This window comes from Drosophila busckii, unplaced genomic scaffold, assembly GCF_011750605.1.
Source record: "Drosophila busckii strain San Diego stock center, stock number 13000-0081.31 unplaced genomic scaffold, ASM1175060v1 chrUn_01, whole genome shotgun sequence".
Lineage (NCBI taxonomy): Eukaryota > Metazoa > Arthropoda > Insecta > Diptera > Drosophilidae > Drosophila > Drosophila busckii.
This window is the reverse complement of record NW_022872717.1, coordinates 285,528-427,256: the sequence shown is the minus strand read 5'-3', so window position 1 is coordinate 427,256 and position 141,729 is coordinate 285,528. Positions and strand designations below refer to the sequence as shown.

Below are 141,729 nucleotides of genomic sequence, written 5' to 3'. Positions count from 1 at the left end.
AGTGCAACAGCTTTCAGTGAACACTGGGGATATTAGAAATGTGAGGCTGCCGCGCAATTTTGAAGCGTTTGGTCGGAACAACCACGAAACCTGGAAACCAGCATTGACGCTCGAAGAACCAGAAGATCCATTACGCGTTTGCTTTTATGCCAAGCACCTGGTGTATCCCGCAGGCGCAGGTATAGAGTACAGTCCTGAGGAGCTGTTAGCTCGTAAATATGCACAAATTTTAGGGCAAGAAAGTAAGCAGGAGCCATATATGCAGATATCCAAACAACAAAAACATACGCATACTCTGAAAAGAGAGTCAAACTATCAGAGTCCAGATAAGGACCAGAGCCAGGAACTGGACCGACAGATAAATCGGAGTCGGAAACTCTACAAATCCTATAAGCCGGAGGCACCTTATTACATGACAGCTGTACATAGACGACAGTATGTGCATAATGATGATGGCGAAGAGGGTCAAGAGGGGCCGGATGAGGAGGAGCAATCTGTCGAAGAAAATTCGGATGAGCAATCTAATGAAGGTAACTCCGACAATGAAAGTGGAATCGTCGAGCATGCCAACTGTGTTAAGCAACATTTGGAGCAGCCAACGTATGAGCAGCAGAGTCGATCCATAAAAATTAAGTTTAAAAAGGAACGCACGCTGGAAAGCAGTTCATATAGTGCCTACACCATCGAGAACATTTACCATCATCAACAGGATCTTTCGTTGCCCGCTTCACCAATACCGGTGTCAGAATCAGGAGGAGAAACTGGAACAACATCCATGCGGGTAGCGGTGCCTGCTTCGGCCAAGTCTACCCAAGATTGGAGAAAATGCATCTCTAATGTACAGCGCCAACGAAACGGGGGTGTTCACTTCCATCCATATCTATTGGAACACACGTCGACTCCAAAGAGCAACGGAAATGGCTGCAAGCGCTCTCGTGTCAAGTTAAATCTAGGCAATTCGCATTCGGAGCAGTGCAACAACAGCAACTCATCGTGTTCGGTAATGGCAAATGGTTCTGAGATGAAGATCTTAACGGGAGAGGATGATTCTGAAACAGCAGATGAGCTTAGAATAAATAGACCCATCCCAAATGATACTTTCAACGACAATGCCAACTTTTCATTTTCTAGTGCTGGTGGAGGTCTTGATAACTCAAAGAGTTCGCTAGCTCTTGCAGTCGGACGACTTCATTTTGGCGATACCGCGCAGACTTCAAGCACTAACAAGGCACTTCATACGCACAATAACAATAATAATAACAACAATAAAAATACAATTACAAAGTTTTCGGGAAAATTGGCCACTTCAGCAACGAATAACACTTCAACGGACTTCTCCACGTTTCAGGAGAACTCTTACTTTGCCACACAGCACGACTCAGAAGCACAACAACGTCGCTTAGCAAAGGCACTTGACACAATTGAACGGCATCAGGTCAAAGAAACAGTCGATCCGTTTAACAGTGAGCTTTGTCGTGCTTTTCTAACAAAACTGAATTTTCCGGGTAATGACGATGCCCATGCCAGTTACAAAATTGTGCAAGCGCCACTACCAAAAATTTCTAACACTCGAACTTTGCACGTGCTTGAAGATGTGCAATTTAATATCGATAAGGAGGTTGGACGCGGATCCTATGGATCAGTGTACAAAGCCACAGATGCTCGCACCGGTAATGTCATGGCTCTCAAGTTCCAGAAGCCTCCCAACACCTGGGAAATCTATATATGTGATCAGGTAATATAATATCAAAGTTGTATTAACAGGGGGATCTAACAATCTAATTACTACCAAAGGTGCGAAAGCGGGTCATGGAACCAAACATTTTACCGGGCTTAATGGATATCTCAACGGCAATTATAGCTCCAAACGCTAGTCTTATTGCCACCGAATTTTCACCGTTTGGCTCGCTGCTTGATATCAACAATAAAATTCGGCAGGCCACAACAAAGGTGATGCATGAATCCCTAGTCATGCACTTCTCAGCACAGATTTGTAATATTGTCGACCATCTGCACCGCCAGCACATTATTCATGCTGATATTAAGCCAGATAACTTTCTGCTGATGCGGGTTCCTAACGTGGACAGTTTGGAACCTTCACTGCGACTGATTGATTTTGGCTGTGCTATTGATTTGTCCCTTTTTCCCAATGGCGAGCACACCAAGTTTCGCAAACTGGTGCAAACTGATGGGTTTACTTGCATTGAAATGCAGGAGGGCCGTTCCTGGTCTTTTGAAACAGATCTGTTCTGTATAGCGAGCACAGTGCACGTCATGCTTTTTGGTGAGTATATGCAGCCTCAGAAGAAACCGACAGGCTGGGACATACGACAAAAGCTGCCAAGGTATTTGAAAAAACACGTATGGTCCAAGTTTTTTGGGGACCTGCTTAACATGCAACCTGATAAATTGCCGGAGTTACAGCAGATGCGTAAAGTGTTTGACGAAGAATGCTATCGGATGGATTCTGAGCTTCAAAAGCAAATACGTACGCTTTCAAACATTCTGCATCGGCGATAACCAACACGCGACGACAAATTCGTCTCCTGTGTACATTAATTTTTCTTTGTTGATTATTGCAAATTTGTAATTAGGAATATGCTTTGATATAGCTCTGGAGCATACGTATACTGAAAGAGTTTTCTGTTTTATTAGTTCACATATAATAATAAATTTTTCATCATTACAAGGTTTTTTATGATAGTTATTTTCAATAGTCTGTTGCAGATACTTAATTACACTGTACGAAAAAAGTAAACAGAGCTAACTTTGGTTTTCAAGTTTTTGGTAAAAAAATTAAATGTTAATAAATATATTGAGTGACAACAAGAAATTAAAAAAAAAAAATTTCAATAGGTCAACTAACAACCAACAAACAAAACAAGAAAATTCAACAAAAACATTTAACTGTAATTTGTATGTATAGGAGAGAAATAGTAGAAGGCATAATATGCATATATGTTTAATGCAATGTAAAATTAAAACTATTTTATCTGACGAGTAATTATTAAAACAACTATATTATAGTAAATAAAACGCAAACAAGCTATACACAAAGTACAAAAATAAAAAAAGCTTGATCATTTCCACAAATAATATATTTACTACATATGCGTACTTTTATAAGAATGTATGTACATATGAGACATGCGTCCGCATTTGGCGTCCTTTATTTTTTACCATAAGCTCGTAAGAACTGTAAGATAAATATTACTAAATAACTTAAAAGGTGGTACGTATATAATAATTTATATTGATATGGAAATAGTTTCCATTTCTTGTATGCTTGACAGTTTTTCGATCAAATGAAGTTGACACCCGATGCTTATGTGAAATTACTCGGTGAATTGCAATCTAAAGTCAGAACGCTCACAAGATTAATTTTGCCAAATTACAGTTTTATGGCTAAAATCTGATCTTATTTTGTCTTTATCACCGCCGCAAATACAATCGGCTTAAACCTCTCGTATGTGTGCACACATACGATATGCATGTGCACATTGAATATATATATATTATACATATGTATATGTATTTGCATACATACATACGCATTTTAATAAAATATAATGAATATTCTTTTGGAACAGCAACTCCTTTTAGCCAAATTTAAGGTACGTGCAAAAAAAAAATTTACAATTTGACCTGGTTGGTAAGACTTAAAGCATTTGACACAAACACATTGAGGGAAATTGTGAAGCGTTGTTTGCAACAGGTAATATCGGCAATGTGGTATCACAGAAACAACAATCGTGAACAACAATGCTGCGCTTGACCCACTTTTCCTTTTTGCGAACAAGCAACGGTTTGCTATTTCCACCAATCAAAACAACTGGAAAAGTTGCAACTTTTCATGCAACACACGGGCACAGGCACAAATGCACACAAAATTGCACAAAGTCAAAGTCGACGTTAACGCGCTGACGTTGCCATTGCCGTTGCTGTTGTGCAGACTGCGCAATTGCCAGTTGATAGATGGTAGTTGCATTCGTATTTGTATTCGTGCTTGACTCTCGCCAAGTGAAAGTAATGTGGGACAAATGTAATTATTATTGCTTCTAGTAACCGTAACCGAGTTAGAAGTCCCAACTGCAGTTAGAAAGTTGGCAGCAAACGACTTTTACACAATATTTTATTTAATCAAATTGCAAAGAGAAAATTTCAGCTTGTACCTGGTGGCAACAGTAGCAGCCACAGCAGAAAACTGCAACCGGCTAAAACTTTCTATTTTTTGTGTGCCGACAAGCTTTGCTTGCAACTGCAAAACAACCTCCTACTCATACATATACATATGAACGCATAATAGTATGTCTATGCATTTGGCATTAGGTCGGCGATTTTTATAACGTATAAATTACTGAATGTTTGTCCCATTTTATGCAATGAAGTATATGTACATATGTGTGTATGCGCTAGTAACCTATTGGTTCTATTTTATGAATAGAACTAAAAAAAAAAAAATGTACTTGCCGTAAAGCGAATTGGGTAAAATAGGAAAGCCATAATATATTTAGCGTCTAACATTGCAACGCAAATTTTTTAAGATGAAATGGTAGTTGTAGAACAATTCTTTTTTTTTTTACTTATTACTAATCCTGCAGATGTAGTATATTTGAACTTTTCTAATCCAAATATGTAATCTCATTTTTTAACCCTCCGCTTAGTAAATGGGTCTAGACGTTTTTTTTTTGTGTAATTTTTTTTTTAATTCGCATATAATTTCAATTTAGTTAAAAGTTTAAGATTTCGGGTAACTGTCCACCATTTTTTATAATTAAAAAAAAAGATGGCAAAACAAGGTGTTTATAATGTCACATTGTGTGGCCGGGCAATTTCAGATAAAAATGTGATTATTATATTATTATCATATTAGAGCATATCATTTCTTTATTACTTAACGCAATATGAATAAGTAAAATCATGAAAAGTTACAGGTGAGCGCATCCAACTTAGATTAACTTATATTAGAGCATTTTTATACACTTTGACATTTTTATAAAAAATGGAAAAGGGTATTATGAAGTTGTGCAACAGGAATGTAACAGAAAGAGTGAGTAAATGAATGCGTGTGTACATAAAAGTTGGTTGAACCCAATTTTAATTTGTCCACTTGTTTTTTATTTTTTGTTCTGAATTTTTCGGAATCAGTGGAGAGCATGGCAAAGGTAACCCGAAAACCAATATTGCCAGTATTGTAAATTCTTTGGTATAAATGTTTCATTCTTTCGAGAAATTAAATATTCGTTCAATGCGCGAAAGCTGAACAAACTTGTGCTGGAACTTGCGGCTTCTAGGGCAGGGCGTGTTAGGTAACAATATTTGAAAGAAATTTCGAAGTACGTGAAATAAAGCTACCAAGGCTTTGGTAACTTTGCTAACAATAACGGATTTGGATCGCGGCTTCGTTGGTATGTGTGCCAAATGCAACTGCAGCTGCCTAAGCAACTAAACAAAATTTCACTAATACAAGCAATATCTGTTTTCACTCCAAGTTACTTAACTTTTCTGCCAGCTTACAAACCTTTTTTTTAATCAAAAAATAAATTACTGTTATGGTTTTTTCTATTTCATTTTTTCTAAGATTCATCTGTATAAAGAGTAAGATTACAAAGATTATAAGATCTGCTGTGGTAAGTAAGTAGGGGAATTAAGTTCTGAAATTCAAGTCCAAGTTTAGCTTAGTAAGCTTGTTTTCTTTTGAGTTTTTTATGCTTGGATAAGGAGCTTACTTTATTAACAATGAATTGTGTTTTATTTACAAGAATGATATGTTAGCATTTATCTGCATACAAGGAGCAATACGATCGTGTCTTCAACTAAGTTAACAGAATAATAAAAATTGACATTATACAAAAATGTTTCTAAAATATTTCATCATATTCTATAAATATACCTAAAAAAAATTTTTTTTTAAGTTTCACCAAAATTCTACAAAAAATATCTGAGGTGCTTTACAGGAACCAATTTTTGATTTCCGGAATTTTTGCATGAACGGCAAAATATAAATACTGATACGACAAGTATATGAAAAATATTCAATGTGTAAACTCAATAAACTGACTCACGAACGGAAAGATACATTGAAAAGGTTTTCATAATTCCAAAAGTATTTGAATATGTGAAATATCGATAATTCCAAAAATGGTCGGATATTTTACAATTTTTCGTGTGTTTACAAGCTTACTATCGTTTCTCTACATAATCTAAAAAAAAAAAATAAATTGCCTTTGAACAATTTTTTTTGTTAACTTAAAGGAATTAATGCAATAACTAAAAATGATATAAGACGGAAAAATCTTATTTTAGAGATGACTTTTCTTTTCAATGCGGAGCGTCTTCTTTTTTTTGCGAAAAAACTGGTACGAGACCATGACTGTTACTCTTAAAACCTAACAGAGTTCATCGGCTTGTACGATTACGAAGGTTGAGAGGCTCAAGCGACACAAAGGACACCGACTTGGACGGCATACATTGAACCGAGCTCCCTGTTTTGGGGTGGGCGCTCCCGACGACTACATGAATTTAACAGCAATAGAGAAAGTTTATTATAACAGGAGCAGCAGCGAGACTAATGACCTAAGTCTAATAGCCTTACCCTCTCCCAGCGAGTCTATCGCAGTGTCCTGCGCATGGTGCTGCCAGCAAAATAACAACAATAAATATACAAACAACCTACAAGTTTGTGCCATGTAGCCGACGTTTCGGCTGCTGCCTTTGCTTATGTACTAAGCATGTGCTTATATATTTATACTTATTTACTTATAAATATGTGCATACAAAACAAGTGCACAAATTATACTTGGGCTTAACCAACTTTTATATACACTTTGACTGGGGCATCGCAGTAAACACACGCTCTCACTCACAAACACATATACACAAAACAGATAATGCATCACAGCTCGTTTTCGCTGTAGCGTCAGCAGCGACGCCGCCGACTGAGTCGACAGCGACGTTATTATGGCGCATCAGGAAAATGGCACACCGTTGTCTATATTAAAAATTAGAATATGAATAACTAAGTTATTTTCCCGAACTTTCTGAAGTTTTCGGCATCGGTTGAAAGCATGACAAAGTTTATGTGTACGAAGTTTGGTTGCTCTAGCTCTTATAGTTGCTGAGAAACACGCAGTCATACATACGGACAGACAGACATGGCTATATCGATTCAGTTTGTCTTGCTGATCAATAATATATATACTTTGTGGGGTCTGCCACGCCTCCTTCTCCCTGTTACATACATTTGCAATACTATATAATAAAATTTTAATTTTTTTACAAAAATTTCAAGATGTATAAAAATAAATACATAGGTGTACAAGTGTACACCAGAACTTTTATATGTATGTATATAATGAAAGACAAGATCACGCAGTTCTTGTTCTTCAGGTAGTAGTATCTGTCATATCAGTTTAGAAGCAGGCAAAGACATAATAAGTCTTACTTCTTTAGACTGGTTCATAGCTTGATGGTTTGATGTCAACGTGAAGACGGAATGGCATAATTTGAGGTGGGGTTCATCATTTTTGTGGTTTGAGATAAGGGACATATTAATTATCTTTGAAATAACATAACATTTGTTGCTTTATTATATACATAGCTCAAAATTCAAATAGAGACAAAGTTGATTCTTTAAACTAGTTCGTGTGTTTTCCTAGTGAAAGTGATTTTTGTTTTTGTTTAGATTAATAAATCTCTAGTTATAATAAAAAATAATAAAATAATTTAATTGATTAATAAATCTTTAATACATATAAATTCTTTCACATGGTTTTTGACAACCGAAATTACCGAAGTTAAACCACTGTGCGGAGCAGCCCTCTCAGCCAGTCAAATGTCATTAAACTCCACAGACTGGTATAGCCTTCAAAGTTCAGTATTAAATGTGCAAAGGATAATGGAAAGAAGGACAAATAATAACACATGCTTCTATTCAGAAGTATCTATGAATCTATAGATGTGGGTTTGTGCATATATGAAAAGAGTAATGGAGGGAAGGCTACTATGCATAAGTTATATAATTGAAACATTGGTAATTTTTCAGCGATCTTGATGATGATGATGATCATTTGACATGTGTTCATACAAACAAAGATTTTCCACTGTACGTAGAATATGGGGATTAGATTCAAAGAATTATAGTGCTTATTTTGCACAAAAAAATTACCAAATAATGTGCAAGTCAAATATATATTATATATATATATATATAGATTTTTAATATATATTTGACTTGCACATTATTTGATATTTTTTTCCTTTTAAAATATATTATATTATATATATATAAATGAGGTTGTCCTGACAGATAATAATGATAGTGACAGGTGATAATGATAATAACGGATTATCGCTGTATTGCCAAACGCATAAGAGCTATACTAGATACATACAATTTAAGTTGCCAAAGATAAAAATGTGTAATTTGCACTAATATAGTATAATATTTAATGCGTTTGGCTTGTTCCTGAAAACTTTATTTTGATCTCCATAAAAATTAGGTTTACAAGCTGTTAATCACTGTAATAAAAAATATTACTTTTTCGATCGGCTAGCGAGTTAATACGTTGAGGAGGCAGGGTGAATAATTATCGAACAAATAAAACATATTGTATAAAAACAATAGAAAAATAAAAATATATCGAAAATTCAAAATATATCGAATAGTCTAAAAATTATTGAAATTTCCAAAAATGATCGAAAATGTAAAAAATTACAAATCTTCCCTTAAAAAAGTCGAACTTAATTTTAGTATATAAAAAATATCACGCACTTAATTCTTTTCTTCATTTTATTTTACTACTTCTTAAAAGAAATTTTCAAAAAAAAAAGTGGAAAAGGGGATCATGGAGTTGTGCAACAGGCAGAATGAGGACAATATAGTGTGGTATGACATTTTTATAAAAATTTAAAAAGGTTTTACGAAGCCGTCCAATTGTATGCGACAGAAAGAAGGAGGCGGGGAGGCCGGGGCCCATTAGCATACATATACATATGTATGTACAAATGTATATCTATATTCTTAATCGACAAGACAAGCTGAATGGATATAATCATATCCGTCTGTATGTATGTATGTACATTTGTACATATGTATATTAAATGTATTTGATGTATTTTCATGCGCTCTTGATTTTTTGTAGTTTTGTCCTTTTGTTTTGGAAAATAATTAGCGCCGCTTATCTATACACTAAATTTCGTTTCATAGACTTTAAAAGTATCCGATATTTTGTCCTCATAGAGACAGACAGACAGAAAACCATTGTCACCGATTATGTTTGTTTTGCTGATTAAGAATATGTATGTATGTATACATATGTACATGCATTTTGCACGCATGCCTGCTTGTTGCTGTTTCATACCTTTCGACAACTTTAAGATACCCGTTTTCTACTTATTATAAAAATATCAAACTTTATAAATGTGATACGACAATGATTAACAAATTTGACATACATATGTACATACATTTTGTTACAAACCGTTTGCACGTAAGCTCAGTAGTTTCACTTGTTGCATCGTTCTAGATGCGATTGTACATACATATGTACATGTATGTACATATGTACATACAAACACGTAAGTAAGCACATATGCGTGGTCAGAACGCACGGCTTTGATAATATATTTGTGTGTGTTTGCTAAGTAGCCAGGCGACTGCGACTGCCTGATCAGCAGTAGGTTCAAGGCCAGCGTCTGAAAGGTTCAACTTGCTGTCGATGTGTCTGCATGTATATGTGAATATACAAACGAGTGTCAGAAAAACAAGCCGTTTTAAAGCGCCCTAGTATAAGTTGTCTTCTTATTTGAGCATGTGTTAAATGCATATATGTATGTATGTATACATATGCATGTACATATGCCTATACATGCATACAAATACAAACGTGTGCAAGTAATTCTTATGTAAGAGAATTCTTTTTTTGAGCCCGTGCATATATGTATGTAGTTTTTTTTTATTTATTTATAGCCATTGTGTACATACATATATATTTTACAATTTACACATACATACATATGTAAATATGTATGTAGTAAAAAAAATCAATATAATTGATGTATGTATGTTATGTACATACATACATATCAACATACATGTACATACATACATACATGTACATACATACATACATGTACATACATACATACATGTACATACATACATACATGTACATACATATGTATGTAAAAGAAAATTCGTATTCGGCATCCCGTACCAACACAGATACACACGCAGCGAGAAATGTATTCTGTTTTTGCAACCACAAAGAGTACAGTTCTATATATGTACATACATCTATGTGTATATATGCATACATCCATACATACTTATGCACATATGGCTGCTTGAATGCTTGTGTGAGGTGCGGTTGTACGGCCACAGAGTTAATGCACTCAAAAGAGAAGTTCAAGGCTGAACAAATCAGTCGCTTAGTTCAATTTGCTCATGCTTACGGCGTAAAGCAAATGTACATATGTATGTATGTATGTGCATATATTCATGTAATCATAACTTTCTTATTAATACGGATATGCCGAAGGCGGGTATTTGGCTTTTAGTTGTATTTTAATGCGATTTTCTAGATTGTTTAACCTGAATTCTGGAGAATATGCCTGCACATATAAACATTTGCATTATACATACGCAAGTATCTATGAGTGTAAGCAAATTTTAATATCACATTTTTTAACGAATTGCACCAACTTCAACTTAACGATATGCTGTTTTGTCCAGTGTGTTCAACGTAAGATACACTTTTATTAAGTGCAAAAAAATGTTGAGTTTTAATGAATCAAGTCCGAAGAAATGAAATAGAAAAATATCTGATATACATCTTTTTTTTATCATTTTATATATGTACATATACATATGTGCATATATAAAAGAGCTTGTCTTGGGCGACGGGTGATATTCACGGGTGATCGCTGTACAGCCGAAACCATAAGAGCTACACTCCTGAAACTTTCACCACAACTATCAAAAATATCTAAGGTGCCAAAAGCAAATTTTGAAACTCCACCGGGAAATGCGGAAGAACTCACTTTTTCTCTATGAAATTTCGATAATTTCAAAAGTAATTAAAGTTACCGAAAAGTTCAAATGGTATAAAATTATTCAAACGTCAAAAATGATCGAATGTTCAAAAATGTATCGGTAAGTTCAAAAGTTCTAAAGTTCTAAAGTTCTTCACAAAAATTATTAATAAATTCAGTAATTATTAAAAAATGTTAAGGCTCAAGTTTATCAAAAGTCACTGAAATCGAACAATTATCAAAAAAAAATTCCGCCTGAATTTCCCAAATTTTAATTTAAAATCAATTACAATTACGCCAAGGGATACAAATCTGAAATTTGCACTAAAAATATTTGAAAAATATTTGGTAAGCTCGGATTTCGAAAAATCTCAAATTTCTATATCTTTGCATGAAGTATTTCCAAAAATGATCGAAAATGTAAAAAATTACAAATCTTCCCTTAAAAAAGTATATACTGAATTAATTTTTAATAATGAATGTGCACATACATATATACACATATGTTTTTGCTCATGAGATCCAGAGCGGTGCACTTTTGAAAGGGAAAATCGAAGCTGCGTGCCGCGGTCGTGTAAATGCATATTTATCTTACGAAAGGTTTTCTTCCCTAATCACCTACTTCACAAATGTCAGGCTACGCCGCTTAGCTTTGTCCAAGCCTCAGATTGTCAGAGCAAAGCAAGCCTGCTAGGCCAAGAGATCTGATACTGAAATTGCTGGAGCTTTAGAGCTTGCCAATTGATTTTTGGTGTTACCATTTTCGTTGCGCTAAATTTTGAATTTCCAAAAGATGTTTCTTAGTTAGTTACATTCGTTGGTCAATGCAGGATTGCGAGTACGATGTGTGTACATGAGTTTATTTGTAATAGTTTTGGCCGTTTCAGCTTTTTTCGGGAGTATATTGTGGGCTGTTTAAAACTGCTTTACCCCGAAAATACAATAATTTAAGTATTGCACATTGCTGCATAATTTAATATTATATTATATTATATATATTATATATGGCAATATTGGTTTGGTTGGTTTTATATTGAAATAAACATTTATAAAAGTAAAGGCCTTGCTTTTGGTGCTTGCTTTTTATGGTAAATAAATGTACTTAAACTTATTATTTTTTAGTGTTTAGTGTGTTATATCTACTATTGCTTAAGGGTGCAAGCACCAGTTTCCGAATTAGGCTAGAAATTGGCACAAAAAAAAAACTATTATTTTGTAATGTACGTTATATCATCTTTAAAGATTGGGGATGTTTGATTTGTATTATAAAATCAAAATATAGGATAACACTTAGAATATTACTAATTTTTGAGACTAAAAATATTTGTTTTTAATTTATAATTTATTAAATAAATAATAAATTAATTCATTAAAAATTAAAATAAAATAATTATCTATTATACAATAATACAATATATCTTTCGATGTCAAAATATTCATGTTTACAATCGTCGAGATCATACACCTCTCATAATGCATGCTGGTATAATGAAAAGCTTTTTATATGTATGTATCAAAGCATCTCAAAACATTGCTTTTGTCATTTTCCTATCCTTTTTTTTTGCTGTGAGCGGCAACTCTGGTATGTATTTACCACGAAAACAAAACGCATTCCTAGGTTATTTATTCGAATGTTCGGCATCGGTCGAAAACATGACCAGGCGTTTTTCTGATTTATTTCAAGGTTTTAAATATTTTTAAATTGCATAAAATGGTTTTTTTCGATTTGCGATGGAAAAAAAAAATACAAAACGATAAACAGGCAAAAACTAATAAGCCAACGTTAGCAAACTGCAGCTGGCAGCACCGAACTCAACTCAACTCAACGCACAGCTTGCATTGAAAAGGTATAAAGCGCAGTTAATAAAGTTGCAAGTGGTCGTCGAGCTGGCTTATGCCTCAACGTCTCGTCTCCCTGCTACATACATTTGCACACTTCATGATACCCTTTTTTCATTTTTTACAAAAATTTTGTACCATTAGAAAGGGAGCTTGAACACCTCTTCATTGATTCCAATATGTTAATAAAGTGAGTTCAAATGGTGGGAGCATTTAAATTTACTTTATATGTATATCAATTTAAAATGGAATTTAATGTCTCACCTCAATAGTATTTATATTCTTATTCACATATAATACAACTATTAGAGTTTTTTTTTTAGCTTTTAGAAATTTAATGAGCTTATTCGTCATAGCAATAACACGAACACCAACAAATATTGTGTATTTCTGCAAGCGCTCAGGGTTTTCTATTGGCAATGAAGAGAAGTAATAGTTACTGTGAGCGAGCAACAAGAAAGGCAATTTGTGAATGTTTTAGTCAATGCATAATTCATTCGGCTTGATCGATAGATTGTATAGTTGACACATTAGCAATAGACACCAAAAACATACATATGCATCTTTATAGTGCAAACATACATACATTTATATGTAGATATGATCTGGCAAAAATTAACTCAAGCTCAATAGGAAAAGCTCTTATGTAATTAATTGAACAATGTTGTTTTATAATAATTTTGAGGTTAATTTAAAAAGGCGTTGTCTATGTTTAGTATGTGTATGTGTGAAGTATCACTAATCGAAAAATCAATCGACTTTTACACCTTTTTTCCCAAATTCTCAGATCATGCTTCAGAATCTCACAGTACGAACTCCATAATTTTTTCCCCACGTGAACAGATCAAACAAATATTAAGCCAGCCTACTCTTTTTAATTTTAATAAACATACGCACATAGGCAGGCATTCACGCATTGTCAAGCAAAAACTTAACAGACGCGAAAAATTTGTGTTTATGCCGCAACCTGCATTGAAGCTAAGAGACAAAGTCAATACCAAAGCAAAGCCGGCCACTAGGTGAGCGAAAAACAGGGAGAGATAGATGAAAATTGAGAGAGTTACAACAAATAAATTAACCGGTTTTGTGCTCTGAATTTGAAATTCGGTTTTTGGGTTGCGAGCGGAGTTTTGTTACGTTCTTAAGGTGATCTTTTGCTTGTATGTATGTACATATGTATGCGGCTACCACGCAAGGCACACAAATCCGTTATTTGACCTAATTCTAAACTGGAAACGAAAGACAGAAAGCTTAAACCACCGCGAGAGTTTGTACACGTACTACATGCATACATATTGTACATACAAACACGACTGTGATAATGCATACACACAAAACACATGTATGTATGTATATATTTGCGAGCTGTTGCTTGGCTTTGTTCTGGTGCCCTCTATACAAGTGTGAGTGTGGCTTGCGTGAAAGTTTCGTAATTACATGATGTTTGTATTTGTTAATCGTGCTGGTTCGGCCTACTTTGGGTTTAGAGAAAGTAAGAACGAGACCCGTTCGTTTATTATAAACCGTCTCAGTGCGCAATGGGGCCGTTTTGTGCTTTCCTTATCATAATCATTCATTACATAAGCTGAACAATCTGTTACTCTCTATGTTTCGCCTTACATATGAATGTAGTTCTTCGTAGTTAGTTAGACTGACTGAGCGTGATACTATGAAATTTTTTTTCTGTGGTTATTGTATCCTGACCCAATATCAAGTCACTCCTGTGTTAGGAAAGAACATAATAGTAATTTTTAAAATGCTGTTAATTATGACAGTGTAGGACTCTGTACATAGGGCGTAAATAAAAGTGTATAAACAATTTAATACTCAATGATACACTATATATGAGATAAAAAATTTTCGATCTGTGCGTCAATAACTTGTCAATAACTTAATTAATCAATTATGGTTCACATAACTAATGCATAGAACTTGAACTATGCACATACAAAGAAAAAAAATTCGGAATAAATAGCCCGAATCTAAAATTCAATCCCAAGGAGAATTAAAAAAATTTTGTTTATTGTATGTATGTATATAGATTGATGTAGTATTACTTTGTATATATGTACATCTAGCTTTGGAGTATTTTTATCCCAATTAGTATATTTATATACTTTTATTTTTAATATTATATAAATACTTATTCAAGCTTTTTCATTGCTGAGCCAGTAGTCGAATCAACAACAATCATCCACTTGACTACCGCTTATTATGTGAGACACCCGACCAAACGAACTATTTAGAGAATGTCATTATAATCCAGAAGCAGGATTAATTTGACATACTTAAAAGATCCAGGCTTAATTCAATTTTTTTTAATTTATTTAATTTATTCGTACTTTTTTTTCTGTTATATATATGTACCTTCTTTTTTTTTTAGAGTTTTTATTTAAAATCTGCCTGAAGAGGCAATAATTAAATTTAATCGTTGTACATTGGCAGTTTATATACATATAGTAATGCATTGGTGGGTTATTTATTGTCTATTGTTGAGTTGTATGGAGGTCGAGTGGGTGGTTTCTATTGAGGCGTCTAGTGGTGGTGCTGTTATCTAGGAGGCTTAGGGCAAGGTTGTTGGGGTGGTTGTGCAGTCTGACGACGTAGCTTTGGGTCATAGATGTTATAACGTCATTCACCCAAGGGATGTTGAGCTCGGCATGGATGATGTTGTTGTCGTGGTAGGGGTGAGCTTTGGATATGATACGCAGCGATTTGTTTTGTAGGCTTTGGATTTTTAGCCGGTTTGTTCTGCTCGCTGTGCCCCACAGCTGAATACCATAAGTCCAGATGGGCCTTACAATGGATTTGTAGATCAGTAGCTTAACGCTTGAGTTTTGAGCTCCTGCCTATTAGACAGTGGAGTTTGGTTAATTTTTCTTCCGCTTGTTTGCGTTTGAGCGCATGATGAGCGCGCCAGGTGAGCCTTCTGTCTAGTTTCATTCCTAGATAGTTTGGCGTAGGCTCCGGTGGAATCGTGGAACCTTCTAGGTATATAGGTATAGGTACATACATATATATATCAAATTATTTTGACGACACTTTTCTTCATTACAAAATCTTTTCTACACTTGCCTCTTAATTGATTACAGTAAAATACTATTTTGACTTGACGCACTTGCATACGTATGCTGCAATGCCCTAGTCAAAGTGTATTAACATTTTGGCTACGCTTTATTTTAATGCGTTCTTCCTTAATTTATGAAAATGTAAATATAATATTTTTTTTTTGAATACATAAACACAAAAGTTAAAAGTGCAGAATGTACATATTTCATGGCTTAAATTCATGTGTGAATTAAATTCAACTCAATATTTGGTGAATTAGAAAAACAGCTTATTGTTAGACTTGACTTGTTCATAGGTACATGTGAACATACATACATACTTATGTATGTATGTTGAATTCTAATATAAAATTCATTACGAAAAAATAGAAAGCAAGGCAATGTAAATATGCCTTGTGTATTTGTTGCTGTTGAAACAGAGAAAAGCTGAAGCTTGTTAGATATACATACATATGTACATATGTATGTATGTACATATGATTGTATGCCTGTAGTTCATTGATATTTACTTTCTATATTCTGAAACGTACAAACTTTTGCAAGCAGTGAACTACTTATATGTTACATATTTTCGAAAATATGACATGTAGTAGTAAAGATAATATAATAAATATGTATATAAGAATATTATATAATACAATGTATGTAATGTATTTAGATATAATATAATAATACCATTATGATTTACAAACGAATTTTATTTACTCATATTATACATATATTCATTAGCAGTAATATCAATAGCAACCATTTCGACAAGACGCAAAAGTTGCATGATAAAAAGAAAGCTATGTATGTATGTACATATACACTTCTTGTCATACAAACACAAATACGTAATTATGAACGAATGTATGTACATACATACATATGTATGTAAGTTCTACACGACGCAAAATGGCCCGGCGCCTCAATGCTAGCTGTTTCTCGGTCTCTCTTTATCATTTGTTCCATTTTTGTTGCTCTGGCATATACAGATACATATACATATTCATACACAGATACAGATACACACACACACAAATGGTAACACGTATAAGCTTTTTAGCTTTGCAATCGATCATTGAACTTTGGTTGTGAAAACTAGAGCAAGACCCAAATTTCTTCACAGCTTTGACGCTTTGGAAGTAAGCGAGTTGCGACTGCGTACACATACACATACACATACAAATACATACATGTAAAATATACATATGTATATACGGTATTGTATGTCTGTATGTATGTATGTATGTTATGTCGATGGCTTGTTATTGTCATCAGCTTCGCTTATAATCACTGGCTTTTGCTGTGTCCAATATAGCGGCGTTAACTACTTTCTTTATTTCCCTCTATGCTGCGATTGTTATAGTTGCTCTTGTCAAGTGATTTCTCAAATGCTCTTTTCGTTTGATATGTATGTATGTATGTATGTATACAAACGCAAAACTATTTGTACTATGTACATGTACATACTATACATAGCCACAGAACCCACTCGAACTTTCTTACTTTGGAGAACGCTTCACAAAGACCCCGTTAGCGACTTTAGCGTGAAAGTTAGTAGTCACTTGTTTTTCTTTATACTCAGTTTATGTATGCACACTTTATACACTTCGACACATTAATATGCAATTTTTGTATTCATACATACATATGTACATATGTATTTTGGAAAAGGGTATATCAAAGTTGTGCAAAGGATGTACATTTGTACATACATATGTACATATGTTTGAAAGGTGTGGAAAGCCCAAAATAAATGGACTGTGCTTAGCAATCCGCAATTTTCTCCACCCATCCCTCGCGAATCGAATATAGCGTTCGCTTACTTGTTTTTAAGGGATCGGGATATTCATATACATATTTCAATAATTATCTCCTATATTTTAAATATTGAGCGTTTATGCTTTAGCTCTCTGCATATATATGTACATGTATGTGAACGTCTCTTATGAATTTAATGAATTTCTGCGTATCTAATATATGTATATATGTGCATTCAAAGTGTATATAAAAAGTTGAATGCGTCTAACCGGGTTTGATTTTATTTTTTAAGATTCGAATTTTGTTTGGCATCGCAACGGTACGGATATTGCTGTTGTGAGTAACTGGCTGTGCCTGCGGTAAGTTCATTCACTTCTGCACTCATTATGCGACCAACGTCGACGCGGAGCGGCTGCAAACGTTGACGTCAAGACGTTGCTCTTGAAATAAAAATTGCTGCTAACTGACAAAAACTGAAGGGGCGTCATTCAGGCTCATACAACAATTAGAATAGAAAAGATTTCCACCAGTATTGACTGAATGCTCACATTTTTTTAACACGTTTACATAAATAAACTTTATACATATATACAAAGCTTATCGTTATGCAAAATATGTGTGTTTTCTCAAGAATACCTTTACCGACTTTTTATATTAAAAAGTCGCTCGCAAAGCGATCGGAGTAGGGGCGAAATTCACTAGTATTATTATATGATGTTAATTTTGTCTCGTTTTGATAATAAAATAATATCTGATAAAATAATATCTATTGTTGAAACTGTAAATTTGTCCAATTTGTGTGTGGGTATCCTGTGCTCAATTCGTCCTCCAGCCGATAATTTTTTTTTAAATATTTTTTTGGGTTCTATGTAATTTTATATAAAGTATAAATTTAAATACAATTAAAAGGGTTGTTAGGTACCTAAAAGTTCTTAGCCAACACGTGGTTATAAGACGTTAAATACGTTATCAACCTCTTATTGAAATTTTCATTATGTTTTAGCTACAGTTTGCTATCCCGCTATATAGCTTGCTTTGTTGAGCTAAAAACGTGCCTTCAATCAAAACATACCTCGCAGTCTCTAACCCATGTCTAACTTACTTGCATCATCGTCACCTGTTCAGTAGGCATGACTTAAAATGCACCAACCTTCTATCACGTTTACCGCCCTGACAAACTCACGTTTTTTCTGCAGACACAGTACCAAAGCGACGCAATCGAACGTCAAACATGTTCAGTAGTAAAGTGTCGTCAGTTTTGGGCTCCTGCTACTTTCATGCTAATGACATGTCTGAATTACTCACATTGCAACCTGAGCCACATCACATCAGAAGATTTAGTCATATTTACCAAAGTAATAATCATATAGAAATAGACTGTGTATAAATTTTTGTATATAATAAGATATTTATCCGGCATCGGTCGACGATCGTCGTTTAATAATGTGGACATACTTTATTCGTTTCTTTTTAGAGGGTAGGAAATACATTTTTCAATTCAATCTTCTACATACTAAATGAGAGTCAGCCCTTCTGCCTTTTACATTCATCTGCAGAACTTTATAATACCCTTTTCTATTTCTTATATAAAAATGTATAAAAAATGCTGTTTCATCCCATTTTATTCTATATAATAAATGCAATATGTTTATTGTTACCTTTATTATCGGATCGATCAGAATAAAATACAATACAATGCACAAAATTTTGGAAAATTGAAGAAAATTTCTGAATGTAAATTTATACTCAATTTCTTAAGTCTTAGTATCAGTTTAATTACAATTATGCTTAATTTTCAAATTTAGTGTCTATATCTTAACTATATCGACTTAGCTTGACAGCCTGATCAATAAATTTATAATTAAATTTTATGGGATGCACAAATCTCATTTGACTATTTTAAAAGCTTCTTTGCCAATCTGTACATATTTATGTACCAGGGGTACACTCAGCATAATAGGGTTTTTATACACTTTGACATTTTTGTAAAAAATAGAAAAAGGGTATTGTGAAGTTGCTCAAATGTATGTAACAGCGAGAAGGAGGCGTGGCAGACCCCATAAAGTATATATATTTTTGGATCAGCTCGATGAGCTGAGTCGATAGGTAGGTGTTCCTATATCCAGGTCACTACGCTTTTATTTTATTTATTATCATTTCTTCCCCCTCCCTCGCAAATCGAAAAAAAACGATATATAAGGCAGTACACTTTGACTATAGCATCGGAGGCAACACACACATTCACAAACACATACATACAAACAGAATTTTTAATATTTTATAATTGCTTAAAATCGTTTTTTTTTCGATTTGTTGGGAGGGGGAAGAAAATAAAACTAATAAAATAAAATCGATATGTCCCGGGTTAAGGAGCACCTACTTACATACCAAATTTGGTTGGTCTAGCTCTTATAGTTGCTGAGAAACACGCATTCATACAGACGAACGGACAGACGAACATGGCTATATCGATTCAGTTTGTCTTGCTGATCAAGAATATATATACTTTGTGGGGTGTGCCACGCCTTCTTCTCCCTGTTACATACATTTGCACAAATTCATAATACCCATTTCAATATTTTACATAAATGACAAAGTGTATGAAAATCGAACGTTTTAAAAAAATTCTTTATGCCAAATAAATCTATCCTTAAATTTACTATTATACTCATTTTGTATTTAAATTTTTTTTAAATAATCAACATAACACTTAAATCTAAATTTGTGTTTAAAACCTACAAAATAACAGTTTATATTTCTGTAGCATATTTCTTTCATATTGATTTATTTATTTGAAATTTACTCGATTTTTCCGTCCCAGATTTATTTAACTCATTATAATTGTGTGCGTCACAATGAAGTAAATTAGTATAAAACAGTCAAATCTGCTAAACTAATAATAATAAGCAGTAATTAATAAATACTTTTTATGTATTAGCTAAATTATATTATTGTTCAGTAAGAATGTCAGGAAATATTAGTGGTTTTACAGTAACAATATTTACATATGTACATCGACATTTTTATAAAAAAAATATTAAATATTTTTCATAGATTTTCAGTAACAATATCCTATGTTTTACCGCTAGCGTCGGCTGTATAGCAATCACACGACAGTCAGGACACACTCTTTTATATACATACGTATGTATATAGATTTAAAAGATATATACTTTGACACATCCTTTAATCCCTTGTATTATTTAAAAAATTCTATGTACTTAAACGCACACAGCAGAATAATTGGATTGTAAATCAGACATTCAAAGTTATTCGGTTAAAATCAATGTGCAAATCACTTGTCTGTAAACTTTACAGTGTAAAGTAAAATTTATAGCCTGCTCCAATGTCGGTACAATTTTAAAAAGCATACAAAAATATGTGTATGTATTTTCTTAAATTTTTATTAGTTAAGTCAAAATAAACAATGTCAAATAAAGAGCTTTATATTGAAACTAAACCAATAATGCTAAATAAAAAAAAAACGAACAAAGTAAAACAGAGGGAAAAAATGTGTGCATGTAAATAAAAAAAAGTGGGCAACGCGCTGATTTCCATAGAGAACTGAAGTCGCGAACATGTGAGTTGTGAACACGGGAGCGTTGCACTGACCGGCCGCACATTTCTGAACACGTGACCAGCACTAGCGCCCCGGCAAAATATCATATATAAATAGCCCGTTGAGCGTTGCTATAACACTCGGCATCCATTGATAACACTATGCAACACACTGCTCGCAGTCAAGTATACATATGTACATATGTACATACATATTGTACAAATGTATATACGTATGAGCATGTTAATACTTGTATGGTTTTAATTTAAAGTAAGTACTTGGAGTTATGTACATATGTAAATATATTACAACTTATGTTTGCGGAATAATTTAAAGTAAGAACAAATTGGTGTTCGAGCATTGCGAAAATTGTCGTACAGTGTAATCTAGGGGACGGTATGAGGCGGATCACTTCGGCTTTCGCTTGGCGATTGGGGGAGTCGAGTAGCGTCTGCCATTTACTGCCGATTGCCTGCCTTTGCTTCTATTACGTTTTGGTTTCAGTCGCTGCGCTGCTGACTCTGACGCTGGGGTTAACGCTGACAACGAAACTGTTTTGTAACAAGTTGATTTTCTTCCCTTTCTTACCGTTAAAATATATTTACAACAGTTCGCAACTATGTATGTAATGTACGTACATACCTACATACATACATATATTTATGTATGCAGATGTATGTATACCTATAAATTGTCCAAGTTAAAGATACATAAATATACATTCATAGTGCAAATATCTGAAAGCGAAATCTATCAAGTAAATTTTTATTGAGCTGTCTTGCATTCCTTGAAAAGCATGTAGTATGTATGTATGTACATATGTACATGAACATTTTTTTTTGACAATTTGCTAACATCACTCATTTCATTCATAAGTATGTACATATGTATGTATGTATGTTCTGTCACATGTTAAAGAGACAGCTGATTTGAGATGAACGAAGCGGGTCGAATTGAATCCGTGCGCTTGACAAGCCCACGTGCGCGACTGGGTTGGAAAATTTACTCACGTGTCGACTGTAAACGGACTAAAACTACGCAAGGATGCTGGTAATGAGTTGCAAGTTAAACAAACTTTGAATTATATTATCGATTGAATAAGTTCATAAAACTTTGAATGTACATACCAATTACATTATCCGATACTTAATTTAGGCATACAATGCTTAAATACATACAATGTTTTAATATAGCCGAGTATTACTTTTAATAACATCGTACATATTTACTAAACATGATACATAAAATAGCTGTACTTCAGAAGGATTTGATGCGTCTAAAGTACACAAATTGTAATAAATTCTCTTTAACGGTTTCGTAGAATACATATGTATGTAGTTCGAGTGATATCGCTAGTCTACATTTCGCATCCATAGTTTACACTTTGACATTTTTGTAAAAAATGGAAAAAAGGGTATTATGATTGCTCAAATTGTAAGTAACAGGGAGAAGGAAGCGTGGCAGACCCCATAAAGTATATATATCTTGATCAAGCTCGACGAGCTGAGTCGATATAGCCATGTCCGTCCGTCTGAATGTTTGACCAACTGTTTCTCAGCAACTATAAGAGCTAGAGGAACCAAATTTGGTATATACATAGGGTGCTCCTATATACAAACCCGAACGCTTTTATTTTATTTTTTTTAATTTCCTCCCCCCGCAAATGAAAAAAAAAGAATTACACCTACAATATTAAGCAAAAAAAAATATTTAAAAATCTGAAATAAATCACAAATTGCCTAGTCATGTTATGACCGATTATTTCCGAATTTCAAAACGATCGGAGAAATAACTTAGGAATTATTCACAACTCTTTTCCATATAGACAGCGGGGTGCACGTGCGGACGCGCCATACAAACGTTGCTGCCAACGCAGCGGCGGCGTCGCTGCTGACGCTACAGCGAAAACGAGCTGTGACGCGTTAACTGTTTTGTGTGTATGTGTTTGTGAGTGCATGCGTGTGTTTGCCTAAAAAGGAATAACTACATAAACTCAATGTTGGTGGCGCCCAACTTTAACCTGTCCACTTGTTTTTATAGAAATTTTCTGAATTTTTCAGGTTCTGCTGTTAAGCTATCAGCCGTCAGTAAAGTAAAAATTAAAGTAAAGTCTTTCATATATGTAGTATATAGATAGACCGCTAATCTATATATGAAAGACTTTATTATTTTATTAATTATTATTGTTATGATTTTAATAATTTTAATAGTTTTTTATTTTAATTAAAAATAATTATTGTTAGTCTTAAACATACTATGTCTATTATGTATACATGTGTGTATTTTATAATGATAAAAATCTTAAATTGATAAAAATCTGATATAATTTCTTCGTGTTTGCTTTAACTCTTATTACAATTTTTTATAAAAAAAATATTGAATACAATTTGTTCCTATAGTAAATAACAAGCTTAGCTCGAAAAATTAAAAAAAAAAATCAAATTAAGACTTGCTTTAAATAATTATTTTTATTTCTATTAAAATAATTAATTTTAGTGAAGCTCAAAATAAATTGCCTGGATATAAAAATATTGAGCATTGTGACCTTTTAAAATTGAAGTCTTAATTTTAAAATTAAAATTTTTTTTAATTTTATGTGCAATATAATTAATAAAATTGTTTGCACATTTACAAATATTCGTTTCGTTAATTCGTTGATTCAATTGATAATCAGCACAAATAAAGTTACGATTAACCTGTTACCAACTAAAGGCCCCAAATATGTATTTATGTACATATACGTGCATTTGTATACGTATTTCCCCATACATAACAACCAATAGCACTAATACAATGAGCCAACATACATATTTACATTTACATTGCATGTGCACACGTTGCAATCACGTTCTCGTTCTAGTTTTGAAATGTGCAGCTCAAAATGATTTGAGATTGACGCTACCGCTGATTACTCAACAATTGTAACATAAACAAACCCAACAAGAGTAACACATCCACAACACAAAGCGAGCAATGTGATCTCGTTTGCAACGAATAGCCGGCGCAACAGGCAGCTACAGAAGCAACATGGTGGTGTTGAAGCTCTTGAAGCGCAACCATGAATTTCACTTTTACCCAATGCCAATATACAAAAGACACAGAGAGAAAGAGAGAGAGAGAGAGAGAGAGAGCAAATAACTTGGCTGGTCTACGTTTGGGCCCCAAGCATGTCGAGAGAGTCTGGCTAGAACGACGACGATGTTCAACCAAAGTCGCGTGTCGTACTGCGTGCAACAGCAACGTGACTGAACAAGCAGCGTTTGCGCTGGCTGCGGAGTGAAATGCTTTTTACGATTTCAATTCCGATTCAGCATTCGTTGGAAGCGGTTGTGCGTCTGGCAAAGTTGCTCGGGTCAAAGTGAATTCAAACAATACCAATCTGAAAGACAGTGAAATTGCTAACAAGAACTTTTAACCGTTAACTTGCCTTTTGTTTTAATTGTCCACGAAGAATTTTACTGGCTGGTCAAGACGAGATAAAAAGGGAGATCGCGTTTATAATCGCATTCATAAAATTAAAAACAGCAATAAAAAAGACTTGATTGAAGTGAGAAGTGCATTCCTGTCTCGGCTGTGACTAATCTTTTAAGCAATAGCTTTGAGCATATGTATGTGCTGTCGAGTTTGTGCTTGTGAGATCGAGATCACAATGCAAATTGCACGCTCTAAAAACAACATTAAGATGATCGAGTGTGAAATGAAGTTTATTATACAAAATAAATAAGAGATAACATTATGTCGATAGTGTGCACATTGAAGCAGAAGCTGAGCATTTTTAAAGAGGTTGAAACAACAAGCAATAATTTGTTTATGCTTAAGAACAATTACAACACCAACTGCGCGGATAAACTATACAATATTATCAACAATAACATAAGCCACAACAACAATAATTCGAACTTGACTCGTTATATGCAGTGTACAACAAATAACAAGAAACAGTGTAAGTGCAATAATAAGAATTAAATGCATAGTATGTACATATGTACATGCATATATACTATTCACCCGTTGCAAATAATATTTGTTTTTATTAGCAGTCAGTGCGATATATATATGTAAATACATATGTACATACATACATATGTATATGCATTATAAATACATATAAATATAAATATAATTGCAATAAACAAATATAAAATACACATGATGTTTGTATGTGCATACATACATATGTACATAGTATGTGATATACTGACATACACACAAGAGCGAAAGAGAGCAAGTTAGGAGCGCAGAGCGCTTAGTCATGTTGTTTTTGCGAATTTCGACAAAGTTAAAGCTTTTGTCGTGTTACTTGCAGAGAGTGCGAGAGGGGACATTTTGCGTAGGAGTTGTAGGGACTGCCAGGCGACGTCGACAGCGTCTGGGCTGCTACTGCTGCTGCCGACGTGAGTAAGCCAGTTTTGTGAGAGAGAATGTGAGTGTGTCTGCGAGTATCTATGTATTCGTGTGTGTGTTTCTTGGAGCACATTGAACTGCATGCCAATTTGATGGTCATGGTGAGGGTGAGACGACGACGAGACCCAGACCGACAACGATTAAAACAAATGTATGTGTGGGTGTGAGTATGTGTACACATGCATACGAATATATGTATGTATATAGATAGTCTGATTTCTTGTTTACGTTTTCGTTTTGCAACTGCCATTGTTGCTTTCTTTGTGTCTGTGCTTATGTACAGACATACTATACATATGTGGCTAAAGTTCTGTGTGTGCATTGTGGCGTCGTCTAATTCGCTGATTCTTGCATCACTTGCCGCAATTATTGTGTAAATGGCCGCACTAAAAACGAAAGCAAAATTTATAAATACATTCATACATTCATACAATACATTTTTACATGTATGACAGTATACATATATACATACATACATACATACATACATACATACATGGAGAACTTTTCGAGTGGGCTCTTCGGACGTTGAGTACACGTTTTGTTTTGTTTTGTTGATTATGGGGTGCATTGTTAAAGACAGAAAGGGCAAGGCCAAGGACCAGACAAAGAATGTTTAATTGTTAGCGCCTGTATGTCCGTCTATGTAGGTATGTACATACATACATACATATTTACATACATATGTATATGTACATTTATATTTATGTATGATGCTTGTGCTTGTTAGTCGAGATCGTTTTAGACTGTATAGCGTAGGCATTGTGTTTTTTCCTCCAAGCCAATGCAACCTTCTTTTTAATAAGTTAAGAATAAATTTATTGATAAAAAATATTATTTTATGACAATATACAAGTTATTAATATTTATATGTACATGTTTATGTATGTATGCTTTTATTATTCTTTTTTGGAATGCGTTTGTATGAGGAAATGTATGCTCATTCGTAACAAAAATACTGGATTATATCATACATATACATATACATATGTATCAATATATATGTAATATAAAGTACTTTAATTAATAAGCCCACCTGCTTGCTGTTTATTATAGTAAAGTACGAAGAATTCGAGGATAAGCCACTGGAGCAACAAAATCCTTTTCTACACACACAACAAGAACACTCTTCGCGCGAGGTCTTTGGACCGCAAGAGCAAACAAAGAACAAGAACGAGCAAATTACAACGGAGAATACTATGCCAGAGGTGCTAGGAGGCACTCCCACCCACAGTCATAATAAAGCAGCCGCAGTGGCGGCATCAGTATCTGTCTCCATGATGAACTCTGTACGCCTGACGACTATCTCGCCCACGCTGTCGATGAATGGTAGCTCCAATGAGGCCACAAATCGTAAGAAATAATCAAGTTGGTTTATTAGTGGCAAGTTATATAATAGCTTACTCTCGTCCCGTCTCTCTGCAGTGCATCCGCTTTCTATATATGGCTCTATTAGCCCGCAATCAAATGACAGCGGCATGTCCGATGGCCACAACCATGGTATTGGAAAATTCGCACCCGGATCATCGTATTCAGAGAACCACGCACACAGCTTAATGTCTAAACCTACCGGACAACTAGGAGCCGGGAGTGTTGCTGGTGGATCGCAGTCAACCATGACTGCCGCGCAGAAGGAATTGTTCTCACAGCGCAAGCAGCGCGAGTTTACACCAGACAATAAGAAGGACGAGAGCTACTGGGATCGACGGCGGCGCAACAATGAGGCAGCTAAGAGGAGTCGTGAGAAGCGGCGATACAATGACATGGTGCTGGAACAGCGCGTCATTGAGCTAACCAAGGAGAACCATGTGCTCAAAGCACAGTTGGATGCCATTCGGGATAAGTTCAACATTTCGGGAGAAAACCTTGTGAGCGTAGAGAAAATCCTCGCTTCCTTGCCCACCAGTGAGCAAGTGCTCAGCAACACCAAGCGTGCAAAAATGAGCAGCAGCACCTCTTGTTCCTCCTCAACATCCTCTTCGGGATCTTCACCCGGCAATAGTTCGCCATCCGCCCATTCTCTTGGCTGCTATAGCAACAGCATCCCTGCACCACACTCACCTACTATCTACGGGCCGATGGTCCCCACCAACTTAAATAGCGCTCTCGTAAACGAGGGATCATTGTCAGTTCCCAGCAAGAGCGGCCACATCGGTCAGCACAGCACAGTGACTCAGCTGCACTCACACACTCGTTCCCAATCGAATTCACATTCCCATCAGCATACATATGAGGCACAAACGCAGCCACAACCACAACTCTCGCAGGACTCCAGCTCGTTGCCAATGTCTTCAATGGATGTACGCAGTCAGAGTCACAATCACAATCATCCACAACCACCCAGCCATGCTATTGCCAATCTGCAGGTGCAAGTGCTTCAACAGGCACTCAATCGTAATGTACGCCCCGAGGATCTGGATAGTCTCCGGAAAGCGGTAGCCGTCGGTGCACTCTACAATGCGGCAGCCAATGTAGGTGCGTCACCTACACCCGGTTCGACGATTTATGCACCCATCCCTGCTGCATCAAGTGCGCCAACAATTGGTTATGTGGCTATTAATAAGGAACAGCTAGAAGTTTCTGGATATCTGCACAACCACCACGTCGAGGCTGCTGTAAGCAGCAGCGCCGTAGACGCAGTAAGCAGTTCCTCTGTTGTTAGTTCGGCCGCCGCTAGCGTACTTAATCTGTCGAGGCGTACCTGTTCCCCCAGCTATGAGCACATTCTTTCGTCGACTACATCGCTGACACATCACTCTTCCGCCTCTTCAGCAATATCTTCGTGCGCCTCATCCTCGGGTGCTGTTTCCGGCGATGACGAGCAGGAGCACGAGGTCTCCGACGTAACTCGAGGAACACATTTACTGCCCTTACAACGTAGCAGTCCGATACAGGCTAGTGGCAGTGATGCCAACAATTGCTTGCCATTAAAGCTGCGTCATAAGTCGCATCTGGGGGACAAGGATGCGGCTGCAACAGCACTGCTTTCACTGCAGCACATTAAGCAGGAGCCAAGCTGTAACCGCGCCTCGCCCCCAGTTTGGAATGATGGCGGTGACAATTCGAGTGATGAACGCGATTCGGGCATATCAATCACTAGTGCTGAGTGGACGGCACAGTTTCAGCGGAAACTTCTTGCTCCCAAAGAAAACTCTGGATCCGTGGGGGCTAGCGTCGGTGTTGTGACTAATGCTGAGCGTGAACAGATGCTTAAGAGCCAGCTGGAGAGACTTGAATCAGAGGTGGCCAGCATCAAGAGCATGATGATACTGGCTGAATAGAGAGAGCGAGAGAGAGAGAGAGAGAGAGAAAAAGAGAGAGAGAGAGAGAGAGGGCAAGAATGTCAGTTATCCGTTAACAGGGTCTGAGTAATAGTGTCGTAATGGAGAGAGAGCGAAGAGACAGACAAAGAGTAGTTAAAAGGCAGAAGCTTTGCAATAATTTTACCCATAGTAAGGGAGAAATGAAAGCTCTTTACAGAGGCCACAAGTTGTTATCCTTAATACGCCAGACAGAATCCTTTAACATTATAATCATAATTTAATGAATTTTGGATAATACACGTGGGCATGAAGCGAATATATGTATATGAATGCGTATTAAATTAAATTAATAATTGTATATATTAAACTGTAGAATAGTAATGTGCATTAATTCAAAATACGCTACCATGCCTACATCGTTCATAGTATTGAACTTGCATCGTATCTCTATATAAAAGGATCTCTATTTATCTGAAGAAGAAAATTTATGGAAATGTTCACGTCTTGTATCCTGCGTATATGTATGTGTATAAGATAATGTTAATGGGCATAATCTATTACTTACAGCATTAATACAAATTTGTGTTGTTATGTTATATATAATTTTATCCAAGCAGATTTCCAATCAAAATATACATATACATATATATATATATATATATATATATATATATATATACTATATACTATGTATTTACAAACATTCAAATAGTTACAAACATTCATACAACCCGGTTCAAATAAATAAGTTTGTAAGCCAAGCTTACGTACCTATTAAGCATAGTATCAAGTAAACATACGTATTTTTATGTTTACACATTACATTTTTACATACATATGTATATGTGCATAATTTATATATCAGTATGAGATTAATGACGGTTAATATTTTGTAATACAATTCATGGAATATTTACGTAATGTTTATAAAAAAAAACTATTAAATATATTTTTTATTACCATTTACATTGATATATAATGTGAATTGGCCAAGATCGGCCTGATCGTGCATACATGTATGTATGTATGTATGTATGTATTTGTCTTTGTATTTCCGTGTAGTTTGTTTTAGCTCGTAGTTGTTAATTTATCTAAACTCTTAATTTTTATTTACAACATAGCACTACTTCGAAGGTGATTTTCAGAAGTACAGTCTAGGGCAGTACCTTCTTATACAAATACATATGTATGTATGTACGATTGATGTTAAAGAATATATATACCCAATTAATTAATATAAATATCATGCTCTCATGTAATTGTATAAATAAATATATGTATTATATATGCATATATGTATTACATTATTAAAAATATGTATCTGAAATTAAGGCTCAACAGATAGATATCTGTTTTTAATTTTTAATCACAATGCATATACTTATGTAATATTGTTGTCAGATACTGCTATATATATATCTATATTCGCTATATAAATACACATGTATATGCATCAACATACATGTTTCTAAATAAATCGTTTGTTTTGAGCTATGAAAAGAAAATTTGTGATTTATTCATTTCAATTATTCTGGTAAATTTTTATTAAATTCTGTTGTCAGTTGGAAGCAACTCAACATGTAAATTTATTTCAAATGCAAAGACAGACAAACAAAACTCGCATTGAAGTATTCCATAATCGGTTCTTGAATTTTGAAATATAATTTTTCGATTTGGATTTATTGGAAATATTTATAAAAATACAATGAAGGTAATATTTGTATTTTCTACAGCCTATTCCGGTATTCAGTAAACTCAACATCTTTCTGCATATTATAATTCTAACATTATTTAAAGAAAATTAATATTTTTGTTTTTTTCGGATCTATCATTTTAGTTATTACGTCAAAACAGTCGATGTTTCTGCTTCGGTGTACTGATTTTAGATTGCATAATGTGACTTCTCAAATTTAAGCTTTCGAATGCGTATATCGTTTATAACCATTTATGGGAGAGGAATTGTAATTATATGGGTTTGTGTACAATAAACTTCGTTTTCATTTTCTTATTTGCAGAGATAATATATAAATCAATTACTCGATGACGAAAACTAATTAATACAAACGAAGACACTTTGTTCACTTGAATGCCTGAAAAGTAAAATGGTTTATTCTTGTATTGTATATTAATCTGTTTGTAAGGGATATATTTTTATTTTAAGCTTTAAATTAAAACTTTCATTTACAGACAGCGCTTTCAAGATTATTTAAAGTTTAACTTAAGATAAAGTAAAATATTCCTTGAATTTTATAGGAATATTTTAGTTTTCTTTCTGTTCATAATGGTCATCTAAAGAGTTGAGTCCAGCTTTCATATTAAGAAATATCGATTTAAATCAGAAGATCGCACAAGAATATACATTTATTGGAACTTATATTAAGAATAAGTAGGTTACAATCGTATTGAATTTTATTTTATTTTTAAATAAGAGCTACAAGGTAATTTATAGTCGATACGTTCGACACTTGCAAATATTTATATTTATAATTATTTTCGTTATTATGTAAATATTAAAAATCACATTAGAAGTATTTCGTTATATATCATTCAGTGGGAAGAAATTTGAATATTTTCTCATTATTTAATCATAAGTTTGCAGTTCATAAGACTAAAAACTACTACACCTCTTCAACAAATGTGGAAATCGTAGGAGGAAAGACCTGCTAAAATCTCACACCATTGCATATTATTTCCTTGCAACTGAGGGCATACATACATACATACATGGCATAGAAAATAAGTAATATATGAACATATGAGAAAGAACTGTTACGAAATTACTATCAGTAAATATGGGTAGGTTTGATGAACTGTACTTAGTATTAAACACACATCCAACGGCCAACGCCAGGTTGAATTTGTAAAATTTGTAATCTTTGGCTTGGCTTAATTGGTTGGTTTTTGGTTTAGTTTTGGCTAACAAGAGTCCATGGAAATTTGTAATTCTATCTAAATATGTTTATGATCTTATAATATATCTTGATTGGCAATATCTTTGAAATCTCGAAAGTTTCGCATTTTTAAAAAACGTGCCCTTGCATAAATTGGTAAATAAACTTTAGTTGGTAGTATCGGTTGGGTTCTTTCGGTTGTTATCACTATAACTACTTATAAATATATGTTTTAAGTGTTGCGTTAAAAGGTACTTGAATAAGATTGTTGTTGTAGTTGAGCTCTGGTTGTTTTCGTTGTGCTACGGCGCCCTGGGGATAGGTGCAGAATTTGCCAAGCTAGAAGGGGATAGCGATAATGTAGCTACTGGGCCAGTGATAGCTTTAGGTATTGGTGTACTCTTATACTGGCTCCAATGGGGTGTTCCTTGTACCATGTCGTAGTATTTAAAGTAGTCGTAGTCGAACAGCTCAAAGTCGATGCGATAGATCTTGAGCAATTGGTCCAATGTTGAGCGATTAAGATCGGCAAAGTAACGTTCCACTAGCGCCTCAGACTTGATGCCACTTTGTGCTTGATTTCTAATCTTGCGCATTTTGCGCCGTGGCAGTTTGCCGAGCAGCAGTGACTCAAGTCCTGCCTGCCGTATAATAAATTCAGAGTCACGTTGAAACGTCTCTGTCTTGCCAATGATGGTAAAGTTTACGCTGCAGGGGGTACAAAACCTGTAAATTGGAGCCCAGTGCTCATCGAAGCTAGCCAAATGACCTTCTTCATTTTCTTGGATTAAAAAGTGAACAAACTCCTCAAAAGTTGGACCACAGCGAGGCCAGGGACCTCCGAAGCTGCGACGCCGAAAGCGATGCATGATCTTGTTCCCTAGTCCTTTATAAAAGCTATTCCGGTTTCCTTCCAGCTTGTTTCGATATGCACTTAATATACGCTCAAATGGGTCACGCACAAAAAGAAAGGATAAAGCGCTAGGAATAAGCTCCATCAATTCGGGCAACTCCGGCCGCGGAAAACGCTGACGTGCCAACTCAATGGGCTGTACCTCTGTACGCTCCAGATATTTGAGATCATAGCCCGCTGTAAAGAAAATTAAACTCGTAATTTAACTAAAACTTCAGACAATTCAAGCGAATATAGTACAAAAAACTCTGCATCCTTTAAATTTTTATATTGCATCCCTTATGATATTGTTAAATATTGTTTCTTTTGTTTCTACCAAGAAAAATGGGGACTTTAAATTTAATTGCAACGAAAATCATATATTAAAGTCAGATTAGTCAGATTGTCACTTCTTTGAAAAATATTATACGCATATCAGTTCCCTATATACTATTGACCGGATAATACATGTACACTAAGGCAAATTTACAGTATTTACCCTGACTATATTTAATATGTAGAATCATTATGACAATTTTACGTAACACTCACCCAGAATGTTGAAGTAGTACAACCAAGTGCTGCTGGCCGCTTTGAATACGTTACACCACACCAGATTATTATGGCCGGGCGAAATGAAAAACTCCCATGGATTCGGTGGATACTTCTCCTGGAGCTTGTACTTCTCGCATACAGTATTCAAGCGTTCCCGACGCTGCCTAAGCTCTCGATCTGTGCAGCTGTGGAGTTCTTCCGAGTATTCATAGACTGGATTTAAAGTGCTTGACGTAATTACATTAGTCTTTGATCCCACTGCTAAGCTTCCATTCGCTAAGCCTGGCTTGTTACGATTTCGATAATGACGCGGATTCTGGTGCTGGATATAACTATTATGTCGTTGTATCTGTTGACGCTTTAGTTGCTGCTTTGTGGGTTCTGCATAATCCGCCACCTCCAATCTGTTGGCACGTTCTCGATTCTCGAAAGCATTAATAGATTCGCGGAACAAAAACACAAAGTAGCATATACCCACAAAAACACAGGTGCCAATTTTGAGGTACGTATGTAGACGTCGCCCAGAACGTAAGCGAACGAGCATTTTGAGCATGCTTCGAATGCTTCAAGTTCGAGCCACCTTGCGATGGCCATTACACGTGGAAATTGCACCCTAAAATACACATAATTTTTTAACAGATTTACATTAGTTTTATAATGTTGGAACCAAATTGTTTCACTACACACTAAAAACATTTTATCCTACAAGTAACGGCCATGAACTAAGATTGACGGTAGACATCTACATACATACATACATATATACATATGTATGTAAATATGTATGCAACTAGTATTTGCGTCAGCATCAGCGTTTCCCCTATCCATAGTCATTTATCCGATTTGGCAGAAACGAGTAATTTTAGCGCCTGGTGCCTTTGCAAGCTGAGCGACACTTGTTGGTATGCTAAAGTCGTTTTGTGGAGATGCTCTATATATTCCTATATTGTATGAATATATCTATATAAGAAAGTAAACAGTCATTTGCTCGCTCACAAGCTAAATGCAAATATACATGCATATGTAAATATATAAACACATCATAATCAAAAAGTGGGACGTGGTTTTAAATTGTAGTGTCGTTACATATGTACATATGTATACATATGAGAATACGTATTTGTTTGTATTTACATATAAATGGCATGTATAAATGTATAGATTTCGGAATTAATTGTATGCTATCCTTCGGATGTTCTTTTTTTGTAGTTTTGTCATTGTAATGTTACAACTCACAGATTGCATTTTTGTAACCGACAAATTATTATTATGCGTTAATCATCAAAAATAAACTTATTTTTTTGCGTGAAGGATTTATTACAATTATTGTCACAATACTTACGGACATTCAAGCCATAAGTTTACTTTGAAATTATTTGTGTATTCATCGCTTGATGCTGCTGGTACGAGTAGCGGGGGTTAAAGGTATTCGATATGAGCCGTTTTGGCGTACTGCTTTAAACGAGTACTCGACGCCAACTGACTGTCGCCTATCTATACCTTCTTTTGAGTCCTAACTGCGGTGATTTCTCTCTGCGCAGGCGTCATGAGAATGACTGCTTTCTTACGTCAGTAACGTGTAAATAACAACCAAATAGAAATATTTTCCGATTCTTATCGAAAAACACTATTATATCAGATTAAACAGGGATAACGATTATAGTATTTTTATTCATAGTATATTGAGCAACTTTTTGCATCCCAATATTTTTTCTGAAAAATCTAGAGAAAAATTTCAAAAACCTGTATTTTACAAAAGATACAATTTTGTAATGGGTACTTAATGGGTTAAGACAAATTTTGTATCATTTAAGGGATTTAAAGACCTTTCCATTGCTACCAATATGTCAATAAAGTGAGTACCTTGAACTTTAGTTTTGTCCAATTACTTTTGCCTTCTTGTGTACATACAGATATGTATGTAACAGCTTAACCGTCACAAAAAGTTTTCGTTTTATCGTCAGCAAGCAATGTATTTATAAAAAATTTAAATGTGAGTATTTCCAAAGAATTGTATATTTGATCGGATTGAATCAGGAGAGAATAAAATCTATAAAAAATATATATATATCGGATTTCTATAGAAGTAGGAGTATACCATATTACATGTCTCTTAAATGTCTACCTCTTAAATGTCTGGACTCAGTTTGGCTTGCTATTAAAGAATTTGTGACCTTTATGCTTTATACTGACTTTCATATGTTTGCAATAATAAAACAATAATTGAAAGAGTCTCAAATCCGAAGATAGAATAAAATCTGTTGGTAAATTCAGTAATTCAGGCTAAGTTATGCATATATTTTTTTTATTATACATTTTGACATTTATTATTAATCAGCAAGACAAACTGAGACGATATACCATCGCTGCAGATTTTATAGTTTTTAGATTATTGTGTTAAATATTGTGGGCGTTATTCAGTTTCGGTCTTCAAACCGGCTTGTGCCGAGGAAAGGGGAGAAAAAACAAAATTAAATAAAAGATATTGGTAGCTCTAGCTCTTCTTTAGCTTTTCTAGTTGCTAAAAAAAAATATCTTATAGATATAAAGTCATGGCAATATCAACTCATTTCTACAACCTGAGGAAGAAAATGTATATATGTATATATCTTATAGGGTCTCCCACGCCTCCTTCTACCAGCCATTTTTTATGTACCGGGTCTAGATGATCGATTTAAATCTGTAATCAATCATATCATATTTCTGTAACATATTTTTGCAACACTTTTTCAGCCCGAAAATATGACTCACAGGCTATTAAATTTCAGACAAAAGTATTATTTCTAATCAGACAGGATACTATACAAAATTTCATAAAATACCCGCTGACAAACTAATATTGTGATATTCCCTATCGTATTAAATTTAATTTAATTCGGTTTTTTTTATATAAAACGTAAATATGTTTATATACCAAAATAAAGGTAATTTAACTTACCTTTTTATACACATTGAAATTTTTGTAAAAAATGGAATGTCCGATATAGCCATGTCCGTCTGATCCGTCTGTATGAGTACGTGTTTCTCAGCAACTATGTATTAATTAATTCGCCATAAAATAAGTGAGTAATGATAACATATCTATATTAACCTAAACAAGTGGACAGGTTAAAGTTGGGCGCCACCAAATTTTAAATACACTTTGGACTAGGGTATCGCAACAAACAAGTACACCAAAACAGCTAACGCGTCACAGCTCGTTTCGCTGTAGCGTCAGCAGCGACGCGCCGCTGCGTCGGCAGCGACGTTTGTATGACGCGTCAGCACGTGCCCCCGCTTTCTATATTGAAAATTGAAATGTAAATAATTCCTATGTTATTTATCCGATCGTTTGAAATTTTCACAATCGGTCGAAAACATGACTAGGCAATTTTGTATTATTTCAGATTTTTAAAGATTTTGTATACTGCCTTATATAACGTTTTTTTTCGATTTGCGTGGGAGGGGGGAGAAATAAAAAAAAAAAATAAAAGCCGTAGTGTCCTGGATGTAGGAGCACCTACATACAAATTTTGTTGCTCTAGCTCTTAGTTGCTGAAGGGAAAACGACAGACAGATGGAAGAACGGACATGGCTATATCGACTCAGCTCGTCGAGCTGATCAAGAATATATATAACTTTATGGGGTCTGCCACGCCTCCTTCTCCCTGTTACATACATTTGAGCAACTTCATAATACCCTTTTTCCATTTTTTACAAAAATGTCAAAGTGTATAAAAATAGGTCGAATTTTAAAAAAATCTTCACTATGAAATTTTGCAAAAAAAGACATGTTTTATTTTTTGTGTATATTAAATCTTTGTATTTTCTTTTTTCTATAAATAATTTTTCACTTTAAAGTTAAAGTACAAACAAATTATTAATAATAAATTTCTAATACTACGTTTTAAGACACTTTAGTTTTTGTTGTTCTTCTCCATTTTGTTTTTTTAATGCATTTGCCTTGTATGTATTTATATATATTACATCTATTTGAGTGTATGTGGGAGTGAGTGATTTAGTTGCTGTCGCCTATGCTTGAGCTTACACAATGTTGTCAATAAGATACTGCCATTTGCTATTTGTTCTACAATTATTTAAGTCTGTTTTATTTTTTAAATGATTGTTGTATAATAAGCATGAGTGAAAACGAAGATTTCGGAGAAATGATTACTAATTTGATTCAAATCTTTGACTTTCTGATTTTCATTTAAGCTGATTTTGTGTAAGCAATTCTATATGAGCTATTCTAAGGGGTTTGATTTGTATTTTTTAAGGTTTTCTGTTTACTTTAAAATATACAAAATTAAAAAAAAAAATAAAACTTATTAATTATAGTAATTATACAATACATTTAATATAATAATATTGAACAATATATGCGGGTGAAGAACAATATTTTTTCTGTTGAGCGCTTTTGCTTCATTTACCCAAATTTGTTTAAATAACATTTAGCAAAAATAGAGTTTGCCTTATATACAATATATATTTGTTTGCTTCTGCTTGTATGCAAAATATATAACGTCATATGTTATTTACTTTACATGTGTGTATAATTGTATATAATATATGAATAATATAAATAATATATATTTATAAATAAATATTATAATATATATATATTATATATATATATATATTATTTACATTTATCACTCGCTTTGTAAAGCGATAAACAGTGATTTTTCCGATTATATATTTCTTGCTTGGCCTTGACTAACTTATGCTTGTGCATATATTGTAAAGGGGTTTCGTAAATATTATAAGTATTTTGTATAAGGCTTATATAATAGAGCATTTAGAACTAAAAAACAAATTTGTTATTGAAACAACGCAAGAATATATATATATATATATATATTTATATAAATATATATATATTTATATATATAGATATATAGAATATCTGCTTTATATAGTGTAAATATACCCATAAAATTGCTTAAATTACAATTAAATTTTAAAAAAAGTATGTTATTTTATTTTTTTTTTTTACGATTTTTTGGATATAATTTTTATTTTGTTTTTTGCTAAGATCGACTCGGATTAACGTGCTATATATAAACAATTCATATTTTTACTTTTACTAAAAACAAGTTCATGCTGCATCTGATTGAATGATACGTTATGTACAATATATACAGGAGCTTAAGATTAAATATGGGCATGCTTGCGGGGAGTCGTCTGTATAAACTACTATGAAATAAATGGCAATAAAATATTTACATAAATATGTGTGGCATAATTATGTAAACTATAATTTGTTCAGCTGTTTCTGCCCTAATTTTCTTTAATCATACACAGATTGCCTGCTATACTTGACTAGCAAATCCATTTATCAAAGGATACCGTTTATTCATGTGAGAGTAGCACAAAGTTCGAAAAAGTAGCTACGTTAAAAAATTAATGAAGCAAAATAAGAAAGCAAACTAAATTTAGCAGTGCGCACCTATAATATATGAAACAGACATTTTTAGAAATACGCGCTAGTATTTTTGTATCTATGTGATGCTGCTCAATTTGAAATGCAACATTATTGCAACCTTTGGATACAACTAACTATACAAAATGCTAAAAGTACTGACATTAATTTAATTAGGTTCGAGGGTTACATTTCATTGCCTGTGCCGATGTATGCGTAACTTTTCTATTTAGAACCGTTAAAAAAATGTGTAATAATACATTGCTTAGCTAAACGTCACCACATCGCTAGGCTAACTGCGAAGACCTGTTGCAGCTTGTGGAGCAATCATCAGTCAACTTGATAAAATTTAAAACTGAAAATTATTGCTGCGAAACACTTCGCCAGAATCGTGCCACTGATCCGCCTGGTTGTTGCTAGACGCTCTTAAAATTGGATTGCCAAAACTTTTCTCAAGCTCATCATCAATTTTTTCGCCAATTATATTGCTTAAGCACAAGTTGAACTCGTCATAATCAACAAAGCTACTGCAATCTAATGCTGTCACATTTCCCAAGTCAGGCATCAATAGACTAATTGCGTCCATACCATCATCGGCATCCGCATCCACATGGATCTCGGAAATTATATTTCTGCTGCCGGTGTCGTGGTAGTTTATCAGATGTAAATTATCAACTGACACCTCCTCTGAGCCGTAAAGTTTTTTGACGTAGGTAAAAGGGGTCCTTGCAGCCTCGACCAGTTTCAATGTTGACGGCAGACTATTAATATCCACCTCATCGCTAACATCGTTGTGCGCCTTGACCAAACCGAAACTGTTGTTGCTAATATCAAACTGTTGGTTAACAACGTTCAAGTCGAATAGCTCAATCAGGTCATTCCCAACTGGTTCCATTGCTTGGTTCAAGCCTTTAGCCAAGGCGCAAAATTCTGGTCACTTGTAATCACGCGACACTCTTCTTCGACGTCCTTCTGATAGATTGGATTCGCCAACTGGAAAAAAGGAGTAGGTCTTAATCATTTCGATTAGTTCAAGCTTTGCAAACCTGACTCACCCGCACTACGTGTCTTCCGGCGCGCCTCCGCTACGCTTTCCACATTTACATTTGACGCGTTGGCATTGTGAGTACCACTATTGGCAGGACTTGCACAACCGCTTGCGACGTGCGGCGTAGCGAGGCCTTTGAGCGGCGTAGCTTTCGGTTCAACTACAGCTGCTGCCGCTACTGCAGCAGCCGCTGCATTACTACGGCCATAAATTATCTTGTTTGCGGCTGCACTAGCCCTCACACTTCTCCTGGTGCCAATTTTCTCATCAGTTGGCGAGCTATTGCTTATAATGCTGTTGTTGTTATTTGTATTGCAGTTGTTGATGCTGTTGGTTGCAGCAGCAGCAGTGGCCCCACGTGTTGCATGCACCACATTTGAGCTGTTCGCATTGCTGTTGGCCGCGCTAGCCTGCAATGTCGTAACACAACTACTTCCGGATACGGGAACCTGTGGCTGCGCTTTCCCTTGCGTCTTTTGAGGTATACTCGATACTGTGCTCAAGCATACCAATTCTGAAAACGAAGTTGTATCGTTAGTATTAAGAGTTGGTTAGTTTAGTTGCGTCAACATACTTTGCTGCATCTGTTGATGTTGTTGGTGGAGGGCATTGCGTCGCGTAATGTGTTTTTCATCGACTACCGCCTTTGAGTTACGCACCTTGCCTGCTACTTCAATAAGGGGCTCATCTGAATCGGAAGACTCGATCTCAATTTTTTTGGTTAGCGAGGCCTCTGACGCTTCAGCCGCATTGGTGCTGCTGTTACCACTACTGATTCGCGTGCGCTTTGATTCGTTTTGTGCAGAGATATCGGTGTTATGTGCTTCATTGTTGCCAGATTCAGACACCTGACGACGCCGTTTGTTACTATTACTGCTGTAATTGTTGTTATTGTGAACTTGTGTCGGAGTGCCTAGGCGGGGACTTGGATTGGATGAGGCTCGCATAATAGCTCTGCTTGTTACTCCCATTGCTCCTGATGATGCCTGCAGCGCTTCCGGACTTGAGCTGGCCTTGGGCGCATCCAATGGACTTTCGAGGCGACTGCTAGCACGTGTTCGAATGCGCGGCGTATCGCCATCCGGCTGGGCAGGTATTTCAATCGATATGGGCTGCAAAGATTCTGAATGTTCTTTATTTTTGTCCTCTTGCTTTCTGGCAGGTTCCTCTTCAATATTTAGCATTATTTCCTTTTTGACGTAAACACCATCCTCTTTTATGTCTGTAAGCAAATCTCCTACATTAATGTTTTCTCTCTCATCTGGTAGAGCTTCTGTTGTTGCCTCTACTATAGTAGTTGGCTTTGCGATAGCCTTCTTTTCGTCTGCTTCTGCTTCCATATTATCTGTCAACTTCTTTATGAGATCATCGTGTTCGAGTATATTATGCTCGCCATTTAGTTTCGCATTGATTGGTAGCGTCATTGTTGTTGTTAAATTGAAGCTATCTCCACCAGCTACAGATTCTGTCTTTGTTTTCCCCTCCTCTTTGACTACGCTATCCATGATACTCCTAAATTCGTCCGAGAAGTCGCCCTCCATCTTGGCCAACGCCTTTTCAATCTCATCATCAGCGTGCTGCATCTGCTGGATCTTAGTCTGGCTATTATTATTACTACCTGTTGCTGCTGTTTCCATTGTACTGCCAGTTGTTGGCAGTTGCGATGTTAGCGGTGCTGGTGCTGCTAGAGTACTCGCTCCTAATTGTTTTAAAGCAGTTTGCTTTTGCTGCTGCTGTTGTTGTATTTGAATGGGACTGCTGGAGGACTGCTGATGAGGGCTCTTCTCAGATAGGGCATCCATAGACTCAATGCCACTGTCTTCGCCGCCTCCATTGTTGACATGACCAGGAGTACCGCTACCATTGCTCGCAGGTGAGTTACGCTGCATGCTGCCCACTAAAGCAGTTGACGTTGTCGATGTCGTTGTCACTGCCAGTGGGTTCGTTGAGGATGATGATGTGGTATTTGGCGTAGATTGTTGCGGCAAGTGGTGGTTAGATGGCTTGGTGTGCGTAGATGAGCAGGTTGAAGAAGAGCTTACACTAACCAGCTCGTGTACATTATTAACAATATTTGTAGAGGTCAAAGGGAGAGCAACTGATGTTTTTTTCTCGCCGTGTATTGGCAGCGTGGTAATTGCTGTGGTTGTTGCTGCTGACGTCGTGACCGTCATTGGGATGGAATCAGCACTACTTGTCGTTACTTTTGTTATTTCGACACGCTTAAGTGTCGTCGCACTTGGCAACATGGTTACGGCCGCCGCCAGTTGTTGTTGCTGCTGCTGCTTTTGTAGATGCAACTGTTGCACGGCGGTCATATATGGCGGCGGCTTATGGTTTTTTGTCATCGGTTTTCCGCCCACAATAGGCGTGATAGTGGCTGCACTCTTGATTGGGGGTTTCAAAGTTAGATTACTTAGCATGCGACCATTGTTGTTGTTATGACTGTTGTTAATGCTGATATTGGTGCTAACATTGTTGTTATTGCTATTGTTGTTATTATTATTGTTAGTTGTTGTGATGGCGCTCAAGGTAATGCTGCTTGGCAGAGACGTTGCTATTTTGCTCAGCTGATGTTGTTGTTGCAGAGTAGATGCATTTGAGTTAGCGCCAGTGGTGCCCACAGTTAATCCATGGGCAATTTGCCCATCAACTCCAGTATTACTCTGAGTGAGCGTCTGAGCCTTATGTGCCTCTACAATCGCACTAATGGTTAATCCATTTTTGCCAGCAACAATTGTGGTAGTCTTGGACCCTGTGACTGTTAATTGTTGTCCAGATAACTGAGATGTCTGAGCTTGGGGCTGTTGCATTGTCTTCACCAGGGCACCAGCACAACTCGGCATCCCATTTAAATGTGTTGTTCCAGGGTGTTTAACTTGCTTGTTATCAGTCGCCCCATCATGCAATACTCCTTGTTGTTGTTGTTGGGATGGCTGATGTTGATCTGAACTGAAAGTCCGCTTCAGGTGCCGGACTTTTTGTTCCTCTGCCAAGGTGGAAAGTTTCTTACGATCCTTTCGAGTATTTTTTACTACAACAGAGTTCTTGCCTCGCAATCGAATCTGCAATGGCGGCACACGTGGTTCATTAAGACCAGTAGCAGATGCTTGATTTTGCTGCTGAAAATTGTTATATAGAGGAAGGGATTGCTCTTGTTGTTGGGACTGCGTTGCAGAGCGTGCCAGCATTTGTGTTTGCATCGACAATTGTTGATGTTGAAGATGATTGGCATCCATTATGGCATTGTTGACTTGAGCTGGTTGTTGTAGTTGGTCATAAGCTGGTGCCGGAATATCCACATTGTCCAGCTTAAGTCGGAGCTTGATATTCTCGTCAGCAGTACTGTTAACAGTAGCTGTGGCTGCTACTTTCGCCTTCCCTTTGGATCGTTCGCGTTTGACCTTTGGAATGACTGAAGTACTTGCATCCTTGGCCCTACGCTCTTTGACTCCTTGTTGCAGCTTATCACGCAAAAGATTCGGTTTCGATTTTTTGGTGCTCCCACTTGTCGTTATAAGATTAGGGGACGACGATGACGAGCCAATTCCGGTAACTCCAATCACTGGCGAGCTATTGCATGAACGCGGCGAATGGCTCGGTGTTATTGACTGTATTTGTTGCATCTGCATTACTTGTGTTGGTGTTGCCAACTGATGTTGCTGATGCTTCTGGATGCCCTTGGATTGGGGAGCCTTACGCCCTCGGTTTGAAACGACCGACTTGTTGGAGGCGAACGAGTCACGTGAGCGCTCCTGGTCACTGCCAGCTGCCAGCATAATTTGCTGACTGCCGGGGATGGAAAGGACTGAGTTGGAATCCTCCTCTGAGAAGAGGTTGTTAGGGAGCAACATATCATTGCCAGGATTAAATCCACCGTAGCCGCTAAGTCCACCACTGGACATGGAATTGCTTTGAAATTGCTGCAGTTGTAAAGTTTCCTGTTCGGCCTCCGTATCACTATCATCACTGGCCATTGGCTCCATGTCGCCGGTATGTGGATTGATGATGAACTGTTTCTGTTGCACATTTCCCAATCGCTGTTGTTGCTGCAACTGCGTTAGTTTCTTTTGCATTATCATTGGTGTATTTTGTAATTGCTGGTGTTGTTGCATTTGAATTTGCTGCTGTGCTCGCTGCGGTAGAAGTTGATGTTGAATACGTGGCTGCTGCTGCAATTGCGTTTGACGCTGTAATTGTTGACGCTGTTGCTGGTGCTGAGGCAATTGTAATTGTTGTCTCTGATGTTGTAACATTTGTTGTTGATTATATTGTTGTATGTGCAACATTTGTTGGTGTTGTTGCGGATTCTGCTGCTGCGCGGATAGCTCCATGCAGCCAGAATTATTCTGCAACGCGGTGATCTCTACTTCGCCCACGTCCATTCCCACTGCAGATAAATTATCCTCGATCAGGTCCAAGTCCAAATCCTTGGCATCCTGAAGCAACGATTCGAGCTCATTCTTATCATCGAGGCTTAATGTTGAGTCGAGATCACAGTTAAGAGTTGGCAGCAATGCATCTAAATCGTTTGTTGTCAGCGCATCCAAATCAGACAAAGAAATTAGCGGATCATTCAGAGCCTGACCCGTCCCAGAAGCATTTGCTAATGCTTGTGAGTTTGATTGCGCCCCTAATGGCTGCATCGACAACTGTTGTTGGTGCTGTTGTCGTTGCGGAGTTGCCGTCGCATCAACAGTAACGTTTGAAGTATTGTCTCCTACGACTGTTGCAGTCGCGTTTGATAAGACCTCATTAGAGTCAATTGGGCCGTTGCTTAAGTTTATTTGCTGCTGTTGCTGCTGCAGGTTGTATTGCATTTGGTAACGCGTAAACTCCTGGAAACTGCTCTTGGTAGCCGAATCCATAGGTTTATTGAGCGCCGGCCATCGCGAATTAGCCGCTGCCTGATTATAGTCTGGAGGCGGAGGGAGCTGCTGCGGGTTACCTACGGCAGCTACAGGTACTAGGTGTGCATTTAACATGTTACCAATTGGTGTTAATTCCTTAGCTTGAAGCTGTTGTGGATGGGTATGCGTGTGCGGACTGTTGGTTGCTGTCGATGAAGGCGGGGGAAGAGGATGCTGATGGTTGCCTATTAGGGGACTATGCATTGAATGGTGACTGGACGCAGGTGAGTGGGCAATAGGTGATGTACCCCCTTGAGCCCCCTGCACCATAAGCTGCTGCGCCTGAGGGGAGGATAGCGGCATGCTCATAAGTCTCTGTTGCTGAGGATGTGGTGCCGGAGGTAGGGGCAAAGCGGAACGGAGTTGCTGTTGTCTTATCTGCTGCTGCGGCTGTTGAAGGTTTACGTTGGTAAAGCAATCTATAAACGAAAAAAAATGTATGATGTGCATTGCAAGACAATATTATTCTATAATAATTTACCGGTTGGCGTCTGAGGCGTCTGAGGGTGTTGCTGGCTTAGAAAATGTTGCTGCTGATGTGGTGGCATAAAGCGAGATTGTATACCCTGCTGACGCTGTTTGTTAGCTTCCTGCTGGTGTCGCAATGCCGTTGCGTGCTGAAACCGATGTGTAGGCGGTCCTTGGCTATACATATTCCCATTGCTGCTGGGACTCAAAAGTATCTGCTGTTGTGGATGTTGTATGCTACGCATTATTACTGAGCCACCGGGACCAACACCAGTCGGTGAGGAAGGCACTACAGGACTGGACACGCTTGAGTTGTCTCCCGATTGTGTCATAATAAAGTCACTTGGTGTCGCCGATGTGCAACGCATAGGTGAGCTAGAGCTCTGAATCATCTGTGCACTGGGACTCATGCTTACTATCGGCGAATGTGGATTGGTTGGTGTCAAGAGGGGAGACTTCATCTGACTGCCCATTGCATTCCCATCGTTTTGCAAGAGATTAACAAGCAGCGGTGATGATATCGCAATATTATTGCTAGCTGTCCCAGTAGAGTTGATTGCAGGCGCTACATTTGCTGATGATAAGGGCATATGGTAGTTTTGAGCTGCCTTCGAAGCAACCATTGCTACTGTTGAGCTCGTAGTGTGATTCGAGCTCGGCGTTGAGCTGGCAGCCGTTGAAGAAGTCGGTCCCATTCCAGGATATGGAGGTGGTGGATGAATAAACTGAGGTTTACTTGATGCACTTACACTCGCACCGCTTGGGGTTCCAATGACTTCACCGTTTTGTGTTGCCTGATTATTCAACAGTTTTACCGTAACATTTGGCGGAGGTGGCAAGGGTCCAACACCATTTATGGTAGTAGTTTCCCTGCCTTGAAGAACGCGTGCCTGTCGCATACTCTCGAACGGAAAATCCCTTGGCACATTCACTGAACCACCAGAAACAGGTGAAGGCAGCAGCGGCACTTTGCCCTCCATGGGACACACCGTATTAGGAGATTTGAACACGGGTGGTGTTGTAACCGCATTACTGTACGCCGAGGGAGCTTGTGGCAGGGGTGGTGGCAGAGGTAGCGTATGTTGCGCCTGCATCTGTTTTTGCTGCGGGAACGTAGCGCTTCGCCTGTGCAGCTGCACCTGATGCTGATTTGAGATTGCATGTTGTTGTTGTTGCTGCTGCTGCTGCTGGACATATGCTGCTTTGCTTGTGCTGGGGCCATCGAACGTGGGTGCAGTCAAATGGCTTATGCCGAGTGTGATGGCGGCTTTGTTGGAAGACGTGCCAGCCGCCTCAACCAGGCCAAGTGAACAGCCTGCAACATCGTTTAAGTTATCTGCAGAGAAAAGAAAACAGACAAGTTTTAGCGTGTTGCCGCAATTAACTTGTTGGAGTTATTGTTATTTACTTACCTTTTGTTTTAATATCTTGAGCTCCAACTTTTAAAGTTATCACAGATTCACCTTCAGGCTGCACGGACACTATTCCGAGGGCACGCAATGTGGAATTGCCCTCGGCGGCCAATTGACGCAATCGTAGAGCTGCATCCCAGGGCAAAGCCACCGATATCCGTACAGACGATTCAAGCTGCTGTAAAGTTAAAACACATTTTTCCGTTTTGGTTAGAAAATGCATTGCACGAAGTCTAAAAACATTAAAGTTATAAGAAACAGAAACAACAGCAGGACAGAAGACATAAAATTACTAGCGATTGGGCCCACCTATCGCCATGAAGCATTTGCAGACTATCGGTTATCGCTGGGTCTTGTTTTGCAGCCCTGTTGTAATGTATATATTTATATATGTATGTATCATATCTAGACACACGATATTCCACATTTTTTTTAATGTACCACAAAGTTAAAATATTAAATTCACTAAATGAAAAAGAAATAACTGTTTTATTAATCGACGCATTGGTTGAAGCAAAGCTCGCTCAAGGGTCAGGTGGATGGGGACAAGAGAAAATGTCAGTTGAACAATTCAACATTTCTGTTTTGTGCTGGTGTTCGTAAAGTGTGTAAGCGAGACAGCTACATCTGTTCATTGGAAGTTCCAACAATTTTTTTAACAACAGAAATATTATACAAGTTAAAAAAAAAGAATTGGCTAAATAGAACACATGAAAAATAGAAGGAAATCGGCGAAGCTGCTTTTTTTTATTTTTAAATTGGGCAGTATATCTGTGCTTTATATTTTGACGGCCACAGGTTGCTCACGTTCCATATCCCATTTCTCGTCCCTTGTTATCGATACTCTGTGTCGCCATTTTTCTTCTTTGGTCCGTGTCGGTGTGTATGTCCGCGCTAGCAAGGAAAAGGTAACCAGCAGATTGCCGTTGGACAGAAATGGTCATGAACGAGACGGATCGTGCCGCTATCGCTATGAAATCCAAACGGAATATTTAGTGCCACAAACACACGATTATGTACATACAAATGTGTGTCAAATAATTGGAATTATTTTTTATAAAATGTATTAATTATATGTAAACAGCAGCTTAGGAGTCGCGCAAGTGCGTAGTGCTCATTATACCGCACTCCCCCTGCTTGCTTATTGTACAAGGAATTTTCTACAGTCAAATAATCGTGTATCAGCTGTTTTTGCAAGCAACGCGACAATGTAAATGGTGAAATAAACTTAAACTACCACGGGGCAGGCATGGTGGAACGAGAAAAAAAAATAATCAAAACTCACCTGTTTAAGTGGCATATCATCACACGGCAATAACACCCGTCGTATATTTAATTGGGTAAAGTGAAGTATAAAACTTTTAGCATTTAATAGAAGCACATGCGCACAAAATTATATTTATATTTGAATAATCACGTAGGCCTGTCGAAATCATCATCATTCTGCCTGGTGATAAGTAATTCAAGATTCCAAGCTACATGCCGTGTATTTGGAATGTTGTGTCCATAGTAATTAAATAATTGCATCTTTGTAATGCACGCATTTTCTTTTTATAACCTGCTTAATGTTATTTATTTATTTTTTTTTGATAGATTTCTGTTCTTTTTTTATGGATATCACAACTACTAGCCACTGATTTAGATGCACATGCACACACGTAAACACCCAAATTTACATTTGCATGTTTGTGCATATACATACGTATGTATAAAAATTACAATTTTACTATTTGATTGAATTGCATGTGCCCACTGTCTGCTACAATAGTGAATTTATCAGACATGACGGCTGCTACCGTCTCTAAAGTTTGTCCGGCGAACATTCATATGTACATACATGCGTTTTATATTTTGTAATTTCACTTTTTAATTTACTTCTACACCTTTTATTATTTTGTGTTAACGGCAACGTGTGGCACGAGTACGGGTCTGGTTACTGGACGAACGCGGAAACAGGGTACTGGTGCTCCACTGTTTTTATTTGTTTCCAAATATTTTTGAAGCTGTAAAATGCATGAAATCACACACCTTCCTTTATTTGTAAAACTGATAATACACTTCTCATTGTTTTTGATAAAAATTTTCTGTGGCACACTTAAACATTTAATGCAAAATAAACTATGTACATATGTATATTGCTTTCAACGAACGCTTTATATTTTCCTGGTCACAAATCGCGTCCCGACCAAAAATTTCAAGCGTAAATTAGAGCGATTTAAAACACGTACACTGTTTATAGCCTTACATAGAGATAACTAAATGTTTCACTTTGCCTTTTAGCTTACTGCTATTTCTGAAAAACTGTGTTTTCGTTGTTTATTTTGTTTAAATATCTTCGTAATTATTGAAATTTCACGAACAATAACAACCGCCATTTGCATTCGCCTTCAGTGGTAGCCATTTTTAATTTCCAGTCAGTGTTGTCTTACATCTTTTCAAAAAATGTACTAAATAATTCCAAAATATGTAATCAAATTAAAACCAAAAATCTAGTTTGCTATATTCATAAATGTAATTCTTTTTTTTTTTATTAATTAAAAATGAGTTAGTAATATATTTTAATACGATTACTATCGATATTGCTGTCACTAAATGTTATAAACACATAACACACCTAAACTTAAATTTAATCTCAAGCAATTATAATTTGACATAATTTTACAGTAAGTTGTATAGAGCAACATAAAAAAATATGCACGCATACATTAAAATCGAAAAACGACTATTTCGACTAGCTAATAGATAAAAAATATATATTTAATTATCGAAATCTTTATCGAATCACATATGCTAGTCGATAATTTGGCAATTTGTCATTACAGTTTTACCTATCTGAAAATGTGAGTATAAAAATAGTAAAATATAAAATAATATAATTTATTTCACATAGATAACATAAGCATATAGCTTATTATCAATTTATCAATGCATTATTGCTATTAGACTGCAACAGTTGCGTATAGCATATATGTACATATATTAGTTATGTAACTACCTCATATTACTGTTAAAAATTCTTTTTCAGTTAAGCGAACTTAAATATGGCAAGCACTCCAGCGACCTCCAGCAGCGCCGGTCCAGTTCTCCGTGGGCTTCACAACGCCACAATCAAGCGCAATCTGGCTGTGGCTCTTGGGCTAACAGCTGTTATAACAGTCGCCTTTAAAGTTCTCGTCAATGATCCCAAGAAGGCAGCGTATGCCGAGTTCTACCAGTATGTACATACATATCTATTGATAGCATCAAAAGTTTGGTTGCGAATAATGTTTGCTTGCAGGAAGTATGACGCTAACAAATCCTTTGAACGCATGAAGGCCGCAGGGCGTTTCCAGTCCTGCTAAGCGAACTGGTTAGCTGAGTAGCTTGTCTTATACATATTATAAGATATAAAAGTGTGTACTGAGAGTTAAATAGATCAACTTAAATGTGAACTATTTTGTTTAAATTGGGGAGAAGTGTGAGTGGGCAGAGTTGGGCCTATTTCTTACCTTTTGATTGAAGCCACAATCAAGTAAAAAATACAGTGCAATATGTTTTTAGAGTGACTAATGTATTTTGTGATTAAATATCAATTGTGACTAAAAGTTCATAACAAATAATCGACATGACGTTCACATCTTTTCTGTAGTTCATCTAGTTGTATGTATACATAATACATTCAGCAGTAGAAAGCATAATTAAGTACATGATTGAGCGTGCATAAAAACAAATCTAATGAATTAAATCTAAAATCATAAAATTGTCAACATAAATGCTTTATGAACCATAAAATAATCAATCATCGCATGAACTTAAGAGTACTTTCTGTTGCTTTGGACCTAGTACATCCGTCACTCATCTCATTGCCAGGACACAGGCGTATGTAGCAGAGAACGGCAAGAGTGCACACCCCTAAAAACACAACATATAAAAAATGAACGCATTTAATTTTTGGAGTTTCAAAATCAAGAACGGACTAGGTGACAGCATTGGACACCAGCAGATTCAAAGCTGACTGGTTCAGCGTAAGTATTGTAACGGTTCGAAGATTCGCCTTTAATATAGCTAAAAGTGAGATTTAATCTGAAGTGATTTTTGTGGCACCACTGACAAATTGGCCCATTTGCTTTTTAATATTTTACTTATACTGTTAAGCTAGCTCAATGTGCAACAAATTTATTACTACATTATATATTTGTAAAAGCTAAAATATGTTTTCTTTCCGCCAGCAAGAGATATCGAGATATAAATCTAAGCGTTAGAGCATCTCCAAAGCTTGTTGAAAATACTTCAAAATATTTCAAGAAAAAAATTAATGTAAGATTAATTTTTAGGAGGCTTATATCTACTGACATTGAAGACATTAAAGACAGACAAAATAGGATCGTTGATCAATTCATCCCGAGAAAAAGTAGTTATAATCAAACTGTTTATAATTATAGAATAGTATTTACTACAAATAGAGTAGAGGGCCAGCGTCGATGCTGTGTGTGTATGTGAGCGTGAGTGCGTATTTGATTGGCTCTTTAGTAAAAGTAGTAGAATTAGCAAGTTGGCTGTGTAAACTGAGGCGTTTTTCGGTGTGCTCGCTAGCTAAAGCTGGATTATTTTAAAGGATATCAGGTGTTATTGCTTATCAACGGCACATAAGGAAATTATAGAGTTGGGATATTTTAAAGCTGAAAACAGTATCAATTTGAATCTGTTTTATTAGTTTCGTGCCTTAGTTTTATTAATTTGTTAATTTATACCAAGTCTATTTTTAAAATATATATAGACATTTAGAGTTTTGTGAATTGCATCTGGCGTATTCTAGTAGCATTTTAGTTTAGTTATTTACCATATAGCTATATAAGAAATGAATTAGAGTTTGTTCGAGTTCATATATTAAATTAGAGAAGGAAAACTATCACCACTACCGAATTGCCATCGAGTGGCCACACAGTGGGCACAAATTTTGGTTTTTATGAGTTTAGTTTTTTTATTTTTTAACGTGCATCATTAGAAAGTGAATTGCGCGTTGTCGTTGTTGTTGTTTGGCCGGCCACCCATACATACAGCCGTTAATCCGTCACAAAAAGTTCTCATTACTGCGTCAGCATCGACGTTTATGTTGCTATATATGTACATATGTAGAAAACTTAAATTTTCGAAGCTACTTAAAATATGTTGTTCATTTTATAACTCAGCCAATGCTTAGCCATGCTTAGTTGCTATATGTATGTATGTTCCAAAAAATCCTACTATCCGGAACTTACTCACATACTCTATATGTGAGTGGAAGCTAAGCCTGTTTCTTATTATAACATAAAGGTATTTGATAGATAGCTGTGACTTGAGCGCCTCCTACTTTTACGCTCATAAATTCCACCTGTTTCCGGCTTTCCTGCAAAGTCGAGTCCAGCTGTATCCATTCAGTTCGCGATGACTTCAATTGCCGCATTTGCAGTTTCCTCTACTTTTCTGATTTCTTTGGCTACTCGTCCAACCTTGAGAATGCCGTCATATATAATATGTTCCACAAGAGAGGTCCTCAGACTGATCCCTGTGGATTATCGGCTGTCACTTGGTACCGCCTGGGTCTGCGACCATTTCGTCCTCCAACACACTATCTGCTCGATATGATATCCAGCAAGTAGCTGGGAACTCTAATCTTAAGGAAAGTATCCCTGATTCGCGCTCAACTTGATGAGTTAAGCTCACATATATTCTCAGCAGGACAATCTAAGTCGATTGAGCACAATGTACATATGTATGTATGTAGGTGTACTTCTAATTCCCAAGCAGTACGCATTTATATTATTTTTCTCAAATCCTAAAATTTTAGGTGACACAGAGCTCTTTACGAGCTTATTTTCAAATAACACTTGAACTAATTATTTATTTATTAATTTTTTTTGCTTTGCAATTTAAGATATATAATGCATAAAAGGTACTACTGCTCAGGAGAGGCTATTTCTCTAATGTATATGTATGTTTCAATTAATGATTTCTAGTTAAATACAATCTCTAAGAAAATCTTCAGCACGATGGCATTCACTGCTAAAGTTCAAAATCATCTTGAATCAGACAGAGGCCATCTAGATTTTAGATAATTTTAGTTGATATTGAATTTGTCACGTGAATTTTAAATTAGAGTCAAAGATTATGAATTATGTATTTACAAACCTATATAAAAAACGCATACAACAAACAGAATAACTACAGATTGCTTGCATAATTGTAAAAACTCTAAAACCGAATTGCAAATTCCTTATAATCCAGGCGATTTAAATTGCTTTGATTATGCAGCTCGCATCGCTCAATCTGACAGCCTGGCGACCCTTCACTGGACAGCCAAGCAATCCTGAAGATAATATACCAATATGCAGTCAATCGCATACTATGTTGAAACATACGTACATTTTGTCTACTTCATCTTTAGGTCCCTGCATTTTCCCGACTATTGTTCCTCGCTTGCTGTTTTTGACCCAACCTGTGATTCCGGCTTTGCTGCAACGATCACGAGTGTCTTTGGTGAAATTTAAACCTGTGGATTGAACAAGCATTTGTATGCTTTTTGATTATACGGGCGTATATTCGACTGTTTCTTATTTTCTTACTCAAAATTCAACTGAACGTGAAATTAAGTCAAAGACATCATATTAAAAGCTAATGTGTAGCGGTTATTTTTAGTAAATAATGATACTCAGGGCGTAGATAAAAACAAACATACTTATACATGTATGCATATTCATATCTACGCTTACACTTGCACATATGTACGTATGTTCAATTACAACTATCATTGTAAACTCCACCTTGCACATGTCCATAGACCTCGAATTCCACTGTGATCAGCTGACGTATATCTGGGATCCCCATTTCTGTCCTATTTTCTTTGCTTATTTTCCTTCGTGATTATATAAAGTTATTTTCCACGTGAAAGTCAAATAATGAAGTATGGCTGTGAATACAAATTTTTTTAGCTTGTAAGCCTTATAATAAAAATTGCATCGCAATATTAATTTGTATGAAATTCTATTATAGAATAACTTATTTTATTTTTAACAAACCGTCGACAATATCAAACTGAAATGCCAATGTTTCGTGCCTTGCTCTCGATATCAATTGTTTTCTATTTTGCGCTTTCGATTTTGTATTTACGTATCTATTTGTGGCTGCACGTTCTCCCCTGACATTTATTTTTATACACTTTGTTATTTAAAAAATGGGAAAGTATCTTGAAATTATGCAAATACTGTATATTAAATCAAGTGGACAAATTAAAGTTGGGCGTTACCAACTTTTATATACACTTTGATTAGAGCATCGCAGCAAACAGACGAATGCACTCACAAACACATACATACATACAAAACAGCTAACCCGTCACAGCTCGTATTCGCTGTTGCGTCAGCAGTTAGGCCGCCGCATGCGTCGGCAGCGACGTTCGTTTGGCTCGTCAGCAAGCGCACCCCGCTGTCTATATTGAAAATTGAAATGTGAATAATTCCTATTAGTTATTTGAAATGTTCTGAAATTTTCGGCATCGGTCGAAATGACTAGACGTTTGTGTGATTTATTTCGAATTTAGTTATTAATTAAATACTTTTTAATGGCTTAAAAATCGTTTTTTTTTTTTTTTGATTTCGAGGACGAGAGCTCCCTCGGTTTGAGTATAGGAGGAACTACATACAAATTTGGTTGATCTAGCTCTTATAGTTGCTGAGAAACAGTTGCTCAAACATTCAGACAGACGGATGTTATAGTACAATAATTGCCGTACTGGTTCAACACTTGATAATTATATTAAAAAAAAAAAAATAAAAAAAAAAATAATAATTAATATTGCAAATCCCACTATTCTATACATATAATAAATTTATTCTGGCTGACATCTGTCATCTGACGGTGAGAACGAAATTCTCACCAAAACTCTATACAAAATAGGAAATTCGGGAAAACTGCAATTTAATATTCAAAAAATATCGAAGATAAAAAATGTGGGAAAACAGCCACAATAAAAAATTGGCTTTTGGCAAGAGATAAAAATCTACAATTTTTAATAAAAAAAATCGTCATTCTGGAGTGTGTATCAATTGTTATAAATAAATCGAAAAGTTCAAAATTGATCAAAAATGAATGAAAAACTAAAACTATGAAGATGCACGCGTAAATCTAAATGCATTTTCTACGAAATTGAACTAGCTTGCTAGATCTGTAATATCATATCTTATATCTAACAATATGAAATTTTCGCTATATATTTCGTAAAATATTTTAAGTGCTTTGCCATCTAATATTTGGAAAATCCACTGGAAAAATTAGAAAATCTGAAGCTCACACCAAATTCAAATTGGCTTGCTGTGTGTTTCCTTGAAGTATTTTTGCATTCATGTATTTGTTGTATGTAGTATGTATGCATGTGAATTTAGTTTGTATACATGTGACGAATCTCTCAATATCTTGACGAATAATCGTCAATAATCATTCATTATGAGCGATGAATCATAAACACCGCTTTTTGCGTCGCTCTTGTGTGAACACACAAAAGCGATGAAAATAGAACGCGTTCTATTTTCGTGGATTTTAACCATTATTCTGCTCGAGCCATGAACGCGGTGTAGAAGAAAACAACGTCGCTTTTGACAGATCGTCTAAGGGTATCTTAATGCTTTTGGGGCATTTTTTTTTTTTCTTTTCAGTTTTCTAATTTATTCAGATGTGTAATTTGTTCTTAAATTAGTTTGCTATTACCTATGTGGCAACTTTACCTAATTATATTTGCTAAATTATACTAAACTATACTATAATACTAATAATAATATAATACTATAATAGGATATGAGAATGGCCTAGGTTATAAACCTAGTTGACAGGTCTTGGGGGTGTTGACTTTTAAGTCGTCTACGACCCACGTAGTATGTGAGACGTTGTGCAAGTGCATTGGGGTGCAGGGCCATATAATAATTTTTGGCCTGTAGTTGCAGCATGTCTCCAACCATTGGAACCTGTAGGTCTCTTTCTATGTCCCTGGTCCGCAAGTACCATGGTGCATTACACATTTTTCTCAGTATCTTGCTTTGCGCAACCCGAATCTTATTCAAGTGCGTTTTCGCCGCGATACCATACACTTGTATTCCGTATCTCCAGATTGGGCAGAGTATTGCCTTGTAGATTGCCACTTTGTTGTCCAGTGATAGCTTGTTTCTTGGCGATAGTAGCCACGACATCTTGGCAGCTTTCGTCATCACTGCTTTTTGGACCATTGTCGTGTGCCGACCGAAGCTGAGGCGTCTATCAAGGATCACACTCAGGTACTTGTAGTGCGACTCGTGACTGAGTTCTGATCCAAGCATTGTAATGCCTGGGCAGGACCCCACTCTTGTTGCGAATGTCATATTGGCACACTTACTAAGGTTGATGCCAATGTTCAAGTTGCTGGCCCATATTTCGAAGCGACGCACAGTGTCTACAGCGTGTGTAGAGCCTGCGTTGCAGTGCCCAGGGATTCACTCCTAGTGAGGACAGCAGTATCGTCAGCGTATGTCGCAACTAAGACGTCGCGGCAATCGACCAGTTGAGCTGCTCGTGGCGAATGGATAAACAATTACTTAAAATTATATACCATGTAAAATGAAAAACAACGCAATAGACAAAAGAAACTTTATCATGTCGTGATGGAAACATATCTGTCGTGATGGATAACATTCTCAAAAATACATATAGTGATTTCTTTAGTTTTTCTTTTCAAAATATGACCGCACTTTTTATAAATATGATTAGTTTCTTAATAATAGTATGTTTTTGTTGTTATAAACATTACAAACAATGTTAAGGAATGTTAAAATTTATGGAAGTAGAAAGGCATGCGTTACTTTTGGTAGATAGCCCAATTTTTTAAAATGTGTTCTATTAACGTGTTAAACTTATTTTCATTATTAAGGAAAACTTCTTCAAAGACGTATTTATATAAATAAAATTTAGAAACGCAAAGAAAATCAGCAACTTGTCATATACCTAAATTTGATACGTTTTTTATAATACATAACTTTGAAGTTTCTGATTGTCAGACAAATGCTACTGAATGCAAGTAGTAGTAATTTGATCAGTGATCAGAAGTACCTGCTGAATCTCTTACCATTCTTGGCAGATAATTTAAAATTTTCATCTCTTGTAGATTTTGAAGACTAGTTTAATTGAGTAGAAAAGACATCACATGGACGACATGTGCCAGTTATAAAGTAGTGACATCTTCCGGTTGTTGAGATCTTCTTCTAGTATTTTGATGATTTTACATTTTCTGATACATTTGGATTTTTCTATTTTACAACTATCTAACTTAATTTTATTGCTTAATGCTTTTGTCAGTTATCGTGGGCTTAAACATTTTATCTCCTTCCGTTGTTGCAAGCTATAGCCGAACTGAAAATTCAGTTTTTCGAATTTTTTAGCGGGATTTCTAACTCTGAGCATGCATGAATAAATATTTGCTGAAAAACCAAGGAGACATAATACGCAGTATTTTGAAACAACAAAATGAGTTTAAAATATAAATGTTAATGTGATCTAACCACGGCAGTCTAACAGTCATAAGAGATTTTGTAAAAATAAAAATAAAATAGTAAAATAGCATAAATAGCATAAAGTAAAGAAAAATGGATGAATTGAAGGTTAAGACAGATTTGGGGACCATTGTGGTGCCATTGTCTTACATATTGAGCTTTGGTCTTTTAAATGGCATGGAACCCTTGAAAAATGCCAGGTGAACCGGCACAATGCGTGCGGTAAAGGGAGTAATATTTCCAAGCCCTGGCAGTGATAGTATTGCGGTATTGAATTTGAGCGGGGGCTTGATAATGATGACCGATTTACAAAGCCGTTTAGTTTTTAACGCTAGTGTTTTGTAATTATTATATATATGAATTAGATATTCCTTATGGGTATAATGTTTAGTTGCTGTTCGCAAGAAAGTTTCATGTTATTAATTAAGTTGATGATACATTGATGATCAAAACGTACGAGATGAAATTCCTTTGGTATTTTTTTCCTGGGTTTGACTGAGAGCTCTGCTTGAGGATTAGAAGTGGCTGTTAACTACCACGATTTTAGAACGATCGGGTAAATAACGCTACAGCGAAAACGTGCTGTGACGCGTTGGTTTTTTGTGTGTCTGTGTTTGTGAGACTTACAATGTGAGTGCATGCGAGTGTTTGCGCGAAAAAGGGGTAGAAAAAAATCACATGGTTTGAAATAGGAAAACAGAAGGAATTTGAAATAAAAGGGTACTAATTTTATAGCCTAATAGGATAGAGGAAGCACATGCAAAAGAGATGGCATAGGATCTGTTATCGAATCTTTTATACGAGCATGCTCCTGTCAGAAGCTAAATGTTATTCTATACCTACCTTCGCCTATAATTAAAGCAATTTAACCATATCTATCTAACGTTTATATTTAAATATATAATATACAATACAAACATATGCATATGCTTTATTGGGATGTACATACAGGTCGTATTTACATATGTTTTACACATATTTTGTACAATAGTTATGAAATATTTGCATTTAGTGTAACTCACTAAACGAGCTTAAGCTCTTATTTGTTTAAGATTTTATATTATGTACATATATGCATATACATACATATGCGGGTAAAATTAAGTTAATGGGTCTTAAAAATAGTTTTACACCTATTCATACTAACTAAATAGCGTACATAGACAAATTGAGTCTTTGGAATTTCTCTTCTAAATAATCTGCACGTTTGTGGTATGGGGCTTTTCAATTAGAGTATGATGTGCCTCATTATCCTTTTCTGAAAGTTTTACTATTGTGGCGTGGTCCGCTTTTAAATAAAAGTGCGAAATATCAGAATGCTGACTTTGGTCTGAATCAAATTTCTTACGACGCTCGCGCAGAAAATGCAGGCGAACATAGTTCATCGGCAGGAGGACACATTCGGCGCCAGTACCTTCCGCATCAATAAAAACACCTCGCACTAGGATTGAATTGGAGCACTTAAGCGCGGCGAGTAGCAGGAATGGAATAATGTGGGTTATCCAAAAGCTCAGAATGCGGTCATCTTAAAAGAGGAAGATAAATTAAAATTAATTTTTATCATACATAATAATATAATAATATTTGTTTACCTGGATACAGGTATACATCAAGCAGATTCCAAATACCTCGCCATGCGTTAACAGCTCCGAAAAAAATCATCAGATAGTAAATATCGCAAATAATTAGCTTAAAGAAGCCACTAATCCGACGACACACATAGCGCATCAAGGGTTGTATTATGATTGTCACAAATACTGTTAGGTAGCCAATTAACTAAAAAATAATGAAGAAAATTAACAAGATGATATAGATATATACATAGATCAGTAGATATTTACCAGTGAGCCCCATGATGACTTCGCCTTGTCCCGCGGGAATAACGTCAGATCAAAGATTCCCCAAACTCCTCGCCAGGCAATTACAACTAGGCTTCCAATAACAAATACCGAAAAAAGAGTGTCCAACACATATAGACCCGGTTGATTGAATCCCTAATAAAGCAAATAAAATCCCAATGTATAGGGTTTGTGGATTCCATCACAAATAACGTCAGGCGATTGGAAATGTTTTGTTTTGGAAACTCCGCTATCGGAGTAGGTAACCGCGGAGCTTGACATTTTTAAAATAAAAATGCATGAACGAATTAAGCGCTCTTTTTCGATTTCCGGGAACGAGGAGAGTAAATGAAAAATATATATAAAAGGGTACTCCTTCGGAAATGAGAGCACCTAAATACCAAATTTGCTCGTTCTTATACAAACGGATGAACAGACACTCATGAGAAAAAAAGATACTCTTTTCCATATTGTATTAAAAGTGAGTGGAGTGAGTATCTCAGAAAATGCAAGCGCATAAAGTACTCGCAGCAAATGTATGTATGTGTTTTGCCTATCGCTAGCATTTCAATAAGTGTGAGTGATACTGTTGTCATTCTCTTTTCTAATTTAAATCAAACTCCAAAACTGAACTAAAAGCACTGACAAGCTTTTACAGATTATCTATTCAGTCTCAGGTCCAGCACTGAGCAGTGCCAACTAATGTTGATAATAATATATTTACGACTTCTTTCAAAATACCACTCCCAGGAAAAATTAACAGTATTTTGTCATTTGTTACACTGGTGAGTAGTAGTACCGACTTCATTTGATGCAACAAATCCCAAAATCTGAAAAAAACTTACTTACCATCATGCCTACGGTTATAAGCAAAGCAGTTGTGCCAAGTATTAAGTTTAAAAATAATGTGTTCTCTGTTCGTAAAAACTTATATGTCATGACTTACCGATATTTTAAACATTGTATCCACCTCAAAGTAGTCTGACTTATGATCCATGGTAACAGTGTAGGGTGCGGCTCCAAGATTGCGAAGAGTTCGAGTACCCAACAGAAAAAGCAGAGCGATTGTAGTGACTACAGAAATGATAGCCAGAGAGTCAACGCTTGTTAGCCAGTCACAGATCAGCCATGATCCCCTCCACATGTTGACACAAACAATGCCAAATACAGCAGTGTAAAGACGCGAGATGGCATAGTATGTTAGCCGCCGTTTGTCTGGGTGTATGTGATCTTTGAAGAGACTCTGTGTAATAGTGAAGAAAAAGTGACCAAGGCCGCCTATGGCTAACGAGGTCGCCGCAGATAATGGTAGATTGCTCGGAAAGAGAATAACTCCCATTAGCTCCCAAGTGCCCCGCCAATATGCTATCACGCAGGGTGCAACGATCAGGCAGGATATTAGCACGTCCAACAGCTCCAACAACACCTCATGTACGTTCCTGCGAGGTTCGTCTGGCATTCGCGGACTGCAACTGTGCGCATTATGTGCATGGTTGTGACATGTGTGTCGATGCGAATGAGGTTGTGGCTGGGATTGGCAATGCTGCTCTGTCCCCAGCATTGGGACATGACAATGTGGTTTAACGGGCGTCGGAGACGCTGACGTGCATTTTTTCGTAGACAGCATTTAGAGTGTACGGCCCTTTCTAGACCGTCTTCCTCAAATGCGTAATTGATTTAATTTTTTGCTAATTTGCGTAGCGGATTTCGCTTATTTATAGTGAGTACCTGGTCACTTCAACCTACACCTAAGCTAAAGGTGAACGTGAAACGTAACGTAGTTGGGATCTTGAACGTGACCGAGAGTCTCTCCTCAACTGTTCAGCTGCGCTTCGTAAATGATTTTGCTTGGGGCGCGGACTTTGCGAATCACAAATGCTGGCATTGTGTTTATTGCCTTATCTTACTCTCAGTCTCCGTTGACGCCCTTAGACTTTATGTAATGCACCTCCACTAATCACAGCATCTTTGTAGTATTTCATTGATAAAAACCGGGGCGCTGATAATAAGTATTTTGTAGTTAGTAGTTAACTAACTTACAGCCAGACCAGCTTTTGTCTATATGCTGTTGTCGCTTGTCCCTATTATATAAAGTCAAAACATAAGCGTGAAAAGCACGGGGATTGAAGACGGTCACCAGATTTTTGTTGCCTGAAAATGCAAAGAAAAATGTCTTATTAAATGATGCCAAAATTGCGTTAATCATTTGTATTATAAACATAACTTTAGCTAACCTCATGCTCAAGCTTTGCACATATTTTATTAAATACTAGTAATTCTGCATGCACATATACTTATGTATGAATATTATTTATAATTTCCATATTTCCAAATTTCAGTCGCATTGTCGAAGTATTTGCATTTGTATGAAATATTCTTGGGGCTTAGATCAAAATAGATATGATAAATGGATAGCTTAATTTATACTGTTTATTTTCTCTCGATCGGATAAAAAACACAGTAGTTACATAGTCAAAATTAAAACTGGTAAAACAATGTAATCATTGGGTGGCCAAGTGGATCTAAAGCACATTTATGCAAATAACATCTTCGGTTCAATACCTGGAAGAGTCCTGGGTTATGGGCTATTCTTTTGCTGTAATCATAATACTTTCAAAGTAAAAAAAAATTTTTCAAAGGCATTAAAAAAAAAATATTTATTTTGAAAATTCATTTTTTTAAGGTCTTTTTGAAGTTATTTTTTAAAAAACTAAAAATTGATTAAAAATTAAACGTTCAATTTGTCAACAGATTTTATAGGAAATTCAGACGAGGACGCAGATTTGATTCCGGGTTTCGCAATATCGCCTCTTAAGATAACGAATAAATCAGTAGCAACAAAGATACACATGATTTTGTTGGTTGATTATCATCTGATAATAATTATCAATTAATTATTGAACTACTTAAGTAGGTAATCCTGAGATCTGAGTTTATTTGCTAATGACTATAAAGTCGTACCCGTGACTCTGTTTTTAAAAATAGTATATTTTCTACTCAGAATAAATATACATTTGTAAGTCTGTTGCTTAAAAATAAAATGTTATATATTTGGTTAGTGCCACTAATTAGGCGAATCCCCTAAAACGATAAAGTACATGAGAGATGAATTGAAATGATTGAAGCTTAATGCAGGATGTTTCTAATTTGCTACTTAGATATTGTGGCGTATGTGCAATAATTAAAAAGTGCTCGACCTCGAGTGGATTGGTCTCTGTGTTGTATTCTAGGGCTGATAATGTCATTTGGATTTTTAAAGGTCTAGATGGTGAACAACCCTAGAGATGCTTCTGCATAAAATAGACAAAAAAGTAAAAATAATGTCAAAAGCGATCTAGGTATGTATGAATGTAAATAATTCTGTCGAGCTTGGGTCAAGCGCATTCGCATTTAAATAAAAGTGGTGAGTTCGTTTGCTAAATGGAAACCCCGCCGTGAAAGTCATTAAAGCAGAGTCTCAGCAACCACTGGTCTGCCCAGCAAGACTTCCTCGTAAAAGTATAGGGGTCGATCGTTAGTTCATGATACTGACTATACGAATAGAAATAGATGGACGCATTAAAGTTGGGCGCAACTTACTTTTATATACACTTTGACTATCGCAGCAAATATACGCAAGCACTCACAATAAAGATAAATAAAAAAAGCGATTTGGTAACACTACTTCTAATATTACTTATAAAAATGTCAAAATGGAGACAAATTTATATTAGTATTATAATTGTGAAGATTGACTTTGTAGAACATACCCCATACAATTTTATATTTGTATATATATTCCAAGTTCAAACATACAAAACATACAGTTTTATCTATATTAAGCCATTGTACAATTCTAGTTGACTTGCAGATTTATTAATTTGCATGATGCATTCGTCAATGTAGAACACTGTAAAATATACTTGCGAATGAGAAGAGTAAGTTATTCTAGAAAATTGTAAAGAACAGATATACCCCAATATAAACAATATATATAATATACATAATATATTAAGTAAAATATAAAATATAATAACAAAAATTACAAATAACAATAACAAAAAAAACGAAAAAAAAATATAATAAATAATACAAAATTTATATAAATCTAATATAAAGAAAGCCATATATAGATAAAAACATACCAATATAAAAGAGAGTAATGCATACCAGAATATAATAAAGTTATATATGCAATGAAGCAAATATGGATAATATAAAAGATAGAACCTAAGAGAGAGAGTAATAAAAAAAAATAACTATAGACTATTTAAGGGAGATGAGCATATTAAAATTATAAACATTTATATTTAAGCACCAATAAAGTAAAAAAAATTAAACGATATAAAATGTACAACTACAAAAATATCATGTAATAAGTATCTAATCGAATAATTACTGCCCAAAGAATTATTTCATCACATTGTATAGTTTTATAACCGACAAGAGAGATGAAGGATTCTAGAGTACAATTGTGATTTAGAGCATATGAAACAGAGGCGATAATAAGCATAATTCATGAGGCCTTATAATATATAAAGCGCTTATTTATTAATTAATATTAACTATGATTAGTAAATAAAGTTAAAACAAAATAAGATTAGTGGAAGCAATACTTAAAATATTATAGACATAAGACACATGTATATCGACCTTGGAGAATTGAAACACCATTAACCTGATCAATGCAGACATACACAATAATTACATATTGAGCATATTCTACTATATATTAAACTAATCATAATTAATCATAATGGACATCATATAAGACCGCATTCAGAGATTTATGCCACTCATATAATAAATTAATCAAATAATATATAAATTATATATAGTAGATTGATATTATATCTCTTTAACATTACAATAATAATATAAATAACTTTAATTAACTTATCAAGAAATTGAACTAAGAATCACGAAATAATAATTACTAAATCTAATATCCACTTATGGATATATAAAATAAGTTATTAGTAAATGAATTGAGTAATTATGACATTTCGTATCGGAAATATGACACAAACTATTTTATTATTTAATAACCTAATAATGTAGTAACTATATTTTCAAAATGATTGCTAATACAAAGTAAGTATGAACGCTAGATAATACAATAATCATAAATAGACAAAATAAATAATCACTAACTGACAGAGACTCACTCATGGCATAATCAAGGAAAAATTACGTACATATAATGAATAAAATTCCCAAAAATCAAACAAAGAAAACTTTAGCCTAAAGGCTACACATAAATATGAGCAATATTCATAGTATAGTAAACGGAGAAAAGTAATGTACATAAAGTAATAATATACAAAGACAGAAAGCATTTTATAACTCGTTTGAGAAAATATAAGCACAGCAGCTATCGCAGTGGCACCGCAGCATATCTTATAAGGTATATGACGTAAACATGCACAGAAGACGAAGATAAGAATGATGACAATGAGAGACTGAGGAATATACCAGCTTTTATATTAATATAAAATTTATCAATTAAATATTTTATTTATAGTAATTTTAATATAATACAAAATTATGTAGATGCACCAGAGAATGTACACAAATATAAATTTTGTAAAGGTTTTAAAAATAAAATAAAGCACCATAAAATAACACGTAGAAATATAATAAAAACAAATTACAATTGAACTATAAGGATAACAGTAAAAAATAAAACTTATTTAGTTTATGATATATATATAAAATTATTTAAGAGCAATAACAAATATAAAACATAAATAAATCAAGAACGACAGTATTTTGAGTTCAACAGCAAATTTATTGTAATAATTAAAAAAGAGCAAGGATCGCAGTGCCAACCAAGAGAGAAATGAAAGGAACCAGAATCCCGATTCATTCTAGAACGAACGAACAGCTTAAACTGAGGTCAGAAAGAAGATTAATAAATGCCGAATAGCTTATATACAAAAGACATTCGGCAGCTAAACTAAATAACATTATCAGGAAACGAGACTATAAGCCGCAACACGAACACAATTATAATTTGTGATATATGTATAAAGTAAAATATGCGATACCATCAAGAAGAGGACAGTAAATCAGAGAAAGATAGATAGAGAGAGAGAATAAGAGAGAAAAGATATAGAGTGAGAAAAAAACCACAATTTTTTTAGTTTTAAAAACAATATATTAAATCAATATATGCACGCATAATATGAACCTACCGAGAATAATTAATCGCAGCAGACTATTTATGCATATACAAGAAACTCACAGCTATACGCACACTCGTAAGCACGAAGAGCTGAAAATCCGAGAAATACCAGAGCAACACATTTAGAGAGTCAAGTCCAATCGACAAATAGAGACAGCGATAAGCGAACTGCGAGAATGCGAATTAATACAGATATATAGAAACTAAAGTAAGAGGTACGTAATCGAGTTATAAAGTCGCCACATCCATGAACCCATGACAATCCCCCATAATGGAGACTTAAATTACACATATTCGTGTATACACATGCTATCGATATAGATCGAACTTATACACAAAAATTGCGCATAATGTAACAAAAAGATCTTTTATGTATATAGAATGAGTTAGAAATAACACTATAATAGTTATGTACCATATTTAATGTATGCAAGAAATCAAATATTGTAAAAAACATTATAACTGCAATGTACATACAATGAGCAATAAAACTAGTCAGCCAAACATTAAGAAAAAACTCAACACCGAATGTAGGTATATTAAGCCAACATCCATCATGATACCCATTATCAAAAAGCTCCAATAAACATAGACAATATGGCGAAGACATAAGCATTTTGATTTACTTACGCATTATAAGAGCATTTCAACTTAAGCGAGAGCGATAAATAAAGAGAACAATTATTAACAACAATCCTTATACCCTAACATCTTGAAAAAGCACTAAATATAATAGATAATACAAATATTAGAGAACTATCTATAATATATAAAAGTTAGATATCTTCTATATATCCAAAATTATATCAGAATTATATGAGAAGGAGCAATACTGAAAGTGATAAGAAAGCGAGAGCAACAATATTAACAATAGGAGAATACAAAATACAATATAAAATATATAATAATTAGTAAAAAAATGATATAGGGTATAAAAGACACAAAATTTCCAATAAATACAGAAAATAATAAGAAAAAAAATCATATAGCATAAAACAGAGAGTAATTACATTTGCACGCTTTTAGTTCCTTACGAAGCACGACCGATATATGTATATTGATAATGCGGCACTTTATCAAACTGAACTGATGTGTGTGCAAATAAGGGCAAGCCAATCATTTAACTAGCTGTTTATCGTGAAATTATATTTAATAGCATCTTAGAGCATCATAATGATTAATAAATAAAATTTTTAATGTAACTAAAAACAAGAACACATTAAAGTAGGGCGCAGTCAAATAGAAAATTTAATTTTCTAAATAATAGAAGTATATACAAATTTAATCTAGCTCTCATAGTCTTGTTGATATATATATATATATATATATATATATATGTATATATTTATGGAGTATTCGATGCCTCTTACATATGTACATGCATATGCACAAATGCACTATTTTCCATTTTTTTTTTAATGCGAAAGAATATAAACTATTAAGCAAGAGACATAAAATATCAAATTGATTGCGCTTGGCAATAATTAGAATTCAGTGAAAACCAAATAAATTATAAATATTTTTCACTGAGAACTTCATACTCAAACATTCTACTACTTATTGCGTTTTAAAAACCAACTTTCCACTCAAAATACGTTAATTAATGCGTGAATTGCTAATGCTTAACTTAATTTATTATTACGATTGTTGCAAATATATTTTATATTATATGAGCAAACTTTCTGCTTAATACACACTTTAGGCTCCCAGATTAAATGGGGACTATGACTATAGATGGCACATCTTTTACTCACAAATAAATTTATAAACTCACAATTTGTCAATATTTAAAAGATTGCAAGGCAGCCTCACATTTTTATATTTGTATCATTGTTTTGCAAATTAAACTTTCCGTACTGACCTAACCTAACTAAACATAATTTACTGAAACAGAATTTGAATAACGCATTCAAATATTCAACTGATTTTGCTTGTGGTTTAAAACCTAAGGGGCTTAGTTATAGTTACTTAAGCCAATTAAAAACAAGTTTATTGGCAGCTTTTTGGAATAAATTATATAAATATTTCTTTTGTGATCAGTAATATAAAGATAAGTTATTCACTGTTGATATATGCAGTTGAATACCGCTCGCACACATATCGACTACGATTAGTCATCATTATCACCTGTTGATATGGTATAATGACAAATGATACTCAGATCAAAATTTTTGGTTTTAATAATGTTCTTATAAGTGCTTACAAGAGCTAACTGATGACTTTTTCGCATTGTAGCTGGGCAAATATAGAGACCATTAATTCAACTAGACATAGATAGTATATATTTTAATCAGGGTTCTAAAAACCCGAACGATTTGTTCTTATCGATTGGTTGCCGTTAGGTATGTTGCTATACGATTATGTGTCACGAATAAAAGGTTATCTCTGGCTTTTCAATGATTATATACCCCAACAATCTGAGACCGTTTAATCAAGTTTCTTTATACATACATACTTATGTATATTACAGTGAAGTAAAGCAAAGCATTACTTTGCCAATGACACTATTGAAAAGGTTGTGTTTGTATCAAAAGCTCTTTTACGCTAAATCTTGAATACAGATACACAATTTTCTCGCAAGTGGTGCCTTTTTATGTACTTTACTGAATAATTTCGCCTAGTTTAAAAAAACAAATTCAAACTTACTTCGATATCTTAGTTCTTATTAAACTGTATATTAAATACCACATCGACCAAATTTAAACAAGGAGATCATAAACTATTATTTTATCCTTAAATCCACCAATAGGAACTATATTATCAAGTTCATTATATTTATTATAAATTAAATCAGTACGACAGTGTTTTTTTTGTTGTGTTAAATTTACTTTTCAAAGCGTTAAGCAATGGTCTATAATGGTATTTCAAGTGCGTAATGGGGTCTTTATTAGACCTAGTGCGAAGAACGCTGCATTTAATGTTACAATATATATATTTAAATTTAAACATGTTAATAGTCTAAAACGTTACCTTTAAAAATTCAAAACTAAGTGATCATTTTTGAAATTACAGAAATATTTCATTTAGTAAATTATTGAAATTAAACGTTTATTCCAAACTTCCATTTGACAGATATTTTTGTATACCTTTCAAATAATAACTTTACATCAAAATCGCAAAATAAAAAGAGTCTAAAACATAGGTTTGATTACATGAACTATTTTTATATTTCGAGAGATTAAACTCATTACATATACGATTAGGAAATATAGACTTAAGCCTATGTATTTGAACTAAATCATACAGCAAATTTACACATACATATATATGTCGATTAGTAAATATGCTTTCTAATTCGGTATAGTATATAGATATTTTTGGTAAGTTCGGACGTCTAGTGTCATAGCGGTAGTTCCCAAATAATAGTGCTTCATTTAACATATTTCCCTTTAATATTTAATTATAGTAAAAATAATATTTCCCAACTGCCTTGAATCGCAGCAACTGTAAGTGAATGTGGACCTGCTTGCTCACAGGCGCTGCAATGCGACAGTTTTACGTTGATTTTTAGCTACAGGAATTACAATATTCAGTTATGCTTAACTTTCAACTCTTAATCTAAAACCATTGGTATAGTGCCCATCCTTCAACTGGCTTATAAACAGTATCTATGAAAATGAATTAACTGGGCAAAGTGCATGATAAAATTGGTAATGAATATAAATGCGTGCATTACAATAAAGCGAAGCGGAATTGTAAAATAATTTGCTAATGTCATTATGTTTATATTATATAGCGGATGAGTATTGGTATGCCTGTATTGTGCGTGCTCCTAGTTCCTCTTTGTGTATCATTCGCTCTGATCTCGCTTAATTAAAAACCCGTTGTAATATACCCTGAATTGTTGTTAGGGACTGTTCCTCGATGAGGAAGGTACGATGATTGCCTTCAACTGTGTACACCTCAACGGGCTTTGTACAAACCTTTAAAATAGATAATGTTGAAAATGATGAAACTTGCCAATATTTAATTAATCAAATTGCCAATTTACCTCCTTTAAACGATAATCTTCATCCATTTTGGCCGAGTTATCAGTAGGCTTTACAAGAGTCACCTGCGACTTAAGTTTCAGCTTTGGAGTGAAGCTATCGGCAAGCTCAAGCTTTTTGTAGAAAACCTCAGCGGCTGTCTTAATCTATAAAGAGCAATGCGCTTTAATGGTTTATTTTTAAATTTTCCTATTCGGATTGCTTACAGTCTCCGTTGGTTGATTAATTTCCACACTGATTAGTTCGGCGAACTTCTCCAGCTTTTCTTCCCATGTAGGTATTACCAGCAGTAATCGTACCAGCTTAAAGTAAAGAACAATAAAAAAAATGTTAGACCCAATGACAAAACACAAACTTTCAATAAGTTCCCCATACTTACCGACTTGTAGTCAATGTTGGCCAGCACAATACCAAAGTAGGCAAGGCCATAGCTGCGTTTACTATTGTTATCATCGACAGTATATCGCTGTCTAAAGTTGCTCGTGAACCAGTTGACATAGTTCGGTGCACCATCAAGCATAACAATGTTTGCAATCTCCTTAGTCTCTTCCAGGACGGAAGCCATCAAGTACGCCAGCAGACAGCCATATGAATAGCCTGCCAAATTATAAGGACCAACTGGCTGTATTTTGCGCAGCAGTTTGATGTTGTACTCGGCAGCAGCCTCTAGGGAGTCTAAAGGAACGCTGCTTGTAAACTGTAAACCATAAGCGGGCGCGTTCAACCTTTTGGCGAGTGGTTCCACTGCCGTAGAGAAACCCTCAATAGGCGACATGAAGAAGATTGGCTGCTGCTTGCTGGACGCAGATGCCTTTGACTCCAGACGCACAATCTCCACTGTGGGTATTAACGCAGTGGTGAACACTACATGAGTGCCATCGCCCATGGGGCTTGCTGTCCGTGATGGAGGCGATGGTTCAACCACGGCTGCTACCGCAGCTTCAGTTGAGGAGGTCTTCGCCTCGACGCCGCCATCCATTTGTTTTAGGCCGCCAAATGTGAGTTGGCGTATATCCTGCGTGGAGAGCACAATGTCAAAATTGCGTTCGAGTGTTTGCTTAATTTCGGCAGCCATAAGTGAGTCCATGCCCAGATCGGACAGCGAAGATGCGTCCTGAATGTTCTTGGTGTTTCGCAAGCCCAAAATATTTGAGATCGTTGAGATCAGGCTGACTCCAGAAGACTGATCTGACCGGCGTTTATCGGCAACCACCATGGAGGCGAGCACGGGATGTGGCTGCTGCAGGAAGATATCAATGGTCAGTAGACAGGAAGGCATACGCTGTGGTAGAGTGCCCCCAATTACGGTATCATTATTGCCGAGATTATCTAGCACGAGGCCTGTGTCACCAATAGCGCCCCACTGTATCGATGTGCCCGGGAAGCCGCTCATCTGACGCTGCTCGCAGATTCGCTCCATGGCCGAGTTGGCCAGTCCATAGTTAGACTGTCCCATATTGCCACGGCCGCATGACACGCTGGAGAAACAAATAAAGTAATCCAACTCAGTGCATATAGTGCGCGAGTATTGGTCCAAGTACTGTTTAGATGTGTGTGGCCGTCACTTTTGGTATATTTAATATTTAACATGTTGATCGTCCTGACTTATTGAACGTTCTCACCCATTCTCTCGCGCGCTCTACGCTCAATATCCTAAATGATGAAATCGCATATTGTACGTGTGACGGCATCATATCTCAAGTTTTAAAGCTAAGACATTGCATATATAATGATAAAGTGTACACACTTTTCCATATCCACAGGCACACAAAGTTTGTTTCTGCCTAGCTCTTTTCTCGATTAATTTTATTTGTATACTCCTAAGCGCCTAGCCGACATAACTTTACATCGTGAGATTACATTTCAGTTCGCGAGAGATAGTCAGGAAAATAGTACACCTATATAAACTCACGCTAGGTTTGGTACACTGATCCAGCGACGGATCATGAGTCCCTGGTAGCCGTTTTTATGCCTCTCGAACGGCGCGATTCGTAGGGACAAATGATTATAGCGCGATCGCTACGGCCCGTATTAGTTTCTACAGAACGTCAAAAATCATTGGTACTCAACGTCACTATATAATTTACCACAAATAAGCCATACGCTACATATGAAGACCGCCCTGATTAAGTAAACGAGTCTTAAGCTGTTATAGTCTTTCTATTCTCAGGATTGACTTATGTATAGGTTAACGGTAGATATTTGTGTGTGGGTCAAATTATATACATGAAGCGCGACGTCTTAGTGTCATGGCCGCGGTAAGTGTTCTCTCCTGACTGAACCATACTTCCATTCATCAAGCGTACCGTGCTGTGAATATTACCAACACCTAATCCCCAATATCTCTGCCTAGATTTGCCATAAAGACAGTATATAATGAATTACTAGCTACATAAGCATCTACTTGCTTGTCGTATAACTCACTCGACTGTCGCCAACTGGCCATGTGACTCGCAGCCACCTAGCGTCACAAGTTTGTGTTAGAATGTGCCTGTGATGACCGCTGCCCATCTTGATAGGCTCTGCTCGCAACTCTTTACCTCTCCCTCCATACTGCGTATCAGAAATGATGCCGAGGAAGGAGACAGTTTTAGTATTTTGTCATAGGATTTTAAATACAGACATGCCCAACGGACTGTTGTTGCTCAGGTCAAATTTGCCAATCTCTAAGAAGCGCCCATTAAGGCCCAAACAACGAATCGAAGCCTGTAACTTTTCCTCCGATAATGAGTTAAGCACGAGGTCAACGCCCTGTCCGTTAGTCTCGATCATGACTAGCTGTTCGAAGGAAGTATTACGTGAGTTGCCAATATTGCGCGCCTGCAGCATGGGGAAGCGCTTCAGCAGGAACTCCCGCTTTTCCTTGCTACCAACGGTTGTAAAGACCGTCAGACCGTGGTGCAGAGCCACTGAGATAGCAGCCTGACCAACACCGCCAGAGCCGGCGTGAATAAGGATGCGCTCGCCCTTCTTCATTTGGCCACGCACGACCAGAGCATAGTAGACTGTAGAGTAGACACAGGGGACCGTTGAAGCTTCCTCCATGCTCCACTTGTCAGGGATTTGCCACATCATGCGCTTGCTGGCAATGCATGTTGTGGCTAGGGATTTTGCCGAGACCATAGCCATGACGCGCTGACCTACAGAATCGCGACCAGCAAACTCTAGACCTAGCACGCAGTCCTGCTCGGCCAAATCACCAGGTAGAGCATCGGCAGCAAGTTTACCGGACGACAACATTACATCACGAAAATTGACGGGAGCATAATAGACAGTGCAAGCTTCCAGATCCTTTTTACTGGTTGTGCTATCGGCCTTGGGCCCTTCGATCCACTTTAGAGATGCTAGATCACCTTTAACCAAAGCGTTCACGTAGGCGTGCTCCACCTGGAGCGTGGCCTCTTGGGTATCTAGCTTTATATGGCGGAAGGTGCCCCAGCTGCCGTTCTTTAGAACATTCGAAATGAGATCCTTCTCCATTTGCTTGATGTATAGGGACGAGCTGAGCGAGAATTTTTCGGCCCCTGTATCTTGAACGAATACAAGGCGCACCATTTTACCACCGTTTTCTTTTCTGAGGCAAGTCATTAGTCCTAGGCCACCGAAGAGCTCCTCATTCTGGCAGACCACATACACATATTGCTCTTCCACTATAGCATTGGCCATGGCGCTCTTCAGGTGCTCTACCCAGTCAAAGCTCTGCTCCGTGACGGGCACGACCACGTACTTGCGTGTTTTGAGCTCTACTTTGCGTCTGGCGAGCACCAAAATCCGTGTGGCGCCCAGCATCTGCTCCTGGACTACGCTAAAGCCAACTTTTTCCAACTGAACGCGTCCACTTTTCGTATACGTGGCCAGTGTCTCCTCGAAAAGCAGAAAGCCCGTCTCTCGAATGCTTGCAATGCAATGCTCTAGTGTCTTTGTGTCCGGGCGTGCCAGCACATCGATGCCGAAGATAAAGTTACAGTTCTGCTCGACAGGCTCCTTGAGCACATCCTTGGAGATCATGCGCACACCAGTTCCAAGAGTGCTCATGATGAGCTCTTCGTTACCATTGGAAGTGGCTACAGCCACGTCGGCTGAGAGCAACGGCTCGCCCTCAATTGATTGTAGCAGGTAGTTCGCCATCAGCACATCCGGATTTCGTCCGTTGGCTAACTCGACGCACTTAAGTTTCAAGGCGCCGCTGGAATTCTCAGCGATTATCTGAATAGCTACGTCAAGCGCATGAAGACGCGCCTTCTCAGTGTTTTCGCATAACTCGCTGGTGTTCATGTTCGGTACAAAGGTGTAGCGCTCTAGTGTGGGTGGACTCTGGGTGCCAGGGCGGCGCTGGGCCAATGATGCTTTTAAGCCGCGAATCTCCACCCCGCCACTTTTGACAACGTTGATATTTTCGTACCAATAGACAGGCAGGCCGACGTGAGTTACCGATTGCGTAGTACTGATTAATTGCATCTGCTTAAGAGGATTGATGACTGCACGCTCGATGCGCGTTGGTAGATAGAGCTCGCGCAAGTTTTTACTGAGAATGCTGAACTGGAGCATGGTGTCCATGAAGCTAATCCAGTTGTCCTCCCACTTCAGATTGCCTGCAGAGGCGACTGTGTCAGAGCTCAAAATGCCACGGAAGATACCACCGTAGTCGTAACCACGCAGACGCAGCTCCTTGTATACATCGCTGGTTGCTAGCTGCTGGGCAACGGTGCTTTCGATTGGTGGATCCAGGAGCAGCTCTTCGTTGTCTATATTCTCGGGGATTGTGATTTTGCCGGAGACTGCGAGGCTGCCGCTTTCGCAGATCTCGAATTTACCGGTGCCGTCAAAGAAGTTGATGCCGAACTTCACAACGGCGGTCTTGTTGAGTATAGTGGCGCGGTGAAATACTAAGTCCTCCATAATAACGGGAGTCTTGTGGAACTCTCCTCCGCGCATCTTGGCGAAAGTCATCCAGGCAAGAGTCATGTACCCGGTGGCCGGAAACAGGATGCGGCCGTCAATGGTGTGACCCTCCAGAAAAGCGTCATCCTCCTTGGACAGATCAACCTCAACGATAGTTTCACCCGAGGAAGTCTCCTTGCCAAATTTAGCTACCAGCCATTTTTGACTGTGATCCCAGCCAATTATCGAATTTAACATTGGCGTACCTCTTCCCACAGGATACGTAATGGGACGCACAAGGTTGAGCACCTGTGGCTGAGCACCAGCCGCAAAAAGCTTGCCCACGTTGCTGAGCAAGAACTCCACATTGTTGTCGTAGCCGCGTTTCACCAGGCTCAAGTTGGTGGCCTCAGAGCCAAGGGCACGCTTTAGAATGGCTTGGAGTAGCCCATGCGGCGCAATCTCGATGGCGATGGCATTCTTCGGCACATGTTGCAGAGCCTCGTGGAAGAGTACAGGCGAGAGCAGATTATTCACATGATAGGCAGCTGAGGACTGAGTGGCAATCGTAGTACCCCATGCTGACTCCGGTATGCTTGTGCTTATCCAGCGTGGTGAGCGGTTCTTGGCACTCGGGATGATCTTCTCGAGGCTTTTGCGCAGCTTCGGACCCGCGTCGGCTATGTACTTACTGTGAAAGGCGTAACCGCTGCTATTAACCGCCTTGGCGAATACCTGCTGCGCATTAAGCTTGGCCACCAGCGATTCAATTGAGGCATCCGGTCCGGAGATGGTACAGTTGTCCTCACTATTGTGGCACACTGGGAAACAGTCGCTGGGCATTAGCTTATGAGCATCTTCCCAGCTAAGACCGACTGCGGCCATCTTGCCCTTGGTCAGTTGCGTATCCAGAATACTCTTGCCACGCCAGTAAGCAGCCAGCACGGTTTGTTCCGGCGTGAAGCATCCATCAGCGTAGGCGCATCCGAGCTCACCCACAGAGTGCCCAATGATGCCATTAGGCTGAATGTTCAACGCGGTAAGTAGGTCGGTAAGGGCCACCTGCATGGCTGCGATTGAAATGAATGAGTTTAGAATGTTCTCGAAGCTCTTGTCCGTGGAACGTGTGAGAACGTCAATAAGATCAACACCCTCTGGCTTTAACGCATCTGCGCAGCGGTGGATGCTCTTGGCAAATGCGTCGATCTGCATTAGATCCTTGGCCATACTGGCCCATTGACTGCCCATGCCGGAGTAAATGAACCACACAGGACGCTTTTCATCACTAAACTCGATTACCTCACGCTGCAGAGATCCCTTAGAGCTGACCACGGTGTAGCCACGGAAATAATGCAGAGGTATGGGCTGGGAATGAATGTCGTTGATCAGCTGAAGGTACTCATCATCGTCAGCATTTTCACTAGCTGACTGGAGCAGCTGCTCCACCGCTTCGAAGGTACGGCCAGAAGCAAGCACAACTTTGGGAGCGCCGTCGCGTGGTGTTATAGACTTAGGCTTTGGATTTGATTTCAGTATGACGTGTGCATTAGCTCCACCAAACCCAAAAGAGTTAAGGCCAATGATACCGCCATTCCATTTCAGGTTCTTGTCGACAACCTTGAGGCGGCCATCGACGAGGCCATAGAGATCTGGATTTGGTTTATTGTAATGCAGATTGGATGGAATCATTCCCGCCTCCATTGCGATCAGTAACTTAGCTACTGAACAGACGCCTGATGCGGGCTCCGAGTGTCCCATATTGGACTTAACGGAGCCGATCAAGAGTGGCGTCGTGCGGTTCTTGCAGAAAAAGTCCGTAATAGAGTTGACTTCCTGTGGATCACCAACCTTCGTACCAGTGCCATGCGCCTCCACGTATACCACATCATTGGGATTAAGACCGATCTCCTCATATGTCTCGCGTATAAGACGGTTCTGCATGCTACCAATGGGATAAGTAATGCCCTGCTCTTTGTAGCCATCGGTATTGGTGCGCACGTTCATTATGGAGGCATAAACACGCTTAGCGGCCGATGCACGCTGCAACAAGAGCACGACACAACCGTCGGAGCGCACATAGCCGTTGCCTGACTCGTCGAAGGCTTTACAGCTACCATCGGGACTCAACATGTTTAATCGCTTAAACTGAAGAGACATGGTGGGTTTGAGGATGAGGCCGGCGCCGGCAACAATTGCGTTGTCGATCTTGCCCTCACGCATGTCTGAGAAGGCCTGCTCCAGAGCGTAAAGTGAGCTGGAGCAAGCGGTGTCAATGCTATAGCTAGGGCCCTTGAAGTCAAATGTAAACGAGATTCGATTGGCAAACATGGCACGAGCACAGCCCGTAAGTCCATAACCATTCACACGATCCGGATCACAGCACCAATGCTGCTCAGTTTCGGATGTGGAGACACCAATGTAAACTCCGGTACGAGATCCGCGAAGATCTGTTGGATTTAGGCCTGCATCTATTATCGACTCGTGGGTCAGCTCAAGCATTATGCGTAGCAAGGGATCCATGCACTCGGCCTGCTTCTGGTGCACACCAAAAAATTGTTGATCAAAGTTCTCCAGATCGGCCTGCTTAATCTTGCCCATTCTGTCAGGTAATCCATATAGACCTTTTGGAAAGTAATACATGATTATCACTTACAAAGTTAGATACAAAAAATTATTACATACCCCGCTCCCAGCGTCTTGGATCATCAGTGACCATGTCAACGCCTTCAAAGAGGTTCTTTTTAAACTCCTCAATGTTTGAGCTCTCCGGCAAGCGGCCAGAGAACCCAGTTATGGCAATTTCCTCTTTGAGCACGTGCGGACGATCTCTAATAAAGCCACCACCATCACCGCCTCCCAGGTCCATTTGGGGGCCTGCGGTAATCACTTCTTCGACAAATCGGGCTGGCATTTTGTTTCCCTCTGTTGTTGTTGCTCCTGCTGCTATTATAGGACTCCTTGCGGGATGGCCAGATGTTAGCTGCTCACTTGAGTCTTCGAAAGCGTCAGGTTGGTCTGAATTTTGTTGCTTTTTATTACGACGACGTCGACGACGACGGGCACGTGCACCTTTAACGTTATTTTGTACAGTAGACGTGCAACTGTTATCTGCAGGCTTAAAAGTAACAGTTTGCTGATCCACGGCTTTTAACAGCTTCAGCTGCAACTGAAATAACAAAAATTTAATACATTTGTAAATCTCAAATTATAGATAATTAATAATCGATACATATATACGTATGCAATCTATGTTTATTTAAAGTTTGCCCTGACTGACAAATTAAAGATATTTAAATTATTATTAATATATTATTATTACTAATAATTTAAATTCGTGATATTAAAAAAAAATGTAATAGTGTATAATAATTATGTTGGCCAACTGCCATCTGTTAAATTTTTTTTTAGAAATTGGGTAGAAATGTTGTTAAGGCCATTCATATCTACAACTAAGGCAATAGTTTTGTGCTATTTTTTATATATGTATGTATGTACATAAGTCGTTCGCGCTAGCAGCGCCATCTATGAAAAATTTTTGACAATCTTTGAATTTAATCGAGTACAATTGTATAAATTGTTTTAAAAATACCAAATTAACTTTTTATTTATTTAGTAAAGTTTAATAACATTGTGTCAAATACATTGTTTTATTTATGAAATCAATTCAATTTAATTTAGGAAAAAATCGAATATTTAACATTTATAAGAACTAATAATTATTTCCAATAATAATTTAGATTTGGAACACACATCTATACATGTGGATGGATATACATACATATGTATATGTACATGATATGTAAATTGATCAAATTAACCTTACACTTTGTAGTAACAATTGAAGGTGTAGTAAAGCCTTAGAGCTTTTCTATCAGCTGTTGTTTCTCATTTTAAGCTTTAAAGCTTAATGCTTTTGTAAGCTCGAAAGTTACTAAAAAGATGCCCAACAGTGAGTCGAATTGACAACTTGTAGCGGAAAGTTAGTAATTGAAAATCAGGTGATTTTTAGTGAAGCTGAGCATGCAGCGACAGCTCTCCGTGTAGCTTTATGACTATGGCGTGATTTACGAGTGCTTGACAGCGCGCGGCAAAACAAACACTATACTATACATGCATTCAGTTCATGATACAATCCCCATACATAGCGAGTGAGTGAGCAGTGATGTGATTAACCGTGCAACATCAAAAATACATGTAACTGGAAGTGTGGAGCGCTTCAGCCTTGATGTCCTTCTTTTGTTGCTGAAATCTCACGACTAATCTCCCGATCTATTGCTGTCTCTATCATCTCTATATTTTTTTTATCCTGGCAAATAACCAGCGAGCGTTTGTATGTTATTATAAGACGCCAACGTGATTCAGATTACATGCACACTGCACAATAAGGATTCGATCTGTCCAATCCGTAGTGCAATTAGCACAAGAGCACATGTCAAAACCTGGTCGCAAAAATTATTATAAACAACAAGTTACATTCCTCAGATACTATTCATACGAGCCATCATGATTTGTACATTTATACACCAACAGATAAATTAGTGAATATGTATATCGATACTTTATATTCCTAATATAAAGATTGTGACATTGCCAAAACAAAGATGCCAAGAACTATTCTTAACTCACTTCTCTAAGCGAATTTAATACGCACGAAACTAATGTACAATTCTTTCATGAGTAAAATATGCTATTTTGAGCATATCAAAACATATTTATACAAAATATATATACATATATCTACTTTATCACACACCTCGCGTCGCTCCAATGGGTAACTCAAATCTATCATTTCCTTACACCCACCCTCCTGCTCACTATACCCGAGCTCCGCTAGACCACTCACGTTGGAGAGTCTTTATACTCATATCCGTCGACCAGCATTACTATGCTAACTATATACGTTTATAGATATATATTAATAAGTATGGACTAGTATCCTCATGAAGTCATATGAGAGATTTCTATCTTTTATATGTTATCATTGTTAGTGTGCTATTACTACGCATAGCGATACTTGTAGTGATAATTACTATTTGTACGTAATTCTGTTATCACAACTCCAGATATCGACACCTTTGATGCACACTCCATTGGGTTTGCTGTGCTGTATTATGAAGTAATAACACTACACGGTTCACATGATTAGCCTACAACACACTCATTCTCAAATAATATATCAACAAGAGAAACTAATACTATCTCCACTCACGACAAGGTTACGCCTCCCTTAGCTGCCATAGAGTTATGAATTGAGGTCGACTCTAGCGTTACACATATCTCAGGCTTCTATGTAATGTTTGTATGTCATGTCGAGTCTAGACGAGTTTCGCTGATTGACTCGGCTTAATCATGCTGTTCGATCTACTCTCCTCTCAAACTCTATAATACATCTGTCACGAGCGCCCAAACGCGCAACAGCACGCGTGACACAATTAAATAAAGAATGTGCCATCCGTCGCTGAAATATTAGAATTACCCTATTGAGAACCGTACCTGGCCGAGCGATCTGTCTCGCGCTATACATCATTCTGGCGCAATGACACCGAAGAGAGTATTGGCATTCAGTGATTATCCTGCGTGAAGCGATTTTATGATTCGAGTATGGCCAGAGTTATCTTGTGATCTAATCAAAGATGTTCATATGTCTACAAGTAGTCAGCCGTACCCTCATAAAATTATATTCGCAACACGCGCTTTGCCACCTGCCTCATTTCATGGTGAGGATTAATCCTGTATCGTGTGCACTACAGTTCAGAGTTATTGCCTTATTTTGTATGGTTTGAACAACAAATCGTTATTAATGAATGTTTCAGAAATACAATATTGCTAATATGTTTTTGTTTCCTTTCCCACAGAAATCTTACAAATTACCAAACGGTCAATTAGCTTTTGAATCCCTATAAAGTACTTAATCACATTTTTTCGTATTACATATAAATATTTTCTAACTAATGGTATATACACACTAAAAGCAAACATTGCTAAAGCAATAAGAAAGCCTACAAAATTGTATGTATGTACATTATTTAGGTTGGGCCGAATGTGGGAATTTAGACTAGACTCTACTGCAGTCAAATATGTATGTATTAACATGATTGTCGTTGTACAGCATCGTAATTCTAAAGCATGGCAGGTCGCAGGCGCTTTTTAGCCAAATTCAACTTTGTTTGATCTGAGTATAAAGAGTCACCAAATTTTATAGGACATCATGTTTGTTGATATTACCATTTTATACAGTACATTTAAACTAATAATGTATATTATCAGATCATTACTTATATTAAACATGTATGAAGTACATTACATATTTTTTTTTATTATATTTGTACGCTTATCACATGCAACACAAAAATAGAGTAGTTTACCTGCACAAGGCCACTGTGTCAGAAGTTATTCTATGATATGTACACATAACATATGTAGCTAGTTTGTTTATATTAGCACACTTTACCTGTAAAGCTAATTAGTAGTACTTTGTTACCATAAACAGTCATATAAATCACACAGTTAAATATTTAACATACATACTTATAACACGTGCAATATATCGTACGATGAATATGTATGCAATCACATCTGTTTATCTAGCAGTATATATACCTGTTGCACAAAATCAGGCGATTCCTTTAGACAACTGGTGCTTGCGAGCTTGTGAGTCAGGAGCCAACAACCACTTGTCCTTGTCCTGACGTAAGCAAACGGGAGTATTGGGATTACGTAGTTTTTTCAAATGGGTTATATTCTTTTTTTAACAGACGGTCCTTACTGCCTGCTGAATCCGTTCGTAAATTTTACTCCAAATGCAGGGCACAACAAATGTGTTAATTTTTTCTAGGCACTATTCACTTTTTTTTAAAGTTGAGTACAATTTTACAGTAGTTTACGTTATTATTAAAACTTTTTGAAATTTTCTGGCGAACAGCTAACTGCAAAAAATCACTTGTAGCGTGTTGTAGTCCAATGGCAGTAACTAATGCCGAATTATGAAGAATAACATCAAATATAGTGGTTACAGTGCCTTTTATATGACGACAGCAAAGCGTAGCCGGCTCTCATTTTTTGCCCATAGAGAAATACAACGAGTGCGAGAGTAAAAGTAAACGCAACTGATTCTGTTAATGTAGCTCTCTCTATCATGCGCTATCGCCTCTGACTCTCTCTGTCTGTTAAGCTTTTGGTCGCCGCACTGTGGGACAAAGTCAAATTTGTTTCCTCTTCTTAAAACATAAAATTTTTTTTGTATTATTAATTAAACTTTTCGTAAAGAGGCAAAATTTTGTAAAGCTCTGGTTTGTTTACAAACGATTTTTTTTTTTTTTTCAACAATCTATCTTGTGTGGGGAAGAAAAATTTCATTAAGGCAATATAATATATTTAGTTTATCACCTTTTGGGAGGCCTGCGTAGGATAGGGTATATCAATTAGCTTAAACAGACGATTGATTTGCTGTATCTGAAATGCTTTGACGTCGAATCTTACATGTTTATAAATATAAATAAATGTGTTTTATCCGTTTTTTATGAGTTGTTAGTGTATTTTTACAGCTGAAAGCCTTAGGCCAGCGCGTCCTTGCGGGCAGCTGTAAATAGTGTGTTTTAGTTTATGGAACGCAGATTACGGATTTGAAATAAATGTATATATATATATATATGTGCAATACTTGTAAGATAAAAATAAATTATAATAATAAAATAATTTTGTGAGCTAGTGCTCTTAAGAAATAATATTTATATAATTAAATTATCCAAATTGTACATAATTAGTTGTTTTATGTTGATATATTAATTTTATAAATATAATCAGTTGTATAATTTATATTATTAAGGTGGGGGCTCAGTTCTGAAGCTCTATCTCTAAAAAGTAGGCTTTCGCCCATACTGGTGAGCCGTCGTCTTCGTCTGCCCTTAGCAACATTTTGTTCAAATTTTGATATGAGCTTAAATGCGGGATATTTGCAAAATTCGCCAGACGTAAAAATGGCACCACCTCTAATGGTCGTGCATATTTACATATGTTCATATAATGGTTACCTTATCAGGAAAGGGTCCAAAGGTGTTAGTTGCTACGACTCAGTTAGCAGATCTGATTCATTTCACTCCCACAGACATGCAAATAGCACGCGTCCAATATAATTAAAGAGAACATAATATAATATTTGTATGAAGCTTATTTATTTAAATCTTAGAACACACTTAAGCACATACAATTAATTTGTTTTTTTTGTATATGTTCATACATGTATATGTTCATACAAATATATGTATATGCGTAAAACTAAAAACAATTTGCAGTTCGGCATTACGATGTCTGTTTGTTGAGGACTTGCTCGATGATTTCTAACGTTTGAGCCTCCTTAAGGAATGTCCGGTGTGTACCCGCTACAACATGCATATCTATTTGTGCGCTGCAGATCTGTAAGTATGTTTAAGTTTGTATGAATGGTCATAAATTTATATAAAATACCTTTGCATGTACATACAGCTGCAAACAAAAATATTAGCACCACTTTTTGAAAAAAAGGTTACTAACTTATCTAGCTACACGTTTAATATTAATGGATATTAACAACTTTATGTAAAAACTTATTATAGTTTATTATTAAATCATGACTTTATGAAAAGTTTTTAACTTTAGTAACAAAATAGTGAAGAAACTCAAAAAATAGGCCGATACAAAAAAAATCCGAATTTATAAAACTAGTCGACTATTGAGTTCATAAAACTAAATATAATCATAATCGATTTTTCAATTTATCTGAACTCCTATAACGTATGTACAGCGTCTTGGTGTCGACATGTCCTGGTATCGTTTCCTTCAACAGTAGTAGCTACATTTTTGTTTCTATCTAATAATTTAATGTTGTATTTAGAGCCTGAAACTGTTCTGTACAATACAAAAATTGTACGACTTAAGCTCTTGGCCTCTATTGCGAAGGTCGACAGTTCAAGCACTTTGCCACTTAACTTTTCAAAAATAAAATGTATTGGGCAATTTCGGATATACACGGACCTAAACCCTTTGTGTTACTAGGTTTTGATATTAACAATTGACATGGGCGCATATTATATTATTACAGATATGTATATCTTAATTATTACTTAAATAGCTTATAAATATTTATTATATTTATATTACTATATTTGTACTTTATATGTTGCTTTTTACATACTTCCTTAAGTCCATAGTCCTGTGCCATTATCGCATTGTGTTCCGCAGATTTAATAAGAACTACATCGCTCTGAAGTTGTTTAGCTCCTTTGTAGCTCTCTGAGAGTATAAGCTTTTGCTTAAACATGCAGGCTGCTTTTTTAATCTGTGTAAAAGAAATACAAATATCAAAATGTTTATCATAAATATAGCTGTAATAGAGCAAGAGCGCGTTAAAGTTGGGCGTAGACAACTTTTAAACAACTTTAGTAAAAATTACTAATAGATATAGATAGATTACTGATAAATAGTATTATTTTGTAACGCCTATGCTTATATGAAGACCTTTTTACTACATACGTACGTTAATGTATGTACATATGAGAGAGTTTTGCACATACCGGAAAGCTGCTCAGGTGAATACTATCGGGTGCTATAAAGGCTTTATAAAGTTGTGCAAATGTATGTAAAATGAAGAGTAAAGCTGACCAACGAAGGGGTTACAAGTTATTGTATTAAATTGAAACTCACCACATCCTTGGATTGTTGAGTGTGGGACGCAAGAGTATCAGCAAGCTTGTCGAGCTTTGACATCCATGTTTTGAAGCCATCGAGGAGTTTCAGCAGCTAACCAGATATATGGAGGTTATTAAACTACGAAGTACCTTGCCGTATAAGTCATAACGCTTACCTGGTTGTAGTCAACATCAGCTAGCAACGCTCCAAAGTATGCCAATGTCATTGACTGTTGACGGTTAAGATCGTCGGTTTGTTTCTTAGCCTCCTGCACATAGCCACTGGCCATAGTAGGCGCACCATCCAGCATAATTACCTTAACGCCAAAGCAACGCTGCTCCAATGCTACTCCGATGGCATGAGCCAGAAGACAGCCGTATGAGTAGCCTACAATGTTGTAGGGTCCATGCGGCTGAAGCTTCTGTATTTGCTGGATGTAATAGGCTACGCAGTCCTCTATTGAGTCTAGCGGTACTTGTTCCGTGCACTGAAGCCCATAAGCTGGAAGGTTCAGGGAAGCAGCGAGTGCTTCCACAGCTATTGTGAAGCCCTCGATTGGTGCCAGAAAGAAAACAGCGGGTTCAGTGGATGACTTGGTCGCTTTTGACTGCAAACGCACAAGCACATTTTGGGGTAATACTTCCTTGGCGAATACCTTTCGGGTCTCATCTGTCTGAGCAATGGTAGTTTGACCGGTCTGAAATGCAGCTTTCGTTTTGCTTGGATCCGCTGCTGACGACAACGTACCTAATACAGAATCCGAGCTCTGTGCCCCCTGGGAGTCTATCTTTTTGAGTGCGCTAAAAGTCAGCTGGCGAATCTCTTGTGCTGACAGAACTAAATCGAAATTTCGCTCCAATGTCTGCTTAATCTCCGTACTCATAAGTGAGTCCATGCCAAGCTCAAACAATGTTGTCTTATCCTGAATGTTGGCCACATCACGCAGCCCCAATATCTTAGCTATAGTCAAGATTAAACTCTGTCTGTTAGACTGCTCTGTCTTGCGCTTCTCAGCTAGAACCATAGATGACATAACGGGATGCGGTCGCTGCATAATTGCATCGAGAGTTTCGAGACAGCTAGTCATCCGCTGAGGCAGGGTACCACCAACAATTGTCTCGTTGTTTCCCATTAGGTCCATAATTAGCCCGGTGTCCCCAATGGCACCCCACTGTATGGCTGTGCCGGGGTATCCTTCCACCTGTCGCTGCTCACAAATGCGCTCCATTGCAGAGTTTGCTAGTCCGTAGTTGGTCTGGCCAATATTACCTCTGCCACAGGCCAGGCTAGAGAAGCAGATAAAGTGTTCCAGGGATGGACACATGCTACGAGATAGATAGTCCAAGTGCTTTGTAGCTAATATTTTTGGGGCTGTCACTAGCTCAAAGTTCTTTACAGATTGCTCCGCAAATAATGCGTCCTTGATCACTGCGGCCAGGTTAAAGATGCCGCCCAACCTAATGCTAGTTTGTTGGCTGCTTTCCGAGCAACTTTCTTAGCAGCCAATAAGCCGCCGTGGTCACGAATCATTGGTGTCGATGACCACCTTTACTCCGCGGTCCGTGCCACCGTCGGTATCATGAGTCGCTTGGTAAGCCTGTTTTTTAATGCCCTGAATCGGAGACGTTTAAGGACAATATAACGTGCACCACGGGTCACACCAGCCAATTGAGTTAGTTCTAGCCCAAAGCCTCCTAGACCGCCAATTATTATATAAGCTCTTCTTGGGAGTGCATATAGGTCCGAGGAATGGCACCAATGAGACGCGGTCTTTCGGCAGCATCGTTTTTGACTGCCATGCTTCCTCGTTCACGCACCTTGATTGACCAACCTTTGCCAATGTGCTTACCAGAGGCCATAATAGCGGAAATGCCTTGCTCAACTCTCCTTGGTCGTGTAAATACCGAGTGATGGGCAATGCGTTGCACCACAGCCACCATTTTTGGATTGCCTTCGGCCAACCAAGCGACACCACCTAACTTCTGGCATCTCTTACCTCCTCCCTCCATTACGCTATCAAGCAAGGATGCCATGGAATGAGGTATTCTTGAGGAAGACGGACATGCCCAGCGGGCTGTTATTGCTGAGGTCGAACTTTCCTATTTCCAAGAACCGTCCGTTTAGAGCCAAACACCGAATAGATGCCTGTAACTTCTCTTCTGAAAGTGAGTTTAGGACCAGCTCAACTCCTTCTCCGTTTGTTTCGCTTAAAACGACTTGCTCAAAGGAAGTGTCACGCGAGTTGGCAATGTTACGCGCCTGCAGCTTGGGAAAGCGCTTTAGCAAGAACTCACGCTTTTCCTTGCTTCCCACGGTTGTGAAGACCGTCAGGCCGTGGTGCAGAGCCACTGAAATGGCAGCCTGTCCAACACCGCCAGAGCCGGCGTGAATAAGGATGCGCTCGCCCTTCTTCATTTGGCCACGCACGACCAACGCATAGTAGACGGTAGCATAGACGCAGGGCACAGTTGAGGCTTCCTCCATGCTCCACTTGTCCGGAATTTGCCATAGCATATTCTTGTTGGCAAAACAGTTAGTAGCAAGCGATTTCGCGCAAACCATGGCCATGACGCGATTTCCATGTGAGTCGCGGCCCGCAAACTCTAGACCTAAAACACAGTCTTGGTGAGCCAGATCTCCTGGTAGTGCGTCAACACTTAGCTTTCCAGTCGCCAACATGACATCGCGAAAGTTGAGGGGTGCATAATAAACCAGGCAAGGCTCTAATTTGCTGTTGTTAATGCTTTGTGTAGCATTGCGTGGACTCTCAATCCATTTCAGAGAGGAGAGGTCGCCCTTGATAAGTGTATTCACATATGCCTGCTCCACGGTGAGAAGCGGTTGATGGGTATCTATCGGCAAGTGTCGGTAGCTGCCCCAATTTCCATTTCGATAAATATTTAACATTAAGTCCTGCTGCAGCTGATCAGCGTAAAAGGGTTCGGTTAATGAAAATGGAGGGACCCCCTCGTCTAACAGTAGGTAGAGACGGACCCGTTGAGCGTAGGGTTCGCGTTTTAGACAGTTCATAAAACCTAAAGCCCCAGAATTCATGTCACTTTGTCCCACTAAGTAGATAAACTTCTGCTCTGCTTGGGACTTGGCCAGCGCACTTCTGAGCTCTGGAACCCATTTAAAGTGATCACTAGTCACAGCTATCACCAACGAATTATTATAATCCCTGATGGTTAATTTTTTTGCTAAGATCAACACACGATCATTGCCATAAGATCTCTCCATAACTGGCGATAGGTTCAAAATTTCAAATATATTTCGACCATTGGTTTTGTAGGCACTAGCGCTTTCCTCAATTAGTAGAAAGCCGTTATCCGCTTTGATTGATTCTATGATAGGCTGCAGTTGAAGTTTACCTGACACAGGCAGAGTCATTAGGTCAAGGGCGTGAACAAAATTAAATTGCCGTTCTGATACTCCCGATAATAGATCACCTTCAATCACGCGAATGCCAGACTTGCTTAGCCAGTCAGTCAACTCAAAGTTAGAGTCGGGTTTGGGCAGGGCTACAGCTATGTCGCCCACTAAAACGGGTTCGCGCTCAATGAGCTCAAGAAGTTTTGGAGAATTAAGAGTATCTGGAGTATTCCGCGAGCCGGCAATTTCGACGCCCTTTATCTTTATCGCTGTCCCACTGTTTTCAATAATAAGCTGGATGGCAGCTGTTAGCGTCATAAGTTTAGCCAAATGCTGATCCTCATGGGAACTTGCCACATGCACATGCGGCACAAAACTATAGCGCTCTAGGCTGGGTTCCCTGTGAGCGCCGGAGCGACGCTGCAATTGCGTTGTTCTTATTTTGTGCACTTCGATGCCACCGCATTTCACAACTGAAATATTCCGATGATAATACACGGGTATCTTGTTTTGATGGTGCTTAGTTAGCTCCAAGTGGTGGAGAGGATCGATTACGATGCGCTCGATGCTAGTGGGTACGTAAAGCTCGCGTATATTGTTGCTAAGTATTCGGAATTGCAGCATGCTGTCTATAAAACTTATCCAGTTATCTAGCCACTGAAGACGACCTGTAACTGCCGCAATGTCCGAGTCCAATATTCCCTGAAATACGCCGCTATAGTCGTAACCACGCAATCGCAGCTCCTTGTAAACTTCCTTGGTGTCGAGTTTTGCTGGCCCTGCACTTCCAGGAAGGGGCGAAAGAGACAATTGCTCGTGCTGAGCTTTCGTAGTTAACCTTATCTTGCCTGCAGATACGAGGCTATTTCCTTCACAGATCTCAAAGCGATCGCAGCCTTGGAAGAAACTGATCGAGAGTTTAACTGCTGCGCCTGCGCCCTGTCCAAGAATTGTGGCTCGATTAAATGTAACGTCTTCAAAGACAACTGCTGTGCGTTGGTAATCGCACCCTTGTTGTTGGGCCAAAATTATCCAAGCCATTGTTAAATATCCTGTTGCCGGAAAAAGTATGCGTCCGTCGATTGTGTGTCCGGTGAGAAAAAAGTTCTCCTCCTTGCTCAAATCAAGCTCAATGCTTTGTTGACCCGCCTGTCTCCCGCCGCGAAACTTTGGGTAGCTCCACTTTTGCGTGTGGTCCCAACCTACAAGTGAGTTCAGCATCGGCGTGCCCCTTGAGACCGGATAGCAAAAGGTCGGTGAGAGAGACAGCTTTAACACCTGGGGCTGCCCGCCGGCGGCATATAGCTGGCCAACTTGGCTTAGCAGAAACTCGACATTGTTTACATGTCCTCGCTGCATAAGGCTAACATATCGTATGCTGGGTGCAAGCGATCGAAGAATGGCTCTAAAGAGTCCGTGAGGGGCGATTTCCACAATCAAGGCATTTTTAGGTATATGTCGTATGGCTTCATTAAATAGCACTGGAGATATTAGATTGTTAATAAAGTACGCTGCAGAAGCTGTGCGACACGCTGGTGTCTGCCAATCCCGTTCAGGTACGCTCGTACTAAGCCATTGCTGACTACGCTTCTTGGGAGCCTTTATAAGGGACTCAAGGTTCTTGCGAAGCATTGGAGCAGCATCCGCAATGTATTTGCTATGGAAGGCATACCCGCCTGACGCAACGGCCCTAACAAAAACACCCGCATCTTCCAGTCTCTCAATAGTGGTGTCCATTGAAGCTACAGGTCCCGACACTGTACAATTGTCATCACTATTGTGGCACACTGGATAACAGTCTGCTGGTATATATTTACTAACCTCAATCCATGGTAGCCCCACAGCTGCCATTTTACCCTGAGGCAGACCCGGAGTCTCCAAGACGCTCTTGCCACGCCAGTAGGCGGCAAGTACTGTTTGTTCAGCTGATAGGCAACCATCCATATAGGCAGCACCTAGTTCACCGGCAGAATGTCCGATGATGCCGTCAGCCTTGATGTCCAGTGCCTTAAGTAGGTCTGTGAGTGCCACTTGGACAGCAGCAATTGACACGAATGAGTAGAGCATATTGTCAAAAGTTCTGTCTGTTGAACGGGTAAGTACTTCAATTAGATCAAAGTCCATTGGGGCAAGTACCTGAAAATACACGTAAGAAATTAATAAAGATGAGTTTATGTACCCTGATTTCATACTTAGATGATTTTATTCTAATTGTGAATTTTGATATGATTTTATTTTAAATAGGTGAATATTGATTAACTTCGATTGAGCAATCAAAAATAGGAACCAGAATAATTTTAGCTTACGAATGAAAAATTATAAATACTCGGAAATAATTTTCGCTTTGATTTATTTATTATAAAACAAGAACGAATTAAAGTTTGGCGCTGCAAACTTTTTCATACACTTAGACTAGGGCATCGCAGCAAACACAAGCACGCATCACAGAAGGATTTCATTCAGCAGCAAAGCTGTGGCTTGCCGTAAGTCGTTTTTTTTTCGATTTTCGGGGGAGGAAAGAGAAAATAAAATTTTCAAGAATAGAAAATTGCTTTAGGAATGGGAAAGCTACATACCAAAATTTTAAGTTCTAGTTGCTTATACAGTTAGATTGACAGATGGACATGGCTATGTATATTCATTCAATTTGTTATGTACTTTATGGGGTCTGAACCGCCTCCATCTCTCTGTTACATACATTTGCAAAGCTCACGATACCCTTTTTCATTTTTTATAATAATTTCAAAGTGTATACAAATTACTAATAGTGAAAATAATTTATATAAAAATTACCTTAGCACATTGTTGAATTGATTTATTAAAAACCTCCAGTTGCATAAGATCTTTCGCCATACTGGCCCACTGGCTCCCCATACCGGCATACACAAACCAAATGGGACGCACTTCGCCTTCATATGGTAGTATTTCCTGATTGCATGTACCCTCACTGTTTATCACGGCGAATCCGCGATACGGATGCAGTGGAATAGGCTGTGAGTGAATCTCGTTGATGAGAGCCAGAAACTCGTTGTCATGGCGATGTTTATTCGCAGCCTCCAGTAGCTGCTGAACTGCAGCATCTGTGCGACCTGAACAGATAAGAATGTTGAAAAAGTGTTCCTTGGAAGGTGGGTTCTTGTTTTTGCAGTTTGATTTGAGTATAACATGAGCATTGGCACCGCCAAAACCAAACGAATTGAGGCCAACAATGCCTCCCTGCCAGGGGAGATTGCGATCGACAACTTTGAGTCGGCCTTCAACCAGAGCGTGTACAGCTGGATTTGGTATGCGATAGTGCAAATTTTTTGGTATAATGCCTTCCTCCATTGCGATGATCATTTTAGCCAGTGCACTGACTCCAGATGCCGGCTCTGCGTGGCCCATATTGGACTTTACGGATCCAATCAGTAAGGGTGTAGACCGAGAGGAACGACAAAAGAAGTTGCTCAACATGTTAGCTTCTTGATCGTCACCCACAGGAGTGCCGCTGCCGTGAGCCTCAACATAAACAACGTCATCTGGATTAAGGTCAATTTCGCTATAGGTTTCCTTCAGCAACTGCTGCTGCATGCGACCATCGGGAAATGTTACACCCTGTTCCTTGAAACCATCAGTATTGATGCGAACATTCAGAACAGAGCAATAGCAGCGTTTGGCCTGGTCAGCATATTGCAAAAATACCATGGCACAAGTGTCTGCTCGAGCGTAGCCATTGGCAGCCTTATCGAAGGTCTTGCACGCACCGTCATGGCTCACGATGCCCAAACGCAGGAATTGCAGAGCAAATATGGGCTTCAATATGAGGTTGACTCCAGCAACCAGGGCATAGTCGCAGCGACCTTCACGCATGTCTGTATAAGCATGTGAGAGAGCCACAAGCGAGCTGGAGCAAGCTGTGTCCACAATGAAGCTGGGACCCTTGAAGTCAAAAGTGTAGGATATGCGATTGGCGAACATGGCTCGCGCACAGCCAGTTAGGCAGTAGCCGTTAATAGTGCTAGGCTCCATATTGGGTATCTCATGTTCGGTCTCCACGAACGATAGACCTATGTATACACCGGTACGAGTACCACGCAGATGGGTCGGATTTATTCCCGCATCAATGATGGCTTCGTGTGTCAACTCTAAAAGCATTCGCATGCAGGGGTCCATCAATTCTGCCTGCTTTTGGTGCACGCTAAAAAACTTATCATCAAACTTTTCCAGATCTTCGTCCTTCATTTTGGCCATTCGTTCGGGCAAACCATAAATTCCTATAGTTATAGGGAACACTTGTAGAATACTAATTTTAGGACAGCACAGATATCCTACCTGCTTCCCAGCGCCTGGGATTATTTGTGACCATATCGATGCCATTCAGCAAGTTGTACTTAAACTCGGCGATATTACTACTTTCCGGAAACTTGCCTGATATTCCCGATATAACAATTTCATTTTTTTTATTACTCCCTTTGTTAGTCGGATTATTCCAATCTTGAGTTTTTTTCTCATCTGCCATTTTACGCCTAAATATGATTCGTGCAAATTTCTTGTTACAGGTCAGCTTCGGACACTATGGTTTGTTTCTTAATCTATATTTATATTTTATTTATACATAAATATAATTCAGTTTTAATTATCCTTTGTGTTTTTTTAATCTGAGGAAGAACAAAAAGAAGTATTCCTGAAGAGATTAGAAAGTAAACATATTAAATCCGTTGTACACATGCACATACTTTAGGGTAGTTGCTAATTGTTTGTAATGTTTAACATAATGGCACTTTAGTCACTATTTTTCATTTGCGCTGAAAACTGAGCTTTGATCACTCACTTTATATTATGATGGTATTCCTTTGGCTTTATGTATGGCGTAGTTAAAAAGGATACAATCGATTGCTATATTATATAAAAACTTATTCCTTTAACTTTATATTGTTCACGTATTCCTGCGTATTTCTGCGACTTGATCCGAATACACACTGAACGCGTCGCGCTGTCCTCACACTCTTTTTATGCATTCGGTTTGACGGATAGCGCAAAGCAGTGTAGACCTAAAACCGCATAAACATTCGCTAATATCCATACTAAGTGCTAAGCTATACTCCCCAACCCCGTGATCGTAATATACTGAATAATTCATCATAATGCTAAGCAACTAAAGCTCTAATGAATCAAATAAATAATGCCACGCATACAGGTTTTAGTATATGTATGTGTACATGCGTGTCTTTTCCCTGATAATTAGTCCAAGTGTGTGCCACCAACCATTGACGTCGCCATGTTGACCTAGTTGTCGATACCCCGGCCCATCGCAATTCACTTAATATTCTACCACACCTTCTCTTTTGGCTCTTAGAAAATGTCATTTTCATAATAAGCTGTGAGAAAGAATCATTTTGCACTCTTTACTTTAATTGCTTTGATTTCCCCATGGCCTGGCGCCGTGTGGCTGGAGAGAATCGCACTTTCTCGAATGTAGGACGTTTTATTGCCCATGCTTATCGCTGAGAGAGAGAGCAATCCAAGATTAACACCCATCGCCACAGCAAATTTAACAGCTCGCCTTAAAGTACCATATGGACCAATCACGTCCTCCATGATCAAGTCCTCACCTGATCACATAGCTCGGTTCTGACTGAGGAACTATGCAATTAATTTAATTAAATATATATGAATGCACATTCATATATCAACTTTTGTGTATGGTAACGCACAGAAATTTGATTGACGGTTTAAAAGTGACAATAAGTATGGTAAGAGAGATGTGTTATTGCTTTCCATATTTAATTTTCTCAAGACGAATATAACAAATAACAAATTAATTTGGTTTTTTTTATGAACCTAAGTATTTGTGCTCTCTATATGGACTAAATGGGATTTGTTTTTAACAAAATTAAACAATGTTTCTTTTATGTAATTTGACATATATTTAAAAGATGATTATTTAAGCTTATGATTCGTGTACCTTGAATTATTCAAGATTATCAATTCCCCCATTATAAAATATTTATAATATTATTGCTTACGAAATTTTTTAAATATTTAATGAATGCGTAAATAGGGTACTTAATTAACACAAACAAAGGCTAAATTATATTATAAAAGCCTATCATTAAAATATACAATCTCAATATACATATATAAGTAAATATGCCACTACCTACCTATACTATCACTATATTTCTTATCATAAATTGCTTACAATGTGCCCCTATGTAAATGTTATAAATTACATCTTGCAACAATTTGTTCTAATAATGATAATTTTGAATTTAAGATTACATAAACTATAATAATGGATTGGTAATTATTAAACGTGTTCTTTAATCCTCATAAAAAAATGCTGTGCATTAGAAACAAATTATGACTGGTTGATGATATACAAACATACATAAATCTGTGAGGTTTTAAAAAATATAGTATTTTTAAATGTTGGACAGAGCTTTTGTGCAATGAAAAAGGGCTTTTATTATTTTAAAATTAATTTGCATTTTAAAAAATGTTTTTTATTGATTTTGAAAAATATACACTTTGATATTTTTATAAAAAAGTGGAAAGATATTATGAAGTTTTGCAATGTATGTAACAGTGAGATAGATTTAAGCCCACAATATTTAGCGAAATATAAATAAAAGCTCAATTTAGAACTTAATTAATTTTAAATAAAAGTAATACCAAGCAAATCATAATAAATTCGCGTGCCTTGTTCGAATTGCGTTTAATCTTCGTCTCAATTTCTATGGTGCTGCTAAAGTGGCCCCGACAAGCGGCGCCGATTGCGCTAACATATGTATGTACATATGTACATTTATAAATTTATACATACATATGTACATAATATATATGTACTCAGTCTAAATTATTATGGTCAAACCTTGACTCAAGGTCAGATTGAAGTAGCAACACCCGCAAACAAATAAATGTTTTGTCTATGGTGCGCTCAGGAGTCAAAGAGCAGATTGCAGCGCGTTTTAGCACATGAAAATGCTATGTGATAGACGGCAGAGGGCCGCGTGCCACAGTCAGTCGAGCTGCCCGGCGATAACGATAACTGATAACACCTGGATGTGATTGACTAGTCAGTCTGACGCTCATATCAATTAAAATGCGCGGAAATTTTCAAAAAATCTATCCTAGAGGTGTGCAGCTGACTACAGTAGGTTTTTGTATACTATTATTATTTTTTATTATTAATAAAAATCGTATTATGTCTCATATGAGTTGTCCGGTTATTTATTGTTTCATTCAAATACTGGACTTCAATTAGATGTTATATGTTCATATACATATGCACGCAGAATATTAGCTTCTATACATAAAATGTACATCAAAACAGTACATAAAATTATACACCAATGTGAATATATTTATATATAATTTGGGATCTTGGAAATCGCAGATACGACCCGATGCCCTTCGCCACGGGGATAAGCATCCCCAATTGCTCAAGCTGATAACAGCGGCAAGCAACAATACTCTTTATGGATTTCACGGTTACTTAAAGGTGAGCCTTAACGGGCACGGCTATTGGTATATGTATACACATATAGGTGTTCATATTGTCGCCTTTAGATTAAATAGACGCTTGCACCTGCACCGTTAGCTGCATTTTGTAAACGTCAGAGCCGCTGGAAATGTAGTCGTTGAACCCCAGGGCAGGCCTTGCTTCTGTGAGGTAATAGCACTAGCATGCAATAAAACAAAAGTACTTGCGTCACAGAATATATGTCAGAGACTGTAGTTTAATTGTGAATTGTTTTGCCATGAGTTTGTGAATAATATACTAAATTACATTGTTAATTTCGTAAACATATACCTAATTTAATGTGCGACTTTCTTAATATTTTTGGTGTTCTATTGCTCGATAACGGCTTTCAGCGATAAGCGGTGAACCAAAAAAGTAAAGTTAAAGTGTTTTGTTTTCGTAATGCATTGAAAACCCCCAAAGTGCTTGGAGTCCTATTACCTTAGCAATGAACAGAAAATGCTTAAGATCTTGTATGTGTAAGATTTATTAACCAATTTTAACGAAAAACATAAAATGCATTGGAGTTGGGCGCTGACAACTTTTGGTATACTTTGACTAGAACATCGCAAGCACACGCACATACAAACACAAAATCTTACGCGTCACAGAACGTTTTCGCTGCAGCGACGCTAGCATAATGCGTCAGCAATTGGCCCCGCTGTCTATGTACATATATGAAAACTTGAAATGTGAATATAATCACAGTTTCTTATCAGATGGGCTTGAAACTTTCAGCATCGGTCGAGAACATGATTATCCCCCAAGTGCAGGGCATTCCAAATTTTGTGTATTTAGCTCCTGTATTCTCTGAGTTCTAGTTGCTTATACAGATGGACAGACAGGGCTCAATCGAGTCAATTTCTTGTCTCAATGTCTTGTTTCAATGTCTTGTTCATTAAGAATCTTCTATGTTTATAAGAGAGTTTATCATGACGGGTGAGGGGTGACGAGTGATAATAATAATGATAATAACTGTTGATTACTGTATATAAGAGCTAGAGAAATGCAATTTTGGAGTTTCCACCGGGAAATCTCTATTAAAAATATTTATGTTTATGGCATGTTTACAAAATTCCAAGAAAACAAACGATGTAAAGATTTTCCGAAAGTTTGTTGAAAAATCTAAAATTTTTAGAAATTCAGAAAGTTATCAGTAACAAGTGAACAAATTAAAGTTGGGCGCCACCAACTTTTAGATACATTTTGATTAGGGCATAGCAGCAAACACACGCATGCACTCACAAACACATACACACAAACAGCTAACGCGTCGCTCTTTTCGTTGTGCGTCAGCAAGACGACGCCGCTGCGGTCGGCAGCAAGTTGTATGGCGCGTCAGCACGTGCCCCCTGAAAATTGAAGTGTAAATAGTTATTTATCCGATCCGAAACAATCGGTCGAAAACATGACTTTGGCAATTTTGTGATTTATTTCAGATTTTTAAAGATTTTTTTACTGCCTTTTATCGTTTTTTCGATTTGCCGGGGAGGAGGGAAGAAATTAAAAAAAAAATTAAAGCGTAGTGTCCTGGATATAGGACCTACATACCAAATTGGGTTGCTCTAGCCCTTATAGTTGCTGAGAAACACGTACTCATACAGACGGACGGACGGTCATGGCAATATCGACTCACCTCGCCAAGCTGATCAAGAATATATATACTTTGTGGGGTCTGCCTCTCCTCCATCTCCCTGTTACATACATTTGCAAAACTTCATAAATCCATTTTTTACAAAAATGTCAACGTGTTTAGAAATTATGGAAATGTCAGAAATGGATCAAAAAGTTTAAAAGTAATATCAGGAGAAATTGCATTTCCTCTCAATAATAAGAAGATACAAAACTGAAATTTCGATAGATCTCGATTGCCGTATATTTTTTTTCTTAATATTATTATATTTGTTAAAAATGTATAAACATTATTATTGTTTAATATAATTATTGTGATTTAAATAACTAAATCTGCCCTTAACACTTGTTGCATAGCTACGCTCGCGATCGCCGTGAGCCTTTCTAAACCAGGAACTCACAATGCTTGTGACATTGAAAAACTGTCATAGATATATTGACACAGTAAATATTTATACACTTTGACATTTTGATAAAAAATGGACCCCAAAATGTATATATATTCTTGACCTGAAAAACAAACTGAGTCGATATAGCCATTTCCGTCTGTCCGTCTGTATGAGTGTCTGTCATTAGTCAAAGTGTATATAAAAGTTGGTTGCGCACAACTTTAATTTGTCTACTTGTTTTTTTTATACACTTTGACATTTTTGTAAAAAAAAAAGGTATTATGAAGTTTTAAATGTAATTAACAGGGAGAAGGAGGCGTGGCAGACTTATAAAAGTAATATATTCTTGATGCAGCTCGACCCCGAGCTGAGCGATAAGGCATGTCGTCTGCCGTCGTCGTCGGTCTGTATGAGTGGCGTGTTCTCAGCAACTATAAGACTAGAGCAACCAATATTGTATGCGTATGTTGCTCCTATATCCGAGGACACTCACCTTTTATTTTATTTTTTTTTATTTCTTCCCCTCCCCCCCCCCAAATCGAAAAAAACGATATTAAGGCGAACAAAATCTGAAATAAATCCAAAATTTGCCTATCATGTTTTCGACGTTGTGCAAAATTTCAAAACGATCGATAATAACATAGGAATTATTCAATTCAATTTTCAATATACAGACAGCGGGGTGCACGGCTGAGCGCCATAGAACGTCGCTGCCAGACCGCAGCGGCGGCGTCGCTGCTCGACGCTACAGCGAAAACGAGCTGTAACGCGTTAGCTGTTTTGTGTGTCTGTGTTTGTGAGTGCATGCGTGTGTTTGCTGCGATACCCTAGTCAAGTGTATAAAGAGGGGCGCCAACTTTAACCTGTCCACTTGTTTATTTTTGCCATAAAAGTATATCACTTGCTCGACTCACAGTTTAATTATTATTAAAAAATGTATTTAACATTTCATACAATGTCGTTAATATCACTCATTTTTGGAAAGAGTATAAAGGTTTGAAATAGCACAAGCTGACCAACGCAAGGGATCACACACGCGTACACAACCAAAGCGATCCTTGCTTATTAGCTGTGAGCAGAGCACAAATTTTTGTCTAGTCGCAGTCCAAAGTTGTATAAAAACAAGTGGACGCATTAAAGTTGGGCGCAACCAACTTTATGTACACTTTCACTAGGGTATTGCAGCAAGCGTACTCACTCACAAACACATACACACAAGACAGTTCGATTTCCCTGTACCGTCAGCAGCGACGCCGGCGATTGCGTCGGTAGCGACGCTTGTATGGTGCGTCAGGAAACGCACCCGACTGTCTGTATTAAAAATTAAAATATGAATAATTCATAAGTTCGTTACCCGAACGTTCTGAAATTCTTTTTTGTGATTTATTTTAAATATTTTTTAATTGCTTAAAATCGTTTTTTTTTCGATTTGCGGAGGAGAAGGAAGGATATAAAAATAAAGAAAATAGAAGCGATTTGTCCTGGTTTAGGAGCCCTTACATACCTAATATGGTTGCTCCAGTTTTATAGTTGCTGAGAAACATGTACTTATACAGACAGACAAACGGACATGCATATATCGACTCAGTTTGTTTTGTTGATCAAGAATTTATTATGGGGTCTGCCATGTATCCTTCTCCCTGTTACATACATTATCACAACTTCATAATACCCTTTACCATTTTTTAAAAAAATGTCAAAGTGTATACAAAGAGTCTAATCGCACATCACCCTCACCAGCAGTTCTTTACAGAACATAACTAGCTAAGAATGATAAAATTTTCTGCATGAGACAAAATTTGACTCCACAAATATGAGAAGTAAATTTCACCATTAACTAATTTAATCATATAGATGACACCGAGCAATATCCGACGGTTCTTTAGCAAAGGAAGAAATAATATAAATTTAATAAGTCTACTAGTAAAACGAGGTAGATAAACATGACATTGGGGTAAAGTTTAGGATTGCAAATGTTAAAAAAAACTTTCTGAACAGATTAAATACTAATCTGGTACTTATTGTAGTACATTGTACATTATTGTAGTAAATGAAAAACAGCCCTGTCCACCATTAAAATTCTTTTTCATACACTTTGACATTTTTGTAAAAAATGGAAAAGGGTATTATGAAGTTGTGCAAATATATGTAACAGGGAGACGAAGGCGTGCAGACTCCCACAAAGTAATAAATATCTGAGCAGGCTCGACGAGCTTGATCGAATAATAGCCATGTCCTCTGTATGAGTGCGTTTTTCCACTATTAAGACTAGAGACCAAATTTGGTATGTAGGTGCTCATATATGCAGGACACTACGCTTTTATTTTTTTTTTTTTTAATTTAACCCAGTATAAAAATCTGAAATAAATTAAAAAATGTTTTCGACCGATCAGTATGATCGGACAAATAACTTAGGAATTATTCACATTTTAATTTTCAATATAGACATCGGGGAGTGCTTGCTGACGCGCCATACAAACGTCTCTGCCTACGCAGCGGCGGCGTCGTTGCTGACGCTATAGCGACCAGCTGTGACGCGTCCGCTATTTTGTGTGTATGTGTTCATGAGTGCATGCGTGTGTTTGCTGCGATGCCATAGTCAAAGTGTGTTGGTGGCGCCCAACTTTAATTTGTCCACTTGATTTTTTTTGCACTTTGATATATTTATAAAAATGGAACATAAAGAAGGAATCATGGCGGACCCCATAAACTATATGTATGTATTCTTGATGAGAAAGACAAACTGAGTCAATATGTGTGTGTGAGTGCGTACGTGTGTTTGTTGTGATTCCCTTCTCAGAGTGTATATAAAAGTTGTTTGCGCCCAACTTTAATGCGCCCATTTGCTATAAATTACTAGACCTGCAATGTCAACAGCATAGTATTTACCAATTCATCCTGATCACGAAGGTCAGAACGTGCCTTTGTTTTTCGACATCGCTCGAGAACATGATAAAGCATTTTTGTGATTTTTCTGTTAAAGAATTAATTGTATTAAACTGAAAATTATTAATAAATTTATATTATATATATATATATACATATATTATATTATATACATATGTACACATGTATGCAATAATGTTTTGTGTGACTTACGAATCGTTTATAGCTAAGAGATGTGGCATACTTTCGGGGTAAACTCATGTTATAATCACCATTGCCAATCAAAATATTAATGTTCCAAACAAAATAGTAAAAGCAAAAGAATTAACTTGACAGCTTTGTAGAACTCATGTTATTGTTTCATTTTCCACAGTAGTGTAAAATGGAAAAGATTAGTAAATCTAAATGAACATAGGAGTTGAAGAATTATAAAATATCTTTTTAAATTAGAGTGTTTTATCCCAATTACAAAATAGACCCAATTCCAAATACTGACAGCAAGAATACGTATCATTTTTGGTGGCAGCAGTGGTGGAATAAATATTAAGTATTAATAATTAGAATGAATGTCGTGATATTGGTTGGCAAGATGCTAATGATAATTTTATTGCATTTTCAGAGAAAAATACTTCTGCAATACCATACCACGAGTAATATAAATATTAGGATAGGAGATATCCCAGTAAAATAACGTTATCTAAAGAATTCAATTTATGACTAATATAGCAAACGCAGCTTATTAATTATCCGATAGGATAATGCGATAGCATTACACTCCAAAATAAAAGAATGTTTTTATTAAAGAATGTATAAGGCTTTGAAAGAAAAAAAAAATTATATTCGGCGAACAGAAAACGCAATAAAAAATAATTTATATTAACAGTTGTTAATATCAACTGTGGCTTTGCCTAATTACACAGTCACACAAATATAAGTAAATATGAGACTAAATATATACAATGAAAATTTGTGTCAAATACACTTTAAATACTACAGAAAGTACAATTGTTGTTATAACATCAATGGGCGGAAACTAATCCATTTGCTTGCTCTCATCTCGATTTCGTTTCAAGGACACAGAATGTATAAGAAGTGGAGGAAGATTACCACGTAGCATTTGGAGACGTTTGCTTTTAGCATGCTCTGGTCGGGGCAGCTCGTCTTTAGACGATGACGCCGAAACTGGCGATGCTGATATGGATGCTAAGGATGTGGAGTTGGGCAAGATTTCTGTACTTTGTGTCATGTTGAGCATGTTGGAGCGTCTGAAATATCGTGGCATAGAGTAATCCTCCTTCGATGCTTTTGCGGCATTGGCACTCTGTATGGAATAGAGGCTCTGAGAGACGCGATACTTTTCAATGGTTGGAGTATCTTCATAGTTCTTGGGCAAATTGCTAAATGATATGAAGGGAACCTCCGGTGTCATGCTAATCTGGCTTCCAGTGCCAGTTATGGCAAATATATCTGTGTCGCTGGTCGAGTCACGTAGGTGCATATGTGGTACGCTTTTCGCAGAACGCAAAACTCGCTTGGGGGTTGTCGATAGACCGCTTAGACTCGGCAGCAGGTGGGGATGACGATCTATTAGACGAGGTCGCAAAATCACCTCATCTGTTAAATCTTTCTCGTCCTCCTTATCCTCCTCTGCAATCGGCTCAAATTTTTTCGACGTTAGCGTCTGGCTGCCTTCTGGTGAAGAGTCAGAAGAACACAACGTGAAGGTAATGCGTTTCTCGGGTGTCCCAGAAACTGAAGCTCCCTTGATCAAGTCGGTGGCATCGGTGGAGAGGCCCGCTGTAATGATTTAAGATATTAAAGAGCGTTAGTCAAAATTATTACTTCATGAAATATAAATGGGTAGCCTCCATTCGGCACACAAGTAATTAATCAGTTTCGATTGCAGTATGACGCTGGACACTAAATAAATAGTTCTCGTCAAGTACTTATTGGTACGAGTCTATTTTCTATTTCTTAAACTGAGTTATATTCAATCCGTAAGCCATATATGAAAAAAAATGACGTAACATATAATGTATATAAACATTAGGCTCTAAAAATATACCAGGACTATAGACTGTCTTAGAGTCGTAATTTAGTTGATGGCAAGTGTTTATTGAACATTTTTTTATTTACACTTTAATTTACTTTAGACTTTCCAGTAATTGTCAATAAAATTACATATATTTAAAAAAATAAAATAAATTAATTTTTGTATACTATCACTCAGTAAAATTAATAATCTAGTAGTTTTTATACACTGCACACTACGAATAATTATTTTCAATTAAAACAATATTCTTTCCCTGATTTGTTGTGACCGCACACTTGCATCTTTATCGATATGAGGCGCTCAAGTAATTCACTTAGTGTAACACAAAATGTAACTATTTTCTTACAAAATGCATACAAAATGAGCTCTTATTTTTTAGCAAATTATTCAAATAAAATAATATCAATATCATAATAATATGAAACACAATTAATCTTTCAAATGAAGCATTTTTTAACCCATTTAAACGAGTAGATGAGACTAAGACATAAATACAAAACAGGCGAAACACTTGGTCACAAGTTATTTGTTGGTTTGGTTTATCAGAAGAGTAAGCAAACAAAACAAAAAGGTTTTCACGATGTGTACTAGTCCAAGAATTGATAGTAGAAACTCATATGGACAAGTGAGTACTGTATTTTGATTTCAATATTATAAGTTTGTTAGCTATGTATATTTGCACATTATCACATTTGATAAGTACCAATAAATTGGCAGAAAGCTTATAGATACAATTAACGCAATTATTATTATTTATTACTAGGGAAAAAATCAGTTTTCTGTTATGTTCATAAAGAAATTTATTAAAGCAGCATTCAAAATCAAAACGAGCTGACTAAAACGGCTTTAGAAAAATATATATGCCAGTGCAATTATTTATTCTATAATATACATTTGAGCTCTATTATTTGGATTTAAGACCCAGCGCAAGAAGGAGCAATAACCAGAACGCTAATCTAAGTCGGAGTGATTTATAAATATACATTTCGCAAAGAATCAGATTACTGAAAGGTAGCAATTATTCTTAACCTTCCTTGCACATGACAAGATCTAACACCACCGGACCTGCTAAAATCTCTACATGTAAAACATTTTAAATATATATCTAATTATATATTGTGATATGTTATGCGGGTACAATATGTTAGTGTTAGGTAATAAGTTTTTCTATTCTGATTGATGTTTTAGCTCTTCATTCTTAACTGGTCAAAGTCTGGGTTATCAATACTTATGGCTAGTTAATACTATTTAGTCACAAACTTGTGCAAACTTTCAAGCAAATGTAATCTGCATCCATATGCACACAAGTATGATCTTTGGCACAAATACTGCTTTATAAAAACTCTTGCAAGCACAATTGAAAATCGAATTGGTACTGAGACTATTTTCCGGCATTCAGCTTAAATAAAATTTAACCTTTGCAACGCCACCACCGCCGGAGACAATGCTGCTACTTCGTGTGCTTTTACCACTTATCTTGCCGCTACTAACAATCTGAGCGTGACCATGTCCGTCATTACCTTCCAGACGTCTGAGCAACCGTTCCTGCTCGCTAAGGCGTGGGGTGGTTGGTATTTCCTTGCTTGGTGAGTGAATGCCCGCTAAATAGGTTTTGGTGCTAATGCGGTTCAACTTTGTTGGCTGATGATCCTGGAAGATCTGTGAGTTAGCGAAAACAGCTAGTATTTCTGGACCAAGCATGGGCACGTTCGTCTGTGTCACACGGCGATAATCCTCCTCGTGTATCTTTGCGCTAAAACAGTATGTATGTAATGTATATCGAACGTGTTAATAATCAACTACGCCACTTAATTCAATCAGGGGAGCAATCGTCATGTGGCAAACGGATTACTTATCTATATACCGCGTATTGCTTGCCCTGTCAATTAGTACCTCATCATTCCAGAGTTTCCGTGTCCCAGCGGCTGATCGCAGATTGGTTGCGGCACGGTCAACATATTATTATTGTCTGTTGCAGACGGCTGTATGCGTCCGATGATGGATCCATTTTTTTGCGACGCCAGATGCTCCTCATCGTCTTCTGGATTATAGTTAGCTGTAAAACATAAAAATTCTTCGTATTACCCAAATTTAATGTTTGAATTCTCTTGATACAATCTCACAGTTTCACATGCCTAAACATTCGTTTAAGCAATTGTAGTAGTAAGCTCTCGATTGTTAAACCTTTAATTATGATTATGCATTTGTATAATAATTCTCTTTTTATTTATTCCCTATCATGTCTCTTATTCACTCTCCGCATTGCCATTGACTCGCTTGGTACCTGTTATCGTAAAATTGTTCTTATGTACATACATATAAGTGTAAGTGGTTGCATACAAGCCATTAACTTTGACTTGGTTCTGCGCTATTCATCTGCGCACAAATTTTCTGTGTATCTACATTTGTATACTATATAATAAATTATATTAAATACTGTTTTAAAATATTTAACTTAACATAGTCACATCAAATTGAACCTTTTCAATCATTTTCGGAAATACTAATATGTACATACATACATACATAAGCCCAACAGAAAAGAGTGCTCACATCTAAACTACATATGTAACTATAGTTACATGCACAAGTTTGTGTGTATGTATGCATCAGATACGTATGTATGTACGAAAGCGCACGAGTAAATATATGTAAATTTAAGCTTACCGATCGATTCATCATAGCAAAAGCGCTCCTCAAAGCAGTTCCAGTATAGATCTTCCAGGCAGCTGAATTTCAAATGGGTAATAAAGCGATAAAACTCAAGAGTCATAACCACATATAAAATAACATGTTTAAAATTAGCTTACCTTTGACAGCAGCGGCACATTTTTCTGACGAGTTTTCAAAATGCACCAAATAATGAAATAGGTTTTTTATAATTGCCGACGGTTCGTCCCTCTATTGGACGGCCTCTGATGTGTTCTTCTTCTTTCAGGTAATTTACTTAAGTACTTATGTATTTACATACATGTATGTAAATCTCACTTTAGTTCATGATTGTACGGCAGAATGAAACAAGCTAAGAAAATTACATTATGAATTAAAGCGATGTTGTGGAATGCGTGCGAGTCGATCGAAAATGTTGCTCTTGGTATTTGCTGGTGTTTGTGACCACCCTGCGTAGAGCGTGAAAGCAGCTTGACGTTTTATCGGCTACTGAAGTGGTTGTGAACAAGCCTAGTATCTCACAGATAGCGCAATACAAATTGCCAGACTCTCGCACTCTCTTACCTGTAATTTGGGATTTAGCTTTGACAGGGAGCACGTAGATTTTCTAATGGCTTCGCTTATACAAGCGAATCATGTAAGTATGTGTATATATTTATGTTTGTGTGTGTGTTTTTGTGCAAAGTTGGAGTAAAAGAGCGATTCGAATTCTGCTGCCATTATGAGCTTCACAAATTGTTGCGAGTTTCTCTTTTTAGAGACGGCCACCATACACCACTACCGATCAACAGTGTGACAGAGAGAGGGAGACAGTGATTTAAAGCACAGCACTGCAAGCTTCGAATTTTGATTAAACTCGCTTCTCTTTGCATTGAATGCTATATAACACGAAAGCTTTTTAGCACCTCAAGGCAGGTGTTGTGAGAACGAGACACACTCTTTTTGTAAACAGATAATTAAAAACAACAATTAAATCGCTTTGCAAGCCAACGTACTGTACTCACACAAATTAATTTTTCTGTTTGCGTCTACATACATATGTATGCATGTACGTAAACACATAAGTATGTATGTGTGTGTATGACATCATACTTATATGTTTTCAAAAAAAATCTAATCTCTTTAAACTCACAAATTGGTGATAAAATGCGTCAAGTAAATTAAATATTAATGATTGATATAGTTGATAAATAATTAAGCACATGATCGATTATAAAATGTATGCAAACATATGTATTAAAGAAGTGAATTAAATCCTTTAAAGCACTTTTAAACCAATTATGTACTATTTTAGTAACTGAACTAATACTTCAGATGGTTAATCGACCTGGCTAATTTATTATTTTTTATAGGCGAAAAACAATCAACTAATTCTACGATATCAATATAATTATTAATCTATGAATGATGCGGAATATAAGTATTCGATGGAATGTGAATAAATTGTTGGCATCAGTAAGTATATTTTTTGTCCGTATTAATGCCTTGACTTCATACATTCCCAGTAGTGTCAAAGAGGAGGCTAAATAGGACAACTAAGCATGTTGAATGCTTTGTGATAGGACGCAGACAATTTCAGCGTACATTTTGCCATGAAAAAAAAATCACATATACAGCACATTTAACATCTTTATACATGTTTATGACATTTTCACGCTTTACATGGTTTTCACACTTTAAAGTTAATTTTATAAAAACAGCAATATGCAATTATTTTGACAAAGTTAACTAACAGTTTCAAGATGATGCCAAAATAAGAAATGAGCATTTATCTAAGCACATAAATTTTTATATAGTTTATCTTTGCATTCTTTTTCTACTGATCAGGCTCGTAAGCAATTGTTGGCAATTTCCATGAAATATTCTAACTTTTTACATTCCACATATTTTAACTACTTTTGACTGGTTGATGATTTCGAAAATCTGTAAAGTAAAGAAGGCAAGAGGCAATAATATATTTCATTCGTGGGCTAAGAAATAATTTTGTAATGTCAACATAGTACATTCAATTTTTATTACCTATCCAACATACAATTTGCATGAAATTGTTTCAGACCTCTATAATTTTATACAAAAAATATATTTTTGTGGAAATTAATATTTACCTTAAAAAAAAAATTAAGCAATCTGTCAAAATATTTATGCCCTAAAAAAAAGGGTGCCTGCATGCATTTTGTCCTATATAGCGAATGCAAAAGGTAACCGTAAAAAGTTGACATGCTGAGCGTTAAATATACATTCCTTCTTTAAACTTCATCTTCGAGCTGTCAGTTAACTGCACCAAGCAAAAGCAAGATTCGAAAGTTGTAGAAAATTTTGTCAAAATAATTGTGCCTACCAGTAGTCACTCCGTACTAAAATAAAAATTTAGCATGCAAAATGAAATTTAATTGTGATGCAGACTAAACTCGCCAGTAACATCGCAATATAGCCGTCTATCCGTCTGAATGTTTGAGCAACTGTTTCTCAGGAACTATAAGAGCTAGAGAACCAAATTTTGAATGTACATAAGTGCTCCTATACGCAAACCCAAACGCTTATATTTTATTTTCTATTTCCTCCCCCTCCCCCGCAAATGAAAAAAAACGGATTACACCCACAGTATTACCGACGCAGTCGTCAGCGTAGTTGCTGACGCTACAGCGAAAACGAGCTGTGACGCTTTTGGGTGTTTTGTGTGTATGCGTGTGAGTGCATGCGTGTATTGTGATGCAATGATCTAGTCAAAGTGTATATAAAAGTTGGTTGCGCCAACTTTAATGCATATTTGAAAAGTGAACGGTTTTTTTTAACCTTTGTTGTTTTTATTGAATTTTCTCTTAAATTCCTTGTAATTAAATGAAAATTATTTTCAATTTAATTTTACTGATCAGGTTCAATAATAATCTGATGGTTCTAGTATTGTGAGTTAGCCTATATTAAAATATTAGAATGCGCAAGATGGGAAGATTTATTGACAGATTTAAATGCAACGAACCAAATGGAGAAGTTAAAAATTCTTGGAAATAGCCGACTTGAAAACTACCTTTTGGATACTAGCTAGGTAATATCCGATTAGATTCTCTATAGTAGAAGATTCGTTACAAATCCTATTGTATTTAATTTATTAACCAAGAGGCGGTAATTAAAAGAGTCAAATGATTTACTTAAGTCAAAATAAATACCGTGAGTCTGCAGTTTATTTTGAAAACCTTTGAGTTCCATTAAAGAACACTCCATTATACTATGTTTTACACAGCCAATTTGGTAAGCCATATTAATACTTGAGCTAAAGAAATGCATAAGACGTCATAATTTTCTGAAAGAATTTAATGTTTGCTATTTTCTCAAGAGTTAACAAAATTAAATTTTTTTTTAATTTTAGGCAAACTTATACCGGCAACTACAGATTTAATCGGTGTAAAGTTGCTTGTAATTGATAAAAAATAAGATTTCGCAATGGAATAGGATGAATTGTTTGGCATTAAGATTTGTTACAAAGTGTAACAATATATTTTATGTAAATAAGAGTTTGTCCTGACGGGTAATAATAATGTTAATTACGGGTGATCGCGTACAAGAGAGCCAATAAAAGATAGAAAGTTGAAATTTTCACCGAAATTCTATTTAAAAATATAGTTTCTTAAAATTATGAAAATTTTTAATTTGCTGAGCCCTATATGAGGGTGCCGACTGGGCAACACGCAACTTTTAGCTCCGAAGCAACGTGCTGTATGGCAACCTGCATTGTTTCACCCATTTCCTCGATGGCCCTTGGCACATCGGGGCACTGTAATTAGGACATGGTTGGGGTGCCTGGTGGTAGGCATAATACCCTAAAAACGAAGGGATTAAATGTGACTGGGATGTCAGCTTAAGTGTCGGTAGAGGCAGAGGCGCTCTGCGTGTCAGCAGCGGCCAAACCTCTGCCATGGTAGATCAGGCACTGCCAAAAAAAAACTGCAAGGCAGTCCTGCGGTCGATACAGGCGCAGGCTGGCAACAACGACCGGAAGGTTTCCGAAACCTCTTAAAAGGACTGGCCCAAAAGGTTAATGAGGCTTTAAATATTATGGACGTAAATCGTTTTCTTCGATTTGGCTCCGGTAGAGGAGAACCTACAGACAAAATTTAGTTGCTGAGAATCAGATGCTAATACATCTACGCAGACAGACGAACATGTCTATTTCGACTCAGATTGTCTTGCTGATTGAGTATATATACATACTTTATTATGTGGTCTGCTACACATGCTTCTGCCTGTTACATGCAATTTCTTAATACCCTTTTCCAATTTTTATAAAAATGTCAAATTATTCAGTTAACATGCAGTACGAGTACTGCATACGCACGCCCTCAGTTGTTTGTATTAAAAATTTGATTTCCTGTTTAGGTCGCCGCTACAATTCAAATTTTGTCCGTCTATTGAGTAGAAAACGCATCGGTATTTATGTCACATTTTATGGCGTGCTTCCCCATAGTTTTAGTTTTTTCTATCACTTTCGTTCTTTTTGAAAAATTTCTGATCTTTTGACCATTTTTTGAATTTTTAATAACTTTTGGACTCTTTCATTTATCGATAACTATTGCATTTGTCCATAATAATTGAAATGACTCCACATGGATGATATTTAGAGAGTTTCAGATTTTTATCTTTTGGCGTTCGCAAAATTCATTTGTAGCGACATTTTCCAAATCTAACCCACGCAATAATATTTTCCAAAGATTTTTGTGAAAGTTTCAGATTTTTATCTATGCCGTTCGTAAGCCATTTTGTGTCGAAAAAAAGTCAAAGTATATAAAAACTGGGGGTTGGGGGTTGAACCAATAGCACAGGACAACACAGCCCAACACTTAAGTATACAATTTTGTTAAGCTTACATACATTTCCTAAAATTTAGGTTTATTATTTTTTAACTCAACGGATTTAATGCAATAACTTAAACTTTTAAAGGCGGATTGTATTTGGGCAAAAATACAAGCCGACTCTTTAATGCGGAGCTCTTTCATAGTGGAGCTTGCGAAGCGATTGTAGTAAGGGGCGAAGACCTAATTGCAATATAAAATCCTTGGCACTTTGTCAAAAACTTCCGAATAAAATAAAATAAGGGTACAAAAGTATAACCATACAAAAAAAAAACGCTGGACTTCTGGATATGGGAGGCATAAGAAATATATTTTCATTTAACCAGAATAAAGCAAAAGCGGCAACACTGACATATTTTTTACCTGTTCCAGCTGTTAGAAGATATTTGGCCTATTAATTATGACAAACTTCCTAATTAGTAATATCAATAGAAAATAATATTCGTGTGGACAGATTTTGCCAAGAAGCACGATTACACCGTTCCGTCGGCAGTGACGTTTGCATGGAGTGTCGCCCTCTTTATTGATTCGATCGGAAATGATTCGGCATCTGTCGAGAGTATTATAAAAACAAAAAGGTTGGTTGCATGAAACCCCAGTTACGGAATCAGATGTTTAAGCTTTTGTTTTTGTATGCTTGTGAATAGCAAATTTATTTATTTGTATGTAATAAAAAAATTAAAAATACAAATTAATCATCTTGGTAGGGATAGCTCTTGAAGCTAGCAAAGCAAAGAGCCCGAGAATCAAACAAAATGTTATGACAACTGGGCGGCTGAATCTGAATAGAAATAATTTTAAATGGCAAGGTGTAGAATATTTAAGTTTTGTTTTAAGTTTTGTTTATTTGAACAATTACAATATTGAAATATATATTTATATAGGCATATTGAAAATTCAATGACCTTTCTGACACAAAACCACTTTTTATGCACTAAATGCTTTATTTGCTTGAACATTAACAAGTCTCGAACTCAAGTGATAAGGATTTTAGATCATATCGGTGGAAACCTTTAGAGTAACAAAAAAAAAAGTTTAAAGTATATAATATATTTTATAATCTGGTTTCTTTCACTTTCGTGGTAAATGTAACATTTTAAATTTTGTCTCTTACAGTCAGTTCCGTGTTTATTATATTGTATTACTCATTTAAGTGAGCAGATTGAATGAGTTTATAAATACAATTGAGTAAGAGAAATAATTGCCTTTTAATTTTTAAAAAAGTTAAAAAAAAAAGAAATAAATTAATAAAAAAAAAACAAAAGCTTCCGTATATAATACGAAGTACATACAGATATATGTACATATGTACATCTGTGTATATATTTGTACACATATTGTATGTATGTATATGTATGTAGCTTTTATCAGTAATCTTTTTTAATTGCTTGTAGATGTTTTAATAATTTTTATACAGCACTAAAGATAGAAAAGGCAATACTAAAGACATTGAGCGATAGCCATGTCAGATCGCCGTAGAGCAAGAGCTCTAAGTATCAATATGTGGAGAAATTAAAAAATAAAGCATCTGTTTTGTGAAAACTATGCTAAGGAACGGAAAATTATTATTGTGTGGCTGCGGCTGCGCACTTAATTACATATAGATACATATGTAATACATATTATGTATTAACTAAAATAGTATTTCAATAAATTTATTCCATTCACTTTTGGTTAGAATTAATCACGCTCCTCAGGGTCACCAAATGTACATACATGTCATATTTGAATAGCCACAACATTATTACATGCATACATATGTTTGTATGTATGTATGTATGTACATACATATAAAATGCGAGTAGGTAGGTAAGTACGTACTTGAAATGGCTGGTACTAATGTGTTCTCGATTTCAGGTTCCTGAAACATACATACATACATATGTGAGTATGTATGTATGCATGGAGTATTTAAAAGGCTTTGCTGTCGTATTTGTACTCTCCCAAGGCGATCATTTAACGAAATTCTTGTATACACAAATGTGTGATTTTAATAAGTTTGCATAAAAAAAATGTGTTCAAATTGATTCATATTCAGTTATACAGAAATGTATAAGAATCTTATTACACTAAACAATTATGTACATATATTAAGCGGAGCTATAGTCAGTATAAAAACAAAATAAGATGATCAGTGATCACTGAAAACTCCTTAAATGATTCGCGCACACACGTCGTTCGCATTCAACACTCGATACTTAACTGTTACCTGTTTAAATTTTATCAACAACATTGTTCACAATAATTTCTGCTGGGACCATTGTCAACTTGTACTGTTCATTCTATACCGCATATGTATGTACATATGTACATACATACATATGTAAATTCAATTAAATTGCTTACATGTACATCAACATCAGATTTACTTTTATCATGCAAAGGTAGAACTGCAAATAGATTAAACGAGATATACCTGTAACAGGAAAACAGCTGATACAATGCAAAAAGTTGGCGCGAAATGCATATGAGTAACTTCAATTTCATGTGAATTAAATTTAAAAAAAAAGTTTATTTTATATTAGCTGTATTAAGTAATTCCTGTATTTTTCAATTTTGTAATTTTTTTCCATGGATATGGATGGATACATTAAACATTATAAAAAGTTATACCAAACAAAAGAAATACGATATATTACAACTTTTGATCAATCGATAATTAGGGGCTTGATTATTTTGTAATACTATGCATATTTATAAATAAATAAAAATGTAATTAAAATATCTGACTACATAATTTTCATAAAGCATTACGAAATAAAACCGAGAATGTAATACTACAAAACCAACGATAATTGATATCATCGATATCTAGAGATGGTCATCAACGTCATATTCTTGTCACGGCAAGATATATTGCATATGTAAAAAACAATATCATTACACCTACATATGAATATGTTTTTGCAAACAAAAAATTAAGGAAATTGATATCGGTAAATAGTTACCTCTAGATCATCTTTTGATCATTATAGAAAATGTATCGAGCATACGTTGCGTTAAAACAAATTAATAAGAACTTATAACAATGTTGCATTATTTCTAATTAAAAAGATAGAAGATAATACTTGTATTCGCAACTTTCTAGCTAAGCATCGTACAAAATTGCCTATATGTATGTACGTACATACATATATGTATGTATATATTCCTTTTGGCATTTTTTGCAAGCTTAACATTTTTTGATTACACAATGCCATCGATTAGAAAACCAATTCATGAATAAATAAATCGCAACAATGGAGGAAAACAAACAAACTCCGATATTTTATGCCTTTGAAACATTCTGAAATTTGAAGTCAAGAATTGGTTAGAATATAATATAAATATTCTATTATTAAAATTTGATAAAATAAAAATTTATTAAAATATTTTACAATTCCAAATATGGCTGAAAAAAGCTAATGAAACCATTTTGTATAAGCTATACACAGAAATTAACATTTAATTTTTAGTAAATATCGCCAGTTGGCAATAGTGCCTAATCTGACCAAATTAACTATTATTTTCGATATTATCTATATCGATAGTGATTCGATGATTTTGTAGTACTATCGTCGACCTATTTTTGAGTAGTAGGAGAGAAAAAGGTAATATTTTGCCGAAAACATAATTCATGCGATTCGGATTGATTAGAAAAAATGATAAACAAATGTGCGCAAAATGAAAGTTACAATCAAGTCGTGGACGGGAGTTGCATCTTGGAAATGGATAGCGAATGATGAGAACTGTGGCATTTGTCGAATGTCCTTTGAGAGTACATGTCCCGAGTGTGCGCTGCCCGGTGACGATTGCCCACTTGTGTGGGGTGTCTGCTCTCACTGCTTTCACATGCATTGCATAGTCAAGTGGTTGAATCTCCAACCGATGAACAAACAGTGTCCAATGTGCCGCCAAAGTTGGAAATTCAATATACATTAAAGACAGCACAAAACAAAGCGATAAATAAAAAGTAATTATAAAACTAAATAAAACAAAATAAAGCGGAAATAATAATAATAATAAGCAGTATAAGGAAAATATTTGCGAAATTCTTTAAATTATGGAACAAAACACAGAGCAGAAACAGCATTGCCAACAAATACAGCAGCAGCACTCACTGATGGGCCTACCGCCATTACCGAAAAGTCTCAGCGTCGCAGCTGCGACCACATTGGGACCTGGTGTAGGGGGAATTGTCACCAGGCATGGGCAGACCCAGGCACAGATGCAGATTCACCCACAAATGCGCTCGCAATCGTCATCACCAATGCAAGCTCAACCTGCTGCTTCGGCTAATGCTGTTGCCGCATTGACTTCTGCTACTGGTGATCTGTATCTAGGTCCATCCACCTCGTCAGCAGCCATGACGGGTAATAGACATCGCAACTACAATGGCCACGGCCGTCATGGAAGCTTGTCATCCACACAAGAGTCCCTTAGTGATCGCGAGAGCGTACACAGTCGAGCTTCGTCTACACACAGCGCAAACGGGGCTGCAATGCAACAACAGAAATCGCACACTCCCACGCCCAGCAACGATAGCTCCAGCACTATTGATAATCAGCTAGCCATACTTCGCCGCGAAATGTACGGATTACGGCAATTGGACCTGTCTCTTCTATCGCAACTATGGGCGCTCAATGAGTCCATACAAGGATTTCGAGTGTTTCTTCAGGAGCAGGATGCATTGTCGCCACCGTCGCGATCACGAACCCCATCTGATGCCAACTCACTTTCATCTGATGAGGAAGATGGCTCCTATGCACCAGTTGGTGCTCCAAAGCTGAGCACTCTGTCAGCTCCTAATGTAGCGCTTTCGTCGCCAGCGGCTAGTGTCGGTTTACCAACAAAATTAGCCACGGGCTCTACCACTTCGCATACGTCAACCAGTTCGACCTCCGGAGCCTCCGGGTCCTCGTCTGCTGCGTCTTCGATGGGCAAGCATCACCAGCAGCATCAGCTCCAACAACAGCAGCATATGCCTCATTATCATCATAAACGATCGCTACCGCCGCCAGCACCACCCGCTCAGCATAAGGCGCATCCTCAATTACCGCGTATACTGCAGCAACGAATGAGGCATGCTCCACCGCCGCCACCACCCACTCGACCCAAAAGCAGCGGAGGTGGTGCAAGTAGCAGCAGCAGCAATCACAGTATCAGCAGCGTCACGCAATTGCAACAGCATGCGCAGCATCAGAGGCCCGTATGACAAAACCCGTTCTTGGATTAAATACTGTCAGATGGCATATATAATCCAAGAACTCAGTTTCTGGGGCAACATGCACATACTATGTATATGTATATGTGCTTATTCAAAAGATCAAAACATTTCAAAAGTCAATTGCTTGTATTCTCAGCAGTCAATTCATTGAGGGCTTTGGAGTGGGCTAAGTAGAGTAGAGGCGAATACATAGTAGTATATAAATCGATTAAGCTTGCCATTCTGTAGCATTGTGGATCTTACAAATAACACGAGAACCTATGTACGCATCGTAAAATACTGTTCGCTTAGAGGAGTAAGAGAGTTGAACACAACAGTAATATTTAATTAGTAAAGGATCAGATCCTTCTTGATGAACTCACTATATACATTTATCTTCTACTCATATGTATATGTGTATATAAAAATATGCACTACATATAGTCTACTTGTATATCATATATAAATGTAAATCATTAATTGCAGCTTAAAGAATATGCAAGCGATTTGCATCGAATATATCTACTTATATCAACTTAGAGCACTTTCGTTGCTGAATCATTGATACTGAGAAATCTCCTCGTATTTTCAATATTCTATAAAGATAGAGAACATTTAAAATAATTTGTTAAATTAAATATAAATAATCTATTTATAAAACTATTAAAAAAACGGAATAAAGCTGAAATAAAATATAACAAAATGTATTCACTCACTAGCATTAACTAAAACTAAACTCTTGGTCTAAAATACTATTAAATTAATGCCCTACATATTCGCAATTTACTACATTTGTAAAATTCTAATTTATACTATTTATAAATCTGTAGTAGTAATAGCTGTCTTAACCTCTTACAGCCCAGAGACACATTAACTAACCTTTCACATACAATTTAAATGATTTTGTTAATTGCAATGTACACACGCATAATGCTCATTATGCATAGAATTTGTTAGACTAAAACGTTCTCAATCATCTTGCATTATATGACTCTCTTACGATATCAATAAAAAGAATGAAAATATACATAATAGATAACTAATATATTGTCAGATAGACATGGAATTTATAAAATGAAATGTTCTCTAATATGCTGCTTATAAACATGAAGAGAATACACAAATCTACAATGAAAACCATAAGCCAAAAAATCATATATCTGTGCATCCATTAAAATGTTGGCTTTTCTCTTTGATCATGCTTAAAATCAATATCTCATAAAAGCAAGCAATTTATTGATTGCACACTTGTTTTACAAAATTTGGAAAATTATATGTAATATGAAATGTAACTTGAAATTAAAAATAGCAAAAAAGCAAACGAAGCTATAAAACTGAACAATAAATATCATATATTAAAAATAATATTAATTAAATATTAATGCCATTAAATAATATTTTGGTACAGGTCGGATTATTTCCACCTTGCACTTATGTGCAAAGTATCTATTGAGAATATCCATAATTATTTTGTCTGATGAGTTCCACAAAGTATATATATTCTTAATCAGCTCGACGAGCTGAGTCGATATAGCCATGCCCGTCTGTCCGTGTCCGTCTGTATGAGTGCGTGTTTCTCAACAACTATAAAAGCTAGAGCAACAAATTTGGTATACAGGCGCCCCTATTTGCAAAGACATCTACGCGTTTATTAATTAATTTTTATTTCCTCCCCCTTCCCCCCAAATCGAAAAAAAAACAATATAAGGTAGTAAAAAAATATTCAAATCAAATTCATTTTCATATAGAAGCGGGGGTGTGACTTGCTGACGACGATAAGTCGTGCCGACGCAGCACGTTACAGATCGAGTGTGAGCGTTAGTGTTTTGTGTGTATGTGTTTGTGAGTGCATGCGTGTGTTGCTGCGATGCCCTAGTCAAAGTGTATTTAAAAGTTGGCGGCGCCCAACTTTAATTTGTCCACTTGTTTTCGTTATGGTCGTACGTATATTCCATTCGATTTTAACCAATGGTTTGCCGATGTAAAATCCGGGAAAACTTAATTTTCAATTAAATACGAATGACTTTTACGAACGGCATCAGATATGAATAGATGGTGGTGGCACTATTCTAATAAATATGATTTTCACGAGCGGTAAGAGATAAAAATCTAAAATTTTGACTAAGAATCCATGAATAATATTTGATGAGCTTTGTTTAGATTTGGAAAACGCCTAGCTGTAAATCCTAGCTGGAACTCTATTTTCCACACAATAATAATGACTTGTAGGAATGACTTTAATGACTTTGGTGTGTTAAAAAACTGCGCTTTCCTCAAAAGGTTAGGTTATGTTGAGCCGGAAGGCGACCACTTTTAGTCCTTAGTGTCGAGTTTTTACAGAGAAGTGTCAGGAGTTATTTAGTTCTTGTAACATGTTGCTTCATTATGCAAACTTTAGCGGCCTTCCTTATAGTAAGATATCCGCGTGGAATGTCAATTAGTTTTATGCGAGAGCCTTAGCGTAAGAGCACTATGCTTAGTGGTAAGAGACTGCCGTGATTCCATCTTAGAGCTGTATAAGTTGTTTGCGCAATAACCCTTGCACCAGTCGACTGGTCTCAACAGGATAGAAATATTTTTGAAGTTCTTTCGGTACAAGTAAGTGCAAGTAAGTACTTGACTCTTTGATATTTGCCTTGTGTAGGCAGTTCAATTCAAATCAACAACTTATCAAGGAATTCAAAAATTAAAATTCTATAAGTTAGCATATAGCCCCAATGTTATTGGACAATATAAAATTTATCAAAAATTATTGTACAAAAATATGTGGAGTGACAACTGTCATTTTTTACGCAATTGAACTGGCTTGCAAGGATCAGCAATGAGATATTTTTACTAAATATCTATGAAAATATTTAATAAATATTTATTTTCATACAGAACGACAAGCTCGAAATGGCGATTGATTTGTTGTTTATGAGCGATCGCCTTTCCTGTTTCTCGCTTGCTTACTGTAGTGCTTGCGTATATGCATGTAGTTTTATGTGAACGATTTATATTCATTTATGTACACACGTTGCAAACATTTATTTTATTAGCGGTCAATAATTGTTACTATTAAAATAGTGCTTTAACAGGTAATAAATCCATACAACACAAAGTTATAAGCACTCTTTTTGCAGTCAGTCTACGTTGGCAGCGTCATGCAGGTATCGAAAAGACAAGTGAAGCGCAGGCACACAGAAGAAAAGGTAAGGGTGCCAATGGCTCCACGTTAGCAACATGCAGTAAAAAGGCTTTAGTGACACAATGACTAGGTATTTACCCAAGCCTTTTTCTTACTTGCTCTGGTTGGAAATCAAAAAGAAACAGGGAACACAGGGTATCACAACAAACAACGGGCCCGGGCCCTCCCCGAAAATTTCAGAAATTCCACTTTAGCTCTGTTGATAAAAAAAATTATTTTGAACTTATACTATTTTCAGCAATTAATAAGCAAGTTAAATAAGAGGTTTAAATGTTGTGTAATATTTTTTGTAAATTCAAAAAATAAAAGAAGATAGGTCAAAAATTCGGGCCCCTCCCGAAGAGAAAACTTGGCTACGGGCCTGGTCAAGAACAAGGACGAAATTGAAAAAAAAAATAAAATCGATCTGCGCTGAGAAGGACATTTTTCCATTTTTTATAAAAAAAATCAAGACTTATAAAAATACCATAATGCAAAATTATAAATAAATGTTTTTTTTGCGTAGCTATAGTTATCATGTTTATAAGAAAATCTTCCAAACTTCAGGTAGATAAGACATTTAATTATACTAGATAGCATACTAAGTGGAAAATAATCCACAGCAGGTGGGAGGAATTTCTGTAGATATAAGAAGAAATCATGAGCCATGCATGTTGTTTGTCAACTACGATATGTGGAACTTACTGTTTGTCTCATTCCAACCCAAAGGCACGTCCAGACGACTGTTTTCCTGTTTGAGCCATTGATAGAGCGGATCAAAATACTCAAGAAGAGCCGCCGGATCCATTTCGGTTTCACCAGTGAAATCCTTGAGCACTTCCTTCCAATGCTTTGAATTTCCCGCTGACAAGAGGTCGATGAATGCTTTTCCCGCCGCCTTGCTGCCAAATATATCGCAGTTGTCGAGTGTCAGGCGACTGTCACCTGGTACGTATTGCCCGGCTTCGCGACAGAGCGCCTTGTGGAACTGAAACTGGAATATGTGTGCTGCAAAGTAGCGTAAGTACTCTACATCAGCATTTATGTGATACTTAGCTGGAGGATCAAAATCGCTATCACTGCGCGCGATTGGGGGCTCGACACCACCAAACTCCGACCGCATCTGCCAAAAGCCGCAGTTCCAGTGCGATTCGTCTAATTCGTCGCGAAAAACAGCATAGCGCCACTTATCCAAAGTGTAACCAAATGGCAGAAACGTAATCTTCCCAAGCGCCTGCTTGAAAAGCTCATTAATGCGGCTCTTTTCGTCGAGACGAGCAGTGCTGGTCAAATCAATTGCTTTTAAGTGTTTAGTGGACATGGCAGACAAAGCTATAACATCACCTACAGCCTCGTGGAAACCAGGATTGGGTGCTCCACGAAAAACAGCTGGTTGCTGCTCATATTGCAAATAATATTGGATGTGTCCCAACTCGTGGTGCACAACATACAGATAGTGAGTATTCACTTCGGAGCACATTTTGATGCGCACATCGCTGTCTTGGTAAAAGTCCCATGCAGAGGCATGGCAAACAACCTCACGGTCTGTCGGTCTCGTTAGCACACTCCGATTCCAAAAACTCTGAGGCAGGGCGCGCATTCCCAATGACTGGAAAAACTGATCGCCCAGTTCGAATAGTTTTCGCACACTGTACTGCTGACGATCCATTTCTGAGGTAACCTCCAAGAACGGTTTCTCAGGGTACGGCGTGAATAGGTCCATTACTTCGTTCCACGACTGACCCCACATATTACCCAACAAATGCATTGGAATATTCCCTTCGGCAGGCACCACATCAGCCCCATAGTGTTCGCGTAGACGATATCTTACATAGCCGTGAATCTGCCTGTAAAAGGGAAGCAATGCTTTGAACGTAGTATCCAGCTGACGCTCAAAATCGGCATCCTCGTAAAAATGTAACCAATAATCCGCATACGAGCGATAACCTAAATAAAAACGTAATAAGTATAATAATATTGAGCCATGAAAGTAGACCGTGACTCACCGTTAAGTTGTGCAGCCTTGCGCGTGAGTCGTACATATTCGGCAAAGTTATTTCGCATAGGCGTGCCAGCCCTGTCATACCACTCACGCCAGTACCATGCTAGCTCGGCGGGATCGCGACTGCTTCTAAGGCGCTCTTGTATATGTGGTTCCAGAGTAAGCGAACAATCGCTTTGGTTTCTAAATGAGCACACATTGGTGGTAGCGTAGTTGGACTGCATTGCGCTAATAGCGTTTTGTAGCTTCAAATAATCATCAGCGTTCAGAGCATCCGCGCCCAAATCCTGCAGAATTCTCGCCTGCCGTCGCACACCTGTGTCCGAGGAGTTTGCATAGTTTCCCTCCTTGCAAGCCTGTGCCAGAAGTTTGTTTTTGGCCGCACTTTCCGCATAAACTGCAATCATTGCATGTCTATTCTCATCAGTCACATTGGTGTTATATGCATAGGCAGCGGAGTACTCGGCATGATAACGTTCTCGTAGCTTTTCATTCTCTTTGGCGAAAAAACGACGTGCTTGCAAAACTTGTGCACTACAGGTTTCCTCAGTATTGCAGATACTAGGCAACTAAAATAAGATTAATATTATGTATAAACATTAGCTACAAACGTAGTCTTGAGTTGAGCTGAGTAATATATAATTAATACTTACAGAAAGAGCCAAGGAGACAAATAAAAGCAACAAAAAAGATGATATGTTCCTCATTGTCCCCCTTATTCAGTTGATATGTACATATGTATGTTATCAGTAAGTCTGGGACAAACTGCTTTGAACTTTGATTTAAATTAGCACTCTGACTTCTATCCCCCCCCAGTAGAAATGTACATATGTATGTACGTAGATATGTTACTAAGTTTTGTTTTTTCTATTGCACCAAGCGTGCACTTATTCTGAGTGCCGTTTCAGTAATGGACGTTCGCCAAGAAATAGTATTACTTTTATATTCTTCCATAAATACCTTATACTCACTTGGCGATACCGATAGCTTAGAATACATACATATGTACATATACATATATCATATATAAGCGTGCGTGCATTAATCTTGCATTTAAAACCTCAAGAAGAATACACCTGCCCTCTAATCTGCATATTTATGTACATATGTACATATACATACATACATATAATAGTGCTTTTGTATTTTTGATGCAAGTCGAATATTAAAAATAGTCGTAAGAAGTGTAAGAAATCGCACAAATGCAATTTTTTAAGAGAACCAAAATTTTTGAAATTTTAAAAATGATTACAGACTATTGGCTAGCTCTTAAAAAATTTTTTATATAAGCAACTTGTAAACAAAATTTAATTATAATGCACATTGGGTTGAGCAAGAAGCCTTCAGACTGTATAGTTTCTTCGTAGATATATGTATGTATATACATTTATACATACATGTATATATTAATGGATTTTTTTGTTGTTTTTCTGTGCTTTTCTTTTAATAACTATAAAAAATATTTTATGTATGTTATCATATCATTTCATTTATACGTATATTATTTTCTTTTTTAGTAAATTGGAAACGTTTGATCAATGTGGTTTGTCCAGGCATACAATCCACCTTCCAAGTCCCGTATTGAATGATCCGGATATCGAGTTTTCATGTGCTGAACCGCGATTTGCGAATCATTACCCCTCCTGCACACGATCAAAACAGCAAATTTCCGGCTTTCAAGCTGGGAGGACAATTGGTTGACATAGTTATCGTTAAGGATCTGAGCCAATGGTATGTTTATGGCATTAGGAAGCTGACATATTTCAAATTCAGCTGCGCTTCGCACATCAATCAGTAGATGCTCTTGTGAATTTCGGAGTTTCTGGTACTCAATCACGCTGACGCGTTGATCAGCTGTCAGTAACTTCTGTGAAATATCTTTGTCGTTTGCAGGCGCCCCGCAAAACAGTTCGTAATCAATTAATGCAGTAATTAGAGGTTGGTTGGAACATACATGACAATTAGGGCGCTTGCTTCTTATCTTTACGTTACGGAACTGACAGTATCTTCCGTCAAAAATAAGAAGCCGCCCGGCCAATATGTCGCCCAGGCCGGCAATTATTTTGATTGCCTCCAGGGCTTGCATTGCCCCAATGGTTCCAGTTATGGCACCCAGGATTCCACCATCACCACAATTGGTTACGGCCTCAGGAGGTGGTGGCACTGGGTAGATACAACGGTAACAAGGGCCATGTTCGCCGTGATTGTACACTGTTAATTGGCCATCCATCTTGAGTGCACTGCCCGAGACTAAAGGCTTTTTCAACATGACACAGGCATCATTTAAAAGATATCGGGTGGCAACATTATCACTGCAATCTAATACAACGTTATATTTTTCTATGATGTGCAAAGCGTTGGAACTATTCAGCAGACGCGAGTGACAGGTGATGACGCAACGTGGGTTCAAATCAAGGAGGGCAATGCGCGCCGACTCCGTCTTTGACATACCACAACGTGACTCTGCATGCAGCGTCTGACGGTGCAGATTATTTCGTTCAACCGTGTCATAGTCCATCAGTCCCAAGTGTCCACAGCCAGCCGCTGCCAAATACTGTGCGGCTGGACAGCCCAGTCCTCCCATGCCAACGACAAGCACAGCACTGTTTATGAGCTTCAGCTGACCGCTCATCCCAAAGTCATCCAGTATGAGCTGGCGACTATATCGTGCAATATCATCATTGCTTAGTCTCGACGTGGATTTGGTTCCATTTTCTAAGTAAGTATCCCCTAGGTCGCGCAAGCATTGTTGTTTAACCTTCAGAGCCGCCTGGAGTTCTTCGATCTCTTGACGCAGTTTTGTCTGTTCATTTGTCATTTTGGTTATGTATTCTATGTATGGAAAAACAGCAGAATTCTTTAAATAATTTAATTTTAATAGTACAAAATAAATCTAATTGACCGGCCTCCACATGTTCTTGCAATAAACAAATATAATAATTATGTAGTATATATGCATATGTGTTTGTAGTACGTACAAAGGTTTTCTTTTTTCCGCGCTGCCTTCCAAGAATTAGACTTGCGCGAATGTATCGATCATCCACTGGTCAAAACAAAAAAGAAATAGGAATTTATATCGTTACATTAATTATATTAGCAAATAATTAATAGCCTAATATTATTACCAGCTGTTAAAGAACTTATTCTGTTGTTATAGCTAGAATGTACATACATATAACAGATGTATGTCGCAAGCACAGCTGATTACAAATTTAAGCTGGTAAATGTTTAAGGCTATTTTCACGGCGACGTTACTGCGCCTTCCCTTGGAGTTCAGATATTGGATCATCTGTAATGAACAGACCGCTTACATTCTAAATAATTGCTCAACTTAAAGAAAATTATAATTTGGTGTGGGTTGCTCTAATATCTGAGATCTTGTTCTTCAGACAAACGCACACGCTGACAGATTTCCATGGTATAATCGACTCATTGTCTTAAATTTATGCATAATTTTAATGTACCCATGTGTACATACAAATTTTGTTTTCGTAAATATATGTAGCTGTCTTGCAGGAAACTTATAACTATTCGATAACTTGTGGTTAGCCGATAATACACCAGGGCTGAAAGCTCAAATCAGCTGTTTGTCAGTCTTCGATTTTTCATCCACATACTAGAGCTGGGAAACTATCGATAGTGACCCCATTCGATATTTTCGTATGTTTTTAAAGACGATAATCGATACATCAGATAGTATCGTTATTCAAAAATATAAAGCAATTTGAATGGTTATGAAGAAAATTTTATATTGTGGGAATGATAATGAAAAGTGTATATAACTGAACATATTTAGATGATCAATACTTTTATCATTTCAATTCAGCATGATGTAAAAGAATTTTAACCTAACATAACATAGGAAACTTAATGGAAGATCAACTCCCTAACATAAAAAGAAAATTCAAGTGTACAAAATATAAAAAAAATAACATAAGAAACTTAATGGGAGATGAACTCTGTAACAAAAGAAGAAAGTTTGAATTATTTGTCTTGGCAAAGAAATTTACATAAATATTATTCAATCCATGAATTTCGTTGTAAAAATAGAAGCATGTCCGCATTGAAAATTTTTCACAGCACCATCGATAGCGACAAAAAACTATCGATGGTGTCTCAGAAAGGTAAAAATTCGATACCTCGATAGTACCATCGATAGTTTCCCAGCCCTACCACATACTGTTTATTATTATCTAACCATAACATAAATCACGCAAACATGTCCTGGATTAGTAATTTTATGACTCGCCTGCCGGTCATGAATTTAAAGCCATTGGCAATGGTTTCCTCCACAGTGCGAAACCTTTCTTTCGTGGATCGACGAGCACGCGGTCCCACAGTTCGACGTTATGGCTACAAGGACAAGATATTCCAGAGTGGCTTACTACCACATTTGGATAATGGACAAAAGTTGCCGATGCCCGTGTACAGGCCTAAGAATGCATGGTCACAGAAGCGAGCTCTCTTTGGACAAAACGACTATATAGATATTTTGGGTAACGATCGTTTGCATCCAACACGTGTGCTCTACTCGGTACCATCTTGGCTACGTGGTGTTTCTGGAAATGAGTACCAGGTTCTGATTCGCAAGCGTCGCATGCTGGAGAGCACGAAGTATCCCATTGCCCGTCCTACTAAGTGGAAAGACATGCAAAAACGTATTCTATACTTGTATAAGTTCCTCAACCGAAAAACAAAGACAGGATACTCTACGCAGTAATCCTTGATTCTGTTAAATACACTTTTTTTCTACTTTACATAATTTGTATATATTATGGCGTTGATAATTAAGATGGTGCTTAGATTTGTATTTATTCTAAAAGTATACGGGCCTCCTTGCCATTAATGATGATCTTTTGGCCATTATGTAGGCAAAATTCACGTTTAACGTGAGCAAACAGTAAGTCTGTAATGAGGAATATTTGTCCCGTACAGAAGCCGAGAGTGGCTCCAAAATAAAAATTTGCGTTTGCTGAACCAGCATAAATCCACAAATGCCACAGAGCCCCCATCATCGATAAGGTGATGAGAAAGAATGTAAATACCACAAAGCCATGCGCCATGACTGAAAATTAAAAACAGTTTAAACATATTCCTTCGATAATTTTACTTATTTAAGTGGCTATAAAAACTACTACTTACATTTCCAGCAACGCCGCCAGAGAGGTAATAGGGCTAAGTAAAACCCGACGTCCCCAAGACTAGGATATGCACGAAATACTGACATTAGTGCTATTAGCACTGTTGCAAGAAGAACCGGCTCCTTGCGTAGCTTAATTGAAAGGGGCACCAAGTAGAGGACGGTGGCATTCAGTTGAAATGTGATCAGGAACATAGTGCGAAAATGCTCAAACATTTCTGTAAAAAAATACCAAAATAGTCCTATATTGGGCTGCAGGTCACGAAAATTAAAACTGCAAAGTTAGACAAGAATGTAAATTATTTTGTTTGAATGATATACAAAATGCACTTACATGAATCCGAGCGTTCCATCTAGATAGTTCCAGCTATTCATGACAAAAAAGTTTGCACATGCCACTGCCATGCAAGCAAGTTGCAAATATGATAAATATGATAATGCCCAAACTGATGGAACGGCGGGCAAACAGCAACAAAAGCGGTGCAATAAGTACTATCGGATATAAGACTGCGGACGCTTTCAAATGCAAGCATTAAAAGACATACCTAGAAGCTGACGTCTGCTCATTGCATATAGAAACATCGCTAAGAACAAATTGCTTATTACTGTTGAAGTCAAGCCGATGCAGCTCATAACAGTGAGTGGATTAAATAGATAAGCCAGTAGGACCATCAGGGATATGTCGCCTCTATCAATGTTACTGTACTGAAGCTCCTTTGTATCATTTGCGTAACTACTTTGCTCTATACGCTGCTCTTCCAATTTCTGTTCTACGAATCTCTTGCTTGTCAGATAAAGCAGGGCAGCAGTGAATATGTCCAGTATAATATAGATCAAGGGTAGCCATTCTCCATAGTTTATGAGAATATTGGACAATGCCTTCAGAAGTAGTGGCGTCTCATGGACAAGATCCCCTCGATATGGGTCAATGCCTTGCTTAAGCAAAAATACACCCTCCTGCACTAAAATCGGTGGAAAAGGACGATAAAAAAAGCAATAAATAAACATGTGCCATGCGTGTACTTACTTCGCTTGTAAGAGTTTAGCGGAGTTGCAAACTCAACGCGATTGCCGATAAGCGACGCTAAAGAAGTAAAACTTAGGTAGAGACGAACTGCGGCGCCTAATAAAAGCAGCCTATAGCATCTATGGTCCATCACTGTTGATTAATTATTAATGAATCGGCTAGATCTATTTTAAATTAGGCGATAAGCATACTATGTGATTTGGAAACTTTTAAAATCAGTTTGTGCACAAACAGCTGAGAAAGACAATACAACTATAGATAGCTCTAAATCGATTAGTTTGCAAATGAATATCTTGAAAGCTATCGATAAATCAAATACACGTTACTCAGTCTTAAAAAATATTTAATATTTCCTTTACGATGTTGATATCGATGACATAAAGTTTTTTTTTCCACCTATAGACCCCTAGTTGTAGTGCTTAGTGCTGCGTTTACTAAATTTTAACATTTTCTAAAACAAAAATATAGTTAGAAATGGCAACGATAGAAGCTAAGAAGCCAAACATATTTCAGGATGTCGTGCTTAACTTTGAAGAGTTGACCAAGCAGATAGATGTGTTTTTAAAGTTTGTTATGATTTTGTTATCTATTAAGCGCGCACGTGTTTTCTTACTACCGAAAGTAAATAACAAATGATTTTCGTTTTAGACCACAGCCGGAAAAGGTCAATGCTATACATAAGTTGATTAAGGAAACATATTCTGTAAGCATTAATGGCAATGTGCGTGACCAGGAAGACATTTTGAACGAGCTTGTTTTGGAGGACATGGATGAAGAACAAATCTGGCAGCAATTGGAAATCCGAAACGATTTAGTTCTAAAAAAGCTCGTTCAACAGACTGCGCAAATGACAGCTTTGCGGGAGCATATGTTGGGCATTGAGCTTGATGACGACGATGAGGTAGACGAGGAAAGTGAGAATAAAGTGGCGGATAGCTCAAATTCAAAGCTACCTTCAGATTTGTCAGAGCCTCTTGGTATTCATGATTTACGCTTAAAGTCTATAGCAAAGCCAGTAGAGTCCAAATTTATAAAAAAGGGTAGGAAGTCTGTGGTAGATGACACTTTTTTCAAATTGGATGAAATGAAGCAGTTTTTAGAGCAGGAGGATGCTAAAGAATTAAATAAACAGAAAAACAAAAATTTAATGACTGACGCTGACGTCATTGACTACTTTAAAGAAGACTTTGGCCTAGGCGATGGTTCAGATGATGATGAAAATGACATCAATGCCAACTATGCAGATTTTTTCGACATAGATGAAGAGCTCAAGGAACAAGATCTTAAATCGACGGAATGGAAACACCTGGATTATTTTAATGAAACAAATAACGAAGCTGACGATAATTTTGAGAAAGATGAAAGCTTTTGTGATGCAGGAGATGATAAAGATTCAAGTGAAATCGACGAAACTGAGTTCATCGTCCAAGGTGGACTGCAGCCTCCCGCTGAGTCAGAATCCGATGATGAGTCTAAGAAAGGTGAGCCGAACTTTTCAGTTGAAGAGGATGCTGACAAAGAAAGCGCAGTGATAATTAAATCATCTAATGAGATGAGAGAAGCACGCCTGTTTCAACGTATCCGTGATTATGAAGATGTTGTGCTTGGCGAGAAACCGTGGCAACTGAAGGGTGAAGTTCAGGCTGCGAATCGTCCGCAAAATTCATTGCTAGAGGAGATTCTCGAGTTTGAATCCACGAGACGTCGTTCGGCACCTATAACAGAGGAGCAAAATCTTAGCATCGAGGATATAATTAAGCAACGCATACGTGATAAAGCATGGGACGATGTAGAGCGCACAATACGTCCATTAATGACACCAGTGGAATATCGTAAGCAGCTGGTGCTAGATCAAGAAAAATCAAAGCAATCGCTGGCTCAAATTTATGAACAGAAATATCAAAACGAATTAGCTAAGTTAGATCCCAGTCACAGTTCAGATAACAGCACGACACTCGTACCGAAGGAGCATCAAGAAATCAAGAAAGCAATGCGCATCCTCTTTCTGAAGCTAGATGCACTCTCGAATTTCCATTTCATACCCAAGCCAGTGGCACCAGAGGTTAAAATTGTGACCAACACTCCCGCAGTCCATATGGAAGAAGTAGCTCCGCTGTCTGCTAGTGATGCAAAACTGCTTGCTCCGGAAGAAGTATATCGGGGGCCCAAGCATACTCCATTGGGTAAATCAGAGCGTAGTCGCACTGACAAAAATCGGGAGCGCCGAAAGAAAAAACAAAAGCAACGTGCCATTAATAGCGTCATGGAAATGCGCGAACAGATGCAAGCTAAGCAAGGCAAAGCATCTATGCAACGCGAGTCGAATGCCAAGCTACTTAAAACCATAACCAAGAGTCGCAATGTACAAAAGGTAATATTATCTTCTAAGATTTACCTACTTTCCAATCTATCTATATCATTAATTTTTTAGATTACCTATACCAACGATCAAACTGCTCTTAAATCTTCAAAGGCTTTCTTTTCAAAGTTGCAAGATACGACAACATCTAAGACGATTTCGATTGGAAATAAACGGCCAAAGGACGCTGTAAAAGCCGATGCTAAAAAGCTTAAGTTATAAATATTCTTTAAGTATTTCATAACATACATATATATGTAAGATATACATTACATTTTTAAATAAGCCTATTCACTTAGAGGGCACTCAAGTTTCGAGCTACGAGCTCTATTAAAAGAGAAAGTGAACTTTGTACCCCCATAACTAAACATACTTTAATTTAAGGGCACCACGGGTGTTACTAGAGCCCAGTTTAACAAATGCTACATATTTGCTTCAATGTGATTCAAAGGACATTCTAAAGTCTGAGTTTATTAAACACGTGTGTTGAAGCAAGTGAGCTATTATTTACATGTATTCACATATTAGATTAAAATTAGTTGGTAAAGCTAAAAATAAAAAATATCAAATTATATTAATAAATCACGCATCATTGCACAGCATAATCTAACATTTACTAGAAAATCTTAATTCAAATCCAATTCTGATAATTTTATTTATATTAGTATGGTTCAAAATGTTAAGTGTTTGAAAAACCCCGGCCAAGCAATTGTTTTTCAGCACTGTTTTTTTGGTATTCGTTATCGAAATGCTGTCGATAACTTTTTAATCAAGCACGTGTAGATTGTACACTTATTCAATTTACTCAAGTTGCACAGAAAACGCATATGAAAATGGTTAAGGTACAGAAGCCGCTGCCAAAATCTCTAAGTAAAAATAAAAGTAACGAAGGCGTTGTCAAAGAAAAGTTAAAACCTACCAAAATCAAAAAAACACAAAACACAGAGGTCAGTAACTTGGTAGCTGAGTTACCAGCGAAGACAGACATGGGTACCTCAAAACCAAAAGGCAAGGCTATTAAAAAAGAAATAAAGCCTGATAATAAGTCTAATGAGATTCCTAAACAAAAAGCGTCTAAAAAGCCAATGATTTTAGCGCCTCCACTATCACCGGCACTACCAAACTCAAAAACAGCAATGAAGAATAGCACAGTGCAAACTAGGGCTAAGAAAAGTGCCACTGTGCTCGCTAAGGCCAAGAAAGTTGATGCAGTGCCCACTAAGGGAAATAACGAAATCACACTGCCTGCTAAGGGTGGAAAGAAGGTTCTATTGCCGAAAAAGGAGCCCTTACAAAAGAAGATTACAGCATTGACTAAAAAACAAGGTAAAAATATAGTATCTGTACAAGCTGAATCTGTGCCCAAAAAAAAAACCAAAGCAAAGGAATCGCAAGGCAATAAACAAAAAACTTCCGGAACAAATGACTTTTTGGAAAAAGGAGTCACAGCTAAGCCGACAAAGCTGGAAAGAAATACAATACTAGACCGCAAGAATGCCGTAGGTGCTAAAAAGGTAACCAAGACGATCAATTCCAACATATATAGCAAAGGGAAAGTAAGTACTGGAAACCAAAATGTTTCCAAGACTAAGAATCGGAATTCTGTGAAGTTGGACTATGAACTGAAATCCTTTGATGAGGAAAAATTTAATGAAATAATGAGTGAAGTTAATGTGCGCAAAATATGCGAGGCGCTCAAGAATCAAGTGTCTGAAGAAGTAAAGAAACTGAAAACCGCATCCATCTTCAGTGACTATCGCTATGTTCTTCAAGTTTGCTCTTATAAGATACCCAGTTGTCCAAAACGCATTGCAAAATTGGCTCTGAAGCACTCACTTGTGGCACCCGACGACGACGTGGCATTAATTGTAACAGACTTACAGCGAGGAGCCCGTTTTGATTACGAGCCTACAATCCAACACTACGAAGACTTTCTGCGTGAGGCTGGAGTTGAGCAGCGACTGACTGTGGTGCCATTCAACAGGTTGCGCAATGAAGTGGGTACTTTTGAAGCAAAGCGCAAGTTTCTAAACTCCTATGACTACTTGCTATGCGATGGACGCATATCGGGTCAGGCCACTGCTTTTCTAGGCCAGGTATGTATAAATATTAATAATATATAATTTTATATTCGCTTGTAAGGAAAATATTTAACCTTTGTTCTATATATAGTTTACCCAGAAACCAAAAAATGTGTTGCACGCAGTGCGCTTAAGCAAACAGGACGAATTGTCTAAAGAAATTTCTCGTGCTCTAAATCGCACCGCTTATAGACAGCTGCGAAAGGGGGATCTGACAGCAATACCGGTTGGCAATCATGATCACAGCGGACAACAACTGTCTGAAAATATCCAGTACGTTGTTCATCAGTTGCAGAAGCAGTTTCCGGGAGGATTGGCCAACATACGGTCGATGTATGTCAAAATTGACATTGTGGGCACCTCAGCGCTGCCTTTGTACATTAGTATGTGCTCCCCCCCTGCAGACACACCATATGTGGTGGGTCCACGCGAAAAGCGCATGCTTAAGTTGAAAAAACAAGCCAACGAAGCTCTTTCAAGATTCGCACTTACCAAGGATGCAGAGTTCATTAAACTTACACGAGAACAGGTAAATCGTAAAGCAGAGCTACGCGAGAAACGCATAGCTCTAAAGAATGTTGATTCACTAGACGATATTGTTGATGCTGAGAAGCCTATACCGGCTAAGAAGCCACGAGCAAGTGCAAAGAAGGCCTAACAGAGCGTTTTATTTGGCACCGACCCATTTATCTTGTATCATGTATATTTTTAAACCCTAACAATTTAAGATATAATAAATGTAATGAATTTCAATATTTGGGTCGCTAAATTGATGTCGATTTAATTTAATTGTCAAAAATGAACAGCAATTACTTATTTTCCAGTGCAAATAAAATTCCCTTATTTTAAATAAACATTTTAAAGGGACCAATAGAATCTATAGTTGTCTAATCGGCATTTATACTTCAAATATATATATATGTTTTGACATTAAAAAGTCAATTGTAGTGCTATCAGCTTAATGTACCGCGCAAATATTAATTTTACATAATATGATACTTTGTAAACAAGGAAATAAGTGGACATAATCAAAATTAAGTGCAAGTGCTTTTAAAAAACGGTTATAACCAATATGTGTAAATACATAAACATATGTACATACATACACTAAAAATGAATATCGTCGGAGCGTTTTGCGATATTTTACAATATTAGTTCTTCCAAAAAAGGTTTCATAGTCTTTCAAAATGCAAGAAAAAGTTCATTTTAATATTTAATATTTGTTTTGATGTATAATCGGCATATTTGTTTTGACAACAAATTTATGCATTGTAAAATGCATAAAAAAGTAAAATTTCCAAAATAGTTCTATCTGTAAGCTTTCACAAATATATGCACTAGTCTCATCTGTAAGATAGAAAAATCATAGTGCAGACAGTTTTATTAATTTTTTCAACTTGAATATTAGTGGAATATAAAATTCTTGCATATAATTATATACTAGCGAACCTAGCGAATTTTGCCCCGGCCGGTTATATGATGCTTTCATATAACCCCGTTTTCATATAATAAAAGATAATTCGAATTTCTGTGTAATTTATTTGAGTCTCAGTTGAGAACGATACGTTAAGCTATATTTTTTGATTTATTTGCCGGCGCAAAAACAATCAAAGGCTTTCCACTGAAATGGAAGATCAGTTGGAGTTCATGGGATTAGGACTTGGGACTTCTTCTTTGAATTTGCTGATCGTTGCTTAACTTACATTGTTCATTAGTTTCTTGACGGACAACCGCTTACTATTGCACAATTTCGGATGATTAAGATTCCAATGCATGATTATGACTGATCCAACATAAGGGTTAAGTTATGCAGCGGAGCTCGTGGCACATCAAACGAGCTAAAAAATTCCGTTGGATAGTTAGTCGCTTCATCCTCGTTGTAGATTTGTATGAATCCAGTTCTCCAGCGATTTGACTTTAAATTATGGAATTCAAACTATCGACGTTTTAATTCTTCGCTGCTATTATTGCTCGTTCACTAATCTAATCGATATTTTTATAATTTTGGCAATACCGGGGAAAACCGGTTCATGAGTTTCTTCTACGATGATGAGGGCTCGCAAAAACTTGCCGGGAACGAAGCATCAACAGGAATATTTCCATTGCCAAGCTCCAGCAGTTGTCTTAGGAATTCAGCACCAGAGGCGTCATTCTGTAAAGAGACCCATTGTCAACTCCAATTTCTTGACAATTTCAGGCAAGCATTTACCTCATCGGCAGCCGTAGATTTCGAGATGACGGGAGCGTTTGACGAAAATCTCTAGAGAGCAATATCAAAGCCCCACCGAATAATCTCGAATCACCTCTTAAATCCTTAATCATTGCAAAAATACTGTCCTTACGTACTTTATGTACAACAGAAAACGGCAAGAGTGCACACTCACCTAAAAACACAAGCGTACTACCATGGTAGTACTGCCACACACAAGCGAAATTGTGGTTGCGACCACAATGCAATTACTTGTGCGTATAAAAACTGATTCCAAGCAGCATTTTATGCGTAGGCAATTCTTTCGCAAAGCAAACCACAAGAAAAAGGTAAAAAAAAAATTGCTTGTATGTTTTCTGCTTGTTTGCTTCTGTTTCGCTACTTGCTGTTGCGTCGGCGTCTCTGCCAATGCAGACAGGGCGAGACAGCAAGCGAAATTGTTTCTCGCTTATGCTTATGCCAGCCGATCGCATTTTGGGTTTGCGAACATTTGCTTTGTTGTGGGTAAAAACACAAGGGACCTTTTCTTGGGTGTCTCTGGGTGTTTTGTGCGCTGCTTTTGCGCCGCACACACAATTTTTTGTTGTGTCTGTGTGCGTATATTGTTTCGTATTGTCATTGTGCGCGTATGGTCTCGCACTTGTTTTTTGTGTGTGCCACCATTGTGCTTAAAAAGTGCCAAAATTGCCGTTCTCTGATTTACATTTAACACATCAGCAACAGTTGATCAGGGAATAACTGACTAAAATCACCTGAATCATGGCCCCACCAAAATTATTTAGGCTGTTACAAAGCTCTTTGTGTGCAGTGCTCCCTCCCATTCCATATGAAGCCAACGCTAGAGCAACTTTATTTCGCGATCTGATCCGATTTTCCGGTTCCTCCAGGAGCATTAAGGAAATAAAATCCACCAAATATTAAAAATACTTTATTTTGCCCTTCGTTTTGTTCGTACAGAGAGCCCGAAGGAAAATGAAAAATTTGAGACAGCTCTTGTACCTAAACAAAATTCACATACGTGAACTAAGCTACTAAGCTGAAAATTAAAAAAAAAAGTTTTTACATAGCTGCCTCGATGTGTTTTTATGAAAAAATTAAATGGACTGTTTTTAGGGAGTTCCCGTAAATTATTCGAATTTTCCGATCTATTGAAACTTCCCCAGGCCTCGACGAACATTTGAAGATCAAGATAAGATAAATCCGTTCAGCCGTTCTCAGTTATTTATTTATTTATTTATTTAATATCAACTATGAACAGTCGACGATAAAAGAAAAGATTACATAAAATATTTTAAAATAATTTTTTTGTTTTTAGATTTGATAAAACTTATAGATTGGGAGTGTTGAACAGACCCAACATTCGTTGCAGGGATTGGGGAAAACCCAAAAACCCAATCAGGTCTGGGTTAGTGTTAGTTATTAATAGTTAAAAAAGTTAAAATAAATCTTTTAGTAAGTGTTAATTATTATTAGTTAAAAAAGTTAAAATAGATATTTTAGTAATACAATCAGAGGCCTCTGTGTTGATAACAGAGTAAAGTTTGTTGTAATCAGCACAGAGTATTGGAAGGGGTTCATGCAGTGAATAATTAGTTGTACAAACCTTAAGTGATAAAGGAACAAAACTTCGAGTATACCTAGCAGGAAGTGAGAAATTAACTTGACTCAACAAGTATGAGGAGTCAATTTCCCCTTTAACTAAATTTAATCAATAAACATGACGCCAATTAGTAATAGAGATGGTAGACATCAATCTCCTGAAACCCGTATAAAGCCTCGCAAAGCAAAAAATAAAAAATTTTTTTACAGATTCAATACTAATCTAGTGGTTCGAGTATTGTGGAGACCAAACGCAAGAGCCATATTCCAGAATCGGACGAATAAGAGATGTATAAAGTAATTTAGTTGTGTAAGGGTCATCAAATTCTTTAGCCCATCTTTTGAAAAAGCCGAGAACTTGAATTGCCTTACTGACAGTTAGAGAAACATGCTTGTCAAACTTTAGCTTAAGCTATCAAGGAGAATACCTAAGTCATTTACTTCTGCTAATCTATTGAGAGGTAACTGATCAATGTGGTACTCGACTATGTAAGGCGAGTGTCTATGGAAGGACATTACCTTACATTTAGAACAGTTAAGTTTTAATAAGTTGTATTTACACCAATTGACAAAGCGGTCAAGATCTGTCTGCAATAAAGTACTACTTGACATGTCTCTAAACGATAGGCATAGCTTCACATCATCAGTATACATTAGAACGTTTGAATTCACAATGACTGAGGGCAGATCATTGATAAATAGATTAAAAAGCAATGGTCCAAGCTGACTACCCTGAGGAACTCCAGACGTTACAGACACTGGTTTGGAAACCGCTGACTTGAAAACTACCTTTTGAATTCTATTAGTTAGATAATTAGATACCCACTTCAAAAAATTCTTTGGAAATCCAATAATATTTAATTTATTTATTAAAAGACGATGATTAACGGAATCGAATGCTTTACTAAAATCAGTATAAATAACATCAGTCTGCATTTTGTTTTGAAAAGCTCTAACCACCCTTGAAGAAAACTCAAGTAAGTTGGTGGTGGTAGACTTTTTAACAAAACCGTGCTGATAAGGTGATATAATTGAACTACAGAAATGCATAAGTTGAGATGTATTAATTTTTTCAAAGAGTTTAGGTGTAGCAGACAATTTTGAAATACCTCTATAGTTGTTTACGTGACTTTTAGGGCCATTCTTATGTAACGGAATAATGAATGATTCCTTCCAGACTGAAGGCAATGAGCAATATTTAACGGACAATGCAAAAAGTCTATGTAAAATTAAGTATATGGAACCGGCGCAATATCTAAGTACGCAACCTGGTATGCCATCTGGTCCTGGAGTAAACACAGGTTTCAGTAAATTTAGTTCGATTCTTCGCTAATCACAGGCTCTGGAAAAAATTTGATTTTTGTACGTTATAAGTATAGGGTAGATCAACTCCTGGAATGATGAGTCGCTATTAACAGAATAAGTTGTTTGAAAAAAGTCTGCAAATAGATCGGCTGATGCCTGATCATTATTTGACGTCGTATTTTCATATGTAACTGAATTGGGTATTAAAGAAGATTTTCGTTTGGAATTTACAAAATTATAGAACTGTTTAGGATCATAAGCAAACTGAAGCCGGCAACGACATAAGTAATCGTTGTAAAGTTGTAAGTTTAATAAGTTAAAATTAGACTTGGCAGTAGAATAGCGTGAAAAATCAACACTGTTCCCTGTACGCTTATATTTTTTAAAGTATCTCGATTTTATATTTTTTAAATCAGCTAACTCACGGGTAAACCATAGTGGTTTTTTAGACCTACTAGGCTGCCTTCGAGGAACGCATTGATCAAAAAAATTATTAAAGGCGTCATAAAAAATAAATAAAGAAATTTCCTTATACAGCAAAAAAGTGAGACCAGTCATGATTTCAAATAAGGTTATTTAATTTATTAAAGTCAGCTTTTTCTGAAACAAAGGGGCTTAAATGCTACTGTACTGTGTACAGTTTGCTCTATAGATCCGGCAGTTCTATAAGTAGTTCCAAAGTTGGGGAGCACAATCGGATCAATTCTGCTAACAGTGCTAGCTGAAGGATCTGATACAAATATACAGTGTGTTCTTGATAATGTGCATACTACATCTCCCCATTTTATTAAAATAACGTTATATTATTTAGTTATTTTACCTAATTTGTATATTTAATTTTATTTATTTATAAATAAAAAATTTTTTTTTTTCATTTAGTTGTTTTCTTCAAAAATATTTTAAAAATTAAAATTTATTATTTGTGTATATATAACTCTTAATATATTTCCAAAAATACATTAAAATTTGATTTTATTATTTATAATTTTTGTTTGTCTTATATTTTATTTTATTATTGTTGGTTTTTATTATGGCTGATCAAACCTAGTTATATCCTAAGCTTCCTTCTAAATTTTAGCTTACTATTGAGTTTATTAACTTCTAAAAATTTTTAACTTGTTTTTATTTACTATTTGTTGTTTCTTTTTACCCACATCTATTCTTATGTTATTCCTATCTTCAATTTCTATAACTTTATATGGACCTAAGTATTTATTTTCTAACTTATGCCCTGTTTCATTTTTTAGGAGAACTAAATCTCCAGTATCTAACTTTAAATCTTTTACTTTCTAATCAGATTCTGTTTTTCTTTTATACGCAATTTCTAGTCTAAACTTGAACTCTTTAGCATAATCGTCTATGTTGTATACTGGATCTATTTTGTTTATAGTACTGAATTCTGTGAACTGTCTTGGTAATCTACCGTAAACTAGTTCATATGGGCAGTATTCATGTACTGTAGACGGTGTTGTATTGAAACAATATGTGAAATAATTCAGCCATATGTCCCAGTCGTCTTTGTCGATCGAGATGTATGAACGTATAAATTCATTAAACTCACACACATACCACACAAAACAGCCAACGCGTCACAGCCTGTTTTCGCTGTAGCGTCAGCAGCGACGGCCCGCTGCGTCGGCAGCGACGTTTTTATGATGGGGCGTCAGCACGTGCACCCCGCTGTCTATATTGAAAATTGAAATGTGAATAATTCCTAAGTAATTTTAACCGATCGTTTTGAAACTTGCACTTCAAAATCGGTCGAAAACATGACTAGCAATTTTGTGATTTAATTTCAGATTTTTAAGATTTTTCTACTGCCTTATATTGTTTTTTTTTGAATTTGCGGGGGAGGGGGGAGGAAAATAAAAAAAAATAGAAATAAAAGCGAACCAAAAACCGGTTATAGGAGCCCCTATATACAAAATTTGGTTGCCTATGCTCTTATAGTTTGCTGATAACAGTTGCTCAAACATTTCAGAACGGACGACGGACAGACGGACAGAACGGACATGGCTATTAAATCGACTCGCTCGTCGAGCTGATCAAGAATATATATACTTTATGGAGTCTGCCACGCCTCCCTCTCCCTGTTACATACATTTGAACACTTCATAATACCCTTTTTTCCATTTTTTTACAAAATATGTCAGTTATAAAAAAGTGACAATAATAGACAAAAATGACGAAAGTCAAATAAAAGCAATACTGTCTAGATACCATGATGATCCAATAGAAGGAGGCCATACAGGGATCACGTATACCCTATTAAAAATAAAAATGTCGAAGCAGCGACTTTTAATTATTAAGATTCAGTTATAAAATAAAGGTTTAACTGCAATGAGTACAGTGTGTTCTTGATAATGTGCATACTACAATGAACTAGAAATTTCTGGCTTTAACCAGGTTTCAGTGAAGGCAAGAACATTATAATCAAAAGAAATACTATCTATATATAGTTTAGCTAATTTGGACTTAATACCTCTAACATTTTGATAAGCTAAAACAAACGAAGTAATTAGTTTTTTGCATCATTAGTAGGTTAAGCTGTAGAAAAACTTAATTTTGGCAGCGATACACCTTTGTCCTGCTTTTATTTTTCAAAACGTAAACCTTTAATAAGCAAAGTCTTGTGGCCAAGAAAGAAGTACAAACAAATAGAGTCGAAAATTTTGGTGCACGTTAATTTAAATGAAGGATATTTCTTAGATATATTTTTTTATTTTTTAAAATTTAAATTTTTCTATAGATATTAAGGGGCTAGGAATCTTTGCTTGAATGTAAGCAGTTACATCTTCAACCAAAGTATCCGGGTGAAGCCTAGAAATAAAAACTTGTTTCCTTATAGGAACAGCTAATAAGGGTTTAGGAGCTGGTCGGGGAGTATGGAAACTATCAGTGGGCGGCGACCTAACAATCTTTCTAACAATTTTAGACGACGGACCCAGCCTCGTCATCATTTATAACAATGCTAGGGTAAACTGGAGTAACAGGAGTTACTGGACAGCTTACCAATGTTAGATCACTAGTTTTTTAAGGTGCTACAGCCGTCACCAATTGAGAGTCGTCTAAAGCTTTGAGAACTTTAAATTGCGTCTCCATGCATATAAACTCATCATTGAGTTTATTAAAGCTCTTTCACAGAGCATAGAAATTAAGTTTAGTCTGTCGCATAAGCTTAGACAGGTCGGTCTCGGCTTCACGGCAAGATTCGCAAGACCAAGTTAAGCCGGTCTTATTGACAATCGAATCTTTAACCCTAATTGTGAAACCTGCGCACTTGACATGTATAAATTTATCGCACAGCCAGCAACTGATGCAATCTGCATTTGCAACGAATAAGAGCGCACGTTATTTTAATGCGTGAGCGCAATTACAAAAAATGCAACAACAGTAAAACAGCATTTTTATATATATAAATATATATATATATAGATATACAAAAATATATTAGTCTGTAGAAATTAGATATATCATTAGTAGAAAATCTGATTACTAAAATATTTATATCACACAAAAAAAGTGCGAAAGGAATGTGACAAGGAGAATGACCCATTTCCGTATCTACAGTGACAAGCAAAATAGTCATTGTTCATACATAAAATCCAAATCATTAAAGCAATAATTCTCTTTAATTCAGCTTTACAAACATTTTTTTATAAAAAAATTTGATGGTTTTATTTTAAGATAAGTGTTCAGAGACTAATTAAACAATTTGCATAGCTTGCTATTCTATTGTTGTATTGTTTATATATAGACATACGTTGCAAATATACGTTATACATATATAATTCCAACAATTTGTATAACGACAATTCAAATAAGAATTATTTGTTGTTTTTTATATAGAATCCCAAATTTCTATTTAGAAATTTAGACTTTATTTAAAGTCAATAAATAATTTTTATTGCATAGTTGTTGTTTTAAAAGCTATTAAATTATAATCCGTTGTATGTACTTTAGTATTGACGAATTGACTTCATTGGAGGATGCTATTCTGTATGTGAACTTTTTTGGTGTCTATACATCAGTATGTCCCCTACGAAATTAATATTAATAAAAGCTGCAGAACAGATATACACCCCAGAAATTTTCATATTCCTAGATATAAATAGCCATACAAAAAAAAATAACGATCATAATTAATTTACCTGAAGAACCTAAGTAATTTAACAAAATATCGCAGCGAGACAAAGCAGAGACGCTAGAAACGACCAAACGCTGGTAATTGTACAACTTCGGCAAGGTAAAATCTGACGCAGTCTTGAAATACGGCAGATCAACATCTACGAATTATGACAACTGCAAAAAATCTACTAATAATAAAATTCAAAAGAACAAAAAAAAATTGTTTGGCTTGGGCTTTGGAATATGACAAATGTAACCACTTATGCATTAGACACCACAAACGCTTCGACAGATTTAAAATTATATAATATATCAAATCGCTGGAGCACTATGTATAAAATATAAACAAATTTGCTAAGACGATCATTAAAAAATAATGCTTTTTGAGCGTTATTTTCTTTTATTTGCAAACCCCGATATCTACATATGTGGAAATGAATAAAAAATTACAAGCGAATTGCTTTGGAAATCGGAGAACCTGCATTACAATTATGGTTGCTCTAGCACTCTGATTTACTGATTTAAATATATTTTATTTGCTGTTGTTTATAATTTGTAAAAAATCTGCTTAAAATAATTGTACTCCAGATAATTTTGGATGTGTTGAAAGCTTTTTTTCTACTAATTAGCCGTGAACGAGCCTAAAAATTCACGCTATATTTTGTATTGCTTTCTAATTCTTAAGAAATGCGTTTACACACGTATTCTTTCGTTTGAGAAGCTCCAATAAGCCGAAAGATGCACATAAGCAGCGTGTCAATCTGTGTGTATGTATGTGCATTCTTTTAGATACATACATTCATATGTAAACGTGTGCATGTGCGTATACTTAAAAATAACTGAATACCATCGCGACGGGAGCTCCGTGTCCATGGTAAGTGAAGTTGAGGGCTACAATCAAGACGTCAATTATTTAATGCATCCTCATCCTCGTCCACACTCAGCTTTATATACATATGTACATACATACATATGTAGTATATACGAGGGTCAATCAAAAAAAATATAGCACTGGTGTGCTGACAAAATGTCATTACTAACTTCCTAACTTGTTTAAAAGTCCCATTTGTTACGCTGTCACTTATTGGCTGGAACGGCTATATATAGAAATTAAAATACTGGTAAATTTGAGTATACATATAGTTCAAGCTTGAGTTTAGCGAGATGGCTACCGCGGTTGCCCACAACAGTACTGCCAAATTTTCCGAAACAAAAAATTATAGATTTGGGAAAATATTTGCTTCAAAAATGCGTAATCATAAAAATGTTGTTTTTGACGAATATATATAAATAAATGAAAAAAGTAAAATATTAATTGCAAATACTCAAAATAAAAAAGAACATGATTTTATATATTTAGATATTTTTACTACATTTAGTATAAGAATACCTATCAAACTCTCTAATCTCATCGGATGCGTTTAAATCTGAGTACTTTGCACTGAAAAAAATTTGAAGTAAAAGGTATACACTATAAAATATAGTCTATATGTATATTGACATTATTATTATAAGTATTGAAATTTAACTTATCCATATCCCATTTTATGTTATACACTTTGACATTTTTGTAAAAAAATGGAAAAGGGTATTATGAAGTGGTGCAAATGTATGTAACAGGGAGAAGGAGGCGTGGCAGACCCTACAAAGCTCGATGAGCTGAGACGATATAGCCATGTCCGTCTGTCCGTCCGTCCGTCTGTCCGTCTGTATGAGTGCGTGTTTCACAGCAACTGTAAAAGCAAGAGCAACCAAATTTGGTATGTAGGTGCTCCTATATCCAGGACACCACACTATTTTTTTTAATTTACTCCCCCGCAAATCGAAAAAAACGATAAAAGGCAGTAAAAAATCTGAAATAAATCAAAATTGCATAGTCATGTTTTTGACCGATTGTGCAAATTTCAAAACGATAGGATAAATAACTTAGGAATTATATACATTTTAATTTTCAATATAGACAGCTTGCTGACGCGCCATAAAAACGTCGCTGCCGACGCAGCGGCGGCGTCGTTGCTGACGCTACGGTGACCAGCTGTGTCGCGCCTGCTGTTTTGTGTGTATGTGTTCATGAGTGCATACGTGTGTTTGCTGCGATGCCCTAGTCAAAGTGTATCTAAAAGTTGGTGGCGCCCAACTTTAATTTGTCCACTTGTTATTCTTATCGACTTGCGTAGTTTACTTTTTATTTTACAAATGTAAAATTGAAATTCTTATATTTTCCATTCGATTCAGTTTGTCTTGCTTATCAAGAATATATGTATATATACTTAATAAAATGGCAATACCCTTTTTATTATAAAAGGCTATATTTAAATATCTACAGATTAGATATAGGGTTTTTAATTATTACAAGATCAATAATTACACGGTTGTGTAATTATAATTATAATAATTATAATAACCCTCGTTTTTGATGGAAAAGTTTTTCGGAAGCGGTCTTTGTTTTTTGCTATAGCTATATGTTATATCTTAACTTTTGCAAAATGAGCTTGGGGAGGATAAGTCGCTTAGAAGCTTGTATGCAAGCAAGGTCGACCTTTTTATGGGGCTATTTATAATCGAATGAAACACATGACGCTGACCACCGACAGCCGATAACGAACAAATTTCACTGTAAAGCTG

At 36.7% G+C, this 141,729-nt stretch overlaps 18 protein-coding genes and 1 long non-coding RNA gene across 35 annotated transcripts in view; 9 read left to right on the top strand and 10 right to left on the bottom strand.

Moving 5' to 3' along the window:
- The window catches only part of LOC108608567 (protein kinase 4), a 4,469-nt gene extending 1,463 nt beyond the window's left edge, over positions 1–3,006 (top strand). For all 5 annotated transcript variants that reach the window (XM_017999997.2, XM_017999996.2, XM_017999993.2 and 2 more), the window contains exons 3-4: positions 1–1,735; positions 1,795–3,006. The exon at positions 1–1,735 is cut by the window's left edge. In XM_017999997.2, the coding sequence (XP_017855486.2) occupies positions 1–1,735; positions 1,795–2,520 (2,461 nt within the window). In that variant the 3' untranslated portion in view covers positions 2,521–3,006. The remainder of the gene's footprint in view (positions 1,736–1,794) is intronic.
- Positions 3,007–24,564: 21,558 nt separating this feature from the next.
- Positions 24,565–29,079, top strand: LOC108608562 (A-agglutinin anchorage subunit). The gene is made up of 3 exons (XM_017999985.2): positions 24,565–25,189; positions 26,707–27,003; positions 27,076–29,079. Exons 1-3 carry the CDS (start codon positions 24,982–24,984, stop codon positions 28,929–28,931), a joined length of 2,361 nt encoding a protein of 786 aa, XP_017855474.1. The 5' UTR covers positions 24,565–24,981; the 3' UTR covers positions 28,932–29,079.
- Positions 29,080–31,452: 2,373 nt separating this feature from the next.
- On the bottom strand, positions 31,453–34,771 carry LOC108600125 (carbohydrate sulfotransferase 11). Of its 2 annotated transcripts, none has more exons than XM_017987511.2 (3): positions 34,594–34,771; positions 33,249–33,864; positions 31,453–32,894 (listed from the first exon to the last, which is right to left on the bottom strand). In XM_017987511.2, exons 2-3 carry the CDS (start codon positions 33,802–33,804, stop codon positions 32,107–32,109), a joined length of 1,344 nt encoding a protein of 447 aa, XP_017843000.1. In that variant the 5' UTR covers positions 33,805–33,864; positions 34,594–34,771; the 3' UTR covers positions 31,453–32,106. The 2 variants fall into 2 exon arrangements, with proteins under 2 accessions (XP_017843000.1, XP_017843010.1); XM_017987521.2 differs by lacking the exon at positions 34,594–34,771 and adding an exon at positions 33,939–33,981.
- Positions 34,772–39,553: 4,782 nt separating this feature from the next.
- Positions 39,554–48,057, bottom strand: LOC108607892 (nuclear receptor coactivator 6). Its single transcript, XM_017998998.2, has 6 exons — positions 47,776–48,057; positions 46,491–46,668; positions 45,092–46,414; positions 40,275–45,029; positions 39,708–40,214; positions 39,554–39,645 (listed from the first exon to the last, which is right to left on the bottom strand). Exons 1-6 carry the CDS (start codon positions 47,788–47,790, stop codon positions 39,587–39,589), a joined length of 6,837 nt encoding a protein of 2,278 aa, XP_017854487.2. The 5' UTR covers positions 47,791–48,057; the 3' UTR covers positions 39,554–39,586.
- On the top strand, positions 47,083–48,951 carry LOC108607893. Of its 3 annotated transcripts, none has more exons than XR_001915522.2 (3): positions 47,083–47,506; positions 47,575–47,830; positions 48,084–48,951. It is a non-coding gene; the product is annotated as an uncharacterized LOC108607893 (long non-coding RNA). The 3 variants fall into 3 exon arrangements; XR_001915521.2 differs by having other exon boundaries at positions 47,083–47,518; positions 47,578–47,830; XR_001915520.2 differs by having other exon boundaries at positions 47,083–47,518.
- Positions 48,952–49,232: 281 nt separating this feature from the next.
- Positions 49,233–49,921, top strand: LOC108603479 (cytochrome c oxidase subunit 6C-1). The gene is made up of 3 exons (XM_017992331.1): positions 49,233–49,330; positions 49,516–49,704; positions 49,768–49,921. The coding sequence occupies exons 2-3, from the start codon at positions 49,532–49,534 to the stop codon at positions 49,829–49,831; spliced, it is 237 nt and encodes a 78-aa protein (XP_017847820.1). The 5' UTR covers positions 49,233–49,330; positions 49,516–49,531; the 3' UTR covers positions 49,832–49,921.
- A 2,449-nt stretch (positions 49,922–52,370) lies between these two features.
- Positions 52,371–53,622, bottom strand: LOC108603310 (acylphosphatase-2). The gene is made up of 4 exons (XM_017991997.1): positions 53,525–53,622; positions 53,270–53,415; positions 52,872–52,998; positions 52,371–52,815 (listed from the first exon to the last, which is right to left on the bottom strand). Exons 2-4 carry the CDS (start codon positions 53,331–53,333, stop codon positions 52,701–52,703), a joined length of 306 nt encoding a protein of 101 aa, XP_017847486.1. The 5' UTR covers positions 53,334–53,415; positions 53,525–53,622; the 3' UTR covers positions 52,371–52,700.
- A 4,318-nt stretch (positions 53,623–57,940) lies between these two features.
- On the bottom strand, positions 57,941–61,009 carry LOC108594239. Its single transcript, XM_033294697.1, has 4 exons — positions 59,801–61,009; positions 58,858–59,010; positions 58,609–58,792; positions 57,941–58,541 (listed from the first exon to the last, which is right to left on the bottom strand). The coding sequence occupies exons 1-4, from the start codon at positions 60,479–60,481 to the stop codon at positions 58,207–58,209; spliced, it is 1,353 nt and encodes a 450-aa protein (XP_033150588.1). The 5' UTR covers positions 60,482–61,009; the 3' UTR covers positions 57,941–58,206.
- Positions 61,010–68,441: 7,432 nt separating this feature from the next.
- On the bottom strand, positions 68,442–77,061 carry LOC108607797 (fatty acid synthase). The gene is made up of 7 exons (XM_033294698.1): positions 76,573–77,061; positions 71,629–76,511; positions 70,922–71,028; positions 69,389–70,553; positions 69,216–69,311; positions 69,012–69,155; positions 68,442–68,943 (listed from the first exon to the last, which is right to left on the bottom strand). The coding sequence occupies exons 1-7, from the start codon at positions 76,799–76,801 to the stop codon at positions 68,830–68,832; spliced, it is 6,738 nt and encodes a 2,245-aa protein (XP_033150589.1). The 5' UTR covers positions 76,802–77,061; the 3' UTR covers positions 68,442–68,829.
- A 5,048-nt stretch (positions 77,062–82,109) lies between these two features.
- Positions 82,110–91,463, bottom strand: LOC108608002 (fatty acid synthase). The gene is given in 9 exon segments (XM_033294669.1): positions 82,110–82,302; positions 83,060–83,203; positions 83,569–83,664; positions 83,729–85,140; positions 85,179–85,281; positions 85,284–85,577; positions 85,579–89,061; positions 89,719–91,178; positions 91,237–91,463. Coding segments are annotated over 9 exon segments (7,293 nt in total). The 5' UTR covers positions 91,424–91,463; the 3' UTR covers positions 82,110–82,188.
- Positions 91,464–100,136: 8,673 nt separating this feature from the next.
- Positions 100,137–111,096, bottom strand: LOC108608318. Of its 5 annotated transcripts, none has more exons than XM_017999646.2 (6): positions 110,725–111,096; positions 104,200–104,411; positions 104,057–104,118; positions 103,283–103,445; positions 102,859–103,142; positions 100,138–101,133 (listed from the first exon to the last, which is right to left on the bottom strand). In XM_017999646.2, the coding sequence occupies exons 2-6, from the start codon at positions 104,217–104,219 to the stop codon at positions 100,370–100,372; spliced, it is 1,293 nt and encodes a 430-aa protein (XP_017855135.1). In that variant the 5' UTR covers positions 104,220–104,411; positions 110,725–111,096; the 3' UTR covers positions 100,138–100,369. The 5 variants fall into 5 exon arrangements, with proteins under 5 accessions (XP_017855138.1, XP_017855135.1, XP_017855136.1 ...); XM_017999648.2 differs by having other exon boundaries at positions 100,140–101,133; positions 102,910–103,142; positions 110,725–110,957; XM_017999650.2 differs by having other exon boundaries at positions 101,012–101,133; positions 102,806–103,142.
- Positions 111,097–112,542: 1,446 nt separating this feature from the next.
- LOC108608193 (anaphase-promoting complex subunit 11) lies at positions 112,543–112,898 on the top strand. The gene has a single exon (XM_017999463.2). The coding sequence runs from the start codon at positions 112,567–112,569 to the stop codon at positions 112,822–112,824; it is 258 nt and encodes an 85-aa protein (XP_017854952.1). The 5' UTR covers positions 112,543–112,566; the 3' UTR covers positions 112,825–112,898.
- On the top strand, positions 112,871–114,114 carry LOC108608192 (wiskott-Aldrich syndrome protein homolog 1). The gene has a single exon (XM_017999462.2). The coding sequence runs from the start codon at positions 112,946–112,948 to the stop codon at positions 114,095–114,097; it is 1,152 nt and encodes a 383-aa protein (XP_017854951.1). The 5' UTR covers positions 112,871–112,945; the 3' UTR covers positions 114,098–114,114.
- Positions 114,115–114,600: 486 nt separating this feature from the next.
- On the bottom strand, positions 114,601–120,393 carry LOC108608191 (angiotensin-converting enzyme-related protein). 4 transcript variants are annotated; one of them, XM_017999458.2, is made up of 5 exons: positions 120,228–120,387; positions 119,910–120,148; positions 119,261–119,825; positions 117,960–119,201; positions 117,755–117,893 (listed from the first exon to the last, which is right to left on the bottom strand). In XM_017999458.2, exons 2-5 carry the CDS (start codon positions 119,961–119,963, stop codon positions 117,856–117,858), a joined length of 1,899 nt encoding a protein of 632 aa, XP_017854947.2. In that variant the 5' UTR covers positions 119,964–120,148; positions 120,228–120,387; the 3' UTR covers positions 117,755–117,855. The 4 variants fall into 4 exon arrangements, with proteins under 4 accessions (XP_017854948.2, XP_017854947.2, XP_017854949.2 ...); XM_017999459.2 differs by lacking the exon at positions 117,755–117,893 and adding an exon at positions 114,601–114,684 and having other exon boundaries at positions 119,910–120,389; XM_017999460.2 differs by lacking the exon at positions 117,755–117,893 and having other exon boundaries at positions 118,327–118,537; positions 118,599–119,201; positions 119,910–120,393.
- A 335-nt stretch (positions 120,394–120,728) lies between these two features.
- On the bottom strand, positions 120,729–122,798 carry LOC108597687 (adenylyltransferase and sulfurtransferase MOCS3). 3 transcript variants are annotated; one of them, XM_017984365.2, is made up of 4 exons: positions 122,735–122,798; positions 122,382–122,545; positions 122,235–122,299; positions 120,729–122,088 (listed from the first exon to the last, which is right to left on the bottom strand). In XM_017984365.2, the coding sequence occupies exon 4, from the start codon at positions 122,072–122,074 to the stop codon at positions 120,770–120,772; it is 1,305 nt and encodes a 434-aa protein (XP_017839854.2). In that variant the 5' UTR covers positions 122,075–122,088; positions 122,235–122,299; positions 122,382–122,545; positions 122,735–122,798; the 3' UTR covers positions 120,729–120,769. The 3 variants fall into 3 exon arrangements, with proteins under 3 accessions (XP_017839854.2, XP_017839871.2, XP_017839862.2); XM_017984382.2 differs by lacking the exon at positions 122,382–122,545 and having other exon boundaries at positions 122,735–122,751; XM_017984373.2 differs by lacking the exon at positions 122,735–122,798 and having other exon boundaries at positions 122,429–122,707.
- Positions 122,799–123,414: 616 nt separating this feature from the next.
- On the top strand, positions 123,415–124,022 carry LOC108597587 (39S ribosomal protein L51, mitochondrial). Its single transcript, XM_017984210.2, has one exon. It carries the CDS (start codon positions 123,476–123,478, stop codon positions 123,974–123,976), a length of 501 nt encoding a protein of 166 aa, XP_017839699.1. The 5' UTR covers positions 123,415–123,475; the 3' UTR covers positions 123,977–124,022.
- LOC108597574 (phosphatidylinositol glycan anchor biosynthesis class U protein) lies at positions 124,008–125,658 on the bottom strand. The gene is given in 7 exon segments (XM_017984188.2): positions 124,008–124,321; positions 124,399–124,670; positions 124,731–124,810; positions 124,812–124,901; positions 124,903–124,941; positions 124,943–125,358; positions 125,424–125,658. Coding segments are annotated over 7 exon segments (1,281 nt in total). The 5' UTR covers positions 125,554–125,658; the 3' UTR covers positions 124,008–124,067.
- Positions 125,659–125,825: 167 nt separating this feature from the next.
- On the top strand, positions 125,826–128,313 carry LOC108596844 (U3 small nucleolar ribonucleoprotein protein MPP10). The gene is made up of 3 exons (XM_017982977.2): positions 125,826–125,989; positions 126,072–127,794; positions 127,855–128,313. The coding sequence occupies exons 1-3, from the start codon at positions 125,898–125,900 to the stop codon at positions 128,002–128,004; spliced, it is 1,965 nt and encodes a 654-aa protein (XP_017838466.2). The 5' UTR covers positions 125,826–125,897; the 3' UTR covers positions 128,005–128,313.
- A 232-nt stretch (positions 128,314–128,545) lies between these two features.
- LOC108598373 (ribosomal L1 domain-containing protein CG13096) lies at positions 128,546–130,649 on the top strand. The gene is made up of 2 exons (XM_017984997.2): positions 128,546–129,878; positions 129,955–130,649. The coding sequence occupies exons 1-2, from the start codon at positions 128,610–128,612 to the stop codon at positions 130,519–130,521; spliced, it is 1,836 nt and encodes a 611-aa protein (XP_017840486.2). The 5' UTR covers positions 128,546–128,609; the 3' UTR covers positions 130,522–130,649.
- Positions 130,650–141,729: the final 11,080 nt, after the last annotated feature.

What these genes read in the sequence shown, in the direction of transcription:
- LOC108597687 (XM_017984365.2), bottom strand. Translation starts at nt 122,074, where the DNA reads ATGACAAATGAACAGACAAAACTGCGTCAAGAGATCGAAGAACTCCAG.
- LOC108600125 (XM_017987511.2), bottom strand. Translation starts at nt 33,804, where the DNA reads ATGCTCAAAATGCTCGTTCGCTTACGTTCTGGGCGACGTCTACATACG. An exon ending in GTACTACTTCAACATTCTGG is followed by an intron (nt 32,895 to 33,248) that starts GTGAGTGTTACG and finishes TTTTCTTTACAG; the next exon opens with CGGGCTATGATCTCAAATAT.
- LOC108608318 (XM_017999646.2), bottom strand. Translation starts at nt 104,219, where the DNA reads ATGTGCCGCTGCTGTCAAAG. An exon ending in ATGTGCCGCTGCTGTCAAAG is followed by an intron (nt 104,119 to 104,199) that starts GTAAGCTAATTT and finishes TTTGAAATTCAG; the next exon opens with CTGCCTGGAAGATCTATACT. An exon ending in GGAAACTCTGGAATGATGAG is followed by an intron (nt 103,143 to 103,282) that starts GTACTAATTGAC and finishes ATACTGTTTTAG; the next exon opens with CGCAAAGATACACGAGGAGG.
- LOC108608193 (XM_017999463.2), top strand. Translation starts at nt 112,567, where the DNA reads ATGAAAGTTACAATCAAGTCGTGGACGGGAGTTGCATCTTGGAAATGG.
- LOC108603310 (XM_017991997.1), bottom strand. Translation starts at nt 53,333, where the DNA reads ATGGGGATCCCAGATATACGTCAGCTGATCACAGTGGAATTCGAGGTC. An exon ending in GGTCTATGGACATGTGCAAG is followed by an intron (nt 52,999 to 53,269) that starts GTGGAGTTTACA and finishes TTCAATCCACAG; the next exon opens with GTTTAAATTTCACCAAAGAC. An exon ending in AAAGATGAAGTAGACAAAAT is followed by an intron (nt 52,816 to 52,871) that starts GTACGTATGTTT and finishes TATTATCTTCAG; the next exon opens with GATTGCTTGGCTGTCCAGTG.
- LOC108608191 (XM_017999458.2), bottom strand. Translation starts at nt 119,963, where the DNA reads ATGAGGAACATATCATCTTTTTTGTTGCTTTTATTTGTCTCCTTGGCT. An exon ending in CAAGGCTGCACAACTTAACG is followed by an intron (nt 119,202 to 119,260) that starts GTGAGTCACGGT and finishes GTTTTTATTTAG; the next exon opens with GTTATCGCTCGTATGCGGAT. An exon ending in GGGTTGGAATGAGACAAACA is followed by an intron (nt 117,894 to 117,959) that starts GTAAGTTCCACA and finishes TTATATCTACAG; the next exon opens with AAATTCCTCCCACCTGCTGT.
- LOC108597587 (XM_017984210.2), top strand. Translation starts at nt 123,476, where the DNA reads ATGTCCTGGATTAGTAATTTTATGACTCGCCTGCCGGTCATGAATTTA.
- LOC108598373 (XM_017984997.2), top strand. Translation starts at nt 128,610, where the DNA reads ATGAAAATGGTTAAGGTACAGAAGCCGCTGCCAAAATCTCTAAGTAAA. An exon ending in CCACTGCTTTTCTAGGCCAG is followed by an intron (nt 129,879 to 129,954) that starts GTATGTATAAAT and finishes TTCTATATATAG; the next exon opens with TTTACCCAGAAACCAAAAAA.
- LOC108607892 (XM_017998998.2), bottom strand. An exon ending in TCAAGATATTAAAACAAAAG is followed by an intron (nt 46,415 to 46,490) that starts GTAAGTAAATAA and finishes TTTTCTCTGCAG; the next exon opens with ATAACTTAAACGATGTTGCA. An exon ending in GACGCCTCAGACGCCAACCG is followed by an intron (nt 45,030 to 45,091) that starts GTAAATTATTAT and finishes TTTCGTTTATAG; the next exon opens with ATTGCTTTACCAACGTAAAC.
- LOC108594239 (XM_033294697.1), bottom strand. Translation starts at nt 60,481, where the DNA reads ATGCTGTCTACGAAAAAATGCACGTCAGCGTCTCCGACGCCCGTTAAA. An exon ending in ATACAATGTTTAAAATATCG is followed by an intron (nt 59,011 to 59,800) that starts GTAAGTCATGAC and finishes TTGCTTTATTAG; the next exon opens with GGATTCAATCAACCGGGTCT. An exon ending in TGATGTATACCTGTATCCAG is followed by an intron (nt 58,542 to 58,608) that starts GTAAACAAATAT and finishes TCCTCTTTTAAG; the next exon opens with ATGACCGCATTCTGAGCTTT.
- LOC108596844 (XM_017982977.2), top strand. Translation starts at nt 125,898, where the DNA reads ATGGCAACGATAGAAGCTAAGAAGCCAAACATATTTCAGGATGTCGTG. An exon ending in CAGATAGATGTGTTTTTAAA is followed by an intron (nt 125,990 to 126,071) that starts GTTTGTTATGAT and finishes TTTTCGTTTTAG; the next exon opens with ACCACAGCCGGAAAAGGTCA. An exon ending in AGAGTCGCAATGTACAAAAG is followed by an intron (nt 127,795 to 127,854) that starts GTAATATTATCT and finishes TTAATTTTTTAG; the next exon opens with ATTACCTATACCAACGATCA.
- LOC108608192 (XM_017999462.2), top strand. Translation starts at nt 112,946, where the DNA reads ATGGAACAAAACACAGAGCAGAAACAGCATTGCCAACAAATACAGCAG.
- LOC108607797 (XM_033294698.1), bottom strand. Translation starts at nt 76,801, where the DNA reads ATGCCAGCCCGATTTGTCGAAGAAGTGATTACCGCAGGCCCCCAAATG. An exon ending in TCCAAGACGCTGGGAGCGGG is followed by an intron (nt 76,512 to 76,572) that starts GTATGTAATAAT and finishes ACTTTCCAAAAG; the next exon opens with GTCTATATGGATTACCTGAC. An exon ending in ATCAGTGTACCAAACCTAGC is followed by an intron (nt 70,554 to 70,921) that starts GTGAGTTTATAT and finishes ACACACATCTAA; the next exon opens with ACAGTACTTGGACCAATACT.
- LOC108603479 (XM_017992331.1), top strand. Translation starts at nt 49,532, where the DNA reads ATGGCAAGCACTCCAGCGACCTCCAGCAGCGCCGGTCCAGTTCTCCGT. An exon ending in GCGTATGCCGAGTTCTACCA is followed by an intron (nt 49,705 to 49,767) that starts GTATGTACATAC and finishes GTTTGCTTGCAG; the next exon opens with GAAGTATGACGCTAACAAAT.
- LOC108608562 (XM_017999985.2), top strand. Translation starts at nt 24,982, where the DNA reads ATGTCGATAGTGTGCACATTGAAGCAGAAGCTGAGCATTTTTAAAGAG. An exon ending in AACAAATAACAAGAAACAGT is followed by an intron (nt 25,190 to 26,706) that starts GTAAGTGCAATA and finishes TGTTTATTATAG; the next exon opens with TAAAGTACGAAGAATTCGAG. An exon ending in CTCCAATGAGGCCACAAATC is followed by an intron (nt 27,004 to 27,075) that starts GTAAGAAATAAT and finishes GTCTCTCTGCAG; the next exon opens with TGCATCCGCTTTCTATATAT.